The sequence below is a fragment of the Falco cherrug genome, chromosome 14, assembly GCF_023634085.1.
Source record: "Falco cherrug isolate bFalChe1 chromosome 14, bFalChe1.pri, whole genome shotgun sequence".
NCBI lineage: Eukaryota > Metazoa > Chordata > Aves > Falconiformes > Falconidae > Falco > Falco cherrug.
The window spans coordinates 20,602,451-20,719,623 of NC_073710.1; the positions used below are offsets into that span (position 1 = coordinate 20,602,451).

General features: G+C 50.2%; 2 protein-coding genes across 7 annotated transcripts; one reads left to right on the forward strand and one right to left on the reverse strand.

The window, feature by feature from the left end:
• The first annotated feature begins 9,889 nt into the window (after positions 1–9,889).
• JPH3 (junctophilin 3) lies at positions 9,890–66,756 on the forward strand. Its single transcript, XM_005432288.4, has 5 exons — positions 9,890–10,529; positions 26,534–27,311; positions 48,542–48,666; positions 54,198–55,117; positions 66,584–66,756. Exons 1-5 carry the CDS (start codon positions 10,148–10,150, stop codon positions 66,662–66,664), a joined length of 2,286 nt encoding a protein of 761 aa, XP_005432345.1. The 5' UTR covers positions 9,890–10,147; the 3' UTR covers positions 66,665–66,756.
• An 8,237-nt stretch (positions 66,757–74,993) lies between these two features.
• On the reverse strand, positions 74,994–105,132 carry KLHDC4 (kelch domain containing 4). 6 transcript variants are annotated; one of them, XM_014278197.3, is made up of 12 exons: positions 104,901–105,132; positions 103,605–103,696; positions 102,533–102,611; positions 101,468–101,566; positions 98,202–98,338; positions 90,709–90,801; positions 89,639–89,798; positions 82,195–82,276; positions 78,826–79,034; positions 77,130–77,529; positions 75,901–76,014; positions 74,994–75,589 (listed from the first exon to the last, which is right to left on the reverse strand). In XM_014278197.3, the coding sequence occupies exons 1-12, from the start codon at positions 104,997–104,999 to the stop codon at positions 75,414–75,416; spliced, it is 1,740 nt and encodes a 579-aa protein (XP_014133672.1). In that variant the 5' UTR covers positions 105,000–105,132; the 3' UTR covers positions 74,994–75,413. The 6 variants fall into 6 exon arrangements, with proteins under 6 accessions (XP_014133672.1, XP_005432346.1, XP_027657991.1 ...); XM_005432289.4 differs by having other exon boundaries at positions 75,901–76,017; positions 104,901–105,130; XM_027802190.2 differs by lacking the exons at positions 98,202–98,338; positions 104,901–105,132 and adding an exon at positions 100,467–100,608 and having other exon boundaries at positions 75,901–76,017; positions 102,556–102,611; positions 103,605–103,688.
• Between the last annotated feature and the right edge of the window lie 12,041 nt (positions 105,133–117,173).

Consider the following 117,173-nt stretch of genomic DNA (forward strand, 5'->3'; position numbering starts at 1 on the left):
AATCCTTCCATAGCTCTTTATTCGCTTAGAAACAAAGATCCTTGAACACCCTTGTGTGACAGTATTTCATAAGAATATGAGTAATGTCAACTTCGTTACATTGCTCTGTCTTCTTGCTTCAGTGAAAGACATTTCTTCTTTGTTACAAATTATAAATCTCTATTGCTACAGTCCAAACAGTTCTGGGAACTACTGCCACTGGCCTTCTGAACACAGGAAAATACACTGTCCTTACCATTTGCAATGCTCAAAGCATTTCCAAACATTCATTATTCACGTAGAAATCCCTTCTTTCTAATCAGGTGCCAAACTACTTCATTACTTGGTTGATTCCTGAATGTCCGTGGTTTTAAGCTTAATGTTTGGCTTTGCCAAGGCTGGCGAGTGGCAGGCGATCCTGTGGAGAGGACAATGCTGCCTAAAATCCTATGGTCTGAGCCAGCACCAGGAGTAGCTGTGCCGATGCACGGTGAGCTGCAGAGCACTGACGATCTTCTGTTCTCTTGAAAAGAGGGAAGGAGCCTTATTTCTTCCATCAGGAGCAAATCTTAATCCCAGGGTTCAGAAGTGGCACCTTTTCAAAGGGGCGGAGCAGAGGAGCGGGTGTTTCTTTCAGAGCGTGGCTGTGTGACGGCAGCAGTACTGCCCTTGTGCATCGCCTTTGGCAAAACGTGTTGCTGGTCCCTGCCTCAGATTCCCCATTGGCAAAGTCAGATATCAGCATTCAGTCCATCGAGACTTTGACGGAAAAAAAAAAGGGAAAGCCATTTTGGCCAATACTTGCAACCCTTGGCTCCTGAAGTGCTGGAGTTCTTATGAGAGCTTTCCAAATTTATAAAAAAAAAAAAAAAAAAAGTGAATTTCTGTAGCTGTTAGGAAACGCCAAGCTCTTTCCAGAAAATACCCTAAGTGCCCTCCAAACAAAAATCATCCCTCCGAGTTGTTTATTTTTTTAAATCTCATGCAGGTTGAAGCCTGTCTCAAGACTGAGGTGGGACAGAGGGAGCAGACGTGGCTTTTGCTGCGAGGTTTGGCAGAGCTTTGGGTGTAAGCTGGCCCGGGTGGGCAGGCTGGCGAGCCCCGGTTAGCTCCTCTGGCCCTTTCCACTATCAGCGGGCAGGAGCAGCCCTTGCACGTGGCAGTGATGAAGATGGAAACCAGCATGCCAAGTCGTTTTCCAAAGCAGGTTTCTTCTCTCCACATTATGTCAGCCGCATTTCCTGACAAAACCAGCAGGAACACGCGGGTGACAGATGTCCCTTAATTATCGGCAGCGTTCCTGCTCCTTGGTCTCAGACATAAAATTCAGAGGCTTGAAATGAAGGCTTTGTTTCGTTTGGTTAAGACTGGCTACCTCCGTTTTATTTACAAGCATCTTTCAGCTATGGAAAATTAGTCACCTTGGGTTTTCTGCCATGCCAAGGGGTGTGCCAGACCTCCACGAGAGGGGCAGGCAGTCTAGCAGGGTGGAAAATACGGGAAGATGTGGGTGGCTGGGGAAGCCAAGTCCCTTCAAAAAAATTGTGCTATGGCATTGCTGATTGCAGAGGTTTGCCATCTGGGACGAGAAGGGCGAAGCAGGCCCACTCTGCATGCAGAGCGGTGACCGTGAGAAGGATCTAGGCTCTGTCATGAATGAACAGCTTGGCACACATTTATTGTAGGGTGATCCAGTCAAATGAAAGGGCAAGTGAGCCATCCTGGGGGGCGAAATCATATTGTTGTCCCTCGGCTTTGTTTTTCGGCTTCCAAGCTCACAGTGGGCAAAAGCTACCTCTGTCCTTCAGCAAACATCACAGAGGGATGGAGGGAGGGAAGGAGGATGAGAAGCCACCCCCTGCGGAGCCATGTCCTGCTCCTTTTCCCATTGTATGATATTTGCTTTGTGGTTAGCAGGTTGATTTTACTGAATACGCTTGCTGGTTATGTTCCACAGCACATAGGAACTCAATCTGGTCAGCATCCATCTACCAATTTATCTAAACCTGCAGCAACATGGTTTTCCCCCCAGCCTGAATGCCAAATGACCTGTGTTATCTGCTCATCTTTCTTTGCCCTTACTGCAAAACACCTCCTGCACACCTCTGCCTCCTCTGCATCAGTCTCAACTCGTTTGTCCCTTCCAGCTGATTGCAGCCCTGCTCCTTCGCTCCAGAAAGCGCATGAAACATCCGTGCTCGGAGGAGGTCTCTGCCTGCCTGCGGTTCCCACGCTCTCCAGCTCCTTCCTTCAGGCTGCCTGATGGGTGCTGGGGAGAATATAGGCCTGGGGGAAAAGATCCATCTGGCCACCGGGAAGAAAGCATCACAACACATTTCATGCTCCCAGCACTGCGAATCTTCTCTCCTGTGTGCTCAGTTGATCAGGATCAGCTTCTTTGCTGCTGTTTTTGTGCCTCTTGATTTCCACACGGAAACTGGCTCTATTTTTACCCAGCTAAAGCTGATTAGATTTGCAGTAATTGGCAGGATAAACAGACACATACTGTATGCAGCAGGTTAATGCGATACATTCAGTGACCAGTAAATGCACTTAGCCCATGCCTAGCACAAAGAAGACAATCAAGGTAATTTATTGTACACATGCCTGTAACATGCCCATTAGGCATCCCTGTCCTTCCTCTCTCTGCAAACCCATTTCCCCTCTGAGACAATGAGGGTTCTTGCAGAATGCAAAACCTTTCATCATTTTCTCCTAAGCTCTTCGCAAACCGGTATTAAACCCAAGGACATGCAGGAGTTTCTCTTTCTGGTTAACCCAGGTCTTGACCTTTGTTGACCTGTGAGAGATTATTAGCATTGAAGCAGACACATGTTAAAAAAGAAAAATGCTACTTACAACTCGAAGGCTGACCTCCTTCAAGTAATGCAATTTCCAACCATTTCAATCACTTTCATAAGGTACAATCTACCGGAAGATTAGCGGTAGTCCTGCTTGCTGCAATATCATTCTGTTCTTTAATTGGTTTTGGGGGTAATTTAGCTAGAGACCAAGCAGATAAGAGAAAACTTGGGGACAACATCAGGTGACTGTATGCTCCTGGAATTCAATTAACTGGGGGAGGAAGTGAACAGGAAGCAAAAATGAAAATCATTCCAGTTTCCAAAGCTGCATATTTCAATCTAATGTTGTTAGACCTCAGGAATATCCTGGCTCTTGTGCTTGCTGGTGGTGGCCAAGTGGTGGCCGTACCACCCCTGCAAGCCCAGGAGAGACACGCAAGGCGAACAAGCCTCGAAATAGTTACGAGCCAGGGGGGAGGTGCCCTGTTCATTTAAAACCACTCGTAGCAAGTCTGATCCCATCCCAGAGGGCTTCCCATCCCTCCGGCTGCTGCAGGACCCCACAGCAGCCTTGGGGGGGTTGAGCCACTGATTCCTACCCTTACTGACAGAGATGTGTTTTCTGGAGAGTGCTGCTGTGCAGGGCTCTGAACTGGATATAGAGAATATATATCCCTCTTCTTTCTTCTTGCCAGAATGCTCTGATCCGCAGCATTTAGCTCCTCTGTGGATGCTGGTGCCACGGGCAGGATGCTCAGAGCACCTTGGTCCTCAGCTTACCCAGGCGTGCTGCAGCCCAAAGCCGCTCACCTGCGATGCCTCCGGACGCAGGCTCGCTCGGCGCTCACTCGCTGTTTACGACTGTATTTTGAGCCCTCTCAGTTATGCGGTTTTAATCTATTTAATGCAAGCCCTGTTGATTTTGTATTGTTTCCCGGTCAATCCGTCACATGGGACCAAGCCAAGGGCTGTGCAGAAAGCTAAGGGTATTGCATCGGTAGGATTATTTCTACCTAACACCCTTGTCACCTTGTCGGTGGGAGACGGTGAGCTCACCACTGCCTATTTCCCACAAACTCCTGTTTGCCATTCATTACATCACCCTCTTTTAATTCCCTATCTATCGAGTTCAGTGTTAGTGGTTCCATTAATTGTCCGAGATCCCTCCGAGGCTTAAAGGCTTAAAATCGGCGGTGGCCTGTTCACCCCTTACAGCGTGGGCATGGCGCTGGCTTTTTCCCAGTCCTCTAGTACTCTCAATTACTGTTCCAAGACCTATTGAAAATCACCATTAACTATCCAGACAGCTCCTTGGCCACCTCCTTTACAACTCTCGCAAGTTATTCAGATCTGCTGGTTTGAAAATGTTGAGCTCCATCAGCTCGCCGTTCAGCACAGCTCCTATGTACTCTTGGAAGGTATTTCACTAGCACGTTGCCTTTTTTTCCACCAGATGCCAGGAAAAAACCTGCACTGAGCATTTCTGCCGTTTCCATATTATCGAATAATTTCCCATTTCTGTGTAGTACTGGCCCACTGCTTATGCAAGGCTCCTTTTCTTGAAAACCTTGGAAAACACCCTTCTGTCTTTAAGTTCTCCAGCTTCTGAAGTCTATTAATTACTACCAGTTTCCCTTTTCTTCTTTTTGTGTGTTTGTATTTTATGTGTTAGTCTTGGTGGCTCTTTCACTTCCTTTCCAAGCCACGTTGTGGTTTTTTTTTTTTTTTTTTTTAACAACTGTTGCTGCTTTTTGGGTAAAATATTCTTAAAGGCTTCTCCCTTTTCAACACATTTTTCATTTAAAGTCTTTCTCCAAGTTGATCTGACTTGTAATTATTTTCTGCTTTGTGAAACAGGGCCTTTAAAAGTGGCAAGTACATATATCTATTACTGCGTTGAGCTTTACTCTGTTCGCACATAAGGAATGTAATCAAGCCATGATTACTTGTGCCTAGTACGGTGACAAATTCATCTTCACCTGCCAGGGCAAGGCTGAATGTGGAATCCCCTCATGTTGGAGGCAGGCTTTTTTGCATTAGGAAATTACCTTTTTCAGCCCCCCTGAAATTCTAAGGATGTTTTAATACTGGCAGCTCAGGACCTCCAGCACCCATCGCTCAGTCTGAAGTCGCCAGTGACCACAAGGTTTTCATTAGATATTACGGCTGTGGCTGCTTAAAGAAGCAGATTGTGTGGAGTCCCTGCTGCAGCGTGGTGGTCTGCTGCAGACCCTTCTTGCCTCGTGTTTTATTTCCTGGGATATTCATCCAGAAACACTCTGAATCATTTATTTCTGTGTTGCTAATGACTCAGAACCAGCCTGGGAGCACCGACGCTCAGGAGAAAGAGCTATCTGCTCCCAAACCTGTCCCAGCAGGATGCAGATCAGGACCAGCAGATCAAGACCTCCATTCCAAGGAATGGAAATCAGATGGAGAAGGTGGTTGTAACACCGGGCTGCAATACTCTGGCCGGAGGAATCTCCCTGCCACCCTGCAGTGTTAGGAGCAGGGCTGGGGTGTTTATTCAGCAATTCCACCTTGTGCTGGTAGTTTTACTGCTGCAGTTGCTTTTCTTTGCATCTTGTGATTTCCCAATTGTTGTTTGTTTTTTTGTTTTTTTTTTTCTTTTGGAGCGAGTGCAGACTGGTGCCCTCGTTCCATCTCTCTTATGACACCAGGCTAATGTGGCCAGAGTACCCCGCAGGAGCTTTTCCCTTTGAGATGGAGGTCAGCTGAGCTCTACAGCTCCACCATGGATGGCCTCACCCTGGGAAAACACAGATCTCCCTACCCTGCTTAAACAACCTGGTATTTCATTCCACGCTTAGCTGCCTTTCTCCTTTCGTTCCCTGTGAAACGGGTGATTTTTTTAAGATCACTTTGATGTGCTTTCCCTTTAGCATCATTTGGGCATCCCCAGGAGCTGGCTGCAATTTGCCAGGTCCTGCGAAGCCCTGCTGCTAGTGCCAAAGAAACAGCCACCCCCGTGGATGGTGGCCCACTGAGTTGAGAAGCCTTCAAATCGCACCTTGCGGCTGGGCTGGGGGAGGCCAGCACGTCATCCCTCCTCCTCCTCCTCCTCTCCCCATCCTCTGTTGTGCTTTGCAGGATCAAATTCTCAGAAAAAGCTTCTGCCTTCCTGGGATGCTGAAGATGTTTTTCTGGGCAGCTGGACTTTTAGAGATACATCCTGCCTTACTCATGCCGGGGATGCAGTAACAGCATGGATTCCTCCAGCTAATCCTCTCTTCCTTTGCTCTGTGGCAGGTTTTTCCATTCTTAAGCATAGCCAAACTTCCCAGCAGGTTTTCTGCGAAGGCTGGGTCTCCCCGATGCCCTGCGCTTGCCTTTCTGAACCACGTTGTACATCAAAACGCATTGCCTGCCCGCATCCCCACCATGAGCTGCCTGCATCAGGCTGTGCCCCGCTCTTTGCAGGACTAGGTGGGTTTCTACCCACAAGGGCAGAATGGGATCCCCCGGACATCTGTGCCTTTCCAGCAGTGTTTTTGTCTGCAAGGCACACCAGGAATAGGCAGGTGTTAATTTTATTCTTTATGTTTTGCATCACTCCTGCTGCCTGATGCTATTTTGTCTTCCGCCATCTATGCTCAGTTTCTTATCATAAGCTGACTTGATTTTTATTGTGTTTTTTCATCATTACTCTTTTATGCCAAATGTCGTCTCACTCCCTTCATCCACAGGTGCATCAGGTTCTTAAAAAACCACCTTGACAGCCCTATCTAACTCTGTCTGCACCATTTGGGGAAATATCTCCAGAGTTAATCAAATGAACTGGAGAAATCCTGCTGTGGTTTAAGGGCAGTCCAGCCCTGGGCAAGGCAGCATCTGTGGAGGTCAACCTGGCACTCACCGGCGGCAAGAGCATCTTCCAGAGGGAAAACCCTGCTGCTGTTCAGGGCTGGTGTGAAACCTAATCCGGAATTTCCTCTCCCTCTGCCTCCCACACATCAGTAGCACCGAGGATGAAAAGGACTCCCCAAGGCAGTAAGGGCTGCAGATGACTGGGGCGTGAGTTTTGATTTTAGACTAAATCCTGACCTTCGGATAAAGTCCGGGAAAACCAGTTGTATTTGGAGATCGGCTCAGGGACAGCAGCGTGGCTGTGTCGTGGTCAGCCACCACACCACGATCACCCTGGCATCTGTAATTGTCCATCCAGCCCTTTCATCTGGTATTCCCACAATCTTCTTTATCTGGCTGCCAACATGGCTTTTGGCATTTTTTGGAGCCTCCTGAAGCCCGTCTTAAACCCTTCAATAACCAAGATGGCCCTTTGTAAGCAAACCCTCCACTCCAGCCACAGGGCAGCAAGACAGGCTATGGGCACACCACAAAACCTAAACCAGGCCATGAAGAGAAGATATAACACCTGACTGCATTTTTAGTGTTGAAACTGCCCGCTCGTCAGACGCAAAGGCGCTGCTCCCCAAATAATACTAATTTTAAAACCACGCACCGTCCTGGTAGCCCTGCACTAGCGCTTGTCACTAGTAAATCCCATTTGTCCCTGCTTCCTCAGCAGATTGTTATTAGTGATTTGTTTTGCGCCAGGTACCACTAAACGTGCTGCTATTTTAAACAACTGTTTTATTAGGAGCAGTGTCCTGCGTTGGCCAGAGGTGTATCGCACCTTGATGCACGCACAGGCATTAGCCTCTGTTCTGTATACCCCACTGAACTCCACAGAAGAAATAGCTGGCCATTAATGAACGTGCCAATTAACATGTAAAACTACCATAACTGTGTGAAACTACTGAGAAAACAGAAGAAGGGGGCTGGAATTTCTTTTTCTCTCTGCCAAAATTTTTATACGCATTTAAGCAACTTCAGTTGTAATGTTTCTCTTGGAAAATTTGGGGGTTTCCGCCCAAAGTCTCTCTCCATGAAAAAAATGGGAGTTTGCAGTTGCCAAAAAATACAGTACCTGAAGCGTGGGATTTTTAGGAAAAAAACAACAACAAGACCCAATGTATGATGAGTACAGTTCTTGCATCCATGAAGGACTCGTCGTAGTTTGAAAACACATTTTCAACTGAAAAAAACGCTTCAGTGGGAAAATATCCACCCACTCTGGTCTCATCTCTTCCCTCCGGCACTGATAGAGAGGAAGGTTTTCTTCCAGCCGAGGGTGGTGATGTTTTTCAATGGATGGACAAGAAAATGCATTGATACAGAAAAAAAAACCAAAACTGAGTGGGAAGGCGCAGTCTGAAACTTCCTACTAGGTGGGCAACTGAGGCAGGTACTGAGCATATCCATCCCTTCTAGTGGGGATGCACGTGCCTAAATCCCGTGGGTTTCCATCATTGGGGTTTATACAGCTCATTTTTTTCCCTGGAGTTCTGTCTGAGCCAGGTCTTGAATCCAAGTTGATAGTCTTGGCTCGAAACTAGCACTCCAGTAACACCAGTGGCGATGGTGGGATGCAACTACGAGCCAGTGCACCTGGCAGTCCTACCGGAGATTTTGCGGAAAACCTGTGTTTTCATACCTTGCCCAGATTTTGCTTTACAGGCAGTTGTGAGCATCTTCTTAATTTTTCTCAAGCAGAGCTCCCCCTTTAATATTGTGTGTTAACACACTCGTGTATTAATGCAAAAATATATATGTATGCATGCGCACAGACCCACACAGACACCCTGATACCACAAATATTCGGCACGCTTAGAAACAAGGGGGTGCATCGCTGGACCAGGACCTGTGTGCTCCAGAGGCACCACGCGAGCTGGCACCACTGCCTGGGGAGGATTTCATATCTTCAGCAATCCCAGGGAAAAAAAAAAAAAAAAAAAAAAAAGATCTGCGGACAGGACTGGCAAGGGCCTCCTGCTCTTTTGCCCTTTCCCGATGGATAGGAAGGGCCCTGATGAGATGCTCTGTGTCGAAGGGAGGGGACCGAGGTGTGCAGTGGCCAGGAGGGGATGGAGCCCGGACCGCTGCCATCAACCCCGAGCGACAGCACGGCCTTTTCATGAATAAATAATTTGTGTTGCGGTTGCGGTGTGCTGGACCCGGCACGGAGCAAGGTCTGCCCGGACACTTGGCGTTGGCATCGCCCAACAGGGCGTTTGGCCCTTTCTCCTTGTCGTGTCCCCCCTGCCACCACACACCTGCAAATGGGGACCCCCGGGGCCGGCAGGGCACGGCCACCCCTCGTCGCATGGAAGGAGCAGTGGGAAAGCGGCGGGAGCGGGGCAGGGGAGAGATGAAGGGATAAATAAAAAATGCGGGAGCATCCCGGAGGCACGGTGGGGTGGCGGGGGGCTGCGGGGGGCTGCGGCCCTGCTGTGGCGGGAGGTGAAGGCGACGCAGTTCCTGTCTCTTTAAATCCACCCTGAGCCAGGAGCCGGGAGCTGAGGCAGAGCAGAAAGCCCAGGATCCCTGCTCATTAATAAGCAGGATTTATCCCCGTAGGGAGCCGGGCAGGAGGGGGGAGGCCGTGGGGCGAGCGGAGGCCCTGTGCCCCCCCTCCCCGACCCCCAGCCCCTCACCCCGGCATCCGACCTCGCTCCGAGCATCCTCCGGCCGAGATGCGGGATCCGCTGGGCGCGGCGAGCGGGTCCCCGCGGGAGTGAGGTTTGCTGGGGGCGGGGGCGGGCGCGGGGGGGCTGGGGACAGCGGCGGCGATGGCGGGTTGTTAGGGCGCGGGGTGGTGCGCGGCGCCAGGGCCGGAGCGGGAGCGGCTGGGCGAGCCGAGCGGGAGGGCGGCGGAGGCACCGCATTGCTGCTGCTGCTGCTGCTGCTGCCGCCGCTGGTGCTGAGCCCGCCGCGCCCGGCCCCGCCATGCCGCCGCGCCCGCCCCCCCCGGCCCTGCGCCGGAGCCAGGCTGGGCGGCCGGGCAGCGCGGGCTGCGGGGCGCGGGGGCTCTGAGCCCGCCGGGCGGGGGGCGCGGGCGCCCGAGCGCGCCTCTCCCCTGGTTTTTCCTTTTCCTTCTCTTGGCATTTGGCCTCTTTTTTTTTTTTTTTTTTTTTTTTCTTCCCCCCCCACCCCCGTTCCCTGCCTTGGATGGTTTTTAGGTGGAGTCGTTTGCACCAAAACCCAATAGCTGCTGCTGTTCTTGCTGCTATTTTTTTTTTTTTTTTTTTTTTAATGATACTGTTTCCACAGCAGGGGAAGAGAGAACTGATCCTGAACATACTCCCAGAGAATGAATAATCACAAGAAACTGGCTTAAGCAGCTCCTTGGATCTGGTGCATGATTTTGATTGAGTTTGATTTTATTTGATTTTTTTTATTTTTATTTTTTCCCCGAGTCATCGTTCGCATTTTTTCTTTTTTTTTTTCTTTTTTTTTTTTTTTTTTCACCTTTTGGGAGATTTGCAAACCGAATTACATGCATGTCCAGTGGGGGAAGGTTTAATTTTGACGATGGAGGGTCGTACTGTGGAGGCTGGGAGGACGGAAAGGCTCATGGCCACGGAATCTGTACTGGCCCAAAGGGTCAAGGTGAATATTCGGGCTCCTGGAGTCACGGCTTTGAGGTGCTGGGGGTCTACACTTGGCCCAGCGGCAACACTTACCAGGGCACCTGGGCGCAGGGCAAGCGCCATGGCATTGGCATGGAGAGCAAGGGGAAGTGGGTGTACAAAGGAGAGTGGACCCATGGATTTAAGGGACGGTACGGGGTCCGAGAATGCACTGGAAATGGGGCCAAGTACGAAGGCACCTGGAGCAATGGATTACAGGATGGCTACGGGACAGAGACCTACTCGGATGGAGGTAGGTGCTGCATTGATACCTTCCTGGCCGGGGCGGGCGGTGGGGTGGGGGGGTACCAGCCTCCGACCCAGGACCCTGGTTTTAGGCTGGAGTCTGTGAGTTTGCAACCTGCTAGCTTGGAGCGAGGGATGCTGGTACCCCACAGGAGATAAGGAACCAGCCCAGCATGGCATCAGCCCAGCTCTTTGCCACAGGTAGCCCCATATGTTAGCGGGTCTCTGGGCACCGTGTCCTCTCCCCACCCCCCACCTCTCCTTGACCAGGCTTTTTGGGGAGGGGAGTTGGCTGTGCTGGTGGGGGGATGCCCAGCTGTCGCCCAGGGGGCTCGGAGTGCGCGGTGGGCCAGGCTGTCGGGAGATGACCCAAGTTGCACATGGGATTCACAGTTTGGACTGCACCACTGGAACCTGTAGGATTTGCATCAAAGCAACGTGGGGCAGAGGGGAGGGGAGGGTGTGGGGGGGATGCAGGGCAGGTGGGTGCAGCTCCTGTGCTGCAAATGCTTCCAGCGAGGGGCTGGGGTCTTTGCATGCCCTGCAGCCCCTCCAACCGCAGCCCCACACTTAATAATACTAGGCAAAAGACTTTAATTCAGGCAAGAGTCTTACATTCGTAGTTTACGGCTTAATGCTTAGCATAGGGGCTCAGAGGGATCACCAAAGCTATTCTCTGCCGTCAACACGGCTTAACGAGATGTTGAGGGGAAACTAGGATTAAATAAAAAACAAGAAAACCCAGTTGGAGCGATCACAAAAATTGCTGGGCTAACAAGCTTTAAGGCCGAACTAGGAGAAACAGCTGGTGCTCTGCTGTAAGTGGCTGTATCATCCTCTCTTCTCTTTTGTGGCTACTTCCAGCTGAATTGCCACCATAATACGCGGCAGGCCTACCTGCTGGCGGCCGGGGGCATTCGGCAGCGCTGCCCCCCTGTTTTGCTGGCAAACGTGTCTAGCTAAAGCAGGCTCTTGTTCTTTTTTAAGGCATTATCGTTTTCCAGGACTGCTACGTTAAGGGAATTGCAGCGTTGATGAGCTCCATCGCAGCCTTCCTGAAAGGTGCTGCAAGACCTTTCTCTAGAAAACCCAGTTTGCTGCTTTGTGGTTATACAGGGAGGCAAGATTAAACGTTACCTGCAGCTGCTCTTTTATGCTCTCAAAGGGAGAGGTGGAACGATCTCTTGATTATTTGTTTTAATGATAATTTTGTACCACTGGCTTTCTCCTAAAGGGAAATATAGCTGCAACCTTTTGTTTTGGCTGCCTGGAATAATGCTGGGGTCTGAGCTGGAATCTGCCGGGTGTGTGTTTGCAAGCCATCGATAAATCCCAGCAGTCCTTCAGCTGAAAATAAAGCTTGGTCAGAGAATAACTGCTGTCCCCCACCTTCCAAGCAGTCAGGAGGGGATGTGGGGGGGGGGGGGGGGGGTTGCCGGCTCCCAACAGCAGCGCTGTCTCCCTGTTCCCCTCCTGGCCCCCAGCCCCTGCCGGGGAGGTTTGCAGGAAGGCAGGCAGAAGTCTTGACAAACTACAGGTCTGGGAGGGCTGGGTGTTGCAGGGCTGGCCCTGGCCCTGGGCACCCACGTGCCCCCCCCCCGGCACGCTCCCTGTCACCTGCAGCACAGTGGCTCTTTGGGAAACCCGGGGGGCATCTCCAGGCTGGGGTGGCTTACCAGCCTGTTTCACCATTTCTGAGAAACTACCAGAAGCAAAGAGAGTTTTCTTCCATCTTGTCAGGCCAGCCTGGTTTCTCGGTGTTCGGGGACGGAAAAGCTGTATTGCGTGTTTATCGTTTGAGGAGGAGGTTACGAGGGTCGGGGGGAGGAAAGGGCAGGGTCTGTAGCAAAATGCTCCCCCCACCCCGGGACTCTGCAAACTGTCCTAGGAGGAGGGGACAGCCGTGAAGGGGGATGCAGAGCGGTGGTACCCGTGGCTGAGCCCACCCCGCTGCTGGGGGCAGGGATGCCCTGTGCACACCCCAACCAGGCTCCTCCACACCAGCTTTGCCCGTGTCGCTTGGGCAGTCACACGGAGGGGCTGAACCCTGCTGGAATTGCACTTCCACCAACTGGGCTGCAAGTACCCCGAGGCCACAGCCCTTTGCCAGTTGCCTGTCTTCGTTTTGGGTGGAAAACACCAAAGTTGGGCATCTCCGGCCTTTTGGATACCGAACCTTGGTGAACTTTTGGGTACAAGAAGCCGGTGTGTACTGGAGCTCTGCTGGAAGGGTGGCTGCGTAGCTATGGCACAGGGGAGGCAACTGCTGGGAAGGATGTTTCTCATTAATCTATTCAAGTTATTACCTTCATCAAACTGAAGTATCCTAGAATCCTCGCCCCAGCATCTGTCACTTGCCACCCACAGATAAATATTCATCCCTTGCATTATTTTTTTTTAGCACATCAACCAGGGCTAGGGGATAGGTCCCTAAATGTGCAGCGAGGCTCAGGAAGCGCCCCAGAATTCATGGGTTTCGCTCCAATTTTACCATTTCCTTGCACAATTGTGGGTGAGGGCAAAGCTCGACATTCCACCAACTGTTGCCAGCGCTATCTTGGGGAGCAAGGTTTTGCGTGACTGATGCGCATGTGTTGATGCATCGGGCTTGGATGTAGGGTATGGCATGTGGTGGCCCGAGCCGCATGGCCACCCCCCTGCCGTCCTGGCTCCGCTCGCCGCCCTGGGTACCGTCCCCCCCCATACCGGGTGCTCACGCCTGCCACGCGCACACGCATGCATGCTTCCCCCACATGCAGCTTGCAGATCTCACACCTCCCACGCGGACACACTCATCGCCATGCACACACGCCTCTCCTTCCCCACGCCGAGACGCCGCTGCGCCCCTCCGCGCGCATACCCACACGCACGTGGTCCTGCCCCCAGCCCAGCGCTCTCTGACCCAAACACGCGCCGGATGAACGCAAACCGTGTTCCCCTGGCCATGCGGTTACATGTCCATCAATGCAAACCTGTCACACAAAGCCAAAATAAGCAAATACAGCCTGGCTGTTCCCCTAGAAGCCCACGCCTTGCCAAATCTCCCTGGCACTGTTGCACGCCTGACCCACGGTCCTGCACCTGCGGCACACGCCTGCACCATCCTGCCTTTCCCCTGCACGCATGCACTCACTCAGACCCCTGCAAACCATTCTGCTGCTGACATGTCCTTATCTTGCTGCCAAAAATCCCTGCCACCTCCTGCCCTGATCCAGAAGCACCCTGATATTACATAAACCGGGCTTCTGAGGATTGCTTCAGTCGGATGCTGGAGTTGCACCGCTCTTTTGCTGGGCTTGATTCAGCCCAGCTCCAGGATGGGAGCAGGATTGCTCCCTTGCTTCAGGTGAAAGGGGCTGCATCCACCTGGATCAGCACCGATATGAGCTGGAGCCGCTGCCCTCGCCCTTGCTGGAGCTTGGTGGAATCTCTTGGGAGCAGTGGGTTGGAGACCTCCCGCTGGAGACCCTCTCCTGAGCAGGTCTAGAGATCAAGAGACATCTCAGCTGGTTCCTGCCTTTCTGTAACTCCTCGGACACTTTGGAAATACTCAGTGATTGTGCCCTGGGGACAGGTTGGGTTGGAACTGCAGGCTTGCCGTGGCAGTCCTAGGGCTGCGGCTTGGGTTCAGCTGCCGGAACCGTGGCTGTGGAGGTGGACGAGATGGGGTGAATTAAGGAAGCCCCAAATCTGCTTTTGCCCTTTCCATCCCTGCCAATGCTTTTTCTCCTCCCTCCTCCTGTCCCCAGCTGGGCATTTGGGATCTGAGGCAGGACAGGGGCTCGGGCAGAGGACCAGCCCCTCTCCCAGGTCCCCACTGCCCAGCCAGCCCTTGGGGAACAGCTCGCAGTGATTCCTGGTGCTGGACGTGTCCGCAGTGTGTCGGGGCCGTGCCGGGTCCCTCCTGCTGCCAGCCCCTCGCCCCATCCCGGCAGCCCACGTGCTCCTTGTGGAGTTTCTTGGGAAGGCTACCCCAAAACGGATGGGCAGTCACATCGGGGTGTTCATCTTGTGTAATCCTCCGTGCCCACTCACCTAAATGAATCATCCCTTTGATAGGTGAGTGAAATATAATTAGTGTTTTCATTGTTAGCACCGTGTGAGTAGGCAAGTGGGTTTTCTTGGCCTGGGCTGGGAAATTTTCATGCTTTGCAAGCAATGGGTAGAGCAAAGTGGTGCGGTGGGAGCTGCTGGTGTGGGCTCTCTTGCAGGCTGTCCTGCCCAGGCAGGAGCCGCGGTGGCTCCATGCCCCACTTTTCCCACCTCTGCAGTGGCACCGGTGACACCTCCAGCCGCTCTCTTAGCAGGTGCACTGGGAGCTACCGACCAAATGGCTTCAAAAGGCTTGAGGAGATGGAAACCATGAAATACTTTGCAAAAGCAGGCCCCTGGCAAGCTTAAAGAGCTGCTCTGGGGGGATGGACCAGGGATGCCGTGGGGGCACCTTGCCTGTCTGGGAAGGGGCCGCAGCCCCCTCCCCTGCGCTGAGAAGCGGTTTTGGATGAGCCACCACCGGCCAGCGCTGCCAAGGGCAGCGGCATCACCCAAGGGCTGCCTCGCGCCTCTCTCCATACCAGGGTTTTTCACAGGTTCCTCTACAGCTGCAGGGAACCAACTAGCAAGGGCAAATTTCCACGCGATCTATTCATAGCGCGGATGTCAGAATTACCTTAAAAGTATCAGCTCTCGTCTTATTTTGCTGCCAGGAAGGAATTGTTGATGCACTTTAAACAGTGGGTGGAAACAAGCAAATACAAGTGCGCCCTGATCCCCGATCCTCCCAGTTCCTGCAGAATCCAGGCACAGCTGTAGCTGGTCCTAACAACCCCCTCTAAGAACCTGGGAATGTGAAAAAAAGCTACAAGCTTGCTTTGTAACGTGTCTGACTACCTAGGTTTGGTACAGAAGGTGCTTGCAGTGCAACAGTGGTTATAGGAGAGCAGCAACTGAAACGTCGGGACCCACCGAACCTAGAAAAATGAATCAAAATACTAAATGAAGATTCTGACCAGTCTCATTAAAAATAAATGATATGAACTCATGGTAATTACTGATCTCACTGGAACATGCTGCTTAGTTTCAGGTACAGCTCAGGACAGAGGAAGAAGGATTTTGACGCGAGGAAAAGTACCTGAGATAGAAACTGCCAGGCAGGCTTAGACCCTCACTCTATCTTCTTATTTCATCCAGCGCTTGATGCTCTGGCGGGCGGTGTAGGACCCCAACTTTGGGGCAACCTGACCCCCTTACACACCTCTCCCTGACCCATAAGAGAGGGCCACTTAAGTCCTGAAGTACAATTTTCATATTCTTTCAGTGGGGATGCTGGGGTGGGTTTCTCATGGCTTTTAATGCAAATCTCAGGCTATTTGCATGTGATTTGATATCCCATGGGGCTCCTCGTGGTTGGGTGACATCTGCTCCTGTAGCTGAACATTTTTTTTCCTTGAAGCTCCAGCTTGTGGAATCATGTGATTTTTGCAAGATTTTCAGCTTCATTTTTGAAGCAAGGTTTCCACTCAGACTATTGCAGAAAAGTCATTCTTACAGGCTTGGAAAGCAGCAGACAAGAGCTAAAAATGCTTTCTGCTCAAAAATGCCTGGATTTTTAAATGAACCTGATTAATTTTGAATGCTCTGAGTCAGGTAACGCTGATGTAATGAATGATCTGTATTAATGTAGGCATGACTTGAAGATACAGAAGCCAGGCAGGATGGGGTTGGAGATGGTCTTACAGGAGGCAACACTGTGGTTTAGCATCTCTCTTGTGAGATTTGGCAGTTTTTGCTTCTTTGGGGTCTGGCTTTTGCATTGACTGAAATCCTGACCAAGAAAGGATTTATTTACTTATTTTCCCCCCAGTAGTTTGCAATAGTTACAGGAGAGTCTTGATGACAGTTTGCCCCTGCAATAAGCTCTTTAACTTGTAGTTAAAGTATTGGCTAACAAAAAAAGGGGGGCTTCGAGAAGAAACCCACTTGAATGGCAAGTGTTTACATTTTGGGGTTTGATGTTGGCTTTTCAAAGAGAGGTTCTGGCCTTCGAATAAAAAATCCTTAAAAATTGCGATCGATGCATGAGCATTCCCTTAAAACAGCCACTCCTTTCCCAAAATTATTCCCTGAAGAGGTTCCACTTACTCTTAGCATACAGCAGAGCATCATGAATTTTCATGAATGAGTGAACAGCCAGAGCAAGGTCCCCAAGTTCGCAGATATTCGCACCGAGATGATCGCTGTAAAGAAACGATTCCCTGCTCAGGGCATCACTTTGGGCCTGCAAGGTGTTTCCCTGGACTGAGTAAGGGATTGATCATTTATTTCACAGGAAATAAATAAACCCTGCTCTGGCCTTGTCCCGTCCTGTGGGATCCCTGCTCCTGGTGCAGCCTCCTATCTCCTGTCCACGGGGAGCTCAGCCCCATCCCACGCGGCTCAGCACCTCCCACACCTGGCCAGGGCTGCAGCCCCCCAAAACCTGGCGCCGACACACAGCGCAGTTTGTGAGCGCTGGAGAATTAGCTCTCACTCCCGTGAGCTCTGCTGAGAAATGGGGTGAGATCACAGAGTTTGCGAGGAGGATTAGAGTGCTGGAGGATTAACGGACTAAGCATTAGCCCGATTTCACTCTGCTTTGTGAGAGGAGCACATTAGCCGTAATAAAGGTGCTGAGTGATATGTTAATGTGTTTCATGCTCCTTATTCTAAAGCCTCATCCCGGTTTTGGCCCCAGTCGGTGGCCGAATCTGCCGGGATTCAGCTGCCCTGGGCAAGACCATGGGCCCCATTTCACCAAGGGATGATGCTCCCGTCTTCCCCTGGCTCCTGCAGACCCGGCGCTTCCCACTCCCAGGAAGACTAGAAATTTCTTTCTTGAGTTCTTTCCTTTTGAAAAACTGTATTTCCCCTGACTCCAAGACATGATACCTTAATAAAAATTGTGACTGGTCCGAGGTGTGTTATAAGCCCCATCAGAATTAACGACGCCGAGATCTGATTGTCATTAAAATGGTTTGAAGCTTTCCTCCGAATGCCGGCTGGAAAAGGCAATTACTAGTGAAAGCAAACAGGCTTGGGGAAGCAGGAGATACAGAAGCAATGAGAAAGAAGAGGGGGAGGATGCTTAGGATGGAGTTGCGTTTCCCTGCACATGGTGGAGAGCAAATCGAGATTTTCCCCATCGAAGCAAATAGCCAAAACACCTGGGAAGCCGTTGTCCAGTGACCCCGAGCCCAGTCGTGGGTTTGGGGGGACGCTCCTCTCGCAGGTGTTACCTGAGCTGAGTTTCCATGTGTGATTTTTCCTGGAGTGGTTTCTCCTTTGATATCATAAGGGCAAGTATTCATCCCTGGCCAGTCCCTGTGGAAAATGGCTTAATTCCTGCAGCTGGAATCTTCAGAGGTGGGACATCACCTTCAGGGCTTTGCCATGTTCCCTGCCCCATGGCAGGAGGAGGCACACGCCTCGGTTTGTTGGAGGAGTTTGTCCTCCATCTCGCTCTGTTCCTCAGTTTTCCATCTGTAAGTGCAAATATCAGCTGTCCTTGCGATACCGTGACGCACGTTACTGTTTGCCAACAAGGGAGGCAGCTTCATTCTGCTGATCTCCTGATTGCAAGGTATCTTTGGGGCAAGCATCGTGGCAATGAGAATATAAAGGACTCCCTGTGTTTCGGACAGGGCTCATACCCCTTAGGTGAGCATTCTTGCCACGTGTGAACCTGCCTTTCAGGTGGTTTTCCCTGTGGAGAAGGGTGAAACAATCCCTGTTATTTCAGCCAGAGTTACTTTACGTTGTTATTTGCATCCACCGTGGAGGAGGCAGGTTCCCTGGCTGTGGCGCGAGGCTGTATAAACCCGTCTCCTCTCCCCAGCCCCCGGCTGTTGCTCCTGCAGAGGTGCCCAGCGAGGCGCTGGCTCTGCCGTGGCCAGCCTGGCACCCATCTCTACCTGTTTGCCAAGTGATCTCCTATGATGCATCATCCAAACCCAACAGCTCCACCGGGTTGTTTCCTTAGGTGGAGGCTCCCTGCCATTTAGCTTTTAAAAGTGCGAGCTAACCATGCAGACGGGAGCTGCAGGCTGGTAATGCTTTATTATTTGTTGAGCCCCAGCAACACACTTGGTGCTGCCCAGCATGCAGGCAGTAGCAGAGCAGCCCATGACAGCTCCAGTCCTCGCTTTTCTCTGCTCTTCTCTTCTCCCTTCTCCTTTCCCTCTTCCCCTTCTCTCCTCCATGGATACCTCGACCTCACTGTGCCCATCATGTCCGTATCCATCCACCCTCGCATTAAGCGATATGACTAACATCCATCACGTGTTCGTGCCTGCAGATTATATTTGCATACTCAAAAATCCATACTTTATTTCTTCCCCTGTGTAAGCAGTTACCAGAGCATATTTTTGGCAAATTAGCAGCCACAGCAGAAGCATCTGACTGTGTTTTTAGCAGGGCTTGGTGATGGTCAGGGACATGGAGAGCCTTGGCAGGGCTGGGGAGGAGGCGATTTGCCGCTGATGCCGTATCCGTGCAGCACTGCACACGTGCGCCGTCACCGATTCCCACCTTTCGTGGGGGGCAATGCAAGCGGTGAGTCCTAGCCCTCCATCTCATGCCTGTGTGGGATTTAGGTGAGCATCTGGGGGACAACTGCTGCTTTCTGACTAGCAGCTGAGGGCAGGGCAGGGAATGCAAGTCACCCAGCGCAGTGAAGTCTTGGCAGGAAACACGCACCCACGTGCATGCTCAGGAGGACCCACACATGCAGGTAGCGTGTTTGGGGGGCACGTCTTTACCAGCAAGGCCCCCTGAGACATCAGAGCTGGGGTGGCTGACAAGGACGTCCCCATCATCACACCATCAGGACCGAGGCTGAATTAGCATCCTCCAGTCCTCTTTTCTCTCGTACATCTTTTTGGGATAGATGTTTCTGAGATGCTCAACATGGTTTGTGCATGAATCCTCCCTGGGCCACTCTGATATGCAATAGCTGGAAAGTGAGATCTGTAAAACTTGCTCCTGTCATAATTCAAGAGACTGGCCTAATTATTGCCATCAGACGTCTTTAATTAATATGCTGCAGAGTTCGGTGATAAGAGGGGGGGTGAGCACACCAGGCAGGATCCTGCGCGAGATAAACTAGCAATTTGCAAGACCTAATTACTTCGGGTTGCTTTGGAAAAGTGGACAGGCACTTCAGACAAATCAGACCTTGTTCCCAAATTTCACTGAGTGGCAAAAGCGAGCTGGGAGGTTTGGATCGCTGCTATTGCCGAGCACAGTCACCATCACCGGCAGATCTGGCTGTGCTTCAGGGATTGGGCAGAGGCCCCAGAGGAACCTGCCCTTTGGAGCCTTCTGCTCCCACCATCCTTGACAGCCAGGGTAGCTGCGCCCACGTTGCTGATTATTTTAGCTAATCTGGGAATACCTTGCATTGACCTGTGAGAGTGAGTTATTTGTGGGGGTTTTAACTCAGCGTTAGTGATGAGTAGGGAATATTTTTCTAAGCATTTGACTTTTTCCGAGGTCACGTTGTGGTAATAATATGTATGTGTCCACGGGCCTCAAAACACTTTACAACATCCTGAATAACTGCTTAAATTTCTCTGTAGAGAAACCAAAGTGGAGCAAGGCAGGGCAGGTCTGTGCAGACCTCCCCGTGCGCTTTGCCCCGTGTGCTTGCCAAGGGTTTCATCCTGCAGGATGCAGAACCAGCCGTCTCAGTTCAGGAAAAGCCTTCAGCCCCTAAAGCTGGTTCTTAATGGTGTTCCTGGACCGAGGCCAGAGGACTCAGCAGCCTGCAAAATGCCAAATCCTTGGGCACGGGGGGGAGGGAGGGAAGAGAATGCAGCTATTCCAACCCCCAAAATCCTGACTTCTGTTGCCTTCCAACACCATGGTGAAGATGGACCAGGCTTGCATCCAAGTGGATGATCCCACCTTGGGCCAAGGGAAGCCCCACGTATGTTGCTGGGCTGTGAGCAGCCCATCCTCCTCCCTTGGGGCTTCTCTCCATATCGTTTAAAATCCACCTATTGCTCCAGTGTGCCCTAAGGGAATTCCCGGTGCTGCTGATTTGTCTGAAGGCTGGACTCCCCTGGGCATCGCTGTTGTCTCCACCATCTCTCAGTGAGCAGAAGAGAACCATGGGTGCCAGGCAGCCCCACAGCTTCCCCCTCCGGCATTTCTCACCTTCATCTGCTGAGCGCAAGGCTGTGAGCCACCTCTGTCTGGGCCAGAAAGGTCGTTTTCTAGATGTTTCAGGTCCCCTTTCCCTCTCCATCACTCTCTTCTGTGCAAAAAGCACTTGGTATGGAGACAAATGATGTCAATGAAGTGACTCTTCTTCTTGCCCAAGGCTTCAGCCCGGTGTGCTGCGTGTGAGAAGAACAAGTCATGAGCTGGTTGCCTCTTCCTATCCATGGTGAAGATCTCATCTGCAAGAGGGGGCAGCTCCCTTGGCAGTCCTGGGCCGACGAGCATCCACGTGAGCCCCGCCGCAGTGGCGGTACCCTGTGGGAGATGAGCTGGAGACGGGGATCAGTCTCCTCCTTCCCTGCTTCCCAGGAAAATCCCCAAAAACTCTTTGGCAGAGCCAAGGAAATGAACGGAAATCCGTCGTTCTTCCTGGTGTCCGTAATGCCTCAGATCCTCCCGGAGCACTTTGCAAATAGGAGCTAATTAGTCTTCCCAATACCCAGCTGAATTGCCGGAGTGCTGCTGCATTATCCCTTTTTCCAGCAGGGAGCACGGAGGTGCAGAGGTTGCACCCAGCCATCTCCCTGCTGGTTTTGCACGGGGTCCCACTTGCCTCCCCGTTTCTGCAAGGTGCAAACCAGAGTGAACCCTGATTTTGGGGATTTTGGCATTAATGGGACAACAAGAGCAGCCCTGAAGACTCTCTGCTTTCTTCCCAGAATGAATTTTAGCCTCCTGAGCCAAATGCTGAGAAAGTGCTGAATAACTGCAACACATTAGATTACTTTTTGTTACTTGTCATTTCTCAAAACATATGATCTTCTGCTGGAGAATCGGGAATGATGCATTGGAGGCCACTGACTTCCCGCTTTCTGCTTTCAGCCTGGCTGGCTCCAGCCAAGGATGAGGCTCCGCACGGTCCTCAAGGCAATGGAAATTCCTGCAGGAGTTTTAAAAGCCATTTGGAAACAACCCAGCAGCCTTGCTCCAAGGGCAGTGAGCCAAAAAACCCCAAACCCCAGGCTTGAGAACACAAGTGAGAGTGACCAACAACTGCATTACCCATTTTCTTCTCTCCATGTTTCCATTCCATCCCAAATTTCCCTCTCTTTCCCGTGAGCCCGTTCCCTTTCTCACACTCCATCTGCTGTTTCCAAAAGAGGAATATTCTTGCCCATCCATCTTTCAGAACGACCTCAGTTATTTTCTCCTAGCCTCAGGTTCTGCCCTTCCTCTCCTTATCTGTGCCCCGCACATGGGCACGCACATGGGCACATCCCCACCTCTTCTTGGCATCACCTTTGTCTTGGCCAAATCCTGCTGGAGCAATTACACCAACGGTCATGAAATCTTCCCCGGGGTAAAACCGCGGCGAGCGAGAGCACAACCTGTTTATTCCCTCGGGCTCCAATTTTTCTGCAAAATTCGCATACTCCGGGCAGGATCAGGCTCTCTTTTCATCAGGATCATGGTGATGGCTGAGATTTCTTGGCTTGGCTGTCCGGTGCTCTCCTATCGAGCATCTGCTCTTGTCCACGACTTGCACCCAGCCCTACCCCCGGCCGCACAGCTCGGCTGCCCACAGCTGCCTGCACCATGCTGCCCTGGCCATGTAATTGATGCTGCATTTTCCCTGATGCAATCACCCCATTAATCTCATGCAATTAATGCTTCAGGAAGCATTTTGCAAATATTGATAGTAAAGAAAGAGCTACAATGCAGAAGTGGCTGCAGCTTTGGTTGTATTACCGTAGTAAGTCACAAATTACCCAGCTCAGGATGATTTTTCTTTTTCTTTCTGCATCCAAGACTTTCTTGGCTGCTCTTTGTCCTTTTTGCCCAGTGCAAAAGGGCCACACCGAAGTGGGATGGATATTTGTGGCATCTTGGAGGCATGCATAAGACACCTGCACGGCTGGGGGAAGAAGGTTGGCACATTTTCCTCCCCAGCAATTCTCCTTCATCACGGTGGCTTTGCCCCTTTTGCCCAGGACCCCGGCTTGGGCGATGCAACCAGCCTGTGGGCAGGGCTGCAGCAGCGCTGGCCTCTTCCCTGCTGCCCATCCCCACGGCGGCACATTCCCCTCTGTCACACATGGTTAAAAGAAGCATCTGCTCTTCTGCCCTGAGCCCGGGAGGTGCTCAGCTCTCTACCCTGAAGGCCTGGAGGCCCTCCGTTCAGCACATCAGCCTGGAGACCTTTCACATCAGACTCATCCTGTCACACCCAGCCCCATCCTAAGGTCCCCACTGCCGGCGCTTCCCGTTGCACGCTCCCGTTTCAGCTCCCACCTCTGACACAGCTATAGCTGGTCCGTCCTGACACATAGAGTGCAAAATGATGAAATCCTGTTTCCTCTGCAGGGAGAAAGAGTCTCCTGGCTCCTTGTGAGATTAAGCTTTGTGCATATATCTGCAAATGTTAGGGGGCAGGGGTTAAGCAGAGCAGTGCAAGGGGAGGAGGTGACAGTGCTTAGCAATGCAGATCAGATGGCTCTGAGACCTTCCAGTATTCATGGCCAAATCCTGGGATATTTAGGGGTTTAAAACATAATGAAGTCGGATGAAGGAAGGAGTGCTGTTTAGGTGAGGAAGGACGGATTAACTCAGCTCGCTGGAAGGAAGCTCTTTGACCTGCTGGTGGCCATGAAGGTGGCCATATATCTTGGTGACCACTGGGGAGGTGACCATGCCCTCCTAGGCAATCCGCAGAGGTAATCCATGCTGCTGCATCCATGCATCCAGCAGGGAAGCAATCAGGAGAGCAGCAACACCCATGAGAGCAGATTTGGGGTCTGGGTTTTGCTCTCTTGGGAGTTGCTGCATGATGCTGGGAGGGGAGCAGCAGGACAGACTGGCTGGCTGGGATGGCTCCCCTAGTCCTTGCATCCTCTGCTTAGAAAAATCAGCCTTGCTGAGGAGATGCAGAGATTGTTCCTGGCAGCCGTGCAATTCTAGGAGTAGGTTTTAAGGCCATGCAAGGATGAGAGCTTCCCGGGCACCTCTTCCTCGCTGGCGACACGCACAGGCGCTCGCTGCAGCTGTAACCTGCTGTGACCAATTTGCCGCCTCTGCTCCAGCTGAGATGTGCTGTCATGCCTGCTCCAAGAGCGCTTTGTTCTGCTCTTTGCCATTGCCTCTGGTTTTCAGCAAAGGGCTGTGCTTGCTTCACAGTGCTTTGGTTTAATCTGGGTTTTTTTTCTTTTTTTTTCAGCTGCAGATTTGCTAGGAGACTGGGAGGTCAAGGCACCTGCCTGGGGCCAGAGACCGAGTCAAGGGATGCAGCCAAGGGAAAGGGAGTGCAGGGCTCGGGCAGGGCAGGCTCCGACGGATCTCATATGGGACCTTTTCTCTCTGTCCCCTTGGCATCTTTCCCTGAAAGCCACTGAAACCATCTCTAGGGGAAACAGGAGGCTAAGCACGGTGCGAGGGCATCCCGGGACGTGCTGGGGCTTCCTTTTGCAGGGGTGCTTGGGGTGTTGGGGGAAATCTCTCTCAGGCATCTGCTGTCCAGCATGCCCAGTATGTTGTCCTGATGAGATGATCTGGGAAGGAGCCAGCAAGGGGAGCGAGATGTTGCCAGGTCTGCCGGTGATCGACGGACAGCTTGGTGGGCTCTCCTCTGCCACGGGTGTCGTTCCAGGGTGCCGCTGGGCATGGGGAGCTGTGGGTGCATGGCATCGGTTGTTGCCTGTTCTTGTGGACACCAAAGTGGACTGCAGCAGGGCAAGGCAAGCTCACTGCTCAAACCCAACCACAGGACACGTCTGGTGTCTCCGCTGAGCTGTTTGCCAGCCGTCTTGCCAGTTGTTCCCCATTCTTCTCCCTGCCGGCACTGCCACCACCTCCTTGCCCTGCCCCAGCGGTACCTGCTGTAATCCCGGTGCTCTGCCTCCCTCCCCAGTGCTAATCCTATAAACCCTTGGTAAATCCTGCCCACCTGGCCCTGCCTCTCCATGTCCCTTCTCCAAGGCAGTCTTCCCGGGGTCCCCCAGCTTGGGGCTGGCATTTTTTTTCCGGTGCACAAGGCTGTCACCCAGATAAGGTAGCACCTCGGGGGGCTTGCTTGCATCGGAGCACTGGGAAGGATGCCCGAGCCCCGGCGGATTTGTGCAAAGTGCTGTTGGCTGTTAGATAAGACAGCTGATGCACCCCAAAATATGCCCGGGGGCTGGTTTCATCCTTTTGGGAAGCAGTTCGCACGCTCAGTGTGAGCCGCTCCAGCCTGCATCTGCCTCCAGAGCTCCCCTGGGTATCCCCAGGGACTGGGCAGTGGAAACCCTGAAGGGAGTGCGGGGGCTGGCATCGGGATGAGGGATGAAACGGAGCAAAAGGATGTGTAGCTGTCGGGTTGGGATCGCTCCTTGGAGTGAGAGCGGCGTTCACCTGGGCTGGGGATGGGCATGGCCAGCTCAGCCTGTTCTTAATAATCCTTTCTGCTGGGCTGTTGGGAAATGTTGGGAGGGAAAACACTGCAGCAAGGTGGATAGGTCTCAGGGAGCAACATTTTTGCAGCCAAAAGAGCTGGCTTAGGTGGACCCAACGGGTTGCTCTTGTCTACAAATCGCGGCCTGATTGCTGAGGGCGAGGAGGATCCTGTGCAGAGAGGGGATGGAAAGCTTTTATCACACTGAGCTGGTGGTAATCATCTGGGTCGTTTTCATCGGGGCCATTTCGGTCTGATTCGCACAGGGTTCACCATTTCAGCAGGTCTATTTTAAGACTCCCTTCGTGCACGGGAGCGGGGCTGGCACCAAGGGAGGCCCCGACGCTGCGAGGTGCTGCCTGTGCCTGTCCTGGTGCAGGGCTCTGCTCTGCGCATCACTGGCAGGGGAGGGGAGGCAGCAGGGCAGCCCGGGGCTGGGACCAGCCGCAGCATCCCAGCAGCATCCCAGCAGCACCAGTGCCAGGCAAGGAGCCATCCTCGGGCTCATCAGTCTGCCCCGCAAGGCTTAGATGGGCGGTGAATCACTGCATCTTCAGCTAGTTCAGAAAAGATTAAGCCAACCTAAGGATAAAAACAAGCCCCGCAGTTTAAACAGCTGGGATAAAAAAAACCCAAACGTGCCAGTCACCGAGCTCCAGGAGAGGGAGGGATTATAAACCCGGGCAGACTACACCGCACATTTTGGTGCACAGGGCAGGCGTTATGCTCCGGCTGCGCTTCCTGGGCTGGGTGGGTTTCTCATGTCTCCATTCCCAGTGCTGTGGTGAGGTCCCATGTGCATTTCATCCCACTGTTGTGGGCTCCACTAAGTGCCCACGCAAATGTAGGTGTTCAAACAGGAGCACGTTCCGAGGAGAATAACCAAATGGATCTCTCCCCGTGTGGCCTTTATTTCTATAGAGCCACTCCCTTCCGCTACGCGACGGATAAAAGGCACTATGTATATAAATAAATGCATTTTAATATACCGACCGCTTTGATCACTGCCAGCAGCATGGACGGGATCAGAGTCTGTTCCTGAATAACGATTCCCCTTCCCCGTCTCCCCGCTCCCTTCCCTTTCAAATCAGGGGCTGATCTAATGGGCAGCTCCTCGAAGCATCGCCCCGTGCTCGGTGATGCCTTGGCTGGTTCCTGGTGTTTCCATGCTGCAGCTGGAGTGCATGCCTGCAGTCCAACCAAGATGTTATGTTTTCCTCCCACAGCGTGACATTATGGTCCTTGTCACAGAGGTGGGACAGGGATCCAGAGCGGCTCTTTGCTGCTCCTGCTAATGAAGAGCTCGCAGAGAAGCTTGATGCCGTTAGCAGCCCACAGGATGCCGTGCCATGAAACCCCTCTTTGCTTTTGTCTCCTCTTCCTAGGGACATACCAGGGCCAGTGGGTCGGAGGGATGCGCCAGGGTTACGGCGTCCGGCAGAGCGTTCCCTACGGCATGGCTGCGGTTATCAGGTCACCCCTGAGGACGTCCATCAACTCCCTGCGCAGCGAGCACACCAACGGCACGGCGCTGCACCCCGACTCCTCGCCGGCAGTAGCCGGCAGCCCTGCCGTCTCCCGGGGTGGCTTCGTCCTCATGGCCCACAGTGATGCTGAGATCCTCAAGAGCAAGAAGAAGGGCATCTTCCGGCGGTCGCTGCTGAGTGGGCTCAAGCTCCGTAAGTCCGAGTCCAAGAGCTCTTTGGCCAGCCAGCGGAGCAAGCAGAGCTCTTTCCGGAGCGAGGCCGGGATGAGCACGGTCAGTTCCACCGCCAGCGACATCAACTCCACCATCAGCCTGGGCGAGGGCGAAGCCGAGCTCTCCGTCATTGAAGATGACATCGATGCCACCACCACCGAGATCTACGTCGGCGAGTGGAAGAACGACAAGCGGTCGGGCTTCGGGGTGAGCCAGCGCTCGGACGGGCTGAAGTACGAGGGAGAATGGGCCAACAACAAGCGCCACGGCTACGGCTGCATGACCTTCCCCGACGGCACCAAGGAGGAGGGCAAGTACAAGCAGAACATCCTGGTCAGCGGCAAGAGGAAGAACCTCATCCCGCTGCGGGCCAGCAAGATCCGCGAGAAGGTGGATCGGGCCGTGGAGGCGGCGGAGCGGGCGGCCACCATCGCCAAGCAGAAAGCGGAGATCGCGGCATCCAGGTAAGGTGGTCCCTGTCCTGGTGCGGCACCTCGGCTGGGGTCCTGCCCCGACAGCTGCGGTTTGATGGGAGAGGTAGGATAAGACTTTTTGCAGTAGCAGGTGCGTGGGGGGGGGTATTTTATGGAAGGTGCTGGAGGCAGGCAGGTGCCACGGTGGGCATCTGCTGGTGCAGGCCGCAGTCAGTGCTATCTGGACTCCAAAGCGGGAGCGGGCAGCATCCCACAAAGCCAGGCTGCCGAGCATGCCCAGGCTTCACGGGTGGTGTTCAAAATGGGGTGGGTCCGAGCTGAAATGTTCCTTGGCTGACTCCGAGCGGGCTGTGGGTGCAGGACCTTCCCAAACCAGCTGGCAAGGCCACGCGGGGTCACCCAGAGCCGTGCATTCACTGCAGCCTGTGCAAGGGGTGGTTGCACCATGGTGAGACTGCGCTTGTGGGTCACAGTGTGCGGCTCACAGGTGATAGCCATCACTTAGGAGGTACTGGGTTATTTACCCCATTTCTCCCAAGCTTCTTTAATAAGCAGGATGATACCCTGGGCTCCTGGGATGCTGTTTGCCTGTATCCTCTGTCTGACTTAAAGCCAAGAGGAACCATCCCAGGCTTGGCCTGTGCTGGGAGGATTCCCAGCTATTTCTGTTCCCAAAAGAGGTTTTGAGTGGAAAAGCAGTCAAATCGCTGGCTGCAGCTGATGCTTGGGGAGGGTTTGCCCTGCCTGAGGCTCTGCTAGAAAGCAGCAGATCTGGGTGCCCAAATAATTCCTACAAGCCTCAGGAAGCTCCCACTTCTCGGGCTGGCTGTAACCATCATGGAACTGGTCAGTGATTCAGAGCAGGGACCTGATCTGGCTGAAAACCAGCGGGAGGGAGGTGGGGAAATGGGTCGTTCTAATTCTAATTTAGGTTGAAGTAGGGTCCGACTCCCAGCTCGAAGCCAGGTCCACTCGAGCACCTTTTAGGCAGCTCCCAAAATGCTCCTAGAGCTCCGTGACTTGCGGTGAGCTCCCAGGCCAGGGTGAGCCCAGAAGGAAAGCTCCTCTGTCAAATTCGGGGCTCTTTGCGTCACTTTTGGGGGGTGGTTTATTAGAGCGTGGTCATTCCTTTCTGTTTTATGAGCGAGTGCTACATATAGCAGCCAGGCTGGGGAAAAAGGGCTGGGATTAGGGGAAAAACCCAGGTACCTCCTCAGTCTCCTGTGCTGGATTAATTGTTGGGTCTCAATCATTTGTATGCGGAGTCACACTTGAAATCTTGATCTGCATGTCTGCCGATGACTTATCTGCAATATGAATGAGACTCCCAGTCCTGCTTTGGGAGCATGTATTTGGGCTTGATGACGTTTTCAAGCTGATGTTGTACCAAATTGTTGTCAAAGCTCTGGGAAAAAAAAAAAAAATCCCAACTAGATTGCCAGGTAGGAAACAGGCTGTGGAGCAGCAGAAAGACCAGATCTTTCCCTGTGATCTGGAGAGGTGAATGACTTGATACAAAGGCCTGAATTCTGGAAATGTGGAGATCTGGTCTGCCTTGGGATGCTGGGTCTGAGACCTGAGTGAGCATCCTCCGTCCCCAGGTGGTAATGGTCCTGGAAAGCCACAAGAGTGGGAGCTGGAAGAGGTTTGAGCCCCCCGTGTTGGAAATGTTTAGCGAGCTCTTGGCATATAATGTTCCACCTTCTAATTATGAGACAGAAGGGAAAAAAATAATCAAGTCAGACAGGAATGCCAGGGCATGAATACCTTCCTCCCGTGTACTGGCTGGGGTAACGTGGTCCTGAGCTCTGCTGGAGAGCGGCAGCAGTGCTGGGATGGAGGATGCAGCCCATGATCACACATGTGCATGGGGGAGGAGAAAACCTGTGGGATTTGGGGACCACTCAGAGGACCCCTTGCATCATCAGTAAAGATGCAAAGAAATAAATGAATGGGAGTGCAATGCTTCAAGCGTACTTGGTCAGAGGCTGAACCTCCTGGTCCCATCAGAAGATGCTCCATGAGCAACCTGCCATCTCCTTCCTGCAGCCCAGCTCCCTCCACCGTCTGTGCTCGGTCTTAACTAGTCTGTTCTTGAGTAGATACATGCAGAAAAGAAAGCAAGAGCTGGGAACCCAGGGCTTGTCTCTTTTTATGGCACAGCCATCGCCTGCGGTGCACAAGGGCTGCTGGTGTGTTGAAAAGCCCTTTATTGATCTGCTGCACAGCCCATCTCTCGCTGTGCGAGCCAGGGACAGGCAGGCTCCAACGTGATGCTGTGCATTAGCGCTGGGTTACCAACAGCAAATGACATCCATCCCAGGAATTTTTGCTGCCTGTGTTAATGGCTTATGCTGAAGTCCCCAAACCTATCAATGAAGATCCAAACCATTCGGCTACAGCCAGGCAGGATGGCAGGATTTAGGCTTTGCTGGAGACGTGGGGCAGGCAGGATTAGGTGGGGGTACAGGCTCAGCCCCGACGTCTTGGAGGGTGTCTTGGGTTTGCAATTTGGCTGCATGCAGGATTGGCCCAAGGAGACCTCGACATGCAAGCAGGGAGAGCTGCTTTGCCTGAAACCTGCCATCCTTCAGCTCAGCCCTTTGCAAGGGTTGTTTTTGCAGAAACAGTCCCTTAGCATGCGGAACCAGAAGAGAGCATGGTTTTACAAACCTAGAACCAGCTAGAAAGGCTTTCCTAGAATTACTCCGATTAATTTTAAAGCTTCTAAATGAATAAACATTCCCCTACAGTGCCCACACCAAATCGCATCGTCGAAATGGAAAGAAATTCACAAAACAGGCAGTGGGTGCATTAGCAGAGGGGTCCTGATGCTCGTTTTGGTGGCTTTGGGGCTCAGGGGTGCAGTATCCCCCATCTCATGCCACCGTGAGCTCTGGCTTACCAGCATCTGGGGGGTTTATAACAGCACTGGTGTGTCTCTGTGTGTGCGTGCGTGTGTGTGTGTGTATATTCTCTTCTGTCTAATAATATGGCTGAGTTCACTCTGCAGCCTTTCCCTTGGTGGGGGAAAATATGTGCCCACCCACGTATTTCATTAAATTTGTAAGAATTCAGTATTTTTGAAAACTCTACCGCTCTGTCAGATTTGGTTGGAATTGGCCAACACGTTCAAAAGTTATTAGTGTGGGAGTGATGGCATATAGATATATAAACAGCACAATCACATCAGTAAGCCCCATTTCCTGAGGAAAGTAGGCTAAAAACATAGTGTACTGAAGACAAGTAAATTGGATCCTTAAGGTTGTTTTAGTCTGAACCGAGTGCAATGTTATCGGCGACACAGAAAGGTAAGCTCATTTAAGAAATAGTTTCTAGGTTAGGTAGATGATTCTCCTAAATTTTCTTTGATGCAATTAGAAGGAAAAAACACTTTCTTTCTCCTCCTCTATCTCCCGTTCGCTGAAATACTTTGTGTGAAATCGGTGGGCGAGAAGGGCTGTGAGTCAGGTCTGAAAAACTACTGCTGATGGCAACTATCTGTTTTCAGAGGTAGCCAGGGAGGGAGCCCTTTTTCACCCCGTTTAAAATGAAGGTGCAGGGTGTCCTCGTCGTGCCCTTCTTGTATCAGCCAAGAGCCATCACTTCTTCTGGTGCTGTCCCAGAAGGATGGAGGATGCACTGGAGACACTAGAGCCCATCTCATTAGTGCTAACATTGATACCTGAAGCAAACTGTCTGTAGGCACTGGTGTGTCACGTTCGATGAAAATATAATATCCAGTTGAGAGAGGTGGGCCTTCCTGGCTTGCAGCATCCTTGGCTTCCAGCACAGCTGCTGGCCCTGGAGGACAGATGCCCAGGGAGCATCAGGGGAGCTCAGGACTGACTCCAGCTCTCAGTGATGGGTGATGGCAGTTTTAATGCTGGGCAGACAGACCTTAATTCTCTCCAGCATTTCCTTCTGCTACTACAGCTCCAGGTTTTGTAGCTAGTGGCTGGACTACTTGTGAGAGGAAGGGCCACCAGCGGCTCTAGGGTTATGAATCCCAGAGACGGGTGACATTTGGCAAGCACTCACCTCCTCTCCAGTGCAAGCTTCACGAGGTCCTGTTGTTCCGCACCTTAAAATAACAGCTCCTCGGAGGAGCCGATGCCCCAGCACCCCGGAGGGGATGCTGTTCTCAGGTTAGTCCTAAGTAATGCACTTCCAGGCGTAATTACAGCTAAGCCATTCACCAACGATGAGAAAAATATAATTAAGCTCAATAGTCTCAGGAGGAGTTGGGCCACAAATTAGCACGGTGTCATTCAACTTCAGAAAAGGAAACTGAAGAAGAAAAGAACAAGGAAGCGAATAAAGACAACCTGGCAGTGAGGACGGGTAAAGGGAAATGTTTGGACTCAGCATGGATGCTCCTTCAGGATGCTGCAGTGAGGGCAAAGCATCCATCCGCGTTTGATGTACAGTGGGGAGCAAGGAGGCAAGAAAAGCCCCGGAGAGCTGAACAGCAAAGTGCAGGAGGTTGGTTGAGCCAAACAGGTATTTTCTTCAGAAAAATGGAAATGCAGCCTGGGCAAAACCCACAGAAAAGAATAGATTCTGCAGTTCTGATCCCAAACATTTTAAGTTGCGGTAATGTCACTACCGGCAGTACACCGAGCCATAATAATGCTGCTTAATGCTCTCTCAGGCCTGTGCCTGCAGCTTTGCAATTGTACTTAGCTGCATTTGATTTAAGGTTTCTGCTGGCTTTTCTGATGCCCGGGGGAGGTGGCTGCGGGGCTCCCGCATTAGTCTTGCCCTAATCCCCGCCTCGTGTGGCTAGCGGGGCTTTCGCTGCAGATGGAGAGGGGAGAGAAGGAGGGATGCGGATTGAGGGGAACGTGGTGGCCCCAGAAGGACTGTGTGTTCCCTTCCTTGGGTCAGGATGGAGGGGATGAGCCAGCAGCAGACTGAAGCTGAAATGGTCACAGCTGAGCTGGCTGCAGGGATGGAGCTGAGTGAATGTTTCAGGGATCAGACCAAGTGTGCCGGGGCCTCTCGCCGCCTCGCCCAGCCCCTCTTTGGGCACCTCTGGGTCCAGGGAGGGTTCCTCTGCTTATGGCCCTTTGGAGAAGCACTGCCCCTTTCCTTCCCTGCTGAGGCCATGGCAGCCAGCTGGAGCTTGGGGCTTTGCAGGAGTCACCTCATCCCATTAGCTGGGGAATGATGGGGTCACTGACAGCATTACCTGGTACCCACTGGATCTCATGCAAGGAAAGCATGCACCCTCCACCCCTTCCCATTCTCTCCATCCTTTCCTTGAGGGGTGCAAAGAGACAGGCAGGAAAACACAGAGGGGATAGATGGAGGTGACTCAAAGGCTGAGATCAGCTGGGGCAGGAGGTAATTCTCTTTATGGCAGCATTTTCTTTTTCCTTCCTGCCCTCCCTCTCCCCAAACAGCCCCCGTGCAATGCAGAGGGGAGCAAAGCCCGGGTCTAGCAGCCTCCAGCAGGCTTCACCATTGACAGAGAGCTGAGCTGTGGCAGAACACGCCGCTCTCTCTCCGCCACCTCCCTCCCCTCCTCTGCCCGTGCCCAAGCTCCCGTGTGCTGACAGGGGTCAGGCGATACCGCAGCAGCAGAGATTAGGATCAGCTGTTCTTCCTCCCGTTCCTGCCTTGCTGTCAGCCGGGATGACACGGGTACCTCTGACTCGGCAAGTACACTTCCCACCTCTAGTCCAGGACACTTGAGAAACAGTGGATCCCCAGATAGCATCCTGAAGCATCACATCCTTACCCATTACCGGCTCTTGGGTGATCTGCTGTCTGCACCGTGACTGTTTAAGTCCTCCTGCAATGCCAATTTAATAACTTCCTGCTCAGACAGGATTTACAGCATTAAGCCCTTTTGTGGCTGTGTCAAAAGTCAGGACTAGCTGGCACGCTCTCACAGGGCCAGCACTGTGTGTCCCTAGCTGCCACCCCGCTGCCTGCACTGCAGTGCAGGGGTGGAAGGGCACATCTGTGCGCAGACATGAACAGGCTGGAAAATTGAGTGCCTTTCATAGGAATGATGCTTTACAAAATAATCCAACTAGAAAAACCGCAGCAGAGTCTTTTAGCTTCTAGGCGAGCAGCTCCGCACTGTTTTGCTAGCCCCTCTCCTGCCATCGCTCTCCCATCCTTCAACCATGACCACTGCTCCCAACTCTGTGGCTCCTGCTGCCTTCCCTCTCCGCCGAGCCAGATGTGAGCTAAATCGCCCCAGCTCCATGGCCCAGGTGTGCAACATGCATTCTTATAATAATTTCCAGCAGTGCTAGGACATGGTGAAATAACATGGGCAGAGCGGAGATTCTCAGCCCATTGGATTCACCATGGTCCGAGCCGGCTCTGCCCCGCTCCCTGCGCTCGTCGGGGAGGATCTCCGAAATCTGTGCAGTCCTGGCAGACAAGGCTTGTGTCACAGCAGGCATGCAGCAAAGCATGGCTGGAGAGGATGCTTTTGCTGTGGGTGAAGCAGCAGAGGGGTCTTGGGATGCAGGAGGAAGCAAAACGCCTGGTGGCGATGGGATGGGAGAGCCCTGCCAGTGCCGGAGGGTGATGTGCTGGTGCCTGCTCCATGGTCGCTTTTGCAGCAAAAAGCGAGACCAGATGGGAACGGGCAGGGATGGCACTGGCCGGCAGCGAGGCAGGAAGGACAGGAGGGTGATTCACTCCTGGCAGCCGCCACTTCCATGGGAAGGGGCTGCCCCGGAGAGCTGGGCAGGAGGTGGGGGGCAGCATGAGGGGCTAAAGGGGAGGAGGAGGAGGAGGCTGACACCGCACAGCAGCCCATCACAGCTGGGATCATCTGACTGGTTTCTAATCTGAGCCTTTTACCAGCTTAGTGCATGGGCTGAGCGGCCGGCACTGCTGTCCCGCTGCGGCTGGCCCTGCTGCAGAATCAGCCCTTCTCGGGAGGTGCTGCAGGATGATTTCAGCCCCCTGAGCCGGATTAGATCCCCCCACTGACACAATAACCTCCTGCCTGCCCTGACTGCTTGCATAGCGCAGGAAAGACAGAATGAGCTGAAGAAGAGGATGGTGAAGCCTCTTCTTCATGCTGATGCTTCTGGGTGGAGCAGCCCATCATCAGATGGGGAAAAAAAATGAAAAAGCCAACAACAATAAAAAGCCAGCCCCTGATTTTCCTTTCTGCTGCTTCTCCTATTCAACGAGCAGAAACTGCAGCGTTGCTTTTCTCAGCAATCTTCTGGAGGGAAGGGAGAGATCCTCCCCCAGCCTGTGCAGCTGCCTGGCAGGCGGGCTGGCTTGTAGCCCCACCGCTCCCCTCCATCCTCATCCTCTGCAGAGTGCAAGGGGACTGGTGAGGGTGCACACAAACCTGCAGCTGGGCCCAAGGGCTAGATGTGGGGGATGCAGACTGTAGCACCCCAGCCCGTTGCTGCCATGTCCCACCACCCTAAACCCCCAGCCATGTCTGTGGGAGCTGCTGCACCATGTCCCTGCCTGGTCCCACGCTGCACCCCAGCCATGCTGCACCCTGACGCTTAGGTAACAGAGGAATGTCAAGGGGAAGGTCTGGGGTCCCTCCGCTACAGCCATGCTGCCTTCCCATCTCGTGAGAGAGCCCTGCATGCTTTTTTCCTCTCCCAGCTCCCGTTTTGGGTTTCCTGGCATGTGTTCCTGCCGGCTGCGCTGCTCCCGCCCCAGCCGCCCACCCACATGCTTCTCTGCGGCAACATCCCCAACACCCCCATGCTCCTGGTCCCCTCAAAGTCCCTTCCTCCCTGGAGAGAGGCAAAAACAATATCAAGAGCACAACAGAGATGAAAATACAGAGCTGAGCAAAAATAACAAGTATACGAGCATCACTTCTCCCTGCAGCCAGAGATTGGGATGCTGGGGTGACTGGCACCACCGTGGGGGGAACGCAGTGGCCGGGCTGGGGGCTTCCAGCGCTCTTGCAGATGGTTTGAAAAGCCTCCAGCAATGAGGTTTCTGTCGCTTCTGCCACGCAGGGCAAATGACAAGCTGCCCTGGCTTCCTAATCCAGGAAATTAAAGGATTTGACCATAGACCCTGCTAAGCAAATTTCCCCCTTGAAAATCCCAGGGGGATTTAACCCATGGATTCAAACGATTATCCCTTTAAAGTTGTGACTAAGAAAGGTCCCAATTCTTCAGGGTGCTGAGCACCCTAAAATCCTGTTGTGGCAGCGATGTGGCCATGCCTTGTGCTCAGCCCACCACCCAGCGAGACCTTCTTTTCAACTTTAGCCCACCTCTGCCACCACTGTTTCAGCAGCGGGCAGCAGCCCTTTGACAGCAGGACCTCACTCCGTCATGGCCTGAATCCGCTCTGCCCTGTCCTCATGTGTCTCCCTCCAGGGAGATGACATGTTATTTGGGGACAGTTGGTTCTGGTTCAGCATCAGTAGCAGCCTATGTGGGAGACAGGCTGTGTGCACCCCAATGGGAGATGGGTGGGCTCCATGCCAGCAGCGCCAGGTCTCATTCATGGACCTGGATGGCAGAAGGGAGCACGGTACCAGGCCATATAGCTTTGCCAAATTAATTCTGCTCAATTAAAGCACATCTGGTATCCTTCCCCAAAGCCAAACCTGCTGGAGACTGTGAACCCAAGCAAGGTTGGGTCAGTGGACGCCCCACTGTTGCAGCACTACCAAAGCTAGCCGGCTGCTACAAGGCTTTTACCATCCCACACCAGGTTAACTTCAGTGAGTAGTTCCCACACCTTGCCCTGGCACAGCCACCAGCCCCCCAGAAGGTTTCAAAGGTTCATCTACTGTCTGTGCTGTTTCTTCATCCTCTTCAGGCCAGGCCAGCCAGCTTCTGCCTCTGCTGCATCCAGACCCTTCCTTCTCCAGGCCCCTCTCCCAGCCAGCCTCTCCTCACCCAGGCTCCCTGCTTCTCCCAGGGCCTCTCCTACACCCTGGGTGCTCTCCCTCCTCCCTCTGCTTCTTCTAGGTCTCTTTTCATCCAGGACTCCCCTTCCATCCCCCTCAGAGCTATTTAACTGCTTAGCAGGAACCAGCCACAGCTGCACATCATCCACGTCAGCCAACCCACCGCCCCTGAAGCCAGCCCACAGCTGTATATTATCAGTGTTAATTAACCCGCCTTCATTCCTTTACAATTCCTCTACGCTCCACCACGAAGTGTCCTTGTGAGCCTCAGTGGCTTGGTGATGCTGCCCAGAACCCTGAGCAGCACTTCCTTGGGGAAGTGCTTTCTTCCTTTATGGAGAAGAAATAGGTTTGTGGGCTCAAAGCTGGACACAGTGGTCACGGTGGCTGTCCCAGAGCCACCCTGCTGGCAGGTGGCCACGGCCGGTCCCCATCCAATACAGCAAGATCCTTGAGGGAGCTTCAAACAGCCGTGGCGGGTGGCAGCTCTTCTCAACTCTTTGGTCCTGGGGACAAACCCTCCGGGAAAGCAGTGGCAGAGGTGAGAGCCAGGGCTGAGGCACTTTTCCAAGGGGAGATGTGTGGGGCAGGGCTTGGGGGGGGGCTGGTAGCCCTCCAGCTCACCTGGATCGTGTAAATGGCCTCTCTGGGGAAGCAGGCTGCAGCCTTCTCTCCGCTGTCTGCCTGTGTCTCTGTCTCATCACCATAGCGTGGAGGTGAAACATAAATAATTAAAAGCCCAGATTCTCTCCTGGCAGAGCTGGGCTCCGAGTCCCTTCCCTTGTTGTGCTTCCGGCTGCTTAAGTGGAAATTTTCAGGGGTTTTGCCTTGGAGGCAGCACAGACCTGCAAACCCAGGGCTGCCTGCTGGCCTTGGGGCACGTCGCTCATCGGGGACCCAAAAGGGCAGGTCCCCAGCGGCAGCCTGCCATCCAGGGGGTCCCGCAGGGTGCCCGGGTCCTGCAGCGGCGAGCAGTGCCCAGCAGCTGGGCATCAAAGCCGGGCACAGGCAGGCGGCGGGACTGAGCGGGCAAACCCCACTGCAGACCCAGCAGCTCATGCACGACCCCCCATCTTGAGCAGCTTCATGAGAAGTGGGGTGCTTATTTGGGGGCACAGGCTGGTTTTTGGGCTCCTGGGTGCTCACAGGCCCCCATGTGACAGGGAGGAGAAACCCATGCAGGCAGCGGGGATGAGGAACGCGGCTCCTTTTGGGTGGGCTCTGAAGTTTGAGGCAGGCAGGAGCTGCTTGTTGCTGTGGCAACTGGGATGCTATATTATTTTTTCCCCCTCCCCAGTTGGCAGGGCTGTGTCCAGCACTCGAACCACAGAGGGGTCTGCCCACCCACATCCCTGGGGCACCCCCAGCCCCTCTCCCTCCTGCCTGCACCCACTGGGGCTGTGGAAGGTGCAGGGGACCCGGCAACATGTGCCATGGGGCCAATGCTGCTCAAAAAAAAAAAATTTCACCAAACACTCCTGTCCTCTCCATCCCTCCTGATGGGGACCGGAGTGGCAGGCACTGGTGACAGCAACCTGGCACCAGACTTATTTCTGCAGTGGTTTAGCATCTGATGTTGCTTTTAGCAGGGCCGGTGGTGGGTACTGTTTCCAGCTGAGTTTCTGTGCAAGTCTGCGTCCAGCCGAACTGCGCAGGGCTCAGCTGCAGCAGGGGGTGCTGGTACCCTGCGCGCAGCCAGGCGAGGTCCTTGCCCCCACTTGGCACCACGATGGCGTTAGGAGCATTTTTGCTCTGGGTTGGCATTTTCTCGTCGTTCCTGGGGGGTGCTGGTGTGCAGACGTGGGAGTGGGATGTGGTAGTGGGGGATGGAGATGCTGCTGCCGTGTCCCACATGTGGCAGGCTCTGACTAGCTGCTTGGGGGCCAGTTGCCCCTTCCAGCAGAAAAAGCTTCCCTGTGGTCACTGGGTCCATGCTGGCGAGGCTGAATGTGGCAAGAGGCACACAGAGCGGTGCCCATCGCCCGCATCTCACACCAGGGAATCAGCCTCCTCGCAGCTGCATGGAGCAAGACATGGATGTATTTGCTTTCCAAGCATCCACTAGGGCCCTGGTGGTCAAAATACGTTTTCCATCACTCAGAAGACTGGACCATTTTAACGTATCCCTTAGACCTCTGTCACATCGCCTGGAGAAGAGTCCTGTCTCCTATCCCATGGGGCTGGAGGTGGTGGAGAAGTCCCAGAGGGCGAGGCTGGATATCAGTCACCTCCGACAGCTGGAGAGCATCCGTCAGTGCTCCTGAGGCCGTTTCAGCTCCACGTCTTGGCTTGAGTCCAGACTGCGCTGGAACTAAAATATTAGGTTCAGTTAAACAAGCTCGTCATTGGCTCTTTTTGCGGTTTGCTCTGAACCGGGGTGGGTTTTGCTGTTGGCTGAGTAAAACGGTGCGTGGCCAGAGGCACGTCAGGGGATGTCCCTGTCCATCAGCCCATCACCACATCACCAGGGGAAAGGAGAACGGTGAGCTCTGTGCTGCGCTGCCTCTTTCAGGCTTCTGTGGCTCCAACAGCAGAACAAAAATTGCCTGGAAAGTTCATTTGCCAAATGTCTGTTTTGCTTGAGGTGACCAAAACTTGTGAAACTGCCAGAGTGTTTCAGCCAAAACCCGAACGGGGTGAAGGGTCAGGAAAGGAAAGAAGACTTCTCTTTGCAGTTCTGTTGTGTTTTGCTTCAGAATTTGGTTTGACTCGTTCATTTTTAGGCATCAAAATGAAACTGAAATTTGGCAGATCTGCTTTGCTTGTCTGCCATCACCTCCCTCACCTGGAGTTTTTCGCTTGAACTCCCCAAATTCTCTTATTCTAAGCACTTTTCCCTTGATCATAGGGAAAAGCCTCTAATGATTCCCAAAGGGCTGGGCTGTGCTGATGGCTCCTCAAAGGGATTTGAGGGCTGCTTCGCTCACCAGAGGCTCTCTCGGTTCCTTTGCCCGTGGCTTGCTTCAGTTTCTCTCTTTGCTGCATTTTTCACCTTTGGCATTGAGGTTTCTAGCCCACTCTTCATCCCATGCATGGCATCATCCAAGCGAGGAAGTCAGTGTGAAAAACGGGAAGGAACGGGCTGGTTTGGGGACCTTCTGGTGATGGAGGCCAGGCTGGGATGCTGCTGGTCCACCAAACCCTCCACCTTTTGACGTGCAGCCTGGGGCTGGACATGGCAGGAGAGGGTACCCAGTGTCCACAGCGAGCCAGGCTTTTTCTAATAGCCTTCCTCCATCCCACAAAGGTTGCTCCAAATTTGTGGCTGGACCGCAGGTGATTGTGTCCCGACCACATCTCTATCCTCCTCTCCTCGATAAATCCAGAAAGATGGGTAGTGTTGCACCAAGCCACCCATCCAGACCCACCATGGTCAAACCTCCCACCAAAAACCCGGCATTTCCCTGGCGTAATGAGCAGGGACGGGCTTGCGAGGGTTCTGTCAGTGCCGCCTTTGGAGCCAGCCTTGCCCGGAGACAGGGCGATGCAGCCGGAATGCGGGATCCAGCCTGAAGTTATTACAGTCAGCAGCATGTACAGCCAAACTCAACGCTCCACATGTCCAAGCAGGCTGAGTTATGGCTGCTTGGGGAGCTATAACTTGGCCTGTTGTGCATTTAAAAATCTCCACCCGAATGCGGCATTGATGTAGGGCTTTTCTGCTGTTCTGTTTTTGCATTTGATACAGACAGTATAGATCTGCAGTGTGCAGATGATCCAGCGCTGCCCGCGTTCCTTGGAGATTTCATGCCTTCGCTTGCTTTTGCTTGGGCTTTTTCTTCTTTTATTTTTTTACTTTTCCAAGGGTTGTTAGTGATTTCTTCCAACCTGTTTTGCCTCCTGCCTGAAAGTGGCAGGCTCGTTTGTAATGCGCTATTTTTGCACAGGGTTAGAAGAACATTTGTGGCGTGGTTGTGCCTTTGGGATGTATGCGTGGAGGGCTGTCTGCTGGCACTCCGTGGGAGCAGGGGATGAGGAGGGGGACATCAGCGTTTTCCACTTCCATTATGTACATTTTCCATTACGTACATGACAATTATCCAGTAAAATCATGGAAAACTGCCCCACTCAAAGTGTGACAGCTGGAAAGCAGGCAGCATCCCTCCTGCTCATTCCTTTCCTTTCCTTGAAGCTAGTTCTGCCCAAACCCTGCTCTGAGTGGGTTCCTGCAGGTTTTGCATCTCTGCCCATCACTTTCCAGAAAACAACAAAGCTCCCGGCATTGCTGCAATTATCTCATGCACTCCCCAGTTTATAAGAAAAGGGGAAATTCCATCCTCGGGGCTGGAGTTTGCTCTTGCTGCCTCTGTGTTGATTTGAGAGATTGCTGCACCGCTGCCCCACCTGTGATGCCAAACCTGCCTCCTTTGGCAGGCCAGGCTGGGGCAGCGGTGGGACGGTGGCACCAAAGCTGGCCTTTCTCCAGGGCAAAGCCCAGGTCCTGCGTGTGCGTCTGGGCTGGCAGGCACAAAAGCACCGGGATGGGCAGGTACTGCCTGGCCGCGTCACTCACCTGCATCCTCCGTAGCTTCGTTACAAGTGACAGATGGCAGGAGATGAGACTCCCTTTCCAGATGTTAATTATCTTGTGAGCTGTAAATAACATCTCAGGGCAGCTTGCACATCCTCTCTGGCGCAAAAGACCCATCAGCTTTACCCTTGCCAGGGGGCAACAAATTAAAAGGAAGGAAACCCACTGGGAGGGAAATGCATGGGGCTGCCTGGCTCTGCTTATTCTGCATGTCCCTTGGCCAGAGAGGAATGCTGGAAGCATCCTGGGTAACGGTGGCAGATGTGCCTTTGGATACCAGCTCCACCTGGCCCAGCCCTTTGAAGTCAATGGAGTTTGATTTTCTTGTGCCAGGCACTTTTTTTGATAAGCAACAACAGGAATAAAATAAACAAATCTGAGCAGCCCCGTGACCGGTTTGGGATGATGGCGATAAGGCAAGCTGGAGAGGATCGTGGCGTTACAACCCTTTGGCTGCGTCATCCTTCTCTGCTGGAAAAGGCCCAGCTCAGGGTCCCAGGGGATGCCTGGGGATGAGAGCAGCCGACACGATCACCGTGCAACACGCTGCTGGCTGTGGGTTGGGCCGTATTTCTCCCAGGATTTTGGGGATGTGACATTTGATTGTGGCCCATCCCTGTCCCCCAAGACACCATGACTTTGCACCACTATGTTGTGAATTCAGTTCTCCAGCAAAACTCATTTTATCTACTTAAAGGCAAGGCACAGGTTGGAAGAATGCAGCCCGGGATATTTTTTTCGCTTACTCGATTTTAAAAAATGGTATTTCAGTGAAAAATGGCAAATGACGCCTTGGTGAATTTGCTCTCCATTTGTAAGCTCCAAAATTATAAAGGTAGAGAAGAATCTGGCACAGGTGCCTGGAGCAATGAGCTAAATGGGAAGTGGCTCCATCCCCGTTTCCATGAGTTTCAGAGACCTCATGCATGCTGTGCCCCAGCTGGGCCACAGGCACCTGCTCCCCGTGAGGTCTCCCAGCTGGCTTGGGAACGGTTTCCCCTGCAACGTTACATTTCCCAGTGTAAAACCACAGGGAGGCTCAGATGTGGGCTTTTGGCCACAACATTTTCCATCCTTCTCTGTGTTTTGTTTTCTTGGGCCGTAACAAAGAAACGCATCAAGGGGTTGGAGGTTTTTTCAGGATTATAGATTTTTCTTTTTTCTCTCTTTTTTTTTTTTTTTTTTTTTTAATTCAGAACTTTTCTCTTGAAATGTGACTTTCCGAGCAATTTTTCCAGAGCCTGCAATAAGCATCCCCTCCACCCCATGCCCCCCCCCCCCCATCCCTTCCCTCTCGCTGTCTGGTGACGGGACGTGTCCCACTCCTCCTCCCAGGGCTGGTTGCTCCCCGCCAGCTCGGGCAGGGGTGGTCCAGCCTCCCACCCCCAAATCTCCATCCCGAGCTGGGAAGCCTGGCAGCGGGATGCGGGGAAGCCAGGCTTTCTCTTTGCTATGCACAGCACCCGCTTTCTGTCTGGCTGCAAAGAGCCCGAGCAGACGTTTTTGGCTGCATTACGTCATGTCAGAGGTCACATTAGCTGCTTTTTTCTCTTGATTAAGAATTCCAGCGCTGGGGGGGTGGAGGAAAAAGCAGGCGGAGGAAGCAGGCAAGGCAAATATGCTTGCGATAAGCAGGTAAATGGGAATTTATGCACAGATAGCTAATTGGTGTGTCTAATATTCCACCCCCTGAGTACCGGCACTGTATTACTGCCTTCACAAATCACTCAAAGCGAGCCTAGCGCAATAACAACCAAGCCAGGAAAGCTGTGAAAAGAGTCAAGCTGGAATTAAGAGTGGGTTTTATCGGGGCAATAAATGCCAGATAGGGAAAATAACAAACAGGTTGTTAATTGCTGCCATCTCCCCACTCCCTGAAGGAAATGTCTAGACAGAGCCTGGCCCTGGGTCGTGCCTACCCCGGCCCTTGCTGTCGGGTTATTGCGCCCGTCTTTTGGGGCCAGGGAGGTGCTGGGTGCGGGGTGCTGTGCCCGCCAAAGGCTGCTGAGCCAAAGCCTGTGCCAGGGGCGGAGGGAGGCAGGATGGGCGCTGCAGCCCTCCCCAGCTCTGCCCTAAATCAGATGCTCCCGCAGAGGTAGAAGCCAGACAGTCTGCAGCGGCTATTAATAATTCAGTCCCAATTTGTCCCATCGAGGAGAGCATGCAGACCAGCCAAGCCCGCCCTCCTTGCGGGCAGGGGTTGAGATCCTGCCCTGAGCAGGCAGAGCCTCCAGCCCTCCCTGCCGCTGGTTGCAGCTATCGATCCCCAAGGGATCGGGAGCGGGAAGCGCCTCTGCTTCGCTGCGGGATGTGGAGCGAGGGGATGGATAGCCTGGGAGAGGTTGCATCGCGCTCCCCCTCTCTCTTCGGCTCTGGGGTTTGCTTGCTGGCATCGATCACTTGGGGGCTTTTGCTTTGTGTTTCTTGGTGCATCTCAACTCGATGCCATTAGGGCCGGATCCTGCTCTCCGCTCGGCTGGTGGGAGCGTGAAATAACCCCTGGCGAGTCAACACAGCAGAGGGACTCACGCTCATGCAAGCCTGGTCTTTGCACGTGGGGAGGTCAGACCAAAAAATTCCTTCTCCACGCCTTGCCCAGCCATCCCTTCCCAGGGATAAGCGCATCCCGACGCTTCCCTGTGCAGCCCTGAGCCAGCCCCGCTGCAGCCACCGCTGCTTTTCACCAGAGCAAAGCACCCAGTTTAAATGCCCAGCAAATATTCTTTCTGAATTTTTCCTGAAGTGTTTTCTTGCAGTTTGTGTTTGTTTTCTTGCAGTTTGCCATTTGAAAAATACATGACCCGCTGTAATGGAGGGAGAGAACGTGCCTCCTGTAGGAAGATAAAGAAGCATTTTACAAAAAAAAAAAAAACCCAACAAAAAAGCTGCCTGATTACATATTGACCTGAGAGACAAAGTGAATCCGATGGAGCCAGCCTGGCCCCTGAGGAAAACTTGAGGCTGTTCATTATGTCCCAGGATGAGCTCACTGGCTGGTTAACCCCATCCTCGCCACTTGTGCGTGCCCAGAGCCAGCAGCCAGGAAGCCTTCAGTGAAGGCTGCACGTGGCAGGTTTACGTGTTTTCCATGAAAATGTGGACCACAGGGCTTTCTGCTTTTATATGGTAGGAGGTGTTCAAAAAGCTGCATGGAAGAAGGCTTTAATAATAGTTTTAATAATTTTCTTTTGATCTCAGCTTTCTCACTTCATTGCTGGACAGTTAGATTGGTCTGTCTGTCACTCCTGCCCCTCCATGCGAGCTAAGAAATGGAAAACAAGTGGGAGAAGACAGAGAACCCCGTTGTAGTTACCAGGGGCTTGGGGTTTTTGAGCTCCCTTGCAGGAGGGTTGATTTGTAGGTGTACAGGCAATACAGGAAAGATTAAGACCTAATAGTCCTGTTGAAATCAGCTCGGTACTGAGCAAAGGGTTTAGGGCTCGTTGCAGCCCGGTGCGCGCTCCTGTTGAGGAGCTGGGGCTCCCTGGAGAGCTCAGGAGAGGTTTCCATCCGCTCTCAGCATGGGACGGAGGAACGCTGGGGATCTCCATCCCTACAGCAGGATCTCGACAATAAAGCAGCAGTTTCATTCTTCCCTGTCCAGTCCCACTGAGGAGAGGATCCCTTGGCCGAGCTCTGAGTTCCTGGGGGCACCAGAGAAGCCAGGAGTTTGCCTGCAAAAGAACAGAAATTCCCCAGCAAGAGCTGCCACGCGAATTTTGGAAAACAGACCTTCTTTTCTAGAAATCTTGCCCATACGATGCTTTTTCGCATTTAAACCCCAAACAATGCAGATTTCCCCCTGCGTCCAGCACGTAGCTTGCCTTCGCCCCAAACACAGTCCGCTGCCTAGTTTTTTATTGAAGAAGAGCATGTTTTTCGTACAGGGGTGCAAGAAAACAAAGAACAGGGATGGCAAATCCCTCATCTGGTTCCAGCTCACCCTTTCCACGGTCACTGCGCTCAAGCAAAGCTGGATGGGGAGGACTCAGAAATGAAGCAGGTTTCTTGTGTCACCGGGTGCTCTCCCTGCAAGTGTTGGCGTTGCATTTACAACTCCCAAACAGACCTGTCTCTGTTCAGAAGTGTTTCTGGTGTTCTGTAACCTCGCTCTAATTTCCAGGGTAATTTTTAAGCAGTTTGTCCCACTTGTTCTCCTGCCAAAGCGGTGCATTAACCTAAACACCACTCGAGCCCTGCCTGGTTTTAATTTTGCTTCCTTTCTTCCTGAAACCGTCAGGTGCCACAGATTTTGCTGAGAGCTCGCCGCTCGTTGGCTAAACCGTCCCCAAGCACCGCGTTTGCAGCAGAAGCCCTTGCACTGGCTCCTCACTTAGGCAGAGCCAGGCCAGAGTCACTGTTGGCATTCCTAAAAAGCCAAGTTCTTCCTCACAAATTGGTTTATTCCAGCTTCTTACAGATTAGCTGGAGCTGATAAAGTTGGCATTATGAACCACTCACAGGTACTGTCCTTTCCCTTGTCAGTTCTGGCCAAATCACAAGAGATCTGCAAAGATTTACAGAAATCTGTTTGGTTGTGATTTTTCCTTGCCTCCTGCCAGTTCTTCTTGCCAGTTTGACCACTTGCCCGGTCATCCTCCAAGAAGAGTGAGTCAGCTTGGCAAAAAAATTAATAAATAAAATATTCCAAGCTAGTCCCAGCTTGGACTCTCTGCCCTCACCCAAACCAGACCCTCGGGTCTCAAGAGCTACAAACCACCCCCGCCATCACCCCTCTGGCTCGTCCTAGCACCATCCTTGCCGCAGCACCGGTCCCCGGTTCAGCTTGGGTGGCAAAGCGCACCAAAATGTGATTTGGAGGTGACCGTCCTCCAAAGTCCCTCTCCGGCCACCTCCGGCACCCCGGGCTGCAGCGCTCCCTCTCCCCTGTTCACCCGCCGGTGGCAGAAGGGACCAAGCCGAGCATCTTCCAGCAGGTATGCAGCTTTGAATCAACTCCAATCAAACAAGAGGGTCACTGTGCTCCTGCAAACACCACCCTTGGTCCAGTGGGCTTATTACGGGATGGAGGGCACCACGGGGGGGTAACAAAGGAGCAATGCAGGGGGATCTGTTTAATTCCTCCCGCCTCTGAGCATCCCCAGCCTCCTCCTCCAGCTGTGATGAATCCACAGGGAAGGATCCAGCCTTATTTTGACTGTGGTTTCCAGGACGGCGTCTCCGTCTAGGAAAGATTTATGGCAGCGCTTACGGCAGGAGAAGAGTGATTAGATCGGGCCCCGTCTATATGTCGTGGAGAAAGACCCGCTTTACAAGGAAATAAACTCAAGCAATTAACTGGGGAATTAAGATTTAGCGCACACTACAAGCAGCAGGCATGTATAAAGGAGACAGCTGTTAAATTTAGTACGTGACAAAGTCATGAGAACGCTAACTGGATTACTTGCATTTATTTGGGAATACTTATGTATTTTATTATGCAACATATAGATCACCATAATTCTGCTTTTCACTCTGATGGTGCCTCTCCTCCAAGAACCTTAGAGAGCATTACAAACAATTAAGCCTCCCTGCGCAGCACTCAGCGTTACACCCGCTTTGTGGGCATTGCGTATATTTAAATCAGAGATGGCTTAATTAATATGATTGATTTTTAACTCCTTCTGGGTCAAAGCCCCAAGTTGCTGCTCTTCCTGGGCTGATGTTGGAGTCCAAGGGGATGAACTAGTCCAGAAGTTGCTGGAGTGAGTTTTCCAGGGATGGAAACCCATCCGCGCCCCAGGGATGGTGGTTTTGACCCATTTTGGAGAAAAAAGGGGAGGTGGCGTACACTGGAGAGGGGAGCATGCCTTGGGTGGTGGCTGCACGTATGGGTAACCTCCCGCTCTGCAGACACCTTCGTGTGTCCCCAGACCCTTGGAAGTGGCACAAGCTGCTTTTTTGGCACTTCCAGCCTCCCTCCCTGGCAACAAGTGACAGATCATTGCCTCCACTTGCATCTCCGGGGAGGTGTATGGGGAGGCGGCGTGTAATCCTGCCTGCTGAGTTTGGTCCAGACACTCTCAGACGTTATTAATCCTTTGTATGAGGGCAGAGGGGACTGGCAGCCTGCTCTGTAAATGTGCTGCAGTATGGGAGGCACAGTCCCTCCCCTGAACAGTTTTCAGCTTGAGGAGACACTGGAGGGATAGGTGGATGGAGGATTTTCAGGAGCCGATGTCTGGACCACTAAGAAGCTCCCGTGGAAGATGCTAGCTGCTGTTTTAACAACCTCAGAGGGTCAGCAGCATAATCTTAAGCCTCGGGTAGCACCGTCCTTGGCACTGCAGTGGTTTAATTGATGCATCTGATGCCCCAGCCTTTCCCACTGACCACGTTTGTGCCAAAACCAGGAGCAATTTGCACCTCTCCCAGCAATTTGCTGCAGCTCCTGCTTGGAGCATCCCTGCTTCTCCTAAAAGAGCTGAGCTGGGATACCTGCCAGGGGATGGAGCTGTAACATGCTTGTCCACTCCTCCAACCCTGCATGAGTGTTGAGCAGAGTGAGCACTGGACCCAGGGCGGGTTAAAAACTATTTAAAACCAATTTTTGGTGGCATCGGTCAGGGAGGACCTGCGGGACCTGCAACAACATCACGGCAGCACCTCCGCCACCTTTGATAGCTCCGGGAGAACAGGTCGTGTCCCACTTCCTCGGCTACTCCAAAGCAGCAAATTTATATCAATAAAGCACTCATTAGAGGAAAGACAACTTGTCAGCGCTTCAAAACGAGTGACAGGTCGGCTCTGGGAGCAGGGACCAGGCACCTCACCCCGGCTTAAAGAGGTGACAGCACACAGACGCCCGCCCGCCCAGTTTTGTATCCACGGCTGGTGCTGCACGATGCAACGCCAGGCACATTACTGGCCCTATTTTCCATTTATAGGAGCCTGTCAGAAATGGCACTCCTCTTCGAGCAGATGTCGAAAAATTAGAGGGAATTCAGAGAGCAGCAGAAAAAAAAAATGATTAAAGGAGATGGAGGGCCTGATTTTGGAGGGAAAAGAAATCAGATGAGCTATTTATAACGCTGCCTGCACCAGAGTGGGTAGGAACAGGCTTTTTTTTTTAAAGTGCCTCGATAGCTCAGCTAAGGGGAAGGGGCAAACCAGCCTTTGAAGGATGCTCACAGAAACGCTGCAGAGGAGCTGTATAAGAGGGTGTAAATCCTGAGCAATGGGATGAAATACCATCAAACACGAGTGTCTGGGGAATCGCCGGTAATGGGTGAGTGCAGGGAACAGTCGCTCATCCAGAGTGGAAAAAAAAAAAAAAAAGCCCTGATAAAGATGTGTTAAGGGGTGGTAGAGGCGGTACCGATGGCAAGCCCCCGCTCCTACCTCTGCTCTTGGTGACAAACTGTGCTTGTATTTACATCCAGCATTTTACGCAAAACGTGGTGACGGGGGTGGAAATCTTCTCTTTTCCATCTAAAAGCAAATGTTTTTGGTTAAAAAAAACCCCACCGGCTTTAAATTCAGGTCTTCATCCCCAGAGGCTCACAGGAGATGCAGGCAGAGGTTGCTGCAGATAACTGCGGGGCTGGGGTACCCCACGGAGGGATGCGTGATGGAGGGGACCAGCCTGCTTTGGGGTGATGCTTCCCCGGGGGAACGAACCATCCTGTCCCTGTTTCCAAGTCGCCTGGGTGATTTGCAGACTGAGAAACAGTCCATGAACATGTTGTTGATGTAACATCACCCCCGACCAGCCCCAGCTCCCGGTGGCAGCTTCTCTGTCGCAGCTGAAGGGGTTTGGAGCAAAGGGGTTTCGTGGGGGGCAATTTGCCTTTGGTCTGCAGAGGGAAGCTGCCTGACATGGTCCTTGTCTCTCTGGTTGCCTTGCAGGACCTCTCACTCCAGGGCCAAGGCGGAGGCGGCTGTGACGGCGGCGCAGAAAGCTCAGGAAGAAGCACGGATCGCCAGGATCACTGCCAAAGAGTTTTCGCCTTCCTTCCAGCACAGGGAAAACGGTCAGTGCGTGCTGCTGCGCCGGCCCCGCTCCGCTCTCTGCCCCAGGCAGCCCCGCAGAGACCCCAAAACCCCCAAAATGAGCCCTGCGCGGTGTGGCCACAGCTCCCGGACCTCACCGGGACTGTTGGGGTGGGAAACTGCCCTGTAACACCAGTTTTCAGGGGTTTTAGCACAAGGCTTTCGATATTCAACACTTCCACCCTGTGCAGTCCTGTCGTTACAAGGATCTCCCCCTTTCACGGGTGTTTTCCCGTTTTTTTTTAATTCTTAGTCCTTGATGGTTGCACTGCAAAAAGGCAACCAGAGCTCTGAAAGCAAAACACGAACACAAATGATCCCAGAGGCCGTCACTGACTTTACCCCCATGGCTTTTATGGTTTATGATTTCTTTTGAATGCTTGGGCCAGCAGCGCTGGGGCAGCTCGCACTGGTGCCTGGTCCATCTCTTGGGCATTCAAATCAGTCGTGGGTCTGTGCAAAGGTTTTGGGAAACGTGCATCTGAGGTTTGCCTGCTCGCTCTCCCTCCCCTCCGTCATCTTCAACATTTCTTGCTGGTTTCTCCAAATTTCTGCTTACTGGCTCAGGCTCAGCAAAGGCTCAGGGAGGGGGAAGCCGAAGCAAAGCCCTGGTCAGGCAGGGGTCTGCAGCCCCAGGAGCGAGAGAGGTTGCTGAGAGTGGGAGTGGAAAGCTCACAGCAACAATTAACATAGTAATTAATATATGTGAATGGTTTTATTCAAAAGTTTTCCTACACTGAACCCTCGTTAGGAGGCATCTATCGTTATTTTCTCCCCCTTCCAGCTCTCTAACTGAAGATTACTCATTCGGCTTAATTGCTCCAAGGGCTGGTGCCAGTGACTCATGTCGGTGGTGCCATTCCCCAAGGTCGGGGAAAAGGGATCGTTGCATCTTTTGGACCAGCCAGCCCATGCACGAGTCCTCACTTAACCGCGGCGCGGAGGCTGCGGGGGCGGCCGGGGGCATCCCACAGCTCAGCAGTGATGAGCCAGACGGGGCTTGAGGTCTGGCTGCAGCCATGAGCCCGCCTGAGCTGGGGTGATGCACGTAGCAACCCCGTCCAGCACAGGGTCAGGTGGGGATGGGTGTTGGGGGGGAGTCGGGCATCCCCCCGGCACAGCATGCAGAGCCCCTCGTAGCCAAGCCCTGTGCAGCTCTCTGCCTGCGGGAAAAGGCACATCCCTGCTCAAACACCCCTCAGCATTTCTCCTCCTGCAGAGGTCTGGTTTGTATGTCGGAGCTTTTTCACAGGCCTGCGCAGTCCCAGGGGCTTCTTCAGCCCTGAGATATTCCTCGTCTCCATTTCCTCTTGCCAAGAGACTTTGCTGTTTTAAATCACCTCTTGAGAAGATATTTTTAGGTAATACATTTTTTACTAGTTTCTAGACAGGGACATAGTGCTTGGCTTGTGTTGGGGCTCGTGTTTCTGGTGCTCGTGTCTTCGTGGGCTGTGTGCGAGTGAAGCAGGGGGAATGGTTTTTCCACTTAGAGCGCATTAAAAAACAAACACACCATCCAGGACGTGTCAGGAAACCTGGGAGCGCCTTGGACCAAGTCAGGCAGATAACAGCTGCGAGCGGCCGTGCCACCCCACAGACCCTGTGACCTCAGGCTGCGAACGGCCTGGGGGGGGCTGCGGCAGTGATGGGGGGAGCTGCTGCCGCTCTGCACGGCGCTGTGGGTGCTGCGTGCCACCCCCCCTTGCTTAGCATCTTGGGTGCTGGATGTGACCCCCTGCACAGCACTGTGGGTGCTGGATGTGGCCCCCTTGCACAATGCTGTGGGTGCTGAGTGTGCCCACCTTGCAGAGTGTTGTGGGTGCTGGATGTGCCCCCCTTGCAGAGTGTCATGGGTGCTGAGTGTGCCCACCTTGCAGAGTGTCATGGGTGCTGGATGTGCCCCCCTTGCACAGCATCGTGGGTGCTGGATGTGCCCCCCTTGCAGAGTGTCATGGGTGCTGAGTGTGCCCACCTTGCAGAGTGTTGTGGGTGCTGGATGTGCCCCCCTTGCAGAGTGTCATGGGTGCTGAGTGTGCCCACCTTGCAGAGTGTCATGGGTGCTGGATGTGCCCCCCTTGCACAGCATCGTGGGTGCTGGATGTGCCCCCCTTGCACAGCATCGTGGGTGCTGAGTGTGCCCACCTTGCAGAGTGTTGTGGGTGCTGGATGTGCCCCCCTTGCAGAGTGTCATGGGTGCTGAGTGTGCCCACCTTGCAGAGTGTTATGGGTGCTGGATGTGCCCCCCTTGCACAGCACTGTGGGTGCTCGGTGCCGCTCACCTTCACAGCATCACGGGGGGTTTCATGGCCCCCTCAGTGTCAGCCCTGCAGGCATCCTGGCCCCTCATCCATAGTGCCACCCCTGCGTGAAGGGACACAGACTCCAGCCCTGCAGGCACCGGCTCTGGCTCCAGCACCCCCATACGTGCCACAGCAGTGCCCTGAGGCCTTCACCTGGAAAAAATAAAAATATCCCGGCTCAGTACCCTGCATCACCCTCTCCTCTGTGCTTTTCCATCTCTGCCTGCCATGGGGATCTGCCACGTTCCCATCATGAGGTTGTGCCTCCCCGGTTCAGCCCACGGGCTGGATGGTGCTGGTGAATTGACTCCCCCGGGGTGATGGCAGCACGTCAGTGGCAGAGGCAGGAGCTCAACACCGCACCAGATCCCGTACGTGGGTCCTTGGGGGCACGGCAGCAGCTGGGGGCACGTGCTCGGCTTTGAATATGCCGCAGCTGGCTGGGCAGGGTTGCCTCAATCCTGCTGGAAATCCAGATTTGGTGCTCAGCATCCTCCTTTGCGCTTTCACAACCGTTCTTCCAGGAACATCACGTGCTCCTCGACTAATTTTAGCTCCAAATAATTGTTGCACATCCTTGGGTGTTGAAAGCCGGCACTGTGCATCTGTTGAGTTCCTCCGCACGGAAACACCTGCGTCGCTGCGGGGCTCCGGGGCTGGAGGGGTGGCGTGTCCCAGCGCCGTGGGCACCTGCTCATCGGGAGCCCCAGGCAGGGGCTACAAAACTCAAGGAATTAACCCATGGGGAGGCAGGATTAGATCAGCTCACTGCAGGGCTGGGTGAGGAAGGTTTAGGACGAGAGGGTGCTTAATAACGTGGTCCCTGGTGTGGGTCTGCAGGGTGAAGATGCTGGAGCATCACTGGGCTTTCCTGTCTCCATCGTGGGGCTCGGGGGACCGGGGGAGATGGGGGTTGGCGGTGCTGTGCGGGAGCAGTGGGTGTAGTGAGGCTGTGGCTGGTTGTGCCCTTGGAGATCGGCTTTGGGGTCATCGGAGCTCGTGGGAAGCTTTCGAATCCCTGCAAGTCCAGCAAGAGGCCCGCAGACCTGAACCAGGGAAGATTTGGTCAAAGCCTGAGACCAACAGGGACACCCCCAGTCTCGGGTGAGCCCATTTCAGTAGCTGGCTTCCCAGCCTTCTCGTGTGAAGTCATTTATTCCCTCCCTGCCTCAGTTTCCCATCCGTGATGCTGGAGGTGGCTGGAATGGGAACATCCGAACAACAGCCACAGAATCAGTCTGTACCTTTCTCCAGAGACAGTTATTCTGCGTGAAAAGAGAGGGGGTGAACTCCACCTTCACAGCAGTTTCCCACCAGTACAAGGATTGCTCAGGGGCTCCAGATAAATCCCAGGAGGTTCAGTCTCCCACAGACAAACAGGGACACAGGGAACGAACTAAGGCTGAACTATCTGAGTATTGTCCCAAAACACAAACGCGATTTTCCATGGCAAGTAATACCCAAAAAAAATGACAGTCGCTAGCAGATCATTTCCCGTCAAGAAATTGCTTCAGTAGGAAATTTCCAAGCAGCCTTGTTACTATTTCCCTCCCCTGCAAGTGCTCCAATGGGGACATCTGTCCCCATGCTCCTGGCATCCCCTGCGTGTATCCAGACCGTGGATGCGGTGGGACGCAGGGATGGCTGCGCGCGAAGGCACGTCCCAGCCGCAGCAGCTCCCCAAGAAGATGCGATAGAGAAAATTACTCGGCAGAAGTGGAGAGATTAGAGCAGGCGCTTCAGAGCATTTCTTTTTAAATGATGGTAAGAAATTGAGTTCTTCCTTTTTGAGACTCATTTCTTGTCTAGCCATAGAAATTGCAATTAGATGCATTTCAGGGGCATTAGGCAGTTAATATATTTATCAAATTATTCACGTAATTTAGCATGGCTTTAGCTGAGAACAGCTACGCCTTGAGAGGGTAAAATGAGAATTAACCACTATTAGCTTGCACCCCCTTGAAATAATCTGGTGTTTCATCAATGATTAATAAGTTGCAGGGTTTTTTCTAATTGTCTGGAGAAGCGACATGTTTCTCACCAGCCGGTCACCTCCAGCAGAAGACACTCAGCCGCTCCTGAAGTCCCTGTCCCTAGGGAGACACTGTCTGGGGTGTGCTCTGGGCTCAAGGGGAGTGAAATGCACAGCGAAATAAGGGTGATGGTGTCTATTGCACTCACGTAGCTCTGAACACGTGTGCTCCTGCCTGAACATGTGGGGCACGGCTGCCCACGTGCTCCCCAAACGTCCCGCCCTCCGTGTCTGTATGGGGCAGGAAAGCTGGGGGATACATGGTGTGGGGGGGGGCTTCCTTAGTGGGAGGCTTGCACATCTGTCCAGATGGGACCATCTCCCTGTGAAAACTCTGGGATGGGATTCCCTGTCCGTACTGCACAGCCAATGCGCGGCCCGTCCCGGGCGAGGTGGGGGGACTTGGGCAGCGAGCCAGGCACGGGCTGATCCCGGCGCCCGGCACACAAGCGCAGGGCACGGCATGAGCCATGGGCTGCCACCAGCTGCACCGCAGGTTGCCCCTGTCATGCTGGCAGACTGGGAACTGGTGGGAAAGGGGGGTCAGATGGATCCCCCCCAAACAAAGTCAACGGACAGGGACATAACCCCCTTAACACAGGGAGTGGCAGCGTGCTCAGCGCAGGCATGGTGCCGTGGAGCCATGCGGGCTGCTTTTGAGCCCACTCCTCTGCCTGCACAGGGCTCCCAGCAGCTCTGCATCCCAAGTGGCTTCCCCACATCGCTGGGGCTGCAAAACTGTTGCAAGTCATTTTGCTGGTAGCACACACAGGCGGTTCCCTGAGCCCCAGGCAGGGTGCCTGACGAGGACACCCACTGTGGAGCCTGTTTGGCTCAGCTGGAAAGGAGAGCCACAGTGATGCCCGGTTGTCTCTAAAAGGGTGGTGGCCCTTGAGTTAACAGCAGTGGAGGAACACAACCTTCATGGGGGATGCCTCTGTCCTGACAATGCCGTAGCTGATGCCAAACCGTCTCCCGTGCCGGGCTGCAGCCGCTCACACCGCGCGGCTCTGTTTATTGTGCTAAGCTGCCGCCGTCCTGACCTTGCCCCGCGGTTCCCCTGCTGTCTGGCACCCTCAGCCCTGTTCTTTGACATGAAAAACCAGGTGGGTGCCCACAGAATAGAAATAATCCTGTTGCATTTCTCTCTCCCTCTCTCTTCTAACGACTACACAAAAAGGGCTCGAATGCCAGAGACCGAAGCGCCAGAACTCGAGCGATGACATTGAGGTCCTCTCCACCGGGACGCCCCTCCAACAAGAGAGCCCCGAGCTGTACCGCAAAGGGACCACCCCGTCCGACCTGACTCCCGACGACAGCCCGCTGCAGAGCTTCCCCGCCAGTCCCTCCTCCACGCCGCCCCTGGGGCCTTCCTGCAGGAACAAGAGCACGCACTTCTCCAGGCAGGTCTCGGTGGACGAAGAGAGGGGTGGGGAGATCCAGATGTTGCTGGAGGGACGCGGTGGGGATTACTTGCGACCCAACAGCTGGAGCGAAGAGAAGGTCAGCGGGACTCGCGGTGTGAGAAGCGGGACGCTGCGCAGCGGTCAGCTGGGGTCCGCCTCCATCCCTGAAGACTACAGAGGTCGGAGTGGAGGACACAAACATTCGGCCTCCAACCACAAGCAAAGAGAGAGGTGGACAGATTCCCCAGCCACGGTTTCATGGACTTCCCACCACAGGTCCCACAACCACAGCTCAGGGAGCTCCAAGCTGCTTGAGCTAGACGAGGAGAAGATGAGCAATTACGAGATGGAGATGAAGCCCCTCATGAGGATGGATTCTTATATGCAAGAGATTCACACCCAAAAAAGACACTATAGCAAAGGGGGACCCTGCAGGAGCATGGCTGATGACCACCGTGGGGAAGACCGGGGCTTCGGGGTTCAGAGACTGAGGTCTAAGTCCCAGAACAAAGAGAATTTCAGGCCAGCTCCCTCTGCCGAGCCCACGGTGCAGAAACTGGAAAACCTGAGATTCGGGGACAAAGCTGAACCTCGGCTACTAAGGTGGGACTTAACCTTCTCCCCGCCACAGAAATCTTTACCTGTTGCACTAGAATCTGAAGAGGACAATGGGGATGCGCTCAAATCCAGTACGGTAAGTAGGCGAAATTGCGTCTTGAAATCTGGCCGAGAAACCCGGTGCAGAGCTGTTGTGGTACTGCAGCGGAGCGGGGGGAGGTCCCTCTGCCGGGCTGACCCCCGAATTATTGTGGCTTTGTGCCTTGAATCCCGCCTCCTCCTTTCTCCCACGCTGCGTGATAGCGTGTGTGGGAAGTCGCTGGGGGGGTTTCTCCACGGCCTTGGTGGGAGCAGCAGGTTTCGCACTGGAGGATGCGAGCCGCAAGTTTGAGTTTGTTTTACAATCCAGCCCTGGGGCCAGTGATAAAAATACGTTATCGCTGGGATTTTGAGCACTCACCTGGTGGAAAAGCTGCAGGAGCAGGGGAGGTGTTGGTGATGCTTCCCTGAAGTTCGGTTAGGTGACAGAACTTCATGCCGGCCCAGGAGCGCAGCGTGACCCTGTTGCGACATCACATCAGTTCTTAAATGCCGGTGGCTGAGCATCACGTCAGCCCGCCGCCACTCCCCGTCACTGCCGCTGTGCGATGGCACTGCCTGCCGGAGCGGTGGCCTTGTCTCCATGTCGCACTGGAGGCCTGACCCAGGTGGATGAGGGACTCCATGGTCACGGTGCAGGGGACATTGCAAAGAGGTTGCATCCCTGCGCTGGCCACTGCTCGGGGCTGCCGGTGCTGACCCGCATGGTGTGTACAGCTCAGGTGTTCTGGTGCGTGGGTGCTGCTGAGCCAGGAGGGGGTACAAGCCGCTCAGTGGGGGGATGCAGTGCAAAAGGGTCTTGGCAAACCACAGTCAAGAGGATGCAATTTGGGAAAGGTGCCTAGGCAGGGAAAGCAAGGGTAGTGGGCTACTAGAGCTCTGCGGGTCCGGGTGGTGTAGCAGGTTACAGCCAAACGTCAGTCTATACGCTCACTCTGAAGAGCACGAGCACACTTTCTAAGCTGGAGCATAACTTACGGGACCTGGAGGATAACCCCTTGTGAGACATCCAGTCCTGGGCTCCTGGTTTCAGGAGAGGCAAAGACACGTTGGGCATTAACAACTGGCTCCTGGGAAGAGCTGGTGGTGTCCAGGTTAGGGAAGAGGAGATGGAGCGATCTTCAAACACGTAAAAGAGCCGCTGCAAAGTAGAAGGGAATAATCTGTTCTCAGTGAACAGAATTAATGGGCTTAAATTCAAGCATTAGAGGCAGTGGTTAGCCAGTAGCCGTTACTTGTGAGTTGGGGGCTGCAGTAACTTGCCTGGGGAGGCCGTGGTGGCTGGGCAGGAGGAGGTGGTGTAAGACCCGGCTGGACATCTGCAGCTCAGATGTGACATGGACAGGGCTGAGCCAGCCTTGGGAGAAGGCTGAGCTGTGTGATTTTTCAGGCCCTTTCCAGCCCTGTTTTTTGATGATTTCCAGACTTACCGTTGAGAGCAGCTCCCCCACCTGTTCTCCCCGTTGGTTTGGCATTGCTGGGAGGGGCGACGGGTATCTGATGGGAGCAGTGGGGAAACCAACACCGCTCCAAACTGCCTCTTGTCGGGTCAGTGCCAAACACAGAGCAGGGCTGGAGGGGTCCCATGCTGCTGGGTGTGCCACAGCCCAGGCCAGACCTCCACAGGAGAAAGGAAAATCTGTAACGCTCAGTTGGTGGCATTTCAGGCTCTGGCAGAAGGAAGGAGCTAAATCCCCCTGTCAGGGTAGCAGAAGATGATGCCTGGTTGTTTGGGAGACAGGGATCATGAAACTGAAATTACATTTGTCAGTCACGCCGAAAGTTTGGGCATCATGGTTTAAAATGGGTGATTACTGTTGCCATACCTACAGCATCCCCGCTTCTCCAGCCGCCTGCCAACGGCTCTGCAGGCAGAGCAAAGGTGTCGGCACCTGCAGCCAAGGGATGGGAGCGAAGGGGTGGGAGAGAGGAGGGAGTGGTGACATCTGCAGCCCGAGGGCAGCCGGGATGCAGGAAGGACTAAACTACAGATCTGCCACAGTTTCCCTGCTGTGGCTGCGGATAACTCACCCCACCCCACCCCCACCCCCAGCCCTGTAGCTTTCTGGCTTCCTATTCATCTTGCGAGCTTCGGCACAGGCTTGAAAGCACCCACACAGCATTTAAGAAGAGCTGAACGCAGGGTGTTTGCTGGTGGACGGCACTGTAGGACACATCTTACCAGTCCGGATGAAAAAAGAGCACCAAGCGAAGGCAGCCCTGAGCACACAGCACTGAGCAGGCGGCGGGTGCCCAGGCCGGACCGGGCTGTCCTCACCTGCTAGCGTAGGCGCCTGTGAAGCGCTACAGCAATGGCAGGCAGCACTAGGAGCCTGACAAGCTTTCAGAGGGGAAGGCAGCAGCAGTAATTGCATGGACATCAACCCTGCTGAAGTCCTGGTACTGGCAGATTGTCCAGCACCGTTGATAATGTGACCTCCCACAGCGGCAGGGAGCTGGGAGAGGCGCGGGTCCCCACGGGGGAACAAAACCAGCGTTTCTTCTCGCTGCGAGCCACGCGTTCCTCAGGGGGATGGCTGGCAGAAGCAGTCCTGGTGTCTGTGCCCAGCCAGCCCAAGTCAGACGTGCTGCAAAGGCTCCCGCCTCACAGGCAGACCCCAGCCCACATGCCAGAGCCATCATGCCCGGGGAGGAGGGCTTGAGCCGCAGCGCTGGAGGTAAATAGCAGCTAATGCAACATAACGGCAATGGCTATAGGAGTGAATCCCGGGCACTAACAAAGGGGCACAGCCTGCATGTAAAGGCACACAGAAAAGCCATTAGGATGCACATCATACTTTTTAAGTGCTGTAGCTGTGAAGCAGCATGTTCAGTTTTCTCACATTCATAACCGAGGGTGGAACAGATGGTGAAGGTTTGGGAGGAAGCTAATGCAATACAGAGGAAGAGATAATATGTGGATTTAAATAACCTACAATGCCAGCAACAATTTGTTCTAGCAAGAATTGCACTGTGCTGGCAGGGTTTTGTTCCAGTGGCCTGGCAGGGAGAGGGGTGGTCGGACAGGAGCAGGGGAAGCAGGTGTAGGAGAGGAATGGGAGGTTTGGTGATTTGTGTTCCAACCTCCTGCCTAACGCCAGGACTGTGCCTGCATCTGCCATCAAGTATCTCAAAGCATTTCAGACTTCGGTGAGCGCAGAGGGGTCCCCGAGGAAGAGGAGGGGAAGGGTAAGGGGGATCTGCTCCCCAGTCCCCACACCCACCTCTCTCTGTGCACGCTCAGTGATGTGGGGCACTTGCACGCTCAGTCCCGCAACAAAAATCACTGCAACCTGCTCATGCTCCAGGTCTTTTCACACAGAATTAAAGCTCCCCAACTTCCCCAAAGCCCCATTTCTCATGCCAGCCTGAAATACCCCTCCCCTTCGGACTCCCAGCAGCTCGCCTCCAGCGTACAGGCAAACCACAGCTCCCGGGAGAGGCCGGCTGTGCGCACGCGTGTACGTGCACGCGTGTGAGCCCACGCCGTTTCAGCTTGCATGACAGCCTGCTTCCCTGTGATCCACAGCACTGCCATCTGTGAAGCTGCTCACTGAAAAGGGCATTTCTCATCTCCCAGACAGCTGGGCTCTTTCAGAAAGGTGCCTGCCAATGAACGGGAAGGATGCTTTTAGCTGAGTAGGGCTATTTTTGCCCTACCTGGAGTATCCCTGCGCAGAACTGAGGTCACCCACACAGGTTATCTTGTTTTAAAAATAATCTGCCATAACCCAGCTCTACACATGGCATCGATGAGCCCGGTGGGTTGGCTCTGTGTCGGAGTGCCAGCATCAGCTTCGAGAGCAAGCACACCTCTGGCAGTGCTCGCAGGAATGGGGTGGGGGTGCAGGTCTTGCAAAAATGCAGTCTTAAAACTATCGCTGATTTTGATCTCTATCTTAGAAACAAGGCTGGACCAGCTCGGGGCTGTGGGGTGCCTTGGCATCCAACCTTTTCAATGCGTCCCCAGGTGGGAATGCAGACCTCTGTAAAGGAGTCAGACACATAGGTTGCTATATGAGCTACAGGAACTTCGTTCCCAGTCATTTTTCACCAGTCCCTTAAAAAGAAGCTCCCAGAACCCCCCTTCGTTGGGGCTGCACATCGGTAATTGAAAATTGCTTCTATATAAAGGTCATTTCTTGAGGCCACCACTCAATAACATTGATGAAATTCAGCACTGCTTTGTGTTCACTATCAGGGGACTTTGGGGTTTTGGGGTCATCAAGCCAGCGGTGCAGTCATACAAACCCTTGAAAATTGCATTTAAAGCCACCTGATCGTTCTGTGTCCCTGTGTGCGCTGACCCCGGCGTGCACAGAACAAACTCACATCAGTTGTCATCGTTCGGAGCGGATGAAGGCGGAAACCAACGTGCCAGGACCGGTGTCAGTGTTGTCGGATTAAGGGACTTACATGGACGTCACCATCCTTTCTGGCCTTAAAGGCCCATGAAGCACAAAGCTCAAGGTGCCTGAGCCTTTGAGAAGATCTAAAATAGGAAAGGAAAAAAGGAATTGTTGAGATGCTGGAAAGGAAAGAGGCTTTCTAAAGTGCCGGCAAGCCTTTTATCCATCAGCAGAAAACACCACATTTTTAGGGTTGGGGGGAAAAAAAGGAATACATCTCCTTTTCTGCAGGTGCTGAACATCTGCAGCTTCTAAAAAGGAAAAGAAGTGTCTTAGGCACAGAGGTCCTCAGCGTGCCTGTGAGAAGGGCCAGTGCTCAGGCATGAACAGAGCCTGATTCATCTGCCTGTCCTCATTTAGCAGGAGCGATCACAGACATTCAGATGAAGACTTCTAGGGACACGTCGTGGTCTCACTAAAGGCACCCTGGAGATGTGAGTAGGCTTAAGACTTAGCCCTTTAAAATCCCCCTGTCTCTTCTCATTGAGATAGCCTGACAGCAGGGCAGCAGCCAAAAAAGCCCCAGCCCAGCCACCCCTGACATTTCCTTCCATTGTCACATGCTGTCGCATAAAATCTCAGTGGTCTCAGCTGTTTTCTAACGGTACTGCCTCTTAACAGCAAACCAACCGGGGGGACCAGCTGCAGCAAATGGAGATGGTTGGGATCCCTAACTGCCGGGTTCGGGATGGCAGAGGGACCCCATTACTGCCTGCCGGTACCCGCCGGGGAGCCAGGCAGGGATTCCAGCCGCCGCAGCATCTTCCTCGCTCTCTCGCTGCGCGAGGGGCGTATTTGCCATCAAGATATTCTGAGCAGGTTTCGCTGTCGCTGGGGAAAGTGAGGAGGAGGCAGCCAATCTGCAGGCAGTGCCGGGCTGTGCCGGAGTGCCAGGCAGCCGGAGCCCTGCGAGGGAGGGTGCCCGGGCAGGGGCTCAGCCCAGGCTTCTGCGAAGCAAGGGAGGGGGCTGCAGCACAGCCACACGCCCCAGGAACGGCACCATCCTGCCGATGTGGGCGATGGATGCTCCCTTCTCCAGCAGCTGTGGGGTTATTCTTGAAGGGATTGACCTTGAGGTGGAGTGTTTTCCTTCAGAAAAGTTAAGCATCTCGAGCCCTGAAGAGTGTAAAATGAGAGAAAAATAACTGCTGGCTCTTGCCCCTGCCCCGAACGGGCACCCGCTGTTGGAATTGTGCATCTTCCCTGCATCTCAGACCAGGCATGATGCCGTGCGTGGAGTCGCTCCCGTCTGTCTACCTCTGGACCAGTCTGCTGGGAAAGGGGCCAGGGGACCTTTCTGTGGTTCGCCTCCTTGGGACTAAACCCTGTGGCTTATCCCTGTGGTCCTCTCAGTCTTCCTGCTTCAGGTTTTTCCGTTTATTTTTTTTCCCATTGGGAGCCTTCAGCAGGTCTCCTAACACAGGCGCGTCTGGGTTTTCCTTATTTCTCTCGTCTCAAACAGGTTCAAACCCCAATCCCAAATGGCCGTGGCACATCCACACCTCCCTACAAGTGTAAGCTGTAATTACACGGGAGCAAGGAGGAAGATCAGTCCTGCAGACACCCACGTGCCATCACACCTCCAGAGATGAGCCAGGTCTGAGCATCGCCACCACTGCAGCCTGCGTGGGCAGGGCTGTCACATGCGCAAAGAAGGGTGCCAGGGTGTCTCTTTTTAAGACAAATCATAATCGGAAACTGTTCTTCCTCTAATTTCTTTCATGTACAGACATCGCAGGCATTACTTGTAACAACACAAGGTAAATAATGTTCAGAGAGAAATGTGATGTTTAACTTGACAGGGTCCTTTAAAAACCCTTTTAATCTCAGGGGGGCCCTTCGATGTACCTGAAGAGAGCACCCTGCTGACTATGCCTCTGTCATCCCGGATTCATTTTAGGGTTTTGAGCCCAGCTCCACATCTTATACTAGCTTGGGAAAAAGTTGGGGTCAGGTCAAATGCCAGCTTTTGACCACACAAGAACCAAAAATCTTAAAACCACACATACAGCTCCAAACACACGGCTCGCTCCTGGCGGCGCAGGCACCTGTAATGGGAGGGCTGAACCAGGGGTGACAAAACAGTTCATGAAGAGACACCATCTCGGGATAAATCCTTGTGTTCACTTTAGCCACCTTTCTCTGCAGGAGCAGGTTTCCCCGTACCACCCGACTCAGCTGCACACTGGTATCAAGTGCCTGTTCCCCTTGCACGGGCTCATTCAGCATCTCCTGGGCTGCCTTCCTCGAGTCACGGGAGATGCTGTAATACGCTGGAGAAAGCAAAGTGAATCCCTTATGTTTCTTTTGCTAAATGCTCCTTAACCGTTTCACAGCAGCCTGTTCCTGGCAATTATGTGACAATTCAGCACAAATGTCACGGAGCTGCTAAGTTTTCAGCACTTTCCGCAGTGCTGAGGCTGGAAAACAATGCACATATATTTTTTGCTGATCCAAGTCCTTTAGTAATTACACTTAATAGATCCCAGAGGGATTCCTAGGTAACCTGCACTATGGTTTCCATGGCAGGGAGACAGAGCTTGTACCCTGCGATAACAGATAATAATGGATTGTTAATGCTTAAATTAATTATGCCACAATTGTATTTGTAAACCAGCTGTCCCTTGTATTCCCAGTAAGACTCCTGAGTTGCTACACAACAGTTAAAGGATAAAGCCAAACAAAACAGAGGGGACAGAAATGGTGGTGCTCAGCCACAGCTACCATCAGAGCTGCAGCGTGCCCAAAACCACAGACTGGAGGAAACCTTCACTCCTAACTTCTACAGCTACAATTACTGTTACCACCCCTGTGCCATAACAGGGGTTTATTTACATTTTAGTGTTTCCGTGGGTTTGGGTCTGTGTTGCAGCTCTCTAGACTTCGGAGGAAATTGTAAAAGTCCTTGGAGACCATCCCCATCGATACAGTAGGACCGTTTCAACGCAGCCGATACTGGCGTATGTTGCCTGTCCTTGGCAGATGTTTTCCTCCTCCTATGAAGGAGTCCAGGGACCTTACTATAAAAAATAAAAACAAGAAATCGCAGCCCCAGAGCTGCCTTGTTTTGCTGATGAGATTTGCCATCAGCCAGTATGCCGGATGATGCTTAGGCACACCAGAGCTTGATTTAATTTTTCCTTTCCTGGAGCCAGGCTGGTAACCATTCTGGGTGGAATTCATCTCACGTCACTTGGTCTACAGACAGCCTAGATGGTTAGCGCAGACTAGATGTCTAACGTTTAGACAGCTAAAATTGGGTGAGAGGACGCTGCCAACTGGCGTCTGCTTCCCAGTAAAGCAGGTTCTGGACTTGCGGGCACTGCGCTGGGAGGCAGCACAGCATTTCACAGCAGAGCCCCGGCTCCTGAATGGCAGGCAGGGTAGTTTAAACAAATCTCTGCAGTTCCTGACGGCCTGCTTGAGCACTACTATTTCAGGGCTAAAGAGAGTGTTGTAGCTTTTAAAAAGAAGAGATAAAAAGGAAGAGATTTGCAGGCTGCTTGCTGGCTTTGACACACAAACCCCAAGGCTCAGAAAATCGGTCAACTCCTGTCTTTCCAGCACCCCAGAGCCTGCGATACATCTGGCCTGGGGGGGTTGTTTGGGCTTTCCTAAGTCTCAAGGGGGCCAGAGGTGTCATAAAGCCCCGCCGGACTACTAAAGCAACATGCAAAGTTGCAAATCAGGGGTCCTGTCTCTTCTTCCTAAATGTGGGTGGCCCGTGTTAGAGGGCTAGCATGTGGCGTGAAGAGTCGCAAAAGCTGCTAGTTCTAATAACGCTGGCAGTAGCTGCAGCAAAAGGGAGTTCACTGACCTATTGCCAGGCTGGGCTCAGCAAAACATCTCTTCCGAAGCACAAACCCAGAAGTGATTCATCTTCTGCTTGGGCACTGAGCAGGAATCATTTCTTAGAAGCAGATGACACATATCCCAGGACATCCTTGCCATCAAAGGGGAGAAGGGCAAGCGTTTCCCCTGAGCGGAGGCTAAGGCACAAAGACCTTACAAGTTAGAAATAAGCCAGACATAAGCATTTAGAAATGCAGCAGGATTCGTAATTGGAGCTAAAACAGAAGCTTCAGAGTCGCAAAGCTGCTTATCCACCAGCTGCCACAGGCAGGACTCCAGCCCCTGCCAAGATACACCAGCATCTCACCGGGGAGAGCAGCCCTACCTGCGAGTGCTGACGGAGAGCCCTTGGCGGGGTCGGCACAAGGAAGAGGGTGTTGAAAAGAGGGAACTGCAAAAAGAAAGCAGAATATGTAGGTTGCCAGACTTTCAGATTTGAGCCGTACGGTGTGCAGAGACCCCTCCCCTCCCTGGTCATCCTATTTCTGGGATGCTGTTGCTGGCAAATGCAGAAGGCCCGGCATACGCAGGCAAGGCAAGCGTTTTCTCCTGCCTCTGCACAGAACAGAGGATGCAAGATGCAAATAGACTGAGCCAGGGAGCTGAGCAAAACATTCGTGCACGGGAATCCAGTTGCTGCTGTGCCAGCGGGTACGTGCGTGTGGCCTCCTCCCGCTTTTCTAGATGGAAGGCGTGACTTTGATGTACTGGTATAGAAACGAAGGGCGCGCTTCCTCCCGGGACACCATCCCATCAGCATCCTCTGAACACAAGTTCAGAGCAACACAACAAAGGGTTGTGATCTCGGTCAGTCCAACGGGTCCATCCCCAAGTGTCCGGTTTGGGGGAGCGGGTAAAACTCAAACAGCAGAGAACCAAGGGGCAGCCAGTCCTGCTCTTCGTCAGGGAGGAGGAAGCAGCCTCCAGATTATCCCGAGTCACATCAGGTTATATACGACTTTGCTTCCTTCGTGGTATTGAAACGAGACGGTAGCCCGAGCAGAGCAGGGGCAGAAATGGTTGCTGCTTCTTTGGCAGGGGAAATCAAATGGTGAGTGGACCAAGGCTAATGCAAGTGGAGAGAGAGCAATTAAGTCCTTCCCTGGCTGCGAGGTGGAGGGAACCAAAGGCATTTGTGTCTCTGTGGTGCCCTGCCAACAGAAACAATGACAGTGATAATCACTTGCAATCTGTTATTATATTAACACGAGCTCAAAAATCGTAAAACCCAATAATCTTTTGAAATGAAGCTAAACCCCCCAAATGTAAATAACACACGGCATCGCAGCGCTTGGCAGCAGCAAGGCTTGGGTAGGGGGGAGCGGCAGCAGGGGGGTGGTTTCTGCCTTTGAAAGGCTTTGCGTGGTGCAGGCGGAGAGATTTGCTGGAAGCAGTCAGGCGTGGATACCTGGCTGCCAGGAGAGGCTCTCCGCAATCCCTCCATTTGGTTGGCTTCCTTTGACCCTGTTGCTAAGCTACAAATATGCCTTTCCAGCAAGCTCCAGCATCCCCACTCCCACCCACTCCCAAATGCGAACTGAATCAGCCTGCTTAGAAGAGAAACGATCTCTGGCCAGCAAGGAGCTATATTATTTTTTTTTTTGCCTTTTTTTTTTTTTTTTTTTTTTTTTTCCCCAGCAGCTCTGCAGAGTGGTACAAGGACTTGCTCAGAAAGGGCAGCCACCCCTGCCCCATGCCAACCCCACAGCCACTGGAGATTTGTTAGGAGGACAGGAGCACAGAGAAAAGCATTTATATCATTCCAGGCAAGGAAAGCTGGCACAGCTCCATTGCAGCAAGAATAGACAAGGATACCAGCTACTCCGAGAAATAGCTACCACCTACCTGCACACACGCTTGCTCACCCTGAAGCAAGCCACGTTAACACTTTAGGACAGCGAATGTTTTATGGCAGGGACGAGGTGACAGGGTGGATGGTTTTCTGACTGGTGTTCTGCAGAAAGATGCACGGGAGGGCTGCCTGCAGTCCCGACGCTGAGCGGTCTCTTCCTGTCATTCCTGGGATGCTGTGGGGGTCCAACAGCCACATCCTCACCCGGTCCCCCACAAGCTCTCTGGGCTGCCTTTATGCTCCGTGGAAAGCCACTGATGCTCCCGGGGCGCCCTGCAACCTTGCGGGGGGTGTCTGGCCACGGGCCAGCTGCGATGCAGGTTGCTGCAATGGTTTCCACATAGTCCCCAGGAGCTTAATTTGGTCCGCATGAACCTCAGGAAGGGTTCTCAGAGCTCTCCCAAAAATGGTGCCTTAACATAGACCACCATGTGCTGACCTGACTTTTGCCATTATCAGGATACCTGTACAAGGAATGTTTATTGGGAAATGTGTTTTCAAGATTCCCCCAAACAACTGTATGATCCAATATAGTTTTGGGGTTTTTTTTCCCCTTTTCATTGACCACCCCGGGTAAGCAGCCAATTTTAGTTATTTTTTTTATGGCCAGATTTCCTATGTGTGTGACCTGGAGGAGTCCATAAGCAACCGCTGTCTTAATTGACGGGTCTGGTGGGTGTGCATCCAGGTGTTGGCGTGGCAGACACTGGGTCTGGAGCTCACCTGGGGACCTGGATGCTGTTTGTGCTGATGCACAACAGTAAACAGTCTGCCCCAAGACTTGCAGGTATACGCGTCTATTGAGGCAAACGGATGGAAAGTAAGCAGCTCAGAAAAGCCGGAGTCCAGCAGCTGTGCTGTCACTGAGGCGTGAGAGGGACAGTGCTACCAGGGGTGCTGCAAGCCCCAAGAATGCCTTGGGCTATGGGTCAGTGGCAGGGGGGAGCAAAGGGGCTCCCAGCAGAGCCTGATTGACTTCTGTTGGTGAAAAGGGAGAGGGATTTTGTCAGCCTTTGCAGAGTCAGGGGGCTGCCTTAGGAGGACACTGTGCTTAGATGAGCCAGCGGTGTGACCTGTTTACTGTCTCAGGGACAGGAGCAAAAGATCTGGGTTTAGTCCCTGCTTCTGCTGGTCGCTCACCTCTCGGGGAGATCTTTATCCACGCCTGCCTCGCTAAGGCAGCAGCCTGCAAAACTTCAGCCAGGGTCACCAAGCGCTTCGGGATCGTTGGCTGGAGGGTGTAAAACAGCTGTTTGGGGTCTGCTCACCTGCAGACCTGCCTGCCCTGCAGGATCCTGGACCCAGGGCAGCTCCCAACCCCAGACACAGAGCAACCTCAGCCACAGCTTCAACCTGCCTTCTAACTCCTCTCCTTCTCTTTCTCTTCCAGGGCTCAGCTCCCATCCTGGTAGTCATGGTGATCTTACTAAATATTGGAGTCGCCATTTTGTTTATTAACTTTTTCATCTAATTCAAGACTGTCTTGTTTGCAAAAATAACAGTTACATGTATGAATGAGGGGAAAAAAAAAAAACCCAAACAACAACAACAAAAAGGGAAAAATCATAACTCGAACTGTCCTATGACAATTTCCAAGTCTTTTCACAGAAGAACAACAAACGATCGAGTCTCACTCACAGTTTGCCTTTTTTCCTGGGTAATGTTTTTTGGATTTTAGCCAGAATTCTTTGCTTGTATAACACTATGCTGTGTGGCATGGCAAAATGCTATCAACACTCTGCCCCCCCAACACTGGAAAGGATGAGAAGGAATCCCAACAAAATAAAACCTCATTTCCCTTCCCCTCACCCCCCAAAAAATGTATTCATAACAACAGTAATGAACCCCAAAATGGAGACTAGATGAGGGGACCATGGCGAGATTTTGTTTGAAGTATGTACGGGTCTTGGGATGCTCCAGGCTGAGTTTCCCAGGGAAATCCACAACAGCTTTCATGGTAAAGTAAATGCAAGAGAAAAGCAAAATCAGGCTTTTCTTCCTGCTCCCTTCACAAATGGAGAAACACTGCTGTAAGGAGGAGGAGCGCGGGGAAGGCACGAACCCTGTCTAGATGTGAAAGATGGGAGGAGGGCAACGGGCCCCATTTTGTTATTTGTTTTTAAAACAAAGCAGCAATTGGTATTTTGCTAAATTTCTAGGGGCAGGGGGGGAATAGGGAACACAAGGTGTGAGCAGCAGCCCCACCACCCTCCTGCCTTCACTCCTTCTCCCCAGGCTGCTCCCCCCATGGCAAGGCTGGAAAACTACCCAGTGCTACTTCTGATACCCAGCCAATTTCTCCTGGTGAAAAACACGTGTCTAGATTCCCCAAAAACCTTGCAGGCACCTTCAGCAACACAAACTGAGCGGCTGCTGGTCATCGTGCCGTGCTCGCCGACACGTGAGGAGCAGCGTTATTTGAGCATCCCATCCCAAACACCTGCGTGCAAAGAGATGCCGGGGAGCAGACTGGTGGGAAAGGACTGGGGAGAGAGGGCTCGATTCTGATCCACTTAAGATAACAATAAAGCAAAATAAGATGAAATTGTTTTTCAAAGGCATCCGGGGAGGAGCACTGGAGCATGTCCCTGAGAGGAGGGAGAGGGTGGTGGGTTTGTCTCTTACATCTTGCTGTGGACTGTTTCAGACATCATGCTTGGGCTCTGAGCATGTAGTATTTTGCACTTTGTAATGCAGGATGTATATTCCAGCTTCCAACATGTCCCTGTAAAAAAAAAAAAAAAGAAAAAAAAAAAAAAAAGAAAAAAAAGGGAAAAAAAAAGAAAAAAAAAGAAAAAAAAGAAGAAAAACAAAAAACCAAACATCATTGGCAATGGCAGCCTTTAAGGATGTATTCTTTTTTTTTTCTATGTCACTTAATTTGTTCGTTTATACCATCTTTGTAATATGCCTGCCTTGATTTTCTCCCCTCCCCTGTCCCCACTGATAATATGCATACTCATTAAAGATGCCGTATCCCTGTTCTGAGCTGTTATGGTCCCAATCACAAGAGTCTGGTCTTGGCTCAATTACTTGGAAATGGCTGATGTCCCCTCGGCTTTTCAAAAATGACTGTACTGTTTCCTCCCTTCCCCACCACGGAGATCGGCTTTGCCGGTGATCCACCATCACCAAGTACGGTTCAAACAGCTGGTTTGGGATTTGGTACATCTAGGGACCAAATGCCACCCTCAGTTCTACCCACTGCAGCTCTGTTCACAGGAGAAGGGGTGCGAGTGTGGCAGCAACCCGAGGGTGGGATGAAACCCTTATACAGACATACTGGGGGGGGGCGGATCCTTCTCGACATTTCACATACGGAGTGGTTGGGTACAGCCCTGACTTGTGGACTAAGCTTTGCTTTGCTTCGGTTTTAGCTGTTTCTCTGCTACCTTTTCAGCAGATTTCTTATTACACTGCACTGGATTGCTATATTTTTAACCAGAAATAAACTAAGGATTAGAGCATGTGCCAGTTAAATTCAGTTCTTTTCCTTACATGGTCTTATTCCCTCCTGTCGCAGTTTTTCTTCCTCTTTTTCTTCCTTTCCCTTTTCAGGCAGAGGGCAATGGGTGGACAGGGTAAATGATAACTGAAGGCAGCAGACCCCAGTAACTTTTTTATTTCATGTTCCACAGTTAACTGTCCATTATCTTCATACCTCTTTTTTATTTGTTTGTGGGATTTTTTTGTTTTTCCCTTTGGGTCCTTAGTCATCTTTTTTACTCTTGAATGACTGCTGCGTACCCGAAACAAACCAAGTAACAACATGTTGTGATTGCAGCCCTAGGAACCTCATCCACATGTTTTCTAATTCTGGTTGCAACCTTTTCTAAAGGCTCTCGAGGACTTTTTTTTTTTTTTTTTTTTTTTTTTTTTTTTACACATTCAAGTGCATGACGCAAAGGTCCCTCCAGGAGCAGGTTAAACAGTTACGCAAACACAGTATGATATTTAGATATATATAAACAGCACAAAAAGGCCTCTTATTATCAATCAAATAAGTACTAGCGATTTCATGACTAGCTTTTTCACACTGGCAACTGACTGCTTATTCCTGCTCTTGCCCATGTACCAGCAGTTATGTGCAAATTCAAATGCAACTCGAATTTTTCATCGCTTCGTTCCACGGCGTAAAACCTCAGTCAAGCTGAGGTTCGTTCAGTATGAAAGATAGCCAAAGACTAATATTAATTGGGTCCCAAACCACGTGTTTAAAAATAATGATTCCTTTATTAATCATGGGGAGCTGAGCAATTTGTCTTAGTTCTGGGCTTTTCACATTTGCCCAAGGCCAGAAATATTCTTGAGAAGTAGCCCAGAGAGAGAGGTAATTCACTGTATTTCCCTGTCCTACGAGCCCTGGATTTGTGCTTATCTACCTAAGGCACATGAAAATGTCTATCATCGTGGCATATAAATCTATGTAAATTGTCCATACCTACTGTTTTATGTCCACACTGACAGATGCATATGAACAGCTGAAGGTTTATATCTTTTTTTTTTTAGGCTGCGAGGGTATTTTTATGTTCCTACAGTGGAACACGCAGCACCTGAAACACGAGGAGGGGCTGGGGCTCAAGGAACTAGCCCACCTCCTGCCATCGCAGTAAAGCCATGGGGAAGAGGGCACCAGTCCCTCCCCAGGGACAGCCAGGTCCTCCGGCCAGACCCCACCTGTGTGAGCAATGGGCTGGTTTGACACCACACCTTTGGGAAAGAAGAGAAGGAAGGAATACAAAAATCCTCCGCCTGCTCGTACCACGTCAGCTTCTCACCAGCCCATCTGGCGTCTGGTTTGCTTGTACCCGAGACCTAGATTCTCCGAGTGTGCTGGGACTCTCCAGGGCCCAATCTTTTCAAGATACTGAGCTGTTGCAGCATCTATTTACCTTGTGTGGAGTTACGAAGTACTGCTGGGAAAAAAAAAAAAAAAAAAAAAAAATCCAGACTGCAACAGAAGGGGAGGGGCAAGAGGAAAAATAATGTCATATTGATGAGAAAGGTCTTAATTGAAACTCAAGGACTAATTACATATCCTGACAGGCTTTGGCAAGTTAAGGGAAGATGGAAAAGTAGGAATTTTTGAAAACTGTCATAGGGAGAGGTTGGCTCCAGAGATTTGTGCTAAAGCAGAACAGAGAGAGGCTGGACTGGATCTCCTGCCTGTGCTGCACACGGGTAAATTGTTTGCACAGAAGATGGGCCTTGCAGACTCTCCACATGGTGGCATGTTTTCCTGGTGTAGGGAAACCGGTCAGCTCCTCACGCCGCCCCTAAATGAACTGCATCAGTCATGTGCCAGTCACTGACCTTTACAGCAAGGCTCCTTGACCAGCTCTGCACCGAGCCCAAGGCTTGACCCATTGCTGAAGACAGCCCTGAGCACAGCAAGCACTAGGTAACATGACTCTGAAGAACAGATCCACCAGCTCTATGCTACCATCAGAGGCATTTCAAGCTCTTGAGTTCCTTTTAGTGGTCTGTTTCAACTAATATTAACCCGCAGGCACTTAGCTGCAGCAGGACCCTCAACCTGTTTTTCCAGGGTATGCGTAATCACCTGATTACCATGCCAAGCGAAGGAGTTTCAACAGGCAGTGAACCCCCCTGGCTACTAATCAGTGCCCAAAGGTCTGAATATGTAGCTCGGGTACATGGTGAGCTCTGTCCCTTCACTCAAGGCATCTCAGAGGTCATGCTCTATAATGTTAAAAGAAACTTTCTAGATGTTGAGACACGTCGAGTGTTGCCCAAACGTTTTTGTTGGACGGGTGGCTTAGAAATGCTATGATGGGCTGCACATTCCCCATCTGGAGGTATCTATGGAAAAAAAAAAAACTTCAGAGAGACTCACATTCGTGCACAGGTGTTATATGCTCAACTACACTGCTACCTAGCAGACTCACAATCCTTATCATCTGCCTATTTCCTTTTATCCCCAATGTGCAGACCACTAGCAGCACTAACAGTCTAGCAAGGCTCACACTCTCTCGCAGACTTGCTTGTTTTAATGCGCTAAGAACACCCACAGGCAGCCCCTTACCTCCTCCGTAAGAGCAGCTGCCCACACCGCAGCGGCGGCTGCATTCTGCTATCAGGTGTTTGGTCTTGTTGGAAGGGAGAGCTGCGCGAATTACTCCTGCAAGCAGTTAGGAGCACAGCTCCCCAACCTCCTCAGCGTGGAACATGTTTCAAAGCTCTTTTTTTGTTTGTCTGTAGCGTTAAGTCACTGTGGGTTAGTGATGAAGGATGCTGCAGCTGTTAGGCCAACAGCTGTTTCCCAGCAAAAGCTAAAGCATTTGATACGCTCCCATTCCCACTCCCCCATCCCTCAGAGACCTGAATTTGTAAGAACGTGTGTGTCTTTAGCCCTTCTCTTGCTGACAGACACAATGTGCTCAGGGTTGTTTAGTACCGGTTGGACCCACCCAGGAGCCAGAAAGCAGACGTTTTGCCAATACAAAACAGACTGTGAATAAACCCAGATTCTCTCAAAGATGAATGAAGAAGGAGATGAGCCCAGCGTGTGCAGAGTACGACAAGCCTGACAAACAAGCATTTGCCAGCAGAAGGGTTTAGGACTGGTTTATCTCCACAGGCCACCACAGCAGGTAGGCAGCGCTGCAAGGAGACCAGCAACTCAGCATATTGAGCTGTGTTAACTATCAGCAAAATCCCACGAGCAGAGATGCTAGGAACGGTCTCTCTGTTTTCAGATAGCATTTATCTCTGGGTCAGCCCCGTTACCCTAATTGCTCTCTGACAAACTCCACAGCAAGGTTCATTTGCTTCACTTGACACACTACAATACACACACTGATGGGGGGGAGAAACAATCCCATGTGTTACAAGCTAAGCTCGAGTTAGACATGGAACCACTAACCTTCTGCTGTGGCCTTTTTTGTGCAGTCCCTAAAGTAAAATGCACTTCAACCGGCACTCTCCTTTATTCGCTTTTCCCCTTCCTAGCTGTGCATGTAAACGTAATAGAAAAATCCAATTTCACCGTGTTACTTACAGTGCAATTACAGTGTGTGTGGGGCCCAAAGAAAAGGGATTACTGAATAAATTTCCCTCGAGGAGTAAAAAGAAAATTTACTTTCAGCCTTGTATTTCAGCTGAAAAAGAACCCCAACAGCTTGATTGTTTCCAGATATAATAATAAACTGAGGTCTGCCTCTCCTATGTAAATGTTTATACACTCACCCCTTTACAATGAGATGGGCAAAAGTAATAGTCTGATGGATGCCAGAGGAATAATTGAATTTTATCTGGGCATTCATACATTTTAAAAGGTACATGCTGTTCTTTGAGCATGTCAGACAAGAATAACTGCTTTTATGACAGACACTGCTGGAGTTCCTTGGTTCCTAGCTTTACACCAAGTCCTAGCCCCGGCCCTTTCCTTGCGTATCATTTTAGGCAAACCACTTAACCGACGTGTGTCTGCCTGCAGAATAACTACCTTCGTCTTTAAGGTACTTTTGGATCCAATACAAGAAAATGACCAGGTACCTGATCCAGCAACCCTGAACAGGCCTCAGGGGGCTTTCACCCAGTGCTCAGAGGAGCAAGGTACCATTACAGTTTGATATGAAATTATCAGTCTGCATTTCTTAAGACCATGGCAGAGCCCATCACCTTCTGACATCCTCTGTAGGCACTTAATGTAGTAGAAGTAATCAGTCACCCTTGCTTAGGTGTGAAGTTTTACCTTTTCTCAGAGGTTTCATTTCCTCAACCAACACATGACAGCTTCCACAGTTACACCACCACGAGACGGGCTGGGGGGTCCAGCCAGATCGCTGGCTGCAGGGCCCAAGGGAGTGCTGCATTTGTCTTGTTCATTCTGCTGAAGAACGGCTGCAGATGCACCAGAATTAATTTGTCTCAAGCCCAATGGCTGCAAAGGCTCCAGTGAGAATGGACACTGTGGGTTCCAGTCCCCACACAGGCTGTGCCAATTACAGTGCTACAGCCTCATTTTGTCAAAGCTGACCAACTAAGCCTCAATTTTCAGGCCAGGACAGTCTGCCATGGCAGCATCCTGTCATCATACAACCTAAGGACAGCCACGAAAGCCTCCTGAACCAAGCTGTATGATCAATCTCAGCTCATCCAAAACCCCAGCTCTAGGAAGAACCGAACCAAGGTGCATGCTCAGGTCAACCCAACCTCAGAGCAGAGCAGCGACAGCCCTGGGAAATGAACACCTCTCCCCTGCAACCCATTCCCAAAGCCTCCTCTCCCTCAGCAACGCAAGGCAGGCAGCGTGTTCCCTACAGAAGGCTGCGTGAACATGCTGCTGTACCACTCGCAGGAGCGGGACAGTTGGCCCATCTTGACTCACAGGTTCCTTGGAAGCATGTCTCTTCCAGTCTATGCCTTCTCCAGTCACACTTAGCTTGGCATGGAGCACAACTAGGACTATGTTTCAGAGCCCTTGAGGAAAAGATGAAAGGAAAAACCTCAGGTTATCATTGCACACACTCCAGCTCATCTGATGCGTCTAGTTCCCTCATCTAACAGTCTACCAGAGAATGAGGAGGGAGAATCTTTTTTCTGCGGCTGCAGCAGCACTATACAGAACCATCCTTCATCCTTGGCACTGCTGCAGCCCAACTTCAACCCAGGGAAAAAAAAAAAAACATTCAGTGTGTATCTGTATTTGAAAAAGCAAAAAATGATAAAACATACCTGGCAAAACATGTGTTTTCCCCTGTCTGGTTGGGCTTTTGTAATGGTGTCCCATGCACGGATGCTGTGATTTTAAAACCACTACCTTTCAAATAAAGATAAATCAGTAAAAAAAATTAATCACAACGATCCAAACAAAATCCGCAACTCTGTGGCAGATTCCCCGAAACACTGCACAGAAAGCCATGGATGTCATACACACATGAAGGATGAAATGCCAACAAGATCAAGGTATGGTAAACCAACCCAAGTGACTGTCAACAGGGCAGCTGACGCTGTTAGCCAAGCAAGCACTACGGATTCTCTCCTAGGCTATCAATAAATGGTTTGTTTTCAACTCTTGCCTGTTATTTTGCATAGAAGGTATCTCCCTATCAAACACGTTTTTACCTTGACAATTAAACCACACTGGCAGCCTGCTCTATTTAATCTTTCTTACATTCTAATTAGCCTTGCAGAACGTAGCACTGCTCTCCTGAGAGCTGGTTCCCTGGTGATGCCCCTGCCAAAACAATACCCATGGCACCCTGGATTTCTCTGCACAAGGACAGCTAGTGCCTTCTGGTGTCAACTCAAGTCATCACTCATTTGCTGCAACAGACACACTTGGATCCCATCTGTTATCCCTATGGACCACAGCACTGCTCTGCTGGAAAGAAAGTGATGCCTTGAGGAGAGGGGCTGAGTCAGAAAGCAGGGGTGAAAAAAAAATTTCCTTTGAGAGTGTCAGCCCACTCCCTCCTGCCCTCAACACTCCACCAGTCTCAAGGTAGGACATTTCACCGGTCATAAAGTTTATTTGTAGGACAACTGCTTTCTTGGCCAACATGTGAGATTCCACAAGCAAAGCCAAAACCTGCTACAGCTAACATTAACAAGGAAGAGACTTCTACTGTTACACGCATCAGGGGTTCCAGTGGCTCTCATACAGATAAGGCATGAAAGGACGCCCAGGTTTCTCCAGGCAGCGCAGCCACATCTCAGGGCTGCATCTTATGACCCCTACCTGTGTATTTCACAGTGGAAACGGGAATCCCTCTTCCAGAGTGGGGGAAAAAGAAGGAGAAAAGCTAGGATGGGATTAACTGAGAAAACCAAGATGATGTAACCAAGTAAGTTTATTGCAGAAACCCTTGGAGACACATTCTGCCCCAGTCGGGATAGGGAACTTGGGACTAGTGAACCATTGTGATGTGCAGTTTGGCTTACAGGCTCAAAACAACTCTGGAACAAAAATATGACCGCATTGTATATACTAGCCTCAGCGAAACACGTGCTTCAACCGCAATCCTGTTCCTCAAGACCCTCCCACCACCTCCAGGGGAATAACAGTGTACCCAGAGCATTCATCAAGGAGGCATATTGAGACTGGTCAGCCCAGAGGCACTCGAGTATGCAGAAGCTGGAGTGCCAGGACACCCCCTGGAGACGCTGCCTGCCTGGCACACCAGGCTGAGTTCAGTGGGGCTAACCACCGCTCCCAGTGTGTTTCTTCACTTGTGGAACAGCCTCAACACCACCTAGACTGAATCTTCATAGAAAGTCTTTGCCATGGCATGTGCCACCTTTACCACCTTCTTCTCCTTGGCATCCAGGCCCATGTTGCTGCGGGCTAGTTTAATCCAATACTGCTCCGTCCTGGACAGATAGTCTGCGTGCTTCTCACCAGGCTGAACGGATGGGTGTTGCTCCTCTCCTAGTACACAATGGGAGGAAGACAGGAAGAGAGGTCACAAACAGCTAATGAAGGCAAGCTGCTCTTCCATGTGTCAACCCAGCCAAGACTATTCTTCAGCTAATGTGTTTTGTAAGAGCCTAAAAACCCATCAGTAAACAATTAAACTTCTCCTCTACCCTTAGAGCAAAGCGTACTATAAATCCTTTGCTTTTCCTAGAAAACTCACGTAGATGCCAGTAAGGCCTTCCAGGCTGGCAGTGGAACCAGCAGGTATTGTATTAAAACCCACTTTATATTAGCATGAAGACAACGCCCATCTTAATAATTACCTTCCTCATCTTCACTCTCCTCTTCAGAGCTCTCCTCTTCCTCTTCCCCTCCCTCTGCACCTTCCATATCATCATCCTCTTCATCCGACTCTGACTCCTCCAGCCATTCCTGTGCTTCTTTGATGAGAAAGAAAACAGAAGAAATAAATAATGAGCTACTTCCCACCCGTACACCCAGTGCTGTCATGGAGGATGCCAGGGTAAGGTCAGACAGATGTGCTCCTTAAGAGCCCTGCTGTATTTATTGCCCTTGCAGACCTACTCACTGTACAGGGCCTGGATCTGGTGAGGAGCAGAGCAAGGAGTTTAAACAGGAAGAAGCGAACAGCACAGAACAGCTGCAGAAGAAAAGCTGGTTAGTGCCGATGCTGACAAGAGTCAGCTCTCCTCCCTAGCACTTCACAGTTCTGTGATCATAAGCAAGACTCCCTCCTTTGTGCCCTTTGCCCATTACGCACAGACAGACACGCAGGGACACCCTCTTTTAATTTCTCCCTACAGTGCCAAGCACATGGCCTGGGCTGAATCACTTTGCCACTACCACAAGATACAAATTGTTCTTAAGATGGACCTGCAGTTTCTTTCAATAATGAGCAGAAAATCCATCTTCACTGAGGTGTCTCAGGTAACACTTTCTGCAACACTACTGAACACTCATGTAATGACCATGTAGCCAGGAATTCAGGGAATTGACTTCTGTGCTTGCCACATGCCCTTGGGCTAGCCTTCCCAGCACAGGAACAGCCCAGCAGGGTATTCAGAGTATACACCAAACATACTACACATTTAAGGTGCGGGGAGATAACCCTAGCTAACGCGCACATGCTTTGCAGTACCCAAGACCCTCACCACCCTGAGAAAGTGAGGACAGGCAAGTCCTCTACTAAGTGGACAAGCAAGGAACAGCAGGACTTCCCAGGCTAGAACTTGCCGCCAGTGAACACAGATGCTCTGTTTACACGTCTTGGTTTTCAAAGTAGACAAACCAGAGGTGGTCACACTCTACAGTGACTGCAAAGCTATGGACCAGACAGGTTTCTGTAGCAACGGTGACCATAGGACACTGCACATCACATACTCTCAAGCTTTTTCCTGCCCAGGAAAAAAACACTACTCAAAGGCTTATCACCACCCTTTGAGGAAGCTCCATAGTTGGTGGGGTTTTCCCCCCCCCCAGGTAACATTACTACGCTAAGGGCAGTGACAGAGATCCCACCATCAGAACTTACTTGGATCCATCTCCACTAGCACCTTCCATTCTTCCATCTTGTGTAGGTCAATGCTGTAGAGGTCACTGAGGGTGAACTGGCGATCGCCCACCTCAAACATTCCCCCATACACATAGAGAACCCCGTGCTTCACTGCCAGCATGGCATTCGAACGTGGGCATGGCTCCACTTGCTGGCCCAAGGCTCCATCTTCTTCCTCCTCCTCAGATTCAGACCTCTCCTTCTCTTCTGCAGGTCCAGAGATCACTTGCTTGATTGTCATGACAGTCCCATCTTCTGCTACCACCTCTTTGACTATCTCCACCGGGCCTTGTGGAGGTTGCTTCACCTCCTCATCTCCAGCACCCTCTGCCTCAGTTTGTCTGCCACGCCTTCGCTTCCTCTTCTCTGATTTTGGTCCCTGTTAACAGCAACAAGGAACAGAAGGAGACTGCGTGTGAACTGCCTGCACCGAATAGCACTTACAGCAGTTAATACAAATACTATGAATGCTGACGAGAGGGAGGAGGCAGAATTCAATTATTTTTCACTACAATTTTAAGCCTTAGGTGATAGGTGCAACCTCCCACTCAGCACGAGCTTCTACCAGTCACAAAACAAGGAGCAATGAAACTCGTGGAGAACCCATGGCGTGGAAGTGCTTCCTCTGTTAAAAGCATATGCTGAAAAGACAGAAAACAGCTCTTTTGCTCTCTATCTTGCAGGTGCATGCAAACACACACATGGAGTCCACTAGTCCATGATAGGAGGGAGAGAATGTAACCCACCATTCTGAGAAATCAAAACAATTGCTGGGTGCTAAATTACAGTGCATTACCAGGAAGCACTCCAGGTCTTCAAAGTATCGTATGAAAGGGCTGGAAAACAGTCAAGCTAGGAAGGCAGAAGCAAACATCTGAGTGTATGTTTGCCTGTTATTATGTGATTGACTTCTTTTTGAGATCAAAGCCAGAAACAGTGTGGGTGGAAAGAAGGAAGTTCAACCAGGTCATTTGCACCTCACTTGCCCCTTGAGAGTGGTTCAAACAAAAATCAAAGATCTGAGCTGAGGGCCACATTTCTGAAGTTCTTATGAGCTGAGGTTAGTATTTTGTCTCTTCTAGTAGCTCATCAACACCGGGGAAAAGAGGGAGGCTTTTTGATCCCAATGCAACATGGCATTTTTTCACAATAGCTTTCAATGAACTGTCTCATGTCAGACTTACACATCTGACCAGGAGCCGGCCTCCAGTAAAACACCATTAATTGCGTTTTCATGCCACTGTTTTCATTTTACATTACACAACAATGGGGCACTTGCAGCCTGACTCCCAGGGGAGGATTGCCTCCTGAACCACTCTCGCTTTGAGCCCAACCACCAGGACTCACAGGCTTCCCCTCTCCCCAGAAAGGTGACAGTCTGCATCACACTGGAAACAGGGCACGGAGAGCACAAGGAGCTACATGGCAGGGAAGGAGTAGGGCAGCATAAAGCCAAGAATTTAGTTGGTCTGGTGGCAAAAACCTACTAGAGTTGCACATCCCCAGCTTCGTTTTTACAGTCTCTCCCCCTCTTCACAATCAGTGGGTCACAAATAAAAGCAGGCAGCCACACCTGGTGGCTCAGCTTCTGGAGCACCCCAAGTTATTAGAATTAGAAGCTTGCATGATCAAGGAGAATGAACTGAATATATACATGTTATTTTTAAAACAATACCTTTAGCTGTCCAGGAAACCATCGGTTTTTCCCGATGTCATAGAAATAAATATCATTGAAGAAGTCCCCTTCAATGCTTTCTTCCTCTTCTTCATCATGCACGCCTCCAAAAAGAAGGGAGCGGTTACTGGGACTGATGGCCACAGAGAAGCCAGACCTGGGAGTGGGTTTCACTCCAGACGGGTTGAGCCGACTCCATGCCCACTTGTCTGGTAACAGGTAAAAGCAAATATGAGCAACAGGAAGGGAGAATCCTTTTCGTATCTTCTAAGGCCCTTCAGTACTCCAGCAAGTAACTCAACAACCCATTTTGGGCATCCTCAGAACTGTATAGCGCGCCTTCAACAACAACATTAATCAGAACGACTTGCATTTCCAGTTCAACGATGTAGCTAATCCACACATCCCTTCTACCCTTGGAAAGCTGTTGCGCCTTCAGTAAAAGCAAATGGTGAGAGTTATCATCAGGTATGCTTTCCGGGGCAAGGAGCCTCCTGAAAGGTGTACACACCTTTACAAGAGGGCAGAGTTCAAACAAGGACTGATCATATATGGCCTTCAAGTACAAAGAACATGTACCTCAGTCATCCCAAGGAGCCCGCCCTACATAAGTTACTGTAGTAGAAGGGTCCTGTGGAGAGAATTTATCTGCCAGCTTCCACCACTGCCTTAATGCCCAGAATAAGTACAGTTCATTGTAAGGAGACCCAACCACACTTTGAAAAAGGCCTCAGCAGCAGGAGAAGGCTTGTGCTCGAAACCCTCCACTGTAGCTGCAATCCTTTCTACTCTGGATTTAGAGCAAATCACTAAAATGCAGGCTGGAAGAAGTATATGCATTGGCTAGACACTGTGTTTCTGAAGAAACCACAATTTCAACAAGATAAACTATAAATAGGACATAATGCAAGTAGGGTCTGGAATCTGGACAATATATGTGACCAACCCTCCTCCTCCCCAAGTCCCACTTTAAGACAGTCACGTTTCAAGAAATCAATCACAATTTAACATTTCAGAAATTCTGCACAAAGAAGATTGTCCCCTTCCCCCTTTGCCAGGGACAAAATACACTCTCTCCTAAGAAAAGTGATGAGATTCTTATTTCTGGGGACATTTACAGATAAAACAACTAACCAGCCCAAACCCACTCTTGATAATACCCCTGCAACAGATAATCTCATGAGATCATACCCTACTACTGACACACCACTACCAAAGAGAGTTTGTCAAAACAGGAATTTCCAGTGTGGAGATGTATTGGGTTTGTATGGCAAGGTTTTGGTAGCTGAGGGGCTACAGAGGTGGCTTCTATGAGAAGCTGCTAGAAGATTCCCCTATGTCCAACACAGCCAGCGCCTGCTGGCTCCAAGACGGACCTGCCACTGGCCAAGGCTGAGTCTATCAGTGATGGTGGTAGTGCCTCTGGGATGACATATTTAAGAAGGGAGGGGAAGAAGCAAAATAGAAGCAAAATGGAAAGAGCTGAGCAGCAGCAACTGGAGCAGGACAGAGAAGTGAAGATATGTGAGAGCAACAACTCTGCAGACACCAAGGCCAGTGCAGAAGGAGGCCGGAGGGGCTCCAGGCGCCGGAGCAGAGATTCCCCTGCAGCCCGTGGTGAAGCCCACTGTGAGGCAGGCTGTGCCTCCAGCCCATGGAGGTCCATGGTGGAGCAGATACCCACCTGCAGCCCACGGATGGCCCCGCACCAGAGCAGCGGGATGCCTGAAGGAGGCCGTGACCCCATGGGAAACCCATGCTGGAGCAGGCTCCCGGCAGGACCTGTGGCCCTATGGACAGGATTCCACACCAGAAGCAGGTTTGCTGGCAGGACCTGAGACCCTGTGGGAAGCAGTGCTGGAGCAGGCTGTGCCTGAAGGACCGCACCCCACGGAAGGGACCCCATGCTGGAGCCGTTCATGAAGAACTGCAGCGCATGGGAAGGACTCATGTTGGAATAGTTCACGGAGAACTGTCTCCCGTGGGAGGGACCCCATGCTGGAGCAGGGGAAGAGTGTGAGGAGCCCTCCCCATGAGGAGGAAGGAGCAGCAGACAGCGTGTGATGAACTGACCACAGCCCCGTTCCCTGTCCCCCTGTGCTGCTGGCAGGGAGGAGGTTAAGAATTCAGGAGTAAAGTTGAGCATGGGAAGAAGGGAGGGGTAGGGGGACGCCGTTTTAAGATTTAGTTTTTATTTTTCATTTCCCTACTCCGATTTGATTGGTAATAAGTTAAGCTGATTTCCCCAAATTAAATCTTTCTTGCCCACAACAGTAATCAGTGAATGGTCTCTCCCTGCCCTTACCTCAACTCACGAGCCTTTTGTTACATGTTCTATTCTCCCCTGCTCAGCTGAGGAGGGGAAGTAATAGCGTGGCTTTGGTGGGCACCTGGTATCCAGCCAGAGTCAACCCACCACAGGAGAATTCTGAAATCCCAAAGATTTTCTTTTGTGAAACAGAAGAGCAGTGATCAAAATGTCCCAGAGAATGGGAATTTCAAAATGTTGTTTTAATTCCCTCCCACATACAAACCAAAAAAAATCCCTAAAATATCTTTTTAGTTTTTCCTGAAACTGCCTGTGCAGGCCAGAGCTTCTCCCACAGTTATGTAAGAAGCCTGGAGACCCTCCACTCCATCTCAGACTATTCCAGGACCAACGGGGAGGTGTCAACACAGACAATGTTGTGAGCTAGAAATGATTCTCTAACAAAAAGTATAGCCCAACCTTCCTCCAGAGCTCTGCCAGTTTTGCAGCCAGCTCCAATCCCCCAGTGTTTCACTGTGTCAGAGCTACCATTTATATTACCTCCAAAATCAAGTCAGCTGGAGCTGAGAACCGTGACTCCTTACAGCCTTTGGCTAACCAAAAAGCTTTGCTCAGCAAAGCAGATACAGCCTCATCTTTTCAGGCTGTAAAACGGAGTGTGAGAAGGGGACAGAACTGCTGTGCAGTGTACAGTCTGCTGCAGCAACAAGCACCTACTTCCCCATTTTCCTTTGCAGAGTGCAGCAATGAGGAACTCTGTCTGCATGTGCGATGGCCCATCTTCCTTCTCTAGCACACAGACAAAAAAAGGAGAACATAATTCCCCTAATATTCACTTGCAACTGCCGTTTCCTTCACCCTAGCCCCCTTCTTTTTAAGCTAGAGTCACAGCACACAAATGCACTTAGCTAGTCCTGGGAAGAAGAAATATTTGCATCAACCCAAAGCAAACACTGGGACATAGTGCTTTTCATTAAAAGGGAAATTCTGTTCCAGGCTTGGAGTTTTTTCGTCTGTTATTCAAAGAAAGAGAGGATTTGCATTCACAGTCCTGCAGCATCACTTCCAGCACAGCCCTCCTAGCTGTAGAAGTAGCTTACCTTCCTCCTTGCCTGCACCTTCAGTCTTCAGCAAGAACATATCTGTATGCAAGGTGCCTTTGTCAACGTCTTTCTTAATTCTCTGCAAAGAAAGGAAAGACCAGGATGCTCAGTTAAACAGTTTCAGTCGCCCAAAACAGAGGAGGTCCAACTTTTCAAGGCCTAGAAAAGTCGCTCATGCCAGAACAACAGTATGTGCCATTCTGAATTCACCATCCCACAGATAAACCTAATCTCAGCCTGACTCTGTACATTCCTGTGCTGAAAATACAAGCACTGTGACTGAACAAGCAGAAGCCAAGCTGGTAGTCACACTGTGGCTCTGGAGCATCAGTCAGCTCAAAACCATAGTGTTCAAACCAGGGCTACTTCCTGGGATGAGCCAAAACCAATTTCTGCCTGTGACAACCAGGAAAGGCTCTCCAGGCTGCAACACAGATTGTGGGACTCATGGCTGTATGAAGACTACGGGATGCAGTTTAAGGGCAGGAATTTTGGCACCTAGAGAAGAGACATTCATTGTCACAAGGGATTAAAACTGATTTTTTGTGGCAGGAAAGGAAGCACCAAGAAAACGACACCCAAGGTCCTGCCTTTTACTCTGCCACAGACAGTATCAGATGCTCTCAAGGGACTAATTTTACATCTGTGCCTCTGCTTCTCTAGCTGTAAAAGACAGCAGGTACCCACTCCACCAAAGTGGCACACGATAACTTTCCACGGGGCTTGCAAGGCCCTCTGGGATTCTGCCCTTGAATGCTGAGAAGAAGCTCTGAGTGTCTATGCTGTATCATTCACAAGGCCCAACTTTCAGTAAAGATCTGTGACTAGCACGCAGACTTTCAGTCCCTGCCACCCGCCCATCTCCATCCCACTACAGGAGAAGCAGAGGTGACAGCTCGCTATCAGCGCCACAGCCCGACTGCAGCTGTTATTTTTAGCATTTGGGGCCCCACAGAGCCTTGAGCAACAGTTTTTTCTCCTAAACAGAAATGGAACAGAAGCCCCACTCCCACCCCTACTAAAGGCAACAGCAAGACACCAGCAAGAGCAGGACCAAGCCTCAGCTGAGGCAATTAACTGCATCATTTTAAATGTGATTTTCCCTTGCTCCTTTCACTGTAAGCCCCTGTACCCCAGTGCCCATAGCAACATGCAGCATTTGAAAGCAGCGCTATGCAACACCACTGTAGGAGGTCTTTTAATAATGTCATTATCCATCCATCCTTAATGCAGAGCTCCTACTTGCTTGTAATTCCCTTCCTCCTGGGGGTGATGGCATTGCTGTGCTGTGTAACTGCTTCCAAGATGCAGGCAGTGGATCCCAGCAGAAGCTGGGCCCGTTGGGTCCAGTCCTCAGGAAGACAGGCAGGACTTGGGTGCCCCTGAGAGCGCAACAGCACAGCGTTGTCCTGTTCTTGCTGCATATCTGTACCCAACCTTGTGCCTTGCACTTGACAGGTTTTGTTATTGCAGGGTATGCTGTGTTGTTACTGCACGGTCCGGTACCCAATTTGTAGGAATAGTACTCAATTCTTAGAAAGGCAGAAGAGAGGAAAGTGTGTTTGAGGCATTGCACAACAATGCTGTAACTTGGATGATGCTGAGAAGCCCTGGGGAAGGCCTATAATGAAGTGCTGGAGGAAACAGGAGAACTCTGCTCACAGTGCAGCAAAAAGGAAGCTTCAGTTAACTTAAGGACCAGGTTATGCCTAGTCCTTGGGAAATTTTTTAGTTTGGGGCTGTGGATCACGTCATCTTGCTCTCCTCATGAACCTAGGCATGCCCATTAGCAAACTGAAAGACACACACTCTTCAACACAAGATGTCTACACTGGAAAGATCCTCTTCTATGCAACCACTTCAATGGAGTCAGCAATCACACTAGTCCACGTACTGTCCTCAAGCAACAGAAGGTCAGGCACAGAGAGAGACAGGAAGCTTGTAGGAACAAGTATTATTGACATCCTATTTTCTGAATAAGAGGTTATATAGTGACAACTTCTTCAGCCACTGCCAGTTCTCCAGCACATCGACAACAAGTGAGACAAGTTTCTGCATAAATGAGTAGTTCTGAGGCATAGCTAAAGGAGCTCTGGTGTTGGGAGACACGGTAGGATGGGCTGCGAGCTGCCCACTTTCAACAGACCCTTGAGTAGGAAGGGAAAGAAAACCTTCTCCCAGAAAGGTGCTGTAAGTATCAAGCACACCAATTCATAGCCTGGTGGTGCATATATTTTGCCATCTACAGCAGTAGCTCTCAAGTTCAAAGAGCTGTGAGTCACCGTGCCGAGCAAGTGCCACGCTCTGGCAATGTCATACTTCCCTGTCTGTCGCACAAGTCTAGAGCAGAAGTCACCAGTGAGCTGCAGGCTGCAGACAGCTGAGATGCGGCCGCCTTTTCAGTCTGTCCCTTACCTTAAACACCCTTCCAAGCCTCACCTGAGCAAACGGCTGTCAGGGATGGATGGGCAGAGGAGAGGAAGGGAGGGAGAGACGGGCAGGAGGCTTCACACCTTATAGGACTGAAGTGCAGCCCAGAGACTGCAAAGTGCCTGCCTGCTGGCAGTAACAGAAATGGTGGTTGTTTCCTCCCCAGTCTCAGGTAGGCTGCACTTTGGCTTTAAATGCTAGACAGAGCACAGATTCATACACACAGGGGACACAAGTGTGGAGGAGCACAGTAAGATGTGTGCTGTCTGCACAAAAGGAGGGGAAATAACAAATACTGAGAGAGCAGTCGGCTTCACCGCCGTACAACCTGCACAGAATAACTGCATTACTTTCCTCCTGAAAACCACACATCTCCCTGTAGTAAACATGCTGCGTATACAACATGACAAAGCTTCTTGGGCTGAGAAAACCCCAATGAGGTGGAGTGGGAGTTAGTTATTTGTTGTCAAAGAGATTCATGTTTTCACCAGCTCACACTGGCTCAAAAGCAGACACTTCACCAGCAAGCAGTACACTGCTACTGGAGAGATCAATCCCCTCACACCCAGGACACCTGCTTGCCCTGAACAAATCGCTCCACCAGTCACAAGAGACTCCTGTTTGCCCCACTGTCCTTCTTCCCTTCAAGTTCCAGGTGTTTGCTTTCAAGCACAAAACTGGCTTGGATATCCACAGCCTACTGTTTGCACATACAGGTACATTAGCAAGTTACAAGAGCTTTACAGGCATTAGCTAAAAAACCCCTAGCTCCACTGACAGCAAGATGCCTGTTTATCCCCCTTCAAAGAGCAAGAAAACCAAGGCATGGAGAGCCGTTCTTCAGAAAGGGAATCAGGATTCCCTGTGTATAAAGTGCTAAATGTGTCTGATAAAAAGAGATTAACAATGGCAAAATACATCGAATTAGCAGAAGCCCTTAGTAGCCAGAACTACAGAGGGAACCAGTCCTATCAGATCTAGCAATTCAGGCAAATGCTCCAGCCCTGCCACAAGCAACCTCCCAGCAGAATCCAATTCAGCTTTGCAAAGCTTGCCACTAAAAAAAAAAAAAAAATAATCATCCCAAACCCTAAAAAATAACCCAACATGCTAGTCTGCTTTGGCACCCAAAAGCCAGCCCTCCCATGGCTTGTAGGCTGCTTGCACCTGCAAGGTAGAGCAGCGTTAGCCTCCAACACCTCCCGGCTGCATTCGTCGTGCCAGTCAGGCACAGTGCGCTCACGTTGCCTAGCAATAGAGAGGTCTTACTGCTTCATACAGCCAAAAATGCAGCTTGCTGCAGCAAGCCCCATCCCCAGCATGAGAAACGGGCGAGGACATCTTTAAGATCAGCAGGAGAGCCAGTCTGAGCTCCTTGTGGGATTCAGAGGTACGCTTTAGGCAGAGCTGACAACGCCCACAACATCCCCTTCTGTAAGGGCTTGCTGAAGTTGCCTTTATAGTTTCAAGGCTGAAGATGAAACAGATGAACACAGGGACACCATAGTGCCAAGGATCATGAATTTTAAAATATCAGACACACCCCTGTTAATTTGTGCACCACCTCAAGTTAAGTCACACTCAGGGTTATAAACCTCCTTTTTCAACACCTGCATCCTGGTGGTTCACTTGGTCAGCAAAATCTACTGGCTGGCACAGGCAGCAGGATGTCTACGTACCAAGGTTCTCGTCCTGGCTCAGTATAAAAGCACTGGAGGGCCTTAGACAAGTCACTTGATCTTTTCTGCCTCTGTTTCCCCAACCACAAGAGGTACTTTCTTACCCAGGACACATGAAGGAAATTCAGCAACACAGCCTGGACTGACAGACATTACTGAAAACTCACCCTCCACACTCAGCTCTGCATGCAAGTCCGGAAAAATCAAAGCAGGGACTAAACCTCTCTGCTTCTGCCTTCCCAGCTCCCAATGCCTGCTGACCTGAGGACAGGCAAACTGATCACTTGAGCAGGGCACATCCTGGCAGCAAACTGACAGCGTTGCTCAGGCTTTATAGAGCCTCAGCACCCAGCTGGGTACAGAGATGCCTACAATTCCAGCCATAACCATGAGCCTCCTGGACTCATTTCTTTTTGACCTAGGCAACACACATTATACTACATCGCACAGCTGTTCTGGTACAGTACTTCAAAGCAGATTTAGACGGGCTAAGGAGAGCACAGGATGTAATCACAGAATCATAGAACAGTTTTGGTTGGAAGGGACTTTCAAAGAACATCTAATTTCAAGCCCCCTGCCATGGGCAGGGGGACCTTCCACTAGACCAGGTTGTTCAAAGCCCCATCCAACCTGGCCTGGGACACTTCCAGGGATGGGGCACCCACAGCTTCTCTGGGCAGCCTGTGCCAGCACCTCGCTGCCCTCATAGTAAAGAATTTCTTCCTTACTATCTTTCGGCTTAAAGCCATTCCCCCTTGTCCTATCACTACATGCCCTTGTAAAAAGTCCCTCCAGCTTTCTTGTCAGCCCCTGTAGGTACTGGAAGGCTGCTATAAGGTCTCCCCAGAGCCTTCTCTTCTCCAGGCTGAACAACCCCAGCTCTCTCAGCCTGTCTTCATTGGAGTTGTATGCACCAGAACTGCCCACCACAGGAAAGCAGCCTTGCCACATCACAAATCTCTAGCCATGCAACAGACATACCATGTTGGTATTAAAACAGAGGAGCTATTATGATTTCTGCTTCCCTTCCCTTCAAACCAATTCACACCATATACATGCCTAATAGCAGCTCTAGCCTCAGGAGACTTCTACAGAAACGTGCACCTTTTTTACAGCACATGTGCAACTCTGTCCTGCCTCTTATTAGAGGAGAAGTCTCTATACGACTGTGAATGGCATTTTTCTTGGACATTTGCCTGGCTGCATATGCAAAAATGTCTTCATAAGGCAAAAACGTCTTCATAGCACTCCTGAAAGTACCATCTGCCTCTAATTGGAGACAATGAATACATCTTCTCCAGCTCCAATTACATATTGTTTCCTCCACCATCTACCTCTTCTTTCTCCCAAGAGTACCCCAGCCAGTGACTCTAAGGGGAGTACACAAGCCAAATGCACTTTCTTCACTTCGACGTAAACCCAGAGAGACTCAGCTCCACCACCGGCTGTAAGCAAAGATGGAATGAGAGTTAAATAGCCACACATTAATGAAGTTGTGCTTCTCCTAGAAGGGCTTAATCTTGCTGAATTAAATTTTCAGGGGCGTGCTAAAGGTTTGTTGCCTTTGCCTCTCAAGAAAGATACAGAGAGAATTCTGTCCAGTGCTTTGGTCAATTTGTAGCTCAGCTGCACCATTCCTGCCTGAAAGTTCACTTGTGCTACAGAATACACAAGCAAAGTCTCTGTTAGGAATGGCACAGCAGAGAGAAGCAGACTTAGCTCTTTATTACAAAGAAAGCAGATTCGTAACAAGAGTGGTTATTTTAATCTAAAAGCTGTTCTCCGAGCTGGAAAGGAACTGCACCCAGCTCTTATGCTTGCCCAGTGCCCGGCATAAAGGCTGAGGGCAGCTTTGCATTACCCCATCCCTTCTACTGCAGTTGTATTAGCTCTAAGCCAGAGCAGTGTGACACAGCCCACCCTCGTAAAGTGGTATAGAACCAACTGCAAACACTTGTCAACTTTTATATTTCCATGGGGCTCGGTGTGCACTTGAAACCCAGCTGCTTTCAGTAGCCACGAGATCCACATCTAGCATAGCATGCAGGCTCATGCTTCCTTCCCACCCTCAAGAGTGAGGAAACGGGACAGAGAAAGGAAGAGGACAAAGCCCTTTCGGGCAGAAAATGCCTCTGTATTGTTACTGCTATTTAATCAAATGCACATCTGATGAAATAAGAGCCCCAAGCGCAGGCCGTGAGGAGGCACAAATGCTTCTAAATATATAGACAGACTATCTTCCCTTTCCCTGCTTTTCTTCTTTGTGCATTTATTCACGTTAGAATAACAACGCGTCCTTCTCCCCCAGCAATGCACTGCTGGAAGCAATGCCTTTCCACTGAGACAGCAGCAGCAGGATCCGGGTCTTCTGTCTGCATTTGCAACATTAAAAGCTTTTGCAGGAGCCTTTTGCTCAATGAAATATTTACTTCCTCCTGCCCAGCATGGAGACAGGGATACTTGGTCAACGAGGACATATGGTCTAAAGGCTATCCAGTATAAATTACCATGATTAACAAAGCAAGCAGCAGAGCAGAGGAAGCCTGGTGCTCATCAGAAGTCTTCCTTAGCTTATTGAGTTTGCTAACTAGTGCTGCTCCCTTAACCCTTTCACTGATGTAAGAAAATACAAGCCTCCTGGCAACTGCTGCTTTTAACCTGCAAGTACTGGAACACAGATGAGTACTACTTGAGAATGCTTTAAGTTGGCAGTAACCACCATTGCCAAAAAATGTCATTTCTCCCAGCTGCTTATTCCTACCTCTGTGATACCACCTTCTTACATTAGATTAGCAGGGAGAATAAAACACATATTTTAACCAAGATAAGCTCATCAAACAGCACACAAAAGGCACAACTGGAAGGTGCCTCCTTTGGCAGTAGCACTGCAAACCAGTTCCTGTGTACTAACAATCCAAGGGCACAACTATACATTTGCTCCAAGCTGGCATAACCACAGGCTAACACGCACTCTCATTACCAGTGTTTTTTGGACATCTGGCAGCTGCCTGACACGTGGAAACACTGTCAGTCAAGCAGCAGGAAATAAAGTGACAAGATCACTAAATCTTGCACTGGAGACAAGGCTTGCGAAGAAGCAGAGGGAAGCAGCAGTGCAGAGATCTGTGTTGCTCTCCCAGGCTGTAAGCCTGCTGCCCTCTCCAAGTAGGGCTACGCAGCCAATACAGGCCAAGACCATTCCATCAGCCCCACTTATGCAACCTGAGTTTGTCACATTTTAGTTTTCACTTTAGCCCCTTAGTTTTTCCATCAACTATTCTGTTTAGAATCTAGGAAGTAACCGCCCTGCCTTACCACAAAAACTCTCCTACCTGTTTGGAGTAGCCTCCATAGATGATTATGCTGCCCTCAGGACTGGCAGCCATTTGACACCCAGATCTTGGAGCAGGCCCGATCCCCGATGGAGCCAGCTTGCTCCAGGTGAAGGAGTCCAGGTTGAAGGCATACACATCGTTGTAATAGATGTAATCTCTAGAGAGAACAAATTGGCACATCAAAGATTTTTTAATAGTCACCATTTAAGACAGCATAAAATATCATCTCAGGAACTGCACCAGGAACCTCTGAAGAGGTACAGCACCTTATTCAGCTTCTTGCATTTATGACTTTTCTCCTTCTGTAGCAATGCACAAAAGATTTGTTCCAGTGAGGATTATTATTTCAGTGCAACAATTTGCATTTGACAACACTCCTTTAAGCAAGACCTCTCTGGTTTCTTTTTTACCCATGTCATTCCTTACTACAACAGAGGTTTCATTAACTTATTGGAGTTAACATGGTCCAAGGTAACTTAAACCGGAACAGAAAAGATCAAAACAGATTAGAGCTACGTTTGTCTAGGAGGGTGGGAAAAATATACATATGCCCTCTCCTCCTTCTACTGGCCAGCTCACAAACTGCTAGCAGAAAACGCTCTGCACAGGTTAAACTCCCAAGGACACAGCCAAAGCGAGGGAGGGCTTTGCAGCTTGCATTGTGCTCCCAGGGACCGTGGTTATGCCACTTACTGTTTCTGAGACAATATGTAGCTCCACTCTCTTCACAGTCCCCATGTGTAACTCTGACCTCATGTAGTACGTGAGAGCCTACTGAGAAGATGCTTCCAGGAAGACAGAGCTCTTTGACAAGATTCAGAGGCCAAAAGTGATGTATTGAGCTTTAGCTACAAGGATGAGTAGCTACTTCAGTGATCAGCTAAGTGGTACAAAGGTTTCTCAAACACTTGAAGACTTTACATCAACATCACTTGTCTTTCTAACATAGTCCAGTTCAGTAATAGTACTGCTGAGGATAATCCTTCCATTAAAGCTCATCTTTCTGTTACTGGTGAAACTGTAAAAACAGAGGATTCAATACCACCAGCCACCCTGCAATAACCCACCTTGCACTCTCATGGAAACCTCCAAAGATGATCAGCTGTCTTTTGCAAGCAACCATTCGATGTCCGCTTCGCCCAGAGGGACCTCCTGATGCCCTGAAATGCAAAGAAATTCCACTGATCAGCAAAATTTCCTCTCTTGTTAATGTGTCAGTCCATTTTTGTTGAAGTCATTTCAGCTGGGCTGGCTGAGTTCAGCTTCTGTTCTCCTGAAATGGGAGACCACAGGGAACTTTGTTGTCTTAATACATATGTATGCTTTTCTCCAGAACAGTGTGTGTGCTCTTCCTGTAACTCTTAGTATTTGCCACACAGGCATTTTGCAGGAACAATTTTATTCCTAGTGATAAGCCGTTTAGTCTCCAACAGCACCCTAAGTCTTGAAGTCTTTTCTGCTATGACTCAGGAGCTAATTTTTCAGGAGTGTTTAATGAATAGCAGTTAACTCCCACAACTGTAGGTAAGACACTCCAGACAGATGCTTTCTCCAAGTACCAAGTAAGAGCCAGAGACTGGCTCTGACATCCACTCTCCTGCAGTCTCAGGAAATCACATGTCCATAGCATCCCCGCTCATCCACCTGCAGTTAAGATATGACATCAAACTAGCGAGAAGACTTTGTAAATTACTTTGATTTCCTCAAGAACAAAAGCACTGCAACAAAACAAGTCATCGTTATTATCTTACACATTAAAAAGCAACTATGCATCACTGTTCTGCTCTTCCAAGCCTTCTTGACCTTTCAGTTAAATGTGCTACTTCCATTTCCAGGAACAAGCAACAACACCCCATCTGTCACATTCAAAAGCTTCACGCGAAGTCAGGCAGCTGGCAACAACATTCCTGAGAGGCAATGAAGAAGCACCTTCCTTCATGCTCACCAACAGACTGAGCACCATATGAGAGAGAACAAAAACAGCTCCAAGAACTCTTAAAACAAAGGCAACTTTAGGCCAAACTGCACAGGAAACAGCATTTTGCTTTGTGTGTTCCCTGCCCCCATGGACTAATCAATCACATTTTCACTCTTGCTGTGGAGTTTCCCAAAGTGCACACAGTGAGCACCACTGAACTCAGCAAGACTTCTCAAATAGGCAGTGTTAACATGTGTTAAGTGGTTGCAGAATCAGGGCCTAAATAAGTATGAAACCTGCTCACTGTTAAAAACAACAGCAAAACCTAAACCCACAACCCTACTGCTACACTTTAACTGACAGCAGGTGGCTGTAAAGTGTGGCGATAGGTTTCCGTGGAGAGAGAAAATGAGGGCCCTTATTTACCATCAGAAATTACAATCTCACACCAGTCATAATGAAAAACTCCAAGCAAAGACAGCAGTGCTTGGTTGAGACTGAATTAATATCGATTGCTTGGACTTTTTATTCTAACAGAGAGTAGGGTTTTCTAGGAGTTTACTGGATTTTTAAGTACCACCCTACAGAACAGCACCTCTAGTATTAATTTCACCAAGATCTGAAATCACTATTTTCTCTTCTGTAACAAAGCTCCCACATTATTATTCCAAAGGATGACACCTTTAAATTATTTTTTTAAAGGAAAGAAGGAACTGAAAATCTACAAACATTAACAATCCTGTTCTCAGAAAGCATCTGCCTTGCTTCTCAAACAGGTTTCCTCCAAGTCAAAACTCAATTCCGAACAATGAAAAGTTTATTCATTGATGTGTGTGTTCTAATAAACAAGCTCCCACAAATGTACAATTAACTCAAAGTCACAAAAAAACTCCTCCAGTCAGGGGCTGGGTTGGAATTCAATGAAGCCTCACTGCCACCAGCATCACCTGCTCTCAATCATAAGGCTGTGCTCTCTCCTTCCTTTAGACTAGCAACACAAGCTACAAGAACAGGTTCCAAGAGGCCTCACCCTGCACAGTACTGTATCACCTCAGCTTCCCTGGCCTCAACATCACACATTGCAGGGATCAGCTATAAAGGAAAGTTTATAGCCTTTGATGTAAGGACATGCCCTCCTAAACTTGCAACAGCTGCTCTTTGGAAGTATTTTTACACGGAGCTATTCATACAAAGTCCTTTGTCCCCAGTCTCCAGACACAACACTGGAAAAACCAAATGGCACAGCAAAGCAGGACTGGCAGTAATGTCTAACCCTGCTGCCACTCCAGAAGGCACTTGCTGCAAGCTCCAAGACTTGCTTCCCAAATGTGAACTGCCTCCTTTTACCTGTATCACTGCTCACAGTCCAAAACAAGCATTTTGGAAATGGTTTCACAGACTTTATGATTAATACTCTACTTCATGGGGTTGACACCAGAAAGCAGACATGTGGGAGGGAGCTGTAAATTCTCCAGACTTTTTTTAAAAATAGATTCAAATATAAGTCTGGAAAAGGACTGGCTCTACACATGTACAGCATGAGTCTGATCAGAACTGCTCCATAAGGAATTTGCTTTTGCTTGTGGAGTTACTTTGGGACTTATAGTAACATAACAGGCCTGAATTCAGCCCCCAGATTCAAGAAGTACTTACATGTCACCCTGGCTACAGACTGCCTAAGCAAATTACCCTTTCATTCATTCCTTCATCCAGAGGATGCTCAGATGAATCTCGTAACCTTTCCATAACAATAGAAGTGATGATGCATAGCATATCCCATCAAAGGGGCATTTCAGGACAAAGCACTTTTATCCTCCAGTACTCGGGGCAGGTGAAGCCCAGGACTTCAGCGTTCAGTTTTAAGTCTTACACCTGTGAATGCAAACAAGCATTCTGTCCAGCGGCACACACAGCATACCCACATGCTCATACGCTCAGTTAGGAAGCACACCAGTGAAGGAATATGCAATTGCCACAAGGGACAAAATCCTCAAATCAAATTCCTTGCAAGGACAATCAACAGTTGTACATCTGGATCCTAATCTACCGAAGAACAAGCTCACAGGGCTCACTTCTGGGCTGACAGAGGAAGTCTACTCAACAGCACACCAAAATACCCTTCTTTTCTTCAAGCACCAACACACTTTTCTACCTTATGTTGCAGGACCTGATCCTTCTGGTGACAGGTAGCACATGAGCAAGAAGAGCCGTCAGTCAGAAACAAACCTATGCTGAAAGGCATCCTGTACTGCAGCGACTGCTCCAGTTCTCTCTGTAAACAGCGTTAAACACACTTGTGAAATGCTACCCTGAAATATTTATAGCACCACATCTCACAAAACTGTTATGGGAAGTTATCATTAACATTCCAGTATTAAAGGGAAGGGAGTTATATAGGCTCAAAAGAATGACAAAGAACTACACAGAAGAGGGATCTGCCAGTTCCCAAGCACAACCCCAAAGCATGATGCTCCTTGTTCTCTTTGAGAAAGAGTGCACTGGGCCACGCAAAGCTGAATAAGAATGTTCTCTCTAGGAAGGAATGAGGCAATTAGGCTAAAATATTACTTAGCTCTAAGGCAGAGTAACAAACAGTTCATGCGCTAAGGCAACCTTGTGCATCACACACACAATAAGCTGGTTCCAGTAAGTCAAAGTCAGTTGCTGGCAAGTCTTCTAATGGGCTGGGATTTGTTCTGTTTGGACCATCTTTGTGCATGCAAAATGCAAGTAAATATAGCAATTTTTAACTCTGTCAAGCAGATTGGCACCACTGTGCTCTGTGTGAGGAGATAATGGAGATCCACTTCCCCAGCAGCCTTTGCAGACGCTGCACAGGGATGTTATTCACAGGGAAGAGTCATTCCAGGTCTTCTCTTCAAAAGTGTTTTATAGCCAAGCCTCTTATGGCACTAAGATGGTCTGTGGCATGAACTGTAGGCCATGAAGGACAACATAATTGTCTGAAATATAAGCTGTGGCGCTGGAATACCTAGATTTCCTAGAACTGCAAGTTCAGATCACAGCAGGGTCAGCTTAGCTATTCAGTCCATGCAAACCAAATACATTTAAAATCACCTGAAACAGGGTACATGGTTCTTCCCATGCGGAAGAGAAACAGAAACTTTGTCTCTTATACAGTCATTTCTTAATGACTAATTATGTTCCTCTATTATTTGCACCAAAATGAAGTCTTCCAAACCCAACTGAGTTTACCCAGTGCTGGTCTGTACCCCACATACCTATCACCAGGCATTTATTCAGGTAACACTGCTACCACATCAGACACATGAAATTATTGTTTGGCCTCCTATGTGAAGGCTTGTTACACCAGTTATATACCACCACAACCCACCAAATCCACACAATCTGCCCCCTCCACTTAAGTCTTCCCAAACATGTTCACCCTCCCAATACCACTAGTCCCCTAGCTGACCCCCACTGTCACCAGTCATCCCAGCTGGTTAATGACAATCCACAATAAGCAAGTGCTTGACTTCAGACAGCCGTGAGAAACCTATGTAGAAAAATGACAGCAGCAATGGAGTTCCCTGGCAACAAAAGCAAAATACTGAAGGAAGGGAAATGCAGCACATGTTATGATCATAGTTTTAAAAGAAGCAGAAAAATTCCTCGTACAACTCAGTCCTCCATGCCCTTTCCTCTTCCCCTTTCTATGCAGACTGTAATCAAGATGCCATATGGAAAAGCAAAGAGGCAGCAGAAACTTATTTTCACACTCAGTCAGGTTAGCATTAAAACAAAGACATCCCCTCCCAGCCTTCTCTGCCAGATGCCTCATCAATGCAGTTCTTGGAGCTCTGCCCAAGGATGGGGAGGAAATGTATGTTGTTTCACATGAACACTAAGACCAGGACACTGTCATTTTCAAAATTCCAGCAAGGCTGAAAGACAGACATCCACCCAAACACATCAGGAAGCTCCAACTGAGTAGATCCTGTATAGGGCGGGGAGAAAGAAAAGATCACCTCTTCAGGGCACTTTCAACCATATAATTTATGATGCTCACTTAGTAGATAAGAGGATAGATGTTTTCTAAGAAACACTGAAGATCAGTGTCTCCAAACACATCGTCCCACTGTGTCAGGGCAGCCAAGGTGACATGTGACAACCAATACCTGGGAACAGAGGGCAGCTCTAGGCAGCCTGAAGAACATCGTACCTAGAACTTGCTCCCTCAGTGGGACCAGGCACTCACCTTGCCAATCCGGCTCCCTCCCCACTAACTGTAACAACCCATCTCACCAGAACCTCTTGCCATGGTTTTAGTCGCTTGGGGCATCCTGTGACTCACAGCACATGTAAACGTCACGCTCAGCTCCAGGGAGGGAACAGGTTATTTTGCAGTATAAGTTACACTCAGCATCCTCAAGGCTGCTCTCCCTCATGGGATAAGATACAGGACGAGCAGAACCTCATAACCACCTTGTTTCCTCTTCCCAGGCAGGTCAGGTACTGCAGCATTTCTTTTGGGAGTGGAAAACCCTAAATCAGCTCTACAGCAAAGCATCTACAAACCCACAAGAGAACAATTTGCGCCATCGGTGGTGGAGCTAACGAAGCCTCATCTGGATTCTCCAATGGCTCACAAAAAAACAATCTCCCGCCCTCACTCTCTCTGCAGCTGGGTATTAACACTGCTGTCTGGTGAGGACTTTCTCAACCAAGAGTTTGGTTGAAATGTCAACCCCTTCTCTCAGCAGGGACTCTATGGCGAGCATCACTTCCTCCCCCTCGCCTGCTTACATGAAACTGGTAGGGATGTAATGCATTTGAGTTCATCCCCTTTATTTGGCCGAGACTGAGCAAGGGATTCAGAAGTTATTTTGGGGGAGCTGGGTAGGGGTGCAGTCACAGTCATTACGTCAGCTTCTTCCTAACAACAATAGGCAGATCAGCCTGCACACTGACAGGTCTTTTTAATCCCTGCACCTCTTAAAGAGCCCTCCATCATACTGAAGGGTTTCTCTCACCCCCCACTTCTCAATGACAAGCAGGGCTCACTACAGTAAACCTGGCTTCCTATAACATTACAAATTAAAGCTGTTATTACATTAACACTGTCAGGTCTGGAGCCAAGAACCACAATGATGGACAGGAACCAGCCACTTAAAAATTGAAGAGTTATCCCTCAGCCTCCCAGAGCTACTCAAAAGGACGATCCCTGGATTCTTGCAGAGCAGTCAGCTGCCAGATCCTGTGCTGTGAGGCATCCTTCTAACCCAGCCGGCTTTGGACTCCTTGGGATTTTGTGCTTTGGCTGTATATGCCCCCCCTTCCACACCAGAGTCACTTCAGTGCTACATTAACATCAGTAAAATTAGACCTTCACATTTTCCCCTTGTCAAGCAATGTCAATGCAACCATTTCACAGGGAGTGGGAAAAAGGCAGACAGGCACGATGACTCACTGCGTGGCCTCAGGCATGTGCCAAGGCAGAGCCAGAGTATCCATCTCTGTACAGCTCAGTCCTAACCCACCCTCTCAATTACTGTGCAGGAAGAGACAGACACAGGTAACAGGCACCCACACCCTGTAAGCAGGGCGAAAAGTGAACGACCTAGGCAGATTCAAGGCTTCCCACCTGAAAGAAGGACACAGAGCTCATAACCACGACCTCCATGGGTCAAACAGATCAGCAGTGCTCAAAAGCTGCTGCTTTCCCCAGTGCCGCTTCAAAGGTCAGCTGCACAAGAAGTCACAGCACAGCTTTGGGTGGACTGGAATAATCTTACCGTCAAGACAATCCCAAGGTCCAAGAGAAAGTTTGTGTCAAAGTCAGAACCAAAGCCACATGTCCTGCCTCTCCGTTCACTGGATGACCCACCAGACCTCTTCTTTTCTGATGCATATATAAACATAAGCAGCAAAACCAAGAAGCCAAAGGTAAAGGAAATATTAGCAGAGGACTTTAGGCCAGATCCACACAAGGTACGTAGACACTTTAACTCCTATCAAAAACTACTAGGGCTTTTGGCACTATCTGCTTTGACAGGCCTGAATTATTGGCTTGTTTATCCCACGGGATCTTGAAGCAGCAAATGTCAATTACCAGGAGCACAGCTGGCTCTGTGGATAGATACAAGCTGTCTTCTCAAGCAATGGTAAAATTGAGAGATCCTTGTACTGGTCTTGTACAACCCAGTCAGGAGGAGCCCAGACAGATGGAACAAGAAGTACCGTTTTGATGCTGGACGTCATCTACACCCACCACGTTTGGGAGGACGGAGTGCTTTTCATCATACTCCTTCCTTCAGTTAAAGTAACACCCAAGCAAACCCATGCTCCAAAAAAATCACATACTAAATAAAATAGCTTTGGCCTCAATAGAGTTGGAACACATCTCTCATTTCCACTTCATTCTGGTGGCTGTCCTCTCCACCATTCTAGGGCAGGCACCTCTGTACTCAAGGGAGAGATGGGCAGACAGCTGGGAAATCACAGCACTATGCCAGGAATCAAACTTAGATGACACCGGCACAGTTTCTCCTGAGGTCAACACCACTGACTTCAGAACACATCACAGAATCATAAAATACCAGTTAGAAGGGACCTCAAGAATCATCTGGTTCGACCTTTCTTGGCAAAAACACAGTGTAGTCAAGATGGCCCATCACTTACTTGATCTGCTCCCAGGTCTTGGTAGACAAATGCAGGACCCAGAGATCCTTGTAATGATAGAACTGTTCCCCATTGGGAGATGCAAACTCCCCGCCAAATATCCACAGCTGCCCACCGGCTGTAGGCACCACTGCTGCCTGCCAGAAGAAGGAAGAGCTGGATCAGACAAGGGTTCAGAAACCAGTGACAGGAGAACTTTCAATTGGATGTGCAGCTGTCTCCAAATACCAGAGAGCAGACAAGTGGCAGTGGCTGCTGCCGCCCTGCTTGACAATAGCAGCTCTCTGGGGCTGAAGGATGAGGAATGGCTGAAGGATGAGGAATTTCAAATGCAGTTTACTCATTGCTTAGCACACCTTTCCTATTGCAAAGGAAAGCTGGCCAAGGAGCAGGGCTTTTCTGACCTCCTAGCATCTTGAATTCCAGTTCTACAAATTCAACGTTCCTTGGGAATCATCTTGGGATTTAGTTTAACCACAATTGTTCAGACCTCTCTGTCCACAAAAAGGAAACCTCCCCACAACTAAGGCTCAGCAACATTTCACCCATCCTTTAGTCACATAAATAGCATCCTGCAGAAGACATACTGAGGCTGGTGAACCCTAAGCCATGGGAGGAACAGGGGTGCTTCCTGCCTCCAAGACACATCTAACATCCCAGCACCAGGCAGGCACAGCGATGCAAGGAAAAGTCTTTTGGAAAAAGCCATTAACAGTGCACAACTGCCCTTCGCAGTTTTTGCAGATTATAAAACAACAAGCAGTAAAGAAGTCAAGCTGCAGTACAAGTCCAAACCTGGCACCTCCCAAGACATGAAAAGCACTACTGCTCACTCTGAAGAAAAAACACCAACCAACACCACTCAACCAAAAAACCCACCCCAAACACAGAAGGAAATGCACAGCATTTGGACAAGAGCAGACTGGTGCTGCTTTAATTAGGGCAAGTAGCAGAGAGAAGAATATCAAAGGGTTTTGTGGGTTTTTTTTTTGTTTTGGTGGTTTGTTTTCTTTTGGACAGAGCAGCACTAAAACACTGTTGCAATGCAAGCTGACAGCTGAAAGCAGGGAAAGAAGAGCAAGACTCTACTTCATTAAAATTATCTGTGTAAGCACTAAGAAAGAAGGAAGGAATCCCAAAAAGGAAACTATGTGACTATGCAAATTTCTTCTTGACTGGGACCTCTTTGGTTATTTACACTATAAATAAATTCTTCCACACATGTTTTTTCCAGGGTACACATTATAGATTAACATTGGGATAATGATCTCTTTCTTCAGAAGGGCTTCATTACCTGCCAATCTTTCCCAAAAAACAGCAAAGATTTTTAGCATCAGATGCACGACTGTGATGCAACATAAACCAGCCTATATATGCAACGATTAAACACATGAGAAAATATCGGGGGGGGGGGGGGGGGGGGGGGGGGGGCAAGCAGGATTTGTGGGAACATGAAGTTACCTAAACAAAGGGGACACATGCCTGATTTTCATGGGTATCTAAGCATTTAAAAGTTTAAAGGGAAGGTATATGCAACGGCCTGCTCATACTTGTGTGTGACCTTTTGAAAAGCTGGCTTGAAATTCATTACATAGCCAAACCTTTTCCTTAAACAACTGACAACACCCATCCATAGCTATTCTCGCCTCAGCTCTGTTGAACTGATGGAATGAAGCCAGTGTAATTCAAACAGAGCATCATGTGTCAGAGACCAGAGATGACAAATAAGACTGAAAACATGCACATACAAACCCACAGACAAGCTTCTGTTTATTTTTAATGCATATTCTGCATTAGCTCAAAGTCACAAGGAAGACAACAGACCAGCCAACTAACAAGGCTGAACTGCCTCCTGTGCAACTCTAATTCTTAGACAGAAAACTTATTGTTGAAGCAGGACTCCTCAGCTACGTTTCTGATTTTATTTTTGTTGCAATCCAGGTGCTCCCTGATGCACAGTCTGCCCGCTCAGTTCAGATTCAGCTGCTAGACAGCCATCTGCTGGCTACCAACACCAGCAAGCACCTCTCAACTCCACACCCGCAAAGCAATCCCTGTTCGCCTAGGGAAACAAACATTCAGATTTATGGTCTCCTCCTGGAATTTGGCCTCTGAAGTCAAGGTCCATTTTAAGCACCACAAGGTAGCCCAAAAATCAAGCCAGAACCTTTCAATTCAAGAAAGGACACACACCTCAGAGCAAGACTGATATTTAGACATAGTATAACAAAGGTCCATGAACCTAACCAGGGTACTGGATCTTACCAGAAAGCTCTGAAGAGCTTTGGCCGTAGGTAGGAAAATAACATTTGCATCCTGTATGGCAGCTTTTGAAATGTACCAGTGACCCAGCCACTTGCTGCAACAGGTAAGATAATCTATCAGACAGCTGGTGAGGGCCACAGACCTGCAAAAAATACAAGTCTTTGGTCCAGTTCCTAATGTGCAGGTGTTCACATAAAGAAAACAAACACAAATCCTTCACTATCACAACCAGTCAGTCACCTTAATAATACAGGCACCAGAGAGGTGAATTCTTGGGGAGTGTCATGATATCCCAGGGCAAACTTAGGTAACTTTGTCTATTGCTCTTAATGACAAAAGAAAAGCAGCCCATCTGCCAAGGAAAAAAAAAAAATAAAAAAATCACAACCCAAAGGCAGGACACACGCAGTCAGTGCTAGCGGTCCATCATGTTGTACAGTTTGGACCCTTGGCAAAGCTCAACTGCTACATGCTAGTAGGGACACCCTACAGTAACGGGTGTTTCACACTGCCGGAGCAGCATTATCTGTAATGCCCATAGATGTAGGCCTGTGGGCATTAAGGAAACAATCATGCACAGCAACTCTGCCATTCACAGCACTTTGATCAAATTCAAAGTTGTACCCTGACCAGCATTTTGAAAATTCAGTGCCACCCTGGGATTATGGATGATTGAGCTGGTCCCTATGTAATACAGCAAAGAGTTCATCTGCAGAAGAAAAGCCTCCCCCATGAGTCCTGCTAGGCCAAGAGATACAATCCCAAATCTTCATTCCACACTTAAAAGTTTCCAGAGGCCACCCAGTGATCAGAGAACACAAGCACCTTGGACAGGCTTGGACAGGCCCCCTCAGCAGAAGAGGTGAAGTGAAATGATTGGCAGCCCCTTACAAGGAGAATGGAAAGTCAGAAACTCTTGGGGCAGTGGGAATCAACTCACATCCATCTTTACCGCAGAATCAGAACAATTCCAACTGCTGCTCTGGCACCCAGTACTTTACCTGGTGAGCACATCGCCTTGGTGGTGGGTTGGGGATCTCTACTTTAGACCAGCTGTTCTTCCGGATGTTGTAAACATACAGTTCATTATACAGGTATGTCTGTTAGAAAGGAAGAGAAAATACACATCACCACAGCTTTCCATTGGACAGGGTCAGTCTGTCCAAGCACGGGCACCCCTGGATGTTGCCTGTGAGTATGGGGGAGGAGCACAGGACCAGCTTTGCAAAGTAACAGCTCACCTGCCTCATCAGGCAGGGAAGGAGGACAACCACCTCCTCCACTAGCCTGCGAGTCAGGAACTTTTTCAGAGTGATCCACTAGACTGGACTGTTCTTTCCCAAACCCTTGGTTAAGCCTACGATAGCGTGAGATATGAGGACTTAAGAAGTTGGAGCTTAACGTAGATGTGCAGGTTAAAGTTGCCCAAACTGCTGCTAAACTCCAGGGACCGGAACAGCGCAAGGTAGGGAAGCAAGCAGAATCAGTTTAACACATCACACTGTGTAATCCTAAGGCCGCCAAATATAATTGGAAGGCTTGAGTTTAAGCTACAGTACATAAAACTTCTTAGGGTCACAAAGACCTGTTTGTCTCCAGCAACACAAGAAACATTTGAAGCTTGCAGAAATTCAGTAACAAGAATGCCCACCTACAAATATTTGCTACTGTACAGATCTCCAGGGCAGGCAATGCCTTGCCAGCAGCAAAACTGCAGAAGTACCTTGTTTTTACAGATGGAAGATAGATATTCTTCAATAGTTACCAAAAATGAGGAGCAGATATGGCTACAATTAAGTCTGGAGAAATTATGAAGCCCTGAAATATTGATGCCGAGACAATCACTCTGACTCCTTAATGGGCTCTAGCATGTCTCCTTCCTGCCAACTGTTCAGGCATGAGACAGTATCACGGCAGAATTAAAAGGCTATTTTGCTCTCATTCAGGAACAAATACATATTTTATGACTGCTGCCTTGAATTTCACTTCAAATGAGACTCATGCAAATTACAGTAAAAGGCAGGGAGTGGGTAGAATAAAGAAGAAAAAATTAAAGTATACATTACTTTTTGGCCATTGAAATATTCACCTCCAAAAAGGATCAATTCATCTTTCTCAGGGTGAGCAGACAGGGAGCCATTCAGCCTGCAAAACAAAGAGGGACGTCCAAAACAGCAGATGTGTAAGGGTTGTGCAAAACTCAGAAGCTTGAAGCCTTTAACTCAGCTAGCACTAGCACCTCTGCCCCCTAGCCACAAAGGTCTCTCCATCATCTGCCAAATTACTAGCCTGCGATACTCACCCCAGGGCTAGAAACTTCTCAAAGAAATTAACTTCTTTAAAACTTTCAACAAGATTAATTTGACACTGTCTGAAATCTTCTCCTATTTTAAGAGCACACGTTACATTGTCATTTAACACGCTTTTTGACGTGAGCTCTTTAATTTTAATGCTGGTGTGTCAAGAACAAAAATTAAGTTTTATGAGGGCACATAACTATGGGTAGAACTGGGCTGTCTCATATCAACTTATCTGCGTCATTATGCTGCAGTCGTCACTGGTCACTGCTCATCTATGTACCACCAGTGTTTTGCACCATCCGGAGATAGACCCCGACTACTCCCAAGGAAGAACTAACTGACCACCGTTAACACCCTTGTGAGATTGAAAGTAATGTACTGACCTCTCCCACTACATCGAGCAGAAAACAGATATCACAGAGAAAGGCATTTATTTAACAAGCCACAGGAAACAGAAATACAGAACCTACAAGTCTGTGGACCCCAAGCTACACTAGATAAAGTGTCTTGTATCTCATGACATATCCTTTTGCCTCTTAAGCCCCTTCAGCTTTCTAGCCCAAACCCAAAACTTCCTCCTAACTTTTCTTTTTCCTCAGAGCTCTGTAATCTAACCCTGCTTTGCCTCCTTTGTGCTGATGGGATGATTAAAAAACAGATTTTAAGGGAAAAAGAAAAACTTTTGGTCCTTTTTTTCACCAGATATTCAATATACAAGGTATTTCTGAAGTCCAGATATAAGCCGTGCCTTCCACTTTCAGGAAATAACTTCACATAAATAAATTTCATTTAAGAGCACCATCAACTGCTGTGTCCAAAGCCTCACAAAATCTCTTACCTGGGTGAGGGGGGTGGGCAGGATGACTCAATTACTTGGGTCTTTTTAGCATCTAAACTCTGGAATTCTGCTATCAGGGCTTCAAGATCCTCCTGAAAATAAAAAGCCAGACTTGAGTTCCTTGACATGCTCAGAGCCACCTGCACACCATAAGAAAACAGCACCCACCCGCACAATTTCCCTTTTTTTAAAAAAAAAAAATCGTCTGCTTAGGTTCCCCTCGTTTCAACTACAATAAATGGATGCTGACTATTTCCACATATGCCTTAAAGATTGGTCTCCCCTAAAACACTAACAAGCAAAGTGCATTTAGTGCATGCCTGCTTTTCCTGCAGCAGAAACACTGCACAAATAGGCAAATAAATGTAAATCATTTAACAAAGTGATGAGCATCTATATGCTCCAATCCAGCCGGTCCTCTTCTGTGTCTGCAATGGAAAAACACCTACATGGAACTGGCAACTCTTTTCTATTCCCAGCTCATACTTTAGCTGGAGAGAAACCTGCACATATTTTTATTCCCTTTCAACTTCCGTCAATTAAAAACAAAAACTGCCTCCACAACTGCACATACACCGAGTTGCAAGTGCAGATGCAGGACTGCAGCTAAGGGGGGGGTTCAGATCCAAGGTCTCTCCTACAACCCCCGTTGTTCACCACCCCCCTTCAGTTACTTTCTGAAGGTCTGGTTGAAGTAGAGATTTCCAAAATCTACGGATTTTGCCTCTGCAGCGTGCAGCCAGTATACATGTACACAGGCACGTTCCTGTCAACACCACGTTTTGACCAGGGAAAGGTAGCCCGTTTAAGGCCTAAATACAAGCACCCAGTCTAGTGAGAGAAACAAACATTTTCCTTTGCTTTTAAGGGCAGAAGAAAAGGGTGGGGGAAATGGAAAGCAAGAACGACCCTTAAATCGCATTTTTTTGTCCTCCTTTTACACCTGCTATCACACACTGCTCCAGCTTTTCACAGATACATGCAAGTCTTCCCGGTGGCAGTTTTCCTGTCACCCCTTACCCTCTCTGCCTCCTTTCCGAGGGCCCTCGCACCCAGGCGGCACAGGCCGGCCCCAGGGGGCTGAACCACGCTACAACCCCTCGCGTCTGGAGACGCTCCTTTGCCATCAGACCGAAATACCCCTGTCTCCGACCCACTCCTCCGACCCCCACCTCCACCGCCACTTTTCCCTTCAGGCCTCGTTCCAGAAAACGCCCCAAGACCCACAGAGAGCCCCAAGGGAGGCCCAGGCCTCGCGGGCCGGGGCAACCAGAGCCCCCCGCTGCCGTCCCTCACCTCTTCTTTCTTGGCTCTGCGGGACACCTTCTTCTCCATCTTCGCGGCCGTCTTCTCGGCTCCCTTCCCCTTCTTTTCCCGCTTCCCCTTCTTCCCCATGGCTGAAAGGCCGGGCTAGGCCGCGACAGCAGCACCGCGCTCGCCGCGCCGCGCTGGCCGCCCCGGGCGCACCGCGAGACGGGCAGCGGCGCCCGCTTCGGCCCGGCACTTTCAGGCTGCGGCCCGCCTCCTGCCCGAGCGGCCTGGCCGCGGGTGCCCCCTATCGGACCAGCGGACTCAGCGCGACCGACAGCAGCGAGGCGCGGCACCCGCCCTTTTCCAGCCTGCCCTTTTCCCGCCCGCGGCTCCCTGCTGGGGTCGGGGCTGAGGGAGGCGGCGGCTGGCCCGGCCCCGTGAGCCCCTGCTGGGCCGGAGAGGGGCCTCAGCGCGGCTTCCCACGCTGTCTGCTACCTGCCCTCAGCGTTCAGACCTTGCTTTGACATACGCTGCTATTTATCCTGCCCTGAGGAGACCGTTGAACCCACAAAATGGCCCCCCTCCCCTCACACAAAATGGCCCCTCCTGAGGAAGCACAGGGCCTAGGGGTCACCTGAGGGCATGAACTAGGTCTTGTGCAAGAATAAAAAAGAACCACGGGCTGAATACTTCAGGGGTAGGGGGGCTGTGCAAGTGTTTTCATTTCAGCTGCCAAATTTTGAAAATGGGGTTTATCTGGGCTAATCCTAGAGAGCTGAGGTGTTGGGAGAGCTGGAGAGAATATGGTAGGTGCTGTGAGGTGATGCTAGGCAGCTGCTTTTTTCCCTTGATGGTAGGCAAGGAATAATAATGATTTGGGGTTTATGTGGTATTTCACACAGACAGTGAGCCCAGGTAACACCTCTGGGAGAACCCCTCTCTGAACACCTAACCAGTGTGTACGCTGTAAATAGGAGTTGAACTACATCTTTTAGCTGTTTCCTTTCATCCCCCTGCACTTCAAAATTGCCTTTGTGATTGTTTTTCACTCCTGGAGAAGGGGTACAATCATTATATTTTTAACTGAATTCCCACAAAAACCAGCATTGCCTGGAAGCAGGGTGATTTTCATTGCTGCCCAACCCACTGCCTAACCCAAAACCAGCAAGGATATCATCCACTGAAGGTGCAGCTCAGTGCCCACCAAGTTAACCCAAACAGCCAGTACGTGCTGTGGAAATTGCAGGATGAATCCTATGCTTTGAACATCCACCTACAATTGAACCTCAGAGCTTGGAAACACAGCCCCAAAGCCCAGGGGGAAAAGCTGGGAAAATATTTTGAGGCTGCAGACAACATACATCCCAACCAGCATTTTGTTTGTCTGGTGGTTCTGAAAACAATGTAGTTACATCTAAAGCTGCAGCACGTTGATGTTTATGTGCAGGAAGCAAACAGAAAACTATGGAGAGACCAGGTCAAGTGAATGGGGCAATTTCTCAGCCAACACAAAATGCAGGAGCTCTGCCAAGTTCCCTGGTCCTACCCACGGACTAGGAAGCCTCCCTGCTGCTTCTTGGTCTTTAACCTCAAAAAGACACCAGTGTGTGAAAATGCATCCCCTCCTGTTATCTACAGCAGTTTGGTCACCAATTCCTCTGGACCCAGATACTATTGAAACTCATTTTAGGGGGACTTCAAAATGGAAAACGCATCATCTTTGTGAAACCTGCTCTTAAGTCTTCACCAGACATTGGTTTACTGGGGGAGCAAGGAGTCCTTCACCTCATGCAGATCCTGCTCCACTTGCCCCCGTTTGCATCAGCCTTTTGGCTGCTGCTTCATTTGTGGTTATTTCTATAACTGTGCAGAGATCCTCAGCTCTGTGAGCTCACATTTCGTTCTCAAAACTTCTATTTCCATATATCTGAGTGTAGTTTCAGATGTTTGGGGTCATTTGGAGCTAGTCACCACGTGATGAACTGCGTGGGGTAGAACATTCTTGGTGTGAGTTCTCTGATCTCTTGAACTACATAGTCTAGTTTCTCATGGTTTATGTGAAAAAAGTGGATGAAAGGACAAAGAAAACTTTGCACTGCGCTTTGAAAGTACAAAGCACAATATAAGCATGAAACAGGGCATGAACTTCTCTGGGATAAATATACCTCTGCTGCACCATGGTGAGGAATCCTGCTGTAGCAACGATGGTAAATGTTGAGATGTGTCTTCCTTGAAGAGATCCGATGGACGCCTTGACTGTATAGACGAGAGTAAAGATTGTGACATGAGAGCCCCAATGCCCCAAAACATTAATTTAAGACTCCAAAACTGACTTTGGTGAGCTCTTTTCACAGGCTTCCCATCACCCTGAACGGGAAGGGCCACTCTGCATTCCCACGCAACATGCACGGATGTACTCCTACACATTCATACAAACATCTTCACCCAGCTGGCAGACAGATGTGTGCTCCCAAACATGGCCGAGTTCAGGCGTGCACACATGCTCCCACGCACAGATGTCCTCACACTCATTTCTGTTATGTCTCAGGTTTTGTTTCCACTTTGTTTTGAGAAACATAGCATAAGCTCGACTTTGCCTGTGTTTGCACATTTCGTTCTACTGCTATGAAGTTGTTCTATGCTGTTATATCTGGCAGCCTGTCTCCAGTTCTGACCTATACAAAGAGCACGTGGTTTTACTTTGTTATTTTTTTATAGTCTGGAATATGCTCATTCAACAGGATGGTAAATCCAGCTGTATCAGCAAAGTAAAGAATAATAGGCATGAAAGCTTCAGAAAAGACTCAAAAGCTTTTTCCCACAAGTCTTCTTTGTGCTCTAACACTTGATTTATTTTTCCCTTGTTAATGCTTTCTGAAGCCAGTAGCAAGGAAGAAATTAATGACACAGATTAAGCGGGAGGACATGCTGACAGCACAGTAACTAAGTCAACCAAAAATGCATTGCAATTGTAGGAAAGCTTGTGCATTAGAGTATTCTGACAGTGTCTGTATAGAAAGATGAGAATGAAGATAAGCCCTGCAAACAGAACCGTGGGACTGCTGAGTGGGGACTGCTTCAACCATGCTGGTAGGATCCACTGCAACGGGATGTTGGCGTAGGCCTGTGGAGTGAAAGTGCTGCAGGGGAACACAAAATCATGCCGGCATAACGCCCAGGAGCACCAGTGTGTTGCAGAAGATCAGCATACGCAGGGCTCCGAGTGCCGCATATGCCCTGGGACATGTCAGGATGCCCAGAAAAAGTATTTTCTTTAGCTGCTGTGTGGTGTATAACTCATGCAGGAAAGCCCCAGGTAACGATCAAAAAATACAGGTCCCTTTTTCTCCTCCAGGCTTAGGCTGCAGTTTTCCTCCTCCACGCATGTAAAGCAGGGAGGAGAAAACCACCCAAAAAAATGACCGGTAGGCTCTGGTGATAGTGTTCCAAATTCATTCATCTCCGAAAGCAAATACAGCTGAGAGTCAGGGGCATGTCTGTAACCAAGGCTCAGTCTGACAAAGTCCCTCCTGTCAGAAAGTCTGGGGTTTTATCCTGGCTGTGCTCACAGTCCAGCAGAGGCCCCTCGGCCCCTGCTTATGCATGTAGCACCTGAAGCTGGATTCAGACCAGGCAAGCAGCTGCTGCAAGCCGGCAACCGTACTTTGTTTCATTCAAGGCTCATTTATAACCAGAAGCTGATAATATCTCATGGCCATTCAGTTGGCTTCCTGAATTTTCTGATTGGAAATTGGTGCTTTAATATCTTGAAAACAGAGGAAGCAGAGGAAGGCAGAGGCTTCCCCGGAGGGAAGTAAGAAGTGTGGCTTTATTCAGATACACTTCCCAAGGGACATCAATCTAAATCCATCAGCAAATTGACACACTTGAAGCTACGAATTCCCAGTGAATCTGTGAAAGCCCTTACTTTTGCCACTCCAGGGGGGGTTTCACTGGGTTTTCTGCACTTTCGAAAAGAAAGCTGTGGAGATAATATTAAAAAGCAAGACCAAGGAGAAGAGTGGTTTTAAAATTCACATTTCAGATCATTAATAATGATGCATCAATATTACATATTCTAGACGAGGATGTTATAGCACTCTGCTGTTATAGTGCATCAGTACCAGTAATAAGGAAGGTGGCAGCTCTAGTCAGTATGTAGAAAACCTATAGGAAAAAAACCCCAGACATGGTAAAATAAATTCTCACCTGAAACCACCACTAATCTACAGCAAATAAGTAATATCTCCACGACTGAGCCAGAGCAAATGAACATGCCTCTCCCCTCTCTGAGCTCTGGTTTTGAGTGCAAATGATTCCATTTCAGCACCAAAATGAACAGCTAATGCCTAAAATAGTTAAGTTTGGCTTTAACGTCAAAAACTGAGGCCCTCCACACCATAGATCTGTACATGTGGAGCTTGCCCAGCCTGGCTGTGCTTGCTTCATTTTTAATTAATTTACTCACAAAGTGCCAGGTCAAGAAGCGTAGAGACAGAGCGGGAAGCATTAATATGTATTTCCTGCTGCAATGTTTCAGTCTTCAGTGTCATGCCAAGCTCATTTGTGGGAGATAGCTCTAGGTTGAAAACAAGGTCATTTTGCACAAGCACTGGTTCTAGCCTTGAAGATGATGAAATAGAGGAGCCTTCTCAGGGTAGTAAAATATTCAGCTCAATGATAAGGCTGATCAGCATTTTAAGGGTGGCTATGTACTGGGAGAAATAAGTACTTTCTGATATGTGTAAAACAGCTGAAACAGCCTACAAGGGTGATGACTGAATGCTGATTGCCTTGTATTGCCAAGGGATCCTGTTTATGGGCCATGCACCTTCTCTTCCAGTGAGGAGCACAAGACTGCTGAATTATTTCAGCTGTTCACTGTGAACAGCTGCCACATGAGAAAGGTCTGCTCCCACTGTTTACTGAACACGTCTTTCAAATTTACCACCATGCTCACAAGCACCAGAACCCAGAAATTCTTTTCAAGGAAAGGTTTTGCTAACTTAATACAAGCATACATACGTGCACACACATACGAGTAAGCACAGGAGGACAGGACTCTTTAAGGAATTTGTTTTCATGCTGTTCATGCCTCCTGCATACTTCCTCGTAGAACAGCCAAATTCTTCTGCACTTGTCACTGCCTTCTTTTGCTTGTCCTTTTACAGATGTCATGGATTGCTGCAGGGACTGGTCTTTGCCTCTGCTATTTCATCAGAGCAGCTTTGATGGTGGTATTTCAAGTGTGTCGGGTGTCAGTGGTGTCACTGAGCGAGCTCTGGCAGTATTTACCAGCCCAGCCTTGGAGCTGCTCCTGATTAAACTGCTCCAGCAGCTGCACAGAAAATCTCTGTCCAGCTATTGTCACATCTTTCTGTCACACTGGCCCCCATCAATCTGCTGGAGTCAGTGTGCCAGTTCCCAGAACAGTGATGAGAAAGCAAAAATGTTAGACTGTCTTTATGTCTGTCCTGGATCTTCATTAATTAGGCTAGTGAACCATTAATTAGGCTACCTAAGCTTCTTTGGAGATGCTTAATCTTCACTGTGTAAGGCAGTAGGAGTCACAATATCCGGCATGGAGACTGGCTGATACCAGCTGAAACTCTTTTTCCTTACCTGTCATCAGGCTTGTTTTGCTCTATTCCCACTTTATTTATGACCATGGTTTGATATTCTTCCGCTCATTTGTGTACCAAGGTGACACAGAGGTGCTACTCTTAAATGCCAGTGTCATTGCACAGGTCCCTGGCTCACCTCATCCTGGGCTCAGGGTTTTGTAGAGAGATGGGGTTCACATGCACAGTTTGGGGCTCAGCCCCATTCACAGCACCCCAGGTATCTTTGAATCCACTTTGTCATTTCTAAAGAGAAGTATAAATAATTGGGTGAACAAGATAGAAACGAAGTGAGAAAAAGGAAACCCCAGAAAACCTGGGGTGAGAAGTGAGTTCTGGACAGCAAAGGTTATATTGCTCATAAAAGCAAAGTACCCAAAAACACCTTAAAATCCCCTGCCCTTACGTACACAACCTTTCCCTCACACACACCCCACCCCCACCCCGCCGTTATTCAAATCCTAAGTCTGATGCAACCCAGACTAGGATGTAGTAAGACTTGTAATGGCTTTCGTGTCCCACCAGATGTCAGCTCCTCTGCAGAGAAGGGCCCTGAGCCGGCTCCCACCGCACCATAGTGCAAGAATTGCTGAGACGTTGCGTCATCTGCGGAGGTGCAGAGCTCTTGCTAGTGGGAAGGGGATAACCGAGCCCAGGGTCAGGCTTCAGGATGCGAGGAGTAAAGCAGCACAATGTACTCAAGTGAGCGAAGGCTGTTTAGGTGAAGAAATCCTCTGTATTTCTGTTTCTCCAGCTTTTGTGTAGTTCCAGATTCACGTAGTCCCTCCCTCTTCTTAAATACTCAAGAATTAGGTGGCAGAGAAAGCGGTTCCAGCAGGTACTCGGTATTAATCCAGTAGTTTTGCTTGCCTAAGAACAAGTCCAAGCACATTCATTTTATCCAGGGAGACTTGCTCTGCCATGAGGTGCCTGAACAGCCCGCACTTGGTTATTGAGATACACCATTTGCAGAGCCAGAGCGTGCAGTGGGTTTGCAGGTACTGCTTTCTCTTGGACACAAAGGACTGGCTGCTGCATACAGTTATCAGTCCTGTTTTCCCTCAGTAAGCAGATACAAGTTCACTTTAAAATAATCAGTGCTCTATTAACACCTAGCTAACACCCTGTTCTGTTACAAACACCTTCATCATGGGATCTCAGAATACTTTAGAGGAGAGGAGTGTTTCACTTTAATGCAGAAGGAAATACTGGGGCCACATGATATCCCCAGTAATATAAAGGCAGGCTGTAGCAGAGCAGGGTTTAGTATCTCACCTGCCTTTTGTTGCAGCCATCAGGCTAGATACAATGTTCCCTTTCAGGTGCTCTCAAGCACCAATTTTTCTCTGTCAGCTCATAAGAGAGCACATTAACCTGGTCTTGGTGGCTTGCCTGACTTGCTTTCGAGTGGGGAGACCTTGTAGTGATCTCATGGCAGGTTGGATGAGGCAGCTGACGTATATGTTAGTAGAGAAAGGTTTAATTTAGACATTAGAGAAAATGTACTGACTGCTAGGTGAGTGAGACACAAGATGGGACTGTCTGAGGTGGCTGTGAAATTTCCAAAGACGTGTTTAAGACCCCGTGAGGCCAATGTGAGCAAAAGATGGTTGGAGCGAGTTCAGCTGCCTTGTAGTGATGGTGGGCATGAGTCGTTTCTCAGTGTTCTCCCATGACAAACTTTTACAATTCTTTACAGCTGGGGCGATAAAGAACAGGGACTGACCCTTAGTCTTTGTTTTCTACCTACCTCAGCCCTGATCACAGTGACACTGATGAAATTAATTCTGTTTGATTTTTCACAAAAAGCCACTTACCCTGCCCTGATAGACATTTGCTTTTCCTGGTAGTGCTGTGACAGCTATTGGGATCAGATTATCCGCTTACTGCTGTACCTGCTGCTGTCACCTTGATTTGACAAGGCTTCACCAGTCTGAGCAATGCACTATGGAGGGATTTGGTATGTTCTGCTCCAGTTCAGTCTGGTTTTGTTAGCCCCTCAGTAAAGATAGCTCTATATATCCCTTATCATGCTAAACATTTACCTTCAGGAAATGATGACCCTGGCAAGATTCCTTGTGGTTTTGCAAAGGAAAGAAAATATTTGTTCATTCTCGATGGCTTAAAAAGGTATGCTTGGGTATATTAACCGCTCCTGTGAGCAGAAATGTCGCTAGCCTGGAGGAGGAGGAGCTGCTGTAGTGGGGTCTGTGCTTTGGTGTGATTGTGCTGGTTGTGGTGGGTATGAGAAACCATGCATGGAGCAGGAGACATGGGAGACACATGCTCCATGGTTGCAATTACATCAGGTTGCCTCATTCTTACTCTTCCATGTGAACCCCAAAAACTCAGTGGACCCTCTAGGGATGGTTAGCAATTTAAGGACAATGACATGTAGATAAAACATTTTCATTCCAGCAGAACACTATGTGATGTCTACAAAGCCCACCACCTTATCACAATGCTGTTCTCCTGCACCGACTGTCTGGATAGATTCATACTCCACCAATTAGTATGATTTAGTTTTTAAAAGACAACATCACGTCCACTTCTGAACATGTTTCAGGGTGTTTTTACAGACATGATGTAATAGGTGATAATCCCTTATCTGCCTATCACTGACTCGTTTTTTAAAGAAAAGGTTTATTTTTGACCTCAAGTTGCAATCCCAGTGAAAATTATACCTGTTAACAGTTTTTCTGTCACTGTAATGTGTACTGTTTTCTCTCAGAAATAACCATCTTGGGTTCCTGACCTGTGATGTCATTTCTCTTACTAGAAAAGAAAGAGTCACACAGGAAGGCGAAAAGCAGATCTTGGTGATATGTCACAGTGGGCTTTTTTCTGTGCTGTTTGAATGGAAAGCACAGCTTTATTATAAACAACCACATGAAAAACAATCTGACACAATGTGCCACACATGATCCATTCTGCTGATGAAGCAGATGGGAATTAGGTCCCATTTAGAAACCAGTATTTACTCTGATATCTGCTGCTGGCTCTGCCGTGCTGTCTGGCAAGGATCAGGAGTGTAAACTGGGTTTCTATGGTGGCTGTTTACACTCAGGCCAGCTTCACACTTTCCCACAAGATAAACTGTCACATTATGGGACCAAGGTGAAAAGCAACCCAGCCACACAAGGCAGGGAGTGGGAGCGTGGCTGGGTGCCTGGGTCTGGTGGGCTGCAAGATGCTCCTTCTGGTGCTATTCCTCTTGCCCAGGGTGTCTACACACCAGCCAGCAGAGTGGTAGGTTATACTTGCGTGCAAAAGGCCAGCTCTGATTTAATACAACCACTTTTCCCTGCTCTTCAGGTACAAAGTGAGGGACCAGGACAGGCTCCAGGAAGTGGAGAGCACAGGGGATGTATTTGTGCAATGCCAGCTGCAGAAGCTGCACATTCCCCTCTGCTGCCTTTGTGGACAGGCTCCTCCTGCTCACTTGCAGCACTGGGGGATGCTAGTTCATGAAAAAGAGTATGGCTATTTCAAGACACCATGAAGTACAGATACTGCACGGTCCACACAGGGCAACGAGTCCTTCTGTATGACACTGCTGCTGTGGGACATCCAGCAGAGAGGTCTGCTAGGAAGGTCATTTCTTCTGCACAGAGCTGTTAGCTCATATGAGCTGTGTTACAGCTTTTTATCTGTGGGAATTGGTACATGCCAGACAAATACATAGCAAATCAATCTGGTGATGCTCTGAACTGCAAAGCAGCTACTAGGAGAAGCTGACGGCTCTCCCCAGGCACAGACTTGCCTGGTGAAGTGCTCAGTTGGAGGCAGGCGTGGGCTGGTGCTGGGGTTCCTCATTCCTACCAAATCCCTCACCTTTATCCGCTGCACCTGGAGGCTAGCGGAGTTCGAACATGCCGGTGGTTATTTGTTGGGGAGAGGCAGCAAGCCAGGTACTGCCTGCATCTGAGGCGGTGAGGGGAACCTCACCAAACCCAGCTAGGGAAAATCCAGGTGGTAACTCCATCGGTCTAAAAACATGGAGAACTTCACCTAAACAGTGCAGGGACTTTGGGTTGACCTTTAAGCCGCAGTCACTTTCCAAGGCACTGCAATCCAAACTGAAAGGTTGTGGCCCAATTCCTCCTGCCACCCCTTTGGGGTTATTTGTGAAGGAGGATTGCCAGCTCCTTTGTCTGCCCCACCACCAAACCTACCTGGCAGGGAAGCTCTTCCTGATGTCCCTTTTGCTTTTTGATCTAATGCAGAATTAAGATCCCTTTTTCATTCCAGGTCAATTTTCCTCTTTGTCTCCAATGCCCCATCTCTTCCCAAGCTCTGTTTCTGTCACACCTGGTTGGAGGTAACCAGCCTTGAGATTAATTTTGTCATTTCATCTCGATGCTGTTTTCTCAGAGATGGGTGGGAAAGGATTTTCCCACCACGACTGTGGTTTCTTTCCAACACAGACCCCAAGAGGGTTTGAACATGCAGCCGTTGCAGGTTGCCAGTTGCAGCTCCGCATCCCAGCAGGGTTGCAGGGGCAAGGATGCTACAGATCACCCCTCACGGCACTTGTGTCAATGCTCGGAGCAAACCACCCTGAAACACCAACGCAGCACTTGCCCCACTGTGATTTGCACCAGGACCATGGCTGGATCCTGGGAGATGGTGGCATACAAAGCAGGGTGTGCAGCTCCACAGAAAGCCTGGAATTTGTTTAATAAGGGCAAGGAAAATCAAATGAAAGCCTCCTTCCCCACCTACCCCCCTGCATGAATCAACAGAGGTGGCTTCAGCATCCAAAAGCTCTCAGCCTGAAGCCTTTTTCCCAGGGCATGGGCGGAGAACAGGCCACAACAAGCAGGTGGTTAAATCACTGATAGTTGCCATAAATTGTGTTTCTGCTGGGGATCTTGTTCTGTAGCAAAACCACAGATTTCTGAGACACCGTTACAGCTCCGTGCTGAGCAGCCTTGTGGCTGCTGGGTTGAGTATAAGGCTCCAATCCTGCAAAAAAAAAAAAAAAGCCTCCTGCGAGGAAGGAAGCAGAGCCCACAGTTCTGGGGGAAGACGAGTCAGAGCTGTGCCTTTGCGGGCGCTTTCCTACCCCATAGCCTGCAAAATGGCTCCTGCTGTTTTCTTCTGGTGCAACAGCCTTTGGTAAGGTCTTGCATCAGACACTGAAGAGGCTACAAGACCATGGTCAGAATTAGGCAGGTGTAAAAGTGGTTTTGCAGGCTTATTTTTCTGTGCTGAGGGCAGGGAAGAAATCTAGATGGTATTTGGCCCACACAGCAAGAAGAAAATCCCATAGAGAATATTTTGCAAGATTTTGAGGTTTATCTTGTTTGACTTGGGTGCAGCAGGTTCTCTCAAATTTGGTTTAATGAATAAGACAAGCAAAACCTGTTTAACCTTTGCTCAGCAGTGATAGCACCTGGTCAGAACCTCCACAGGGTACTAGAAAAAAAAACTATTTTTGCTGAAGTTTTCTGTGTTTTAATTTAAAGTATTGATTTTAATTAAGCATGGAAACTAAAGAAAAGCTAGAGAAGTTTGAGGCTTGCCGGCTTTCTAACTAGGTAATGCCAGGCTTCCGGCTTTCTCTAGAATAAATATTAGAGGTATATGAAGAAAACAAACATGAACAAGTGACAGAAGGATTCTTCCATCTCCAAAGCTTCCTTCTAAAGAAAAAAATGTGAGCAGTAATAGTAGTTTTTGGTTACCTGGAGGGTCTGACCTACACTGGGATTATTGTGGCTTTAAGTGGCTTTCTTCTAGGAACTGCAATTTTTATTTTGAAGCAATTATTTTCTCCACCTGAGGAAGGACTGTCCAATTAGCAGCTCATCAGACCTTTCCTTTTGACTGCTTTCTTAGGTTCCTGCTTACCCCCTATGACCACACTGTCTAGAGCCAACACTGATTTCTGCAGTAATTGCACAACCCAGAGTGTCACGTGAGAGCTTAAACTCTTTACGTTGTGGAAGGCCAGCGCCTCTTTGAAAAGACTATTTCAAACAACTTTGTCAATCTGGATTATTTTTTTCCCCCCTAATGCAAACACAATGTTGGCAAAAGGCTAAATACCATTTAGCAAGAGCAGCGCTGCAGACAGATGGACAGCCGGCGACAGCAGCGTTGGGAGACTGCAGTTAACAGCAGGGAGCTCAGCCTGGCTGAGCTGAGCCCTGCAATTCCTGCAGTTCATCGGGTCATCTGGGACAATCTTTTCAAGATCTGAACAATCAGCTGACTTCGAACATGCAAGAAATAGTGAAAAGGTGGTAAAGCCCAGCATGTCGGGCAGCTTCTGGTCACCAAAGGATGTTCCCTTTGGGTCCCTGTGGCCCGTGGTGCTTTTTTCCTTGGTGCAGCCAGCCGTCCCCCAGCAGTGCCTATGCCCCAGTGACTTGCAGGCAGCTTTCACAGCTGCCAGTGCCTGCCAGAGGCGCAACGCAGGGTGGACTGCCAAGTCTGGGAAACCTTCTTAGTCCTTGCAGGAATGTCTGCAAAGGTCCTCCTTGCATGTCTGTGGCTGCTGAGACCTCCCTGTGGCCCCACAGCTGCTTCCCCAACTGCCGTTGGTACAACCCCAAAATGTTCAGCTTGATTTTCTCAAGACTCACTGCAGAAAGTTTACATGTACTGTTGTTTTTATTACCCATGTGCAATTGGTCTGCTGAGTTTTGTTTACTGAAACCAGGGCCAGCAGCAACCTCACTTCAAGTCC

Bases quoted from the DNA above. Each gene is read 5' to 3' on its own strand.
- JPH3 (XM_005432288.4), top strand. From the start codon at position 10,148: ATGTCCAGTGGGGGAAGGTTTAATTTTGACGATGGAGGGTCGTACTGT. The intron at 27,312-48,541 runs GTAAGGTGGTCC...GTTGCCTTGCAG, and splicing joins GCGGAGATCGCGGCATCCAG to GACCTCTCACTCCAGGGCCA. The intron at 48,667-54,197 runs GTCAGTGCGTGC...CTACACAAAAAG, and splicing joins CTTCCAGCACAGGGAAAACG to GGCTCGAATGCCAGAGACCG.
- KLHDC4 (XM_005432289.4), bottom strand. From the start codon at position 104,999: ATGGGGAAGAAGGGGAAGCGGGAAAAGAAGGGGAAGGGAGCCGAGAAG. The intron at 89,799-90,708 runs GTGGGTTATTGC...TGTTCTCTCTAG, and splicing joins GGTTTCCATGAGAGTGCAAG to AGATTACATCTATTACAACG. The intron at 79,035-82,194 runs GTAAGCTACTTC...ACCTGTTACCAG, and splicing joins AGGTGCAGGCAAGGAGGAAG to ACAAGTGGGCATGGAGTCGG.